The 123519-nt window shown below is 46.7% G+C and overlaps 1 protein-coding gene, 1 long non-coding RNA gene and 2 other non-coding genes across 4 annotated transcripts; 2 read left to right on the top strand and 2 right to left on the bottom strand.

Annotated features, from left to right (window-relative positions):
- Positions 1–11989: 11989 nt before the first annotated feature.
- LOC129387566 (uncharacterized) lies at positions 11990–43254 on the top strand. The gene is made up of 7 exons (XM_055076639.1): positions 11990–12188; positions 15623–15824; positions 25447–25556; positions 32846–32878; positions 36567–36771; positions 42751–42905; positions 43247–43254. Exons 1-7 carry the CDS (start codon positions 11990–11992, stop codon positions 43252–43254), a joined length of 912 nt encoding a protein of 303 aa, XP_054932614.1.
- Positions 43255–47900: 4646 nt separating this feature from the next.
- Positions 47901–86575, top strand: LOC129387584 (uncharacterized). Its single transcript, XR_008614725.2, has 5 exons — positions 47901–48109; positions 50146–50243; positions 63879–64245; positions 68233–68336; positions 86423–86575. It is a non-coding gene; the product is annotated as an uncharacterized lncRNA (long non-coding RNA).
- Positions 86576–112652: 26077 nt separating this feature from the next.
- Positions 112653–112736, bottom strand: TRNAL-UAA (transfer RNA leucine (anticodon UAA)). The gene has a single exon. It is a non-coding gene; the product is annotated as a tRNA-Leu (tRNA).
- A 1651-nt stretch (positions 112737–114387) lies between these two features.
- TRNAL-UAA (transfer RNA leucine (anticodon UAA)) lies at positions 114388–114471 on the bottom strand. Its single transcript has one exon. It is a non-coding gene; the product is annotated as a tRNA-Leu (tRNA).
- Between the last annotated feature and the right edge of the window lie 9048 nt (positions 114472–123519).

The following is a 123519-nucleotide window of genomic DNA, read 5'->3' as shown; positions in this document are numbered from 1 at the left end:
CCAGCTCAACTTAAAGAAGGGTCACTTTGCCCCACGGCAGCTAGTCATCCTTGGCCACGTTGTTTCGTAAGATGGTGTGCTCCCAGATCCAACCAAACTTCAAGCCAATGCCGAATTTCCACGACCAAACACCACAAAAGAACTCCGCAGCTTCATCGGATTATGATCTAATTCTCGTCGTTTCATCCGCAACTTCGTCACCATAACAGCGCCTTTGACGCAGCTTCTCGCGGGTAACCACGCCCTCCTGGCCTGGCCGCCAGTTTGCGATGCCGCATTCACGGCACTGCGTCGTCCTCTAACCTCACCCCCCATTCTCTGACATTTTGACCCAAGTGCACCGAAAGAAATACACACGGATGCCAGTGGCGTCGGCATTGGCGCTGTTCTTGCACAACGAAAGACTGGCTTTGATGAATACGTTGTTGCCTTCGCTAGCCGCGCACTCACGAAAGCGGAAGCAAACTATTCCGTTGCAGAAAAAGATTGCTTGGCTATCATTTGGGCCATAACCAACTTTCGTCCTTACCTCTACGGCCGCCCGCTCGACGTCATCACGGATCACCATGCACTCTGCTGGCTGTCGTCCTTGAAAGATCCTTCAGGTCGCCTCGCTCGATGGTCGCTTCGCCTCCAAGAGTATGATATTCGAGTACTGTACCGCTCTGGCCGTGAACATTCGGACGCGGATGGTTTGTCTCACTCCCCAGGGTCAGGCCAGCCCAATTATCAGACATTACGAATATGCGAGTCTTCCCTCACCGCCACGGATATGCCTTCGGAGCAGCAGAAGGATCCATGGATTGTTGCTATGCTGGCTTTTCTGTCAGACCCATCAGCACCTTCTACTGGCCGTGCATTGCGTCGCCAAGCACACCACTTCGCTGTTCGTGACGGGCGCAAATGGTTACTCGTGGTTCCTCGGCATCTACGTTCGGACATATGTTCAGCGTTTCACGATGACCCGCATTGCACACATGCACGAGTACTAAAAACATACGCGTGCCTGCGAATTCGTTATTACTGGCGCAGAATGTATCGATTCGTCCGCCAATATGTCCGCTCCTTCCTCGCTTGCCAACGCCGCAAGAATACGCCTCATGCCTTAGCTGCTCGGTTGCAACAATTGCCTTGTCCAGGTCGGGCTTTTGACCGAGTCGGAATTGATCTTCATGGGCCCCTTCCGACTACTTCAGATGGAAACCACTGGGTGATTGTGGCGATAGACCATCTCACGCGCTACGCGGAAACTTCGCCTCTGCCCAACGCATCTGCGCGAGATGTTGCCTGGTTCATTCTGCGTAATATCATACTTCGCCATGGAGCACCCAGAGAGTTTCTGAGCGACAGAGGCCGCGTCTTTCTGTCTGATGCTATAGAAGCCCTGCTCAAGGAATGCGACGCAATTTACCGTAGTACTATTGCATACCGCCCGCAAACTAATGGGAAGACTGAGCGCTTTAACCGCACTCTTGGCGATATGTTAGCCATGTACGTCGCACCTGACCAAACCAATTGGGACCGAATTCTACCCTTCGTGACGTACAGTTGTAATACCGCCACGCAGACCACTACAGGATTTTCCCTGTTCTTTCTTCTTTACGGACGCAAGCATTCCTGCATAATGGACACCATCCGTCTGTATCGCCCTGACACAAAGGAGGCTTCTACCCTCTTCGAAGCTGCTGCACCGCGGAAGAGTGACGAAAGCTCGCCCGCACATTTACTTCGGAAGAGCAGCTGCGACAGAAGCACCTTGGGGATATTCCCTCCTCTCCGGCCCCCTATGCCCCTGATTCATTAGTCTGGCTTTGCGTTGCCGCTACCAGCCCTGGATTTTCACCCAAGCTTGTTTCCAAGTACCAGGGTCCCAACCGTGTCGTCAGTCTAACGTCTCCTCTCAACTATTTGGTAGAATCCCTTTAGCCGCCTTCCATTAGGTGCCGCCGAGGGCGCGAAATCGTGCACGTTCAGCGGCTCAAGCAGCACTTTGATCCACCTGTGCTATCTTGACCGTAGGTCGCCGAGACGGCTCCTCTTCCCCAGGGAGGCAATTGTACTGGAGAAGAACGAGCAGCAGGCATGCTTCGATAAATACGATGACTACGAGTGCCTCGAAGCCCTGTGCCTGTGTTTCCGAAGCTCTGTGTCCTCCCGCTGCGCTGCTCTGCTATCTGAGCATTTCATCAATTGAACCATAACGCCTCTTGACAGTTTACTTAACTCGCCATCGTGCTATACATGCTGAGCCGAGCGCTCGGCTTGCCATGCCGATACCGATGGGTGACAATAATAATCGTAAGAGGCGAGGGATAGTAATGACGTTGCGTTGGGTGAAGGAGTACTGGACGCTGATTGCTATTTCAAAAAGAAAAGAAAAGTTTGAAAGTAAACGAAAAGACAGAAGAGGAAGTATAGCGGTACATTTCATAGGCAAGCGTAAACGCTTTCGGAGTACGCGGAAGCGTTGGAACGTTCTACGCCGAGGCACATGCACTCTCCTCTTTCGCGGCAATTAACTACATACCGTAAATTCTCGGAAGCGAGCTTGCCTTTGATTCGGTCAGTCAGCTGCTGTACTGCCATTAAAACGATAACCTTGACACCCTCCGTGCATATGGCACTGACAAGTTCCACATCTCACAAATCACCGCGCCTTACTACTAAGGCTAATTGAACCGTCATCCTCACTATCTATATCCTAAAAAGATATGAAAATGCCAATTTCTGGTCTACAATTAAAGCATTTTCTTTTCGTTACTCTCATTTAAATACCGTTGTCTGTATTTGCCTTCTTCGTATATAGCAATATGTTTCTATGTAAACAACTTACGCGGGGTGTTTTCTCTCCAACGAAATTTGCGGCGTTTCCTACTTTGGAATGTTCGGTGCAGCTTATAAAAAAATTGCATCGTACTTATTGAAAATATTTTTATTTTGTGTACATCAATACTCCGTAACCCGTACGCTGTGACGGAATATGCGTTCATAAGCGATAACAGTAAGGGGAAACAGAGGAGCTCGATTTTTTTGTTAGTAGCAACCATTCGTGTAAAGCAAACATACAATAAATCAGAGCAAGCATATGGGGAAATTAACGGTTATGTTGAAGTGAAAACTAGAAATAATAAAATTTAAAAAAATGAAAGCGTACGAGAAAGAACGACCTACAGGCAGGTGCATGGGAACCGAACACTCGCCCTCCGCAAAACACACGCGGTGCCCATCCATTGGTTTGCCGCGGTGTTGCTGTTCTCCAGTCACCTTCTCGTGGGCGTTTGTGTACGTGTAGAAGGTTAGATCCGGGAGTGTTAGCTAGCGCCAATCAAGGGCAATGGCGCAGGACGTGCAGCATCCTTTCCAACGCACGCTTATCGCGGTACGCGAACAGTTCACATATCGCACGCCTTCTGCGTTGCAGTTAGCTTCCTGTCATAAGAATTAGACAGGATAGCTGTTTTTTTTTGTAAATCAATTATTGCGTATGCTAAAATGAATGCTCATACTTCTGTTTGCGACAGACAGAAGTAATTTATGTTTATGGGTCCTTTATTCAAAAAGAAAAAAAAAATTCCGTGAGCAGATATCAGGGGAGTTGACGTCAGCCGCACGTGTAGAAGGTTTTTTTGTGCTTCCGGATAGGGGCCAGATACCCGTGTAAAAAAGAATTGAATTGAACTCGGAAAGTATGCTATGCAATAAAATCATATGACGTTGCGAATACAAACAAGAAATGCGATGATAATTATGCTCCCAACTTTTGGCACGTACCCGCAGCGAGAGAGTGGCCAGGGAGCTGGCAATACAAAGAGAAGATTGAAACAGTACTAAAATAGAATGAAGATACTCATGGCTTAACATTATAATTTAGATAAATACTTAATTATTAAAAATAATTGACAGACACCAACCACCCAGTTAGTTTGCCTGAAATGCGGGAGCTACAGCAAGTTTACCACTGCAATGTGCACAAGCTCTATAGACAACGGCAAGTAATTTGTGTCTATGGCGCTGAAGGTATCCGAAGATATCCCCGTAGAGCTTCCAGGGCTTGTGTCAGAGACGGACGCAGAAGCTTGCGAATAAGTAATTAACAATCTGGTTTCCAAAGCTCACCTAGCACATTACCAGAAAGGCGATTTGCAGAGGCTGTTGCATTAGTTGCATAACATATTTTTTCTTGGACAAGCCAGGCAAGACATTGAACTATCCTCCTCAGACCAGTGCTGTCCAAGGCGCACCGCGTATCACTGCGTCAACGCAAAATTATAGAGGCTGAATCAAAGACAATTCCACCGGAACTCATCTCACCACGAATGTCGACGTTAATGCGATGAACGCAGAAACAATGTAGCGGCGCAAAATATTGAAAACGTAGACGCACACGTCACGCGCGGAGAGGAGATAGCTTTCCGTATGTGAAGCCGTGCTCACGAGCACTTATAATGGGGGAAAGCAAGCGCTTTCTTCTCACGCCATGAAAATCTGCTGCACAAATACGCTCAGCGCAGATACTTCTCTACGTATGTCTCTGTGTCGCTGGTTTTAATGATGAAGTCTGAATGCCTGGTCGAATTTGTCGGGAAATCATGATATGAGTGGCTCAGCCAGAACTATGAGTTTAGCCAGGAACGACAAGCTTTTTTTTTTCATTGAGTCTGGCATTCACATTAACGGAGCAATCAGACTTCAGCTCTTGAAATTCTCTGTCAGAGATGAATGGGGGTGGAGTGGCATGGAGGTGGCGGGTCAAATGCTCGCTTCACCTCATACATGTAGATGAATGGATGGATGATGGTATGTTTAGTGTGAGCCTTGTACGCAGCCTGCGCTGCTTTCTCTCGTTTCCCTCTGAACAGGTTGCGCTATCGAGAGCCCCCACCGTTTAGTGCACGCGCATCCCGTGTGCATGTATTGCATTCAGGCAACATTGTTAGAATATACAGGGTGTCCCAACTATCGTGCACGGAACTTAAAAAACAAAAAACAAACAAAAATGAGCAAATGCCACGTAGCTGCACAGAATCACGGTAACGTTGTTTGCCGTCGCTTGGAGATACTGAGAGTATTTTTTTTTTTTTGCATTCCGCCTAAATATAGGACTAGTGTTAATTAATTATTCAACGTCTCACATATTATGATTAGATGAAAAGCGTAAACGAGGAAATTGTAGAGCAACATGAAAAAAAAAAAAAACTCTCGATACAGCTTTCTGTTGCTTGATACGGGCTACAATATAGCGTTTTTCTTTTTTCCCGAACGTAAAAGAAGCCCGCAAATACACGCAAAGTGCCTCGAGCGGCCAGTCGCGCGGCATTTGGGCAATTTCGTACGCCGCGGCGCTGCTTTAATGCTAGTCGGATTAACGTCGACATCAATGGTGCACCGAACTTAAAAAACAACATGCAAAGGTCACGTAGCTGGACAGAACCAAGGTAATGTTGTTTACCATCGCTTGTGGATTTTTTTATATCGGTGAGACAATTTGCAACCACAAATAGCGAGCTTATTCTGGCGGTCTTAATGCACTCATTTTTTCTATTGCCTTTACTACAAACCAATTGTTGGCTTATGCATCATTGTGCATTTGTCCGATTTCCTTTTTTTGCGAACAACGGCAAGAAAGGCATGTTGATGGTGATGCCTCCATGAGCCCGATAGACCCCTCTTTGTAAATATAAGCTGCATTTGCACCTCCGAGGCTGTTATAACTCAGTACAAAAATCAGTTCTAGTAATAGTCTAGTTGACATTGTAGTTAAACAGGCAATGTAAACCGTAAAGCGTATTAATGGTTGTCTATTAGAGCAACAGAACAGGCGCCAAGAGAAGGAGACACAATCGAGCACATCAGAGGAATGAGTGGTGTGATCAAGTCACCCGATGCTAGCCAGGGATAATTGAAGATTGCTGGGAGAGGCCTCCGACCTGTAGTTGATGTAAACTAGTTACGCAATGATGACGACAGAAACCTACCTTTTTCTGGGCTACCTAGCATATACAGAATGACCATCTTCAAAGCGTTCCGGTAGAAGGATCAGTATTAGTCCTTCGAGCCTGACTCACCCAAATTCTTGTTGACTTTGACGAAGTTGTGTCCACACACATGATTGAACTTTTTTTCGTTCATAACTACTACACTCTCTGATTGGGTTTGTGCTGTGTATGTTGGACCCCATGAGAACGGTTTGATTTTAGTACCTCTGGGGTGGGACTATAGCACTGTGCCTTTCCAAGTGACAAAGTACTCGTGACATTGGACATCAATACTTTTGTGCTTTTATTTTCTTTTGCATGTTCGGTGACTGTGAATAAATATTGTTAGTTCTGTCGACGCAGGTGGCCTGTCAAGCCTCCTAGTAGCAACTTATGTGGATGTATTGTATGTATTCTTTATTCAGTAGGCTATAAAAACCTCTTCCACAGCTGCACTGCAATATATGGTGAAGATTACCCCTGGGAGAAACTTTTGTTGCACAAATGAGCAGCGTAAACTCAGACATAGAGGGTATGAGAAAAAGATGAGAAACGAAACCACCAATATACAAGGGAGAGTGCTCCTTGGCAGATGCCGAAATTTGTTTCCCGTAATAGACCTTTCTCTAACACACAAGATTCACCAATAACCATACAGTTGTTTATGAGAAATGTGTATGCCGTAGAGACGAGCTTTGCACTTTAGCTTTCCGCCTGTGGCTATCCAGTGCCTGTCAATACCCTTGTATTCAATCGACACACACTTCGACACTGAGGAATCCTGTGTGGTGGCCAAAATTGACCTACATGGCAAGCACATAACAAATATGATTGCACAATGTGTAGCTTTAACACTCAACCCAGCCCATACACCACAGCTGCACAGGCATCTGTTAGGTGGATCCATTGTGTGGTCAGCCTTGTTTAATGCCACATATTTTACAAGTAAATATTGTCACTTTTCAAGAAAAGGTGGAGGGGGAGGAGTTAGCTTCAGTTTCTTGCATAATATTTTCAAAGCTAAATAAGAACACTTTGTTTGGCTCTGTGGTTGCTGTACGGTTATGCAAAGCACTGCATTTAATAATTATGTTTAGTGCCACATGTGAGAGTGAAAGTGTGAATGCTTTCAATGTGTTCCGCAAAGTTGCGCAACTTCTGTGACAGACCATGGTGCTTAGCTGCGATCAGTTGTTTAATGTCTCAACCCTGCTGCATATAGCACGTGCTGAAAACTTTAAAAACCATGTTTTGGTGTAGCTCAGCTGCTTAGAATTGCTGTGAAAATATTTTCCTGCAAAACAGCACCCTACGTCACTTGTGACCAACACGCACAGATGAAAACATTTATGTGTGCTACTTCAATCCTCTCAACATGTAACGTATGGTGAGAGTACCAAGACCATAAACTCAATCCTAGTACGTTTTCTCATGAAAGCGAGAGTAGTAAGGGGACAATTTTGTTTTTACGTAGACATAGGAGCTCATATAGTCTACCATACAGCCTACCAGCAGGCCACAATAAGGCCTGCTGCCATGTCACTGGTGTCTGCACAAACAGCTTGCATGCTCGGACACAGCAAAAACCAGACAGTTTAGGTTCTAGATTATGCAAGACGCTTGCGTCCCCCAAATGTAAGGCTATTTCTTTGACGTAATCTTAAGATCCATATCACAACTGTTGCGCTTCACACTAATGTCCACATTATGAAAATCAAGGCTGCCAGAAATTTGAATTCATGACGTTAGTGCTCTCAGGCGCGTCCACATTTCACGACAGCGCTGAACGTCTTGACGTATGCAATTATTATGATGTTCCCTAATTTCCTCCCACTGATAGAAGAATCTTGAGCCGTGCAGTAACAACTTTTGAAACAAACGATAGATGTACGAAGGAGAAAAGGCCGGTGTGATAGGGCTTCTCTATCGGGGTACTACATAAGAAAACACAATCGGCAACACTTATGCTCAGTTTACTTCTGAGCACACGAACATCGCGTAGCACGACCACTTCTACACCCACTAACGCTGCAACACATCACACGCATATATGAGGGGGGTGAATCTCCGCATGGCTGCCAGTGGCTGTTTTGGAGCAGACGCTCTTTCGACGCTAGCGCCAAGGTCCCCTTCAGTTACGGCCCTAAACGCTGGGCGACGCAGAAGCAAAATGGCGGGCGCACGTGATTGTTTACGTTGTCATGGCGACAGTAACAGCAGCCGCGTGGAGCCTCCTCTCCCAAACGTTTTTATTTCCTTTTTGTTTTTATTATGCCCACCCGCTCCGCTCACTTTCCCCCTTTCCCCAGGCCGCGCCCGCCGCCTACTTTTTTTTTTACCTGTACGCGTCGCGTTTTTTTTTTTTTTTTTGTCGCGTGCGTGCTACGGCGCACTACGCGCCAGCTCGCAAGCAATGCGCGCGCTACGCCGCGTACTGGCATTGCTTGCGAGCTGGCGCGTGGTGCGCCGTGGGCTATGCGTTGCCACGCACGCAGTCTTGCCCATACTTATACTATGCCAGCATGTACCGGGACATAAAAAAAAAAAAAATTCGGCTTCCAACACAACAGATCTTTGGTCTCGCTTTATTGACTTCGTTTTCGAAAACAGATTTTTCTTATAACGTGGTGCGATACACGCTCAAGAAATGAGGAAAAGTGAAAGGTGCATGACATATACAAGAGTACTACACACAAAAGTTCACAGACGGTGAAATAACAAAAAGAAAGCTCTAGAAAACGCGAAGGCCATTTCATGTACACACACATAAAAAAAAAACAAGATTTTTATATAATACCCTCAAGACCGACATGTAGACGAGCTTCTGATATATGCACTAAGATATTGCATAAAACTGGACGACATGTAAGACATAGTCATGACAACTATAAAAAGGGAAGACTCACTGGTAATGGCAAAAACAATGACACGCAAAATACCTAAAGAGAGAATAAATGCTAACATTGTTTGATTGAAAGCCATACAAAAAAAAAGAGCTTACTTATATATCTGTACGAAAGTATATGAAATGCGTGACATGTTCATTACTGCTGAACAAATTGAAAAAGACATGGCAGAACAAAAATAACATTGTACTAAAAACTGAAATACACATTATCAGATTATTTTGCACTTGGCCACAACTCGAGTAACGGTGGCAAGGGGAATAGAAGGTAGTTGACTTTTGCAGCAGCACATAGAAAACATTCGCAGAAAGGCTTATTCCTCAATCGAAGGCCAGGTAAAATAAGCCAACAACACGACTTTTCTTTCGACCCGAATGCAATGCTTAGCAATAAAATTACGTCACTTAAGGCACTAAGTCATACCTACTGGGCCCTCCTTTGTATAGTAAACACGAACTGCGAAAATCTGCATGTAAGACACTTGCAATGCTCATGCTTTCCAGAAGAAAAAAAAACGTGTCATGCCTACACATGGAGGTTGTTCGCGCGGTTTTCCCATCGGCGGTTACTGACATAGTACAAGAACACGAACAGTCATTTTTCAGCTGTTAGTACGTTTGTAGAACGTGACACACAGAAAAAACACTGAGGGCGGTATGGAAAGCTGGGCAAGTTACTGAAGTTGAGAATGAGACTTGGCACAGAAAAACACAAGTCATAGACCAGGTGACAATGAGGAGGAACATCTATTTGTCAGCTTTCTCTACCGGGAAAAGCAAGTGTAGCACAATCAAGGCGCAATGGCGTCCGGAGCGTCATTGAGCCCACACATGGACAAGGCTGTGTTCGTGTACATGCGTTCGTCCTTGGGTCTGAGCGCTCACCTGTTGTCTTTAGGCACCCGGAACAACCTTGCAGGACTTGTTGTTGAGGTACTTGTGCACCACTGCACGATGCACGAGTGGTACGAGTCGTGAAACGGGTGAAACATCGCAGAACACAAGCACGCAGCTACCGAGGACCACGAAACTGACGAAACTACCCACGTCGGTCAACGCACAGCAGCGCACGCTTCGCAATAACAGCAGATAACGAAACATGAAACGTCATGCAGCGGGCTGAGCTGGCGCCGGGTCGGCGGGGCCGTACGGCGTGCGCGCGGAGACAGTCGAAGGTGAGGGATTTGCGAGGGAGTAACGAGCGAGGGCGATTGGAGAGGAGTTGGAGGGGAAGGGCTCGGCCTCCTGGATCGGCGCTCGTGCGTGCGACGGTCTACGAGGCCAGGCAAGGGAAACGGATTTTCCGGTTCGCCCAATACAGAGATGGCGCCAATTACCTCTGCCACCGAAACAGGGGAGTTTGCCCCCACTGTATATATCACGATCTGTAGCTTGCAAACGCACTTCATAGGAGCAAGAACACAACTCGAACGGCGCGGTCACCCCAGCGCATCGCAGCCGGCAAAACGGCTCACACGCGGTATAGCACACGCGGAATGGTAGCGATAACAAGGCGATAAAAACTTATCACAGCTGATCTATCATTACTTCTGAAGGTTGCGAAGGACTGGCGTTCACCACATCGCGGCAACGAACCGCACACACATAACAGATACCAATCGCGTATGCTGGGTGCGTCGATCGGACAGTACTTATTTCGCTACGCACTGAACATGTCTCCTGCTCAGAATGCACGTATATGTGATGGACTTCTCGTTTGCGACGCGCACTGGACGCGTGGAGCAAAAAATCACGAAGTCGACGGCTTCAGACATTTCTTCCGACGCTCTCGCAAACACAACACACTTCCTGCGCTGCGTCTCTTTCTGTAGGCGATCGCACGCACTCACGACGGCTGGAAGAGTGCACCGGCTTGCTGCCTTCGGTGACTATCTCCGTGGGGGCCAAATAACTCTAGTAAAAATCATAAGGAGAAAAATAGACTATTTCTGAGGCGGCTGTAGCTTAGGGCTTGCGTACCCGCTTCGTTTCGCTTCGAGCACGCGCCATGTTTGCTGTGACGACACCCGACATCGTCCGCCTCGGATCAGCCAATGAGAGACGAGCAGGCGAGCGGACGGGAAAGGTGCCACCGCTCGTCGCTCTCCGCTTGAGAGCCATCAGCGCGCGGGCGGGCAGGGGCGGAACGGACGGGCGTATTGACCATGTATGGGCCCTTAAGGGAATAAACTTAGAAATCAGTAATTTTAATAAATAAATTAAAGCGGGTGGAGTAAAAGACGGTGTAGGAAACAGTCATTATGATATAGCACAGAGAAACGAAGGAAGTCGGTATATATATATATATATATATATATATATATATATATTTATATATATATATATATATATATATATATATATATATATATATAAGTCAGACAATGATGGAAGAATGAAATTATTAATACCATTGACATTGAAATCGATAAGGTTTACAAATGAATTTCTCTATGGCGATGCATACATCCCTGTGTGAGTGTCCAAGCACAGAAGCTACGATAATCAGCAGCACCGGAGAGTTAACTACATGTAGTGGGAATCGCATATTGCACGAGCGCTGAAGAAGAGGAGACTTCGTCGTATTGTTTTCGATTGATGGCCGAAACTTAATACGACGATGTCACGTTTTCTTCAGCACTCGTGTAATCTGCGATTCTCACTACATGTAATTAAGTCTCTGGTGCTGATCATCATTATCATCATCATCATCATCATGGCCGATCCCCCAGAGTAGGTTGCGCCTTTTTACTAGGAAACAAAAACAAGAACAAGAGGACGAGAGAAGTTTAATGATACGAATGCAGAGAGGTCACCCTGAGGTATATTCCTCTAGCCAGCCACTATGCGTGGTGAAAAGGGGAATAGGGAAAGAAAGAGAACAGAAAGAGGCGCATGACGAGAGAAGAGGATGCAAAACATATGGCAACCAATTTGGCATGCTCAAAGCCTACAGTCCAGGCCCGTACTTTTTAAAAAGTTCAGTAACGCCTGGATGCCTTGGAAACTCGATTGAGCGTCTGACCAAAGAAGAAGAAGCAGAAGAAAAAGAAGAAGAAGGCGTTCTCGTGCGTAGGGCAACAGCATTCGACGCCGATTCAAGGAAGACATGGACGCTCTAAATGCACTCGTCGGCTCAGTCGGTCAGGTTTCTTCGTCCCTGTTTGCGCAGGTCAGAGGTCGTGGACTTTCACTCAGCTTCACTTTCATGCTGTGCGCAGTAGCGTCGCTATTCCTGTTCGACCCCACCGAGGCGAATGCGCAGCAGAGAACACTCCTTCGGAGGAACGTTGCCTCTGAACTGGAAGGTACGTCGCTGCTGGAAACAGTATCGATGCGAGTCATCTCTGCGACATCCTGTTGTCTAATTCTATGCACCCCTGTGCACGCATTGAGCTGACTGAGTTTGCGGTATGTCTGCATGTCTGTGTGTGTTTAAACTCTTTCACTCCAACTTGTGTCACCGGGTATGTCTCACTGCGTATGTGCCGCTCTTATAAAAAAACGAGTTGTGCAGTGCTGGGGAATTCGAGATGGCGTCATATGTTAAGGCCCGCGCTACACGCGGATGTCGTGGCGGCATTCCTGCGTAGATGGCGCAGCGAAAGGGAAGCGCGAGTGAGGAGTCCGGCTGCAGTGCACGCCTCATGCATGACGCAATTCGGCGATGACAATACGGTGGGGAGCTACATTTCTTCAATGCTAGTCGCATTAACGTCGACCTGATATGGTTGCCGCCAGACGTTTTACGTACGCATTATTGACATCACCAATCAATCAATCAATCAATCAATCAATCAATCAATCAATCAATCAATCAATCAATCAATCAATCAATCAATCAATCAATCAATCAATCAATCTTCGAAATACTGTGACGACTTGCACCTCTGGAATATGCACCCGGCGTTACAGGTTGCGCAGAGTGTGCCAGAGGCTACAAACGCCGGGCACTGAGATTCGCGCAGAGCGACTTGACTTCATGGAACAAAATCGCTCGCTAGTTTTCACCCATGCTTGAACAACAAATACCGCCTGAGATATTGCTCATCATTTTGTTGCTACTATTTTCCACTGCGGTGACTTACACCTGGCGCGCTATCGTCCCTCATTTCAGGACGCGCGTACTTTCTTGAAAGACCGAAGGTGAAATGCTGTAAGTGTAAACGTATATTTCTTCTTCATATTTCACTTATGAACTTTTACCACGAACCTTGGTTTCTGCAGCCTCACCGGGCTTCTTCAAACTCTGAAATATTGCTCCCCAAATTATAGGAATTGCTTGTCGAAATACTAATATTAATAGTAATTGTCAAGAAACCATTGACCCTATTGTCAGCGCAAGCGAATAACCGAACGCGCCTTAAATAGCTATTCGGTTGATTAAAGGAATTGTGAGCCTAACGAAGACAAATCGTTAGAGTGATGATATCTAAGTGACGTTGTTTCATCGCGTAATCCTGCAAAAAACAGAGTCGTTAAATAGCACACGCGTAGCGGTAGCACAGGTGGTTTTACTTATAAGCCGATTCGTGTAATGCGGTTCGTCTCAAGAACCGCGTTGGAAGGCGACTGCCATTTTTCTTTTCCGTCGAAGCCCTGAAGGCCACAATGCCACAAGAGAGATGTCGAAGGCTAATGTGCGCTCCCATGAGCCACTGCGCACTACCCCACGGAAGCAATGCGGACAGATTGGGTTGGTCAAAAGGTAAACATCACTGCTCCAATGTACGTGGAGCAGTGCTGCTCCGTGATGGTGCGTCGAGAAGTCGTGGCGAAGAATACAAGTCGTATTGCCGAAACGCTGTTGTTATATATATCTATTGTCTCGAGTCTACTTTGCCATTTCTTGTGAACTAAAGAAAGAGAGAGAGGGAGGCAGCACGACTCAGCAAAGAAGTTGCTCCGTGTAACGCAACCGCGATACAGCTATAGAGAACGCGAAGCAAAGTTCAACTCACGCCCGTGAGCGCGCCTTGCCTAGAATAAAAACAAGCGTTGGCGTCTGTGCATAAAATTGAGGTGTGCTTGTCTTTTAAGGAAAAGGTCTATTCAGCCCGCATAACACCAGTCGGGGTGGCTCAAAGATTTGTACGTGCCTTACATTAAGAAAGTTCGAGAGGGAAGAAAGAGATCGTGGAGAGATTTTCGTAACACTTTAGAGATTACGTTTAGGAAGCACGGCTCGTAGCCTGAAATCACAAAGGACCACATATCGGCGTACGTGCCTGGGTGGTTGGGGAAAACTTGTGTGTCCGTTTACCAGTGTTTACAGGGACCCAGGAACCCATATAAGGACCATCCATATCTCACTATATCCATAATTGCCAATAAGCACAGTCACACACTATGTCAGCTTCCTCGCATGCACTCATGATGTCCCTTGCAAACGTCCCGTCTAAATTGCGCTAGTAGTCGCTGCTGCACCCTATTGCTGGCTGTTGTTCAGGTTTGAGTCTTAGTGTGAATAAGCCTGTTATTATGACCAGAACTCTTGTATGAACAGTAATCCTGTCCATACAAGGTGCACCAATATGCCAGATAACATTTCACAGGCATACAAACAGAGAATAATGCGAAGATGCGAGGTGCGGAAGGAGTTGCTACCACGTGGTTCTTCATTCCAGTGAGAAAAGATAGGTCATTTATTCGTCTGAGACGCAAAGAATCACAAAAGTGCATTTCTTACGGTGGTGCGTCATTTATGTTGGTGGTAGTATTCGTCTGTCGTAAAAGAGAGGAAGTGTAACACGATATACACTTTAGCCTAGAGTGCATTTCACATTGTTATCAGGCGAAAACAGTGACATGGACAGCAGGAAACAAGCCCCACGACATAACGCTAGGTTAGCAAATGAGTGTTCAGTAACTGCTCCGAAGAATAATATAGCAGAAGGAACAGTACATACAGAAGGGCCACTGTTCTTCATGATTGCACGCGGATAATCCGTGTCTCAAATTGATAACATGACCTTGCGCAATGAGTCGTTTTATTTCAGTAGAAATGGTGGCGCACGGATGAAACAGTGACCTCTAAAATTTGGTGCGTCGGCTGGTTTTTACTACACTTAACTTTTACTCATGATAATCTCCACGACGCCCAAAGTTCTACCCGTACGATTCAGCTAACGCTTTCACAACTGTGAGACGACAGGCCATGACATCACAGCAAGGGTACGTGCGAGTCAAAATGCTGAAGCAAAAAATATATAAAGGGAGGAAAATGTTGGCGGTTAGTTTGTTGCTGTTAAGGCACGGCTGCGGCTGGCATTTGCCGATGTATATCCGTCGTCTATGCGAAACGCGTAAAGATCGCGCGCTTTGGTCCAGTGTTAGGCGAGAGGGGATAGTGTTTACTATTCATTCAGGCAAGACTCTAAAGACGCTAATGAATTCTGGTTAAAAAAGAAGCAATATCTTATAAAAATTTTATTCGGCCGAGAGGACAATGGCGACAACATCTAGCGGCTGTTGTTTTATCGACGCACGCATGTATGTATCACTCGCTCTGGTCACTGAATGCGCGCTCCTGTAGCATGACCTCAGCAGCAGCCTTAAGCGACTGCGAGTTGAAAGGGTCGACTGCTTCGAGTTTCCCTCACGCTAGCGTGATTTTCAAAGAGGATATAGAAAAGGTGTGTAACAAGTTATCTACCCTACCTAATTTCTTATGAGAAAATTGGGTTAATAAAAGCATGTCTTTCTCACGAATATGCATGTATGAGAGTAAATTGTCTTGCAGTGTACTTCACGGCGTGGCCTTCGGCCACATACTGCCGCATACTGAACCTGACTCATGACTACACGTATGACGAGGCCGATTACGAGTGCCTCATTTGGATGCGCACGACCATTTTGAGTATGACCACCACGCCGATGTACCGCCTGTGTCACCTGATGAAGCTCTTCCATATCGAGGATCACGGATTGTTGGTCGAGGACACGTGAGTGCATGCAAGCGACGCCCCGCGGACGTATGCGTGTAGCGAGCCCGTGTATGTTTGGGCAAGAAAAAATTTGCACAGGTTTTTTTAGTGGGTAACAATGTGGTAAAGGAATGAAGTGAGTGTAAATTGGGGGTCATATACGTATCTTACCAACACTTAGGAAACCACGCGTTAGGGCCTCAACATTTAATTGATCCGTGTTGGTTCCAGGCAAAACGCTGACCCCCTAGGAGCAATCTCTAGCGTGACTGTCACGGACAAATTCTCTCATGGTGGGTCGCTTGGGCTGGGCGTAACAGCAGCAGTGTTGGTTTTACAAAATAATCGCTTGGTAGACAGTGATTTGAACACAGTAGCTTGTTTCCAGTTAGAGAAGTTAGACAACATTTGCCAGCTACGAAATACCCGCAGAACTAACAGCAATATTTCGTACTCTATGAATAAACAGCAGACACAATCTACAGGAATGTAAAATAAAGAGTAAGAGGAGGCAAAAGAGACAACATGGCCTAATGTATAAGAAAGTATAGTACACTTAGTGACTTAAAGCTAAACTGAACCACATATCTTACTGGATTTTCTCAATATTGAAAAGTGGCCGAAGTTTGAATGAAAGATACCGAGCAGTAGTACAAGAATTCTAGGTGTTTAATTATAGGAAGGTGCCCAGTACACAAATCCTTAATTTGTTATTGTATTGTTTGCTTATTGTAATTTGCGCTCTCTTTTTCTACAACATTTTTCTACAACACCCCAAGAGATGTTCCAAAAGGACTTCTTCTTGGGCATGTTGGTGCTTAGATTTCCTAGGTATACTTTGTGGCGCAAGATACATTTCTTGAAAAGGGACAGAAGAAAGGGAGACAGTGAAGCGCCTCACTGTCTCCCTTTCTTCTGTCCCTTTTCAAGAAATGTATTTTGCGCCACAAAGTATACCTAGGACATCCCGAGAGAGGCAGGCAAAAAAAGCGCAGTTGCCGCAGGATGAAGTAGCCAGAATTTGGCAAATATAAATTGTATCGGGAGAAAAAATATATGGTTCAAATACTGGTGTAAGCAATTATAAACGGTGAAAGTGAACGTTGGTTGTCAGAACTGTGTGAGGAAAATAAGGCTGCACCCAGAGTATTTGGGAACCACATAAAATTATTAGGCACGAAGTCTGGAACAATACAACAACTTATCCTAGACGAAGGTGGAAACAAAGTGGAAGCGGACGCGGCTTTAAATTACATCCGAGAAATAACAGTCGAATTTTTCAAAGACAATGGCGAGGTTCCAGTTGAGTAAAAATGAAGCAGGAACGAGAACCAGATGGAAAAGGAGCTGGTGCTGATAAATTTCAGCTGCAACAAAGCCGATGAGAAAATTTCGAAGCGCACAGCCACAGGGCTAGGCGAGGTTCACGTTAGGCTGTATAATGGACTAGGACAAAAAGTAAGGAAGCTCTGTTGAAAGCAGTAGAAAAACGTTTGAAACATAGACGAATACCAGGTGGTCTGCGACAAAGCTGACTTAATTTAATTTATAAAGGTAAGGGGGACAAGGATAGAATTCACTCGTATAGACCGTTGACCTTTACATCGGTAATATACAGGTTAGCAACGCAGGCAATTAGGTTTTAGCTGCGAGCATGGGCAGAGAATAATGACATTTTGTGAGAACTTCAGAATAGTTTCGGAGTAAGTAGGTGTTTCGATGATAACATATTTGTCCTTACTCAGTGTATAGAAATATCAAGACCAGAAAGGAGACCGTAATATGTGGTCTTTTTTGACATTACAGCAGCGTATGACAACGTAGACCGCAACGTTTTGCGTAATATTCTGTAAAGGAAAGGATTAGGTGACGATTGTCTACAGCTTTTGAGAGAGATTTCACTAGAAAATACCGTTTCCGTTGAATGGGACGGGATGAGGAGCAAGCAGAAAGTTGATATGAACAAGGGGCTGAGGAAGGAGTGCCCTTTATCCCCACTGCTTTTTATGATGTACATGGTGAGGATGGAAAAGGCGTTAGAAGGAAGTAGTATGGGTTTAATCTCTCATACATGCAGGTAGGTACAGTAGTAGAGCAGCAGCTTCCAAGTTTGTTTGATGCGGACGGCATTGTGTTGCTAGATAACAACCAAAGTGATATGCAACGTCTGGCTAATATCTGTGCAAAGGAAGGCGATTAGGTACGTCTGAAATTTTGCGTTAAGAAATTAGGTGTTATGGTATTCAATGAAAACAGCGAATAGACAGTGACAATATTGGACCACGAAATACCTCGCGTAAAAGAATATAAATACCTTGGTATATGGATAAGCGAGGGCAATATATTGTTACGGGGATGCTGGAAGTATAGAAATACCGTATTTAGAATATATATAGAAGATGAGTCAGAGTAGTTAAGATGGCTAGACACCAAGAACCCGCAGTAGCCAGTGTCTCGCGATCTTCTTCTTCCTTTCTCTTCTTTCACCCTTCCGTAACAGGACCCCCGGGTGGTGAAACGCCGTCTCGGCGCATGGTAGGCGAATAATTGCGAACGAAGTATGGCTTCAGCCGCGAAACGTGCACGACGTCAACAGGCCTCGGACTTGAGGATGCATCAAACTGTATATAAGGGCGAAATATCGTAATTTACTCCATTAACTTGACGTAGGACTCATAAAGCCCTGTCTAGCGAGAGAGAAGCTTCTGGGAGAGGCCAACCCGACGAAATGGGGACCAAAGGAGCACCCAAACAACTCCGCGAACTTAAAATTGGAATGGCACCGGTCATAAACCTCTTTTTGTATATGCTGCGCCGCTAATAAAAGAGATCGGGTGACTCTACGTGTGATGTTGGCGCGAGGGATGATTTCACCAGCGTACTTAATTGCAACGTGTGGCAAAGAAGGAAGAAAGGTGTCAAACGAAAATGTGGGGTCACGACTATACAAAAGATAAAAGGGTGAATATCCTGCGGTGTCATGTCGGGACGAATTGTACGCGAACATCCGGTAGGCCAGCGTGGCGTCCCAGTCACCGCGTTCGTTGGAGACGCACATCGATAGCATCTCTTTGATGGTTCTGTTGAGACGTTGCGTAAAACCGTTCGTTTGTGAGTGGTAGGCGTTGGACAGCTTGTGCTCAGTGGCGCAAGAGCGGAGGAGGTTGTCGACAACTCGAGACAAGAAGCAGCGGTCACAGTCCGTAGGTAATTGTCGATGTGCACCGTGGTGGAGAATGACGTTGTGGAGGAGAAAATCGGCGACGTCTGTTGCGCAAGTAGTCGGCAACGCCTTTGTTATCATGTAGCGTGTCGCGTAATTAGTAGCGATGGCGATCCACTTATTCCCTCTAGTCGTCGTCGAAAAGGGGCCAAGCAGGGCAAGGCCTACGCTGAACAACGGTTCAGAGGGAACTGCAATTGGATGGAGTCGTCTGAGCAGTGCCAGGGGAGGTTCCTTCCGGCGCTGACACAATTCGCAAGTTGAGGCATAACGACGCACAGAGCGGTAGAGACCCGGCCAGAATAACCGGCATCGTACGCGGTCGTATGTATGCAAAACTTCAAGGCGTCCCGCCGCCGTGCATCGTGAAGTTGTTGCAGAGCGACGGATCGCAGATGAGGAAGGACAAGGAGCAACGCTGGGCCGTCAGGGTTGATCTTGCGGCGGCAGAGGAAGCCGTCGCGCAGCCTGAACATGCGGCACGTGCCGTCAGTACTGCCAGATTGCACCCTGGCGATGATAGATTGAAAGATTCGTCGCGTTATTTTTCAGTGCGCATGCCGGTCATGTCAGCAAAAGCCATTACGTAGGTCACCGGATCATCTAGCAGGATCAGGGGGATCCACGGGGTGACGAGAGAGGCAGTCACCGTCTTTGTGGAGGTGCCCAGTCTTGTAATTGACTATAAATGAAAATTCCTGGAGCCGCAAAGCTTAGCGACCAAGCCATCCTGTCGTGTTGCCCAGGGAAGACAGCCAGCATAGTACGTGGTGTTCTGTAACAACGGAAAACGTGCGGCCGTACAAATATGGCCGGAACTTGGTGACACCGCAAACTAAAGCCAAGCACTCCCGCTAGATGATGGAGCTATCACACATTCATTATGGTTCTGTTGTTGGGCGAGAACAGCGCCGATGCCATGGCCGCTTGCATCAGTGTGGACTTCGGCCTGTGCAGATAGATCAAAGTGGGCAAGTGTGGAAGGGGTGGTCATAAACCCGATGAGAGCGACGAACGTGTGAGCCTGCTCCAAGCCCCATGAGGACGGCATGTTCTTCTTTAGAACACCTGTCAAAGGGCGAGCAACGTCAGCGAAGATTTTGACGAAACCGCGTAAGAAGACAGGCTGACGAAGCAGCGCATGTCAGAAGCAGAACGGGGCACAGGGAAGCTGCGTACCACGGTAATTTTTCCGGATCTCGTTGAACACCGGATGCGTCAGTGAGGTGTACCAACGCGGTAATCTGACGTCGTCCGAATTGACATTTCGTTGGAGGCCGGCTTTTCGGTAGACCGCCGAAATCGCAGCGAGTCGGGTAAGCTGGCTGGCGAACTGGGCAGAAAAAAAACAATAACGTCGTCAGGTTGAGAAAGACAGCTGGTCCATTTGTAGCCTCGCAGAAGAGAATCCATCATACGTTCAAATGTCGTAGGAGCATTACATAGGCAAAAGGGCGTGACTTTGTACTGATATAACCCATCCGGCGTGGTGAAGGCCGCCTTCTCGCGGTCCATTTCATCAACTGAAATCTTCCAGTAGGCGGATCGAAGTTCGATGAGCGAGAAGTATTTAACTCCGTGCAAGCAGTCCAAGGCATCATCGATGCGTGGTAGTGGGTAGACGTCTTATCGTGTGATCTTGTTTATGTCACGATAATCGCCGCAAAAACTCCAGGTACCATCTTTCCTTTTCACAAGGACGACAGGCGTAGCCCAAGGGCTCGCTGATGGCTCAATGACCCCCGTGCGGAGCCTTTTGTCCACTTTTGATTGGATGACTCGACGTTCAGCATGCGATACACCATAGGGACGCCGACGAATAGGATTCGTGTCTGCAGTGTTTATACGGTGCTGAACAACCCATGTTTGGCCTAAAGGCCTGTCGCCGAAATCGATGATGTCACTGTAGGATTCAAGCAGGAGACGTATGTCCGTGGCCTGTGCAGAGGTGAGAAAAGGTTGAATCATTTTCGTGAAGGCCTTCAGACTCTCAATGTCCATTTCGGAACCACAAGAAGCTCTTGGCCAAGAACATGCCTGCCAGAATCGCTTGAGGGCACAGGCTGAAATTCAGAAGCGGTAGAACGACGTTGTTATTCGTAACCGTGACCAGCGTTGGCGGAATAGCAACGTCCGGGTTCAAAAGCACGTCGATGATGGGGCGAGTCACATGTTGACCGTGAGGAACCTGTGTCGTGGCGGTCAAAGTGACGTAACTGCCTCAGGTGGCAGACACACATCGTGAAGCGAGCACAAGTGCGGTGGGGCAGCGCTCGGAGGATCGGCGAGTTGATGTCGATGAGAGCAGAATGATTGAATAAAAAGTCCAACCCAAGGATAACGTCGTGAGGGCAGTTGTCGATCACAGCAAAGAGAAGAGAAGTAGGCCGGCCGGCTATACCTAAACGCGCAGTACCCATTCCGAGAACAACCAGCAGACCGCCGTCAGCCACATGAAGCACTCTGGATGCTGCTGGGGTGAGGACCTTCTTTATAGGTCTACATAGGCTGGCACTCTTCACAGATACGTGGGCTCCCGTATCGACGAGTGCTTGGACAGGTGTGCCGTCTATTTTAACGTCAAATACACTTCTCCTTGTGTGCACAGACAGAGGATTTGCTGCAGTAGTAGGCAGTGCTGCACCACCTCCGAGGGCTGCATTTCTTAGTTTTCCGAAAGGGTGCGGCTAAAAGCCACAGGGGACCAAAGGCGACGTGGCTCTGGCGAACGGGAAGATGGGTTACGCGTTTGTGGCGAACGAGACTGGCGTGTGATGGTGAGCGACTAGAAGAGTTCGGCGCTGTTAGACTCGGCGGTGGGCGAAACATTGCGGGCATCAAAACGGCTCAGGTTAATCGGCATGCGAGGTGTTGAAGGCCACGAGTTGCGTCAATATCGGGCGACATGACTAATGCGGCGACAGGTGGAACATATTGGCTGGTCGTCCGCAGTTCTCCTCTTACTCGGGTTGCGAAAACGCGGAGAAAAGCGTCGCAGTGGAGTGAAATTAGTAGAAGGGTGTGCGTTAGCTCTGGGATTAGCGACATCACAGACAGAATGTAAAACAATGTTTTCGAGTTCCTGGCGATCGATGGCTTGTACGAGGGGAACGGAAAAAGTGGTAGCATCAGGGCTACGCCTGCAGAAAGGTGCGGGCGCCATCGCATCCAGTTCATGTCGAACGATTTCCATCACGTCCACTGATGGCGACGAATGCTTCTGTGCGGGTTGATCTTCACACGTCGACGTTGCGGCTGTATTGGGAAGCCTGGCGAATGGTTGCAAGACACGTCGGCTTTTCACCTGCTCGAATTGTAGGCACTCTTTAATGATAGCGTCAGCTCTAGAGCACCTTTTGCACGTGCGAAATTTAAAGCCATCGTCAGCAGTGCCCTTCAGCATGTACTCGACCTTCTCAGCTTCTGTCATGTCGGGAGCGGGTTTACGAGAAAGTACCACCACGTCCTGGATGTGCGAGACATAGGTCTCCGTAGGGGATTGGGCACGGGAGGCCTGTTCCTGCTTTGCGGCAATTTTAAGGCCAGCTGATTTGCCAAACAACTTTGTCAACTTCTCTTTGCATTAGTCCGAGCTGGTTAGCTCCTCTTCGTGGTTTTCGTACCACACCTTTGCTGTGCCTCTTAGTTAGACCAACAGGTTAGCTAGTATAAGCATAGGGTCCCATCTGTTTATTTCCCTCTCGCGTTTGTACATAGCCATCCACTCTTCAACGTCGGCGCCATCGGTCTCGCAGAAAGTTCCACCATCCTTGGGTTGCACAACCACAACCAAAGGCGACAGCGGCGTAGCTGGCGACGGTGACGTTAGAGAATGCTCCGCATGCTCACCGCATGCTCACCGTCATTCATGGTGCGGACGGTGATACGACGTCCAATGCGGAGTTCCGTTTCCAGCCGTAGTAACCCGCACGTCCCACCAATATGTTACGGGGATGTTGGGAGTATAGGAAGACTGTATTTACAATATATATATACAAGTGAGTCAGAGTAATTAAGATGGCTGACCACCAACAACACGCAGCAGCCAGCGCGTCGCGATCTTCTCCTTCTAATCTCTTCTTCCATCCTTCCGTAACAATATAAATGGAAACACAGGAAAAAACAATAACCGTAAAGGGGAAGAAAAAGGCGGCCATAATGAAACAAAGAGCGCTATGGGAATACAATCGGTGCGAAGTGCCTCGGTGCATGTGGAAAGCTGTAATGGGTCCAGGAGTTACATTTGGAAATGCAGTTCTTTGCTTGAAATCAGTGGCACAGTCAGGACTCTATGCAACTAAAGGACAGTGGGACGCCTCGCATACGAAGATCACGGGAAAACTACAGATGGAGCTGCGCAGGGTGATATGCGCTTGACAGGTTTTGAAGTGAGGGAAGCTCACAGTAAAATTAAGAAGAACGACTGAGGAATATGGAAGAAAGTTAATGGGCTGGGTGAGTGTTCAGGTATTTGTGCAAGAATAACATTGATTTGCAGTGGAGGAAAAGAACTAGGAAGCTGACCATCAAGTATGCGGCCTGTATGGTGAGCAACATAGCAACAAACAACGTCAAGCGGAAAATCACAGAGGCTGAGATAATCTCATGGGTAGCGGCAATGGAATAGAAACCTGTTGTGAGTAACTACATAGCAGGAAAAAACGAAATCAGGAAAGAAACACTTTATCAAAACTTAAAGGGAGGCTCATTACTTTTGGAAACGAGATCAGGATGCCTGCGAACACGCACTTTTAAAGCGAGATACAAGAAGCAAGAAGAAACATGTGCTTGCTTTGGTAAAGCTACGGAAAGTTGGCGCTTCACTGTCTCCCTTTTTTCTGTCCCTTTTCAAGAAATGTATTTTGCGCCACAAAGTATACCTAGGAAAACTATGGAAACGACGGAGGATGTTTTATTTTAATGCGAAGATATCTGGCCGGCCGTTGATTTAAGAATGACTGGCCTCCTCGAAACCCTTGGGGCTAGCGAGAGCAGGGGGAAAGTAAACATGTCCGCAGTAGATATGAGTAAGAGGCGATTGGAAAATTGGTGGAAGAAAGGTACGGAAACGACAAACAGCGGAGGCGTAGAAAAGAAAAAAACTTCACAATAGGGATTCAGAAAGTTAGGTGATATGAATTCATCGCGGGTAATTTTTTTTTTCTGTTCTTTTTTTTTTTTCACACAGCTAGGACATTAGGAATAAAATAAAAAGAGCTTGGTGGCGCGACCCACCGCCCCGTTCCAAGGGGACGCTGATAAGATCTATCCATCCAGTGCGGCCCACCAAGAGGCCGCGTTTCTTCTGGAAAGCTCGCCCTCGAGCATAGCGTTCGCCGCCAAGGTTTCGCGGTAAACATTACGGTTACATAAGCTGCAGTTGCCGCGAAGCGTGAGAAGCAGTCAGGGATCTTCAAATGCTATCGCGTTCCACTCTTAAAGGCAAATAGGAGGTTTCCCTCTTATTTAGTAAAACATATGTAAAAATTTATTCGGCGCTTCAAGTTCGCCTTTAAGAGTGGAACGCGATAGCATTCAAAGATCCCTGACTGCTTCTCACGCTTCCCGGCACCTGGAGCATATGTAACCGCAATGTTGACCGTGAAACGCTCGCCGCGAACGCTATGCACGAAGGCGGGCTTTGTGGTAGAAACACGGCGTCTTACGTGGTGGTGGTGGTGGTGGTGAAAAACATTTATTGCTCTCAGACGAGAAGCACATGGAGGCACGCACATGGGCCGGTCCTTAAGGGCGCGGCCCTTAAAATACTGGGTGGAATCCCTAGTACGGGACTCCAGTGGCGTCGGCCGCTGCCCGGGCGCGCTCGACCAAGGCCCTTTGGGCCTGCAGGTCATAGCAGCCGAGCAGGGTCGCCTCCCAGTCCTCCCGAGTGGGGTTGGGGTGAGGGGCAATAGCTGGGTTAGATGGGCAGGCCCACACCATGTGGTAGATGTCCGAAGACTTCTCCGCACAGTGCGGACAACTGCCCGTGAAAGAACGATCAAAATGTTTGAGTGCTGCCGGGCACAGCAGAGTGTTCGTATAGAGACGGAGAAGAAGCCGCTCCTCCGTTTTAGATAGCCCTTTACTCGGGCGAGGGTAAAGGCTATGGCCAGATTGATAATGCAGGACAATGTCTTTAAAAGAATACGCGGGATCGTGGTCCCGTATGCGGCGGAGGCGAGCGTCATTTGTGGCATTGCAAGGAACCGGGCGCGCCACTCCGAGGCCCCCGAGCCACCCACGCGCAGGAATGCGCAAATGGCGGACTTCGATTAAATGCGTGCATTTATAGAGTGTATGAGAGGTTGTACGTGTTTCATTTTATGCTCAATACTCGTTTCTTTAGGCGAGTCCTGTCGGATTTTTTTTTACAGCGTGCTCAACGAGTAATTTTGTTTTTATCTCGATGCATAGATTGCTACAGGCGCACACGCTGACGTGGGATGATTGCTACTTTGATGTGCGGAATGAAACGAAACGACCTGAAGATTGCGCCGCTTGCAAAATCGCCGTGGTTTGTGCCCGTAAGTCCTGCTTCAACATTCGTACGCGATGATTTTAGGGCTGGCGGAGGAATCGCGTGAATTTATAGCTGTACCCGGGAAAACTGTTCGTCGACCCACGTGCAGTACTATAGAGGTAGACTTAGTCGTACAGGCCTAGGTCTTTTAGCGTTGTTAAAAAAAAAGGGTCTGTTTCGCCCGAAAGGGGAAGCATTGATGGCGATAGCAAATTAGCAGACAGCTATACGAAGCAAGAATATTAGTTTTCTCGCTCGTACAAACTTGTAAACATTCGCTTACTAACCAAATTAACAAGCACGGTGACAAGCGCGCACCGGTAGACATGAACACATCGCACTCCATGACCGCGGAAACTCGCTCTCAAAACGCAAGGAGTGAGGAAGCGCGGCAGCAACAGCGAGCGAATTTAGCTTCGTGCTGTTTTGCTTCAACGCGAGCTAAGCGTCGAGAGCACAGCGCATGGCAAGCTACCAGCACTCGGAGCACTGTTTCCAAGTAGCAGATTGCTTTGAAGATGATGCCTGCGCGACCGCGCAATTCGTTCCCGCACAAGCCGTCGGACAAGAACACCCCTCCTCTCCACGTCACTTGCCTCTCCCTGGAGCTTCGCGTGCGTCGGAAGACGTTGTGCTTCCTGGCCGCTTTCCTCACTGTGCGCACGAGATTGGGCCGCGACCATCGGCTCCCCTCGCAAGATTTCACTCGCCGAAACTAAATGCGGCGCGCGGCGCCACTGTTATCCACGTTGTGCTTTACATGGAACATCACGGCGACGGCGGCACCGACGGCAGAAAGCCATCTAGAGTTTCCCTATAACTGCTATGCGCAATAAAACTTTCCACTTGTATTTGAACTCAATGTAAAGTAGAACAGCGTCACTTTTTTTTCTGTAGCACTCGTAAATTGGCTGTGGACGTCGTGCAGTAAATATGTTACGATGAAAGGGTAATAGTTTATATAAAGATGTAAGCTTAACTATTTAAAATGAGGTTATGGGAAAATGTTGCTGTTGGAGAATTGAAGTCGGCCAGTATTTAATTGAAGTCGACCAGTATTTGACTGGCCATTCGGCCAGTCGGCCACTAGTCGGCTAGAATTGAGGAAGGCCGACTGGCCAGTCGGCTAGTCGGCCAGTATCGATTGGCAGAGAGCTGCGGAAATGTGCAAAGTAGAGGGCAAGAGTCTGTTTAAATAGTTTGCTTTGATCTCCTTTGATTCTGCGTAGGAACGTATATGCGTTGTACAGATGGATGAATGTGAAGAAGCGCGCGCGCACGCACGCACGCACGCACGCACGCACTTACACACACACGTACGCACACACGCGCACCCCCTTCCCCCCACGTCCTCCTTTTAATTAAGGATAATAAGCACAAAATAGAAGAAGTATGACGCTACCGGGAAGCAGTGCTCTTTCCCTGTTGAAGGCTAAAAATTTAACAAAATGAAGAGAAAGCCTTGTGCCATTCTCTCGCTACCGTGTTATTGCTGTCCTCCGTAAACCTTCCTTGTTACATTACGCCTCAGTGCTAGCTTCAAAAATACGTTTATAGTACCAGACGTTCCTATTTCAAGTCTCGTTGTCCCGTCTTGAATATCTAAGCATCATGCACATCAGCATGTTCAGTCTGAAGTCATTGGCGCTCGCGCATGCTAGTCGCCTGAAGAATGCACCTGTGGAATATTTCAAATCTGATACGAAAAATGTCCGCCTACGTCGAACCGCGCATGTTACGGTATAGCATTCATAATTAATTTTGCATTCCAGTATATTCAACAAGGGAACAAAGAATAATGAGTGACAAACAGCCTCGAGAATCTGCAACAGTACGTCTATTTAGGTCAATTACTCACAAGGGACCCTGATCATCAAACGGAAGTTCACAGAAGAAAATGGGTTGGTTAGGATATATGGCAGGCATTGACAAATGATAACCGGCAGCTTACCGTAATACTTGGTTAAAACTAATAGAAACATTGCATAATTCGTACTAAATATGGGACTTAAGCTTAGGGGTTAACAAAGTAGCTTGTCAAGAAGTTGCGGACCACTCAACGAGTCATGGTAAGAAAACTATAAGGCATGCCGTTAGGCTACAGGAAAACCACGGTAGTTAATATCTAGTTGACATTAAGAGAAAAAAATCAAGCTAGGTAGCCCATGTAATCATCATCATCAGCAGCAGCAGCCGGGTTACGCCCACTGCAGGGCAAAGGCCTCTCACATACTTCTCCAACAACCCCGATCATGTACTGATTGTGGCCATGTCGTCCCTGCAAACTTCTTAATCTCATCCGCCCACCTAACTTTCTGCCGCCCCCTGCTACGCTTCCCTTCTCTTGGAATCCAGTCCGCAACCCTTAATGACCATCGGTTATCTTCCCTCCTTATTACATGTCCTGCCCATGCCCATTTCTTTTTCTTGATTTCAACTAAGATGTCATTAACTCGCGTTTGTTCCCTCACCCAATCTGCTCTTTTTTTATCCCTTAACCTTACATACATCATTCTTCTTTCCATAGCTCGTTGCGTCGTCCTCATTTTAAGTAGAACCCTTTTCGTAAGCCTCCTGGTTTCTGCCCCGTAGGTGAGTACTGGTAAGACACAGCTATTAAACACTTTTCTCTTGAGGGATAATGGCAACCTGCTGTTCATGATCTGAGAATGCCTGCCAAACGCACCCCAGCCCATTCTTATTCTTCTGATTATTTCAGTCTCATGATCCGGATCTGCCGTCACTACCTGCCCTAAGTAGATGTATTGCCTTACCACTTCCAGTGCCTCGCTACCTATTGTAAATTGCTGTTCTCTTCCGAGACTGTTAAACATTAGTTTTCTGCAGATTAATTTTCAGACCCACTCTTCTGCCTTGCCTCTCCAGGTCAGTGAGCATGCATTGCAATTGGTCCCCTGAGTTACTAAGCAAGGCAATATGATCAGCGAATCGCAAGTTACTAAGGTACTCTCCATTAACTCTTATCCCCAATTCTTCCCAATCCAGGTCTCTGAATACCTCCTGTAGACACGCTGTGACTAGCATTGGAGAGATCGTATCTCCCTGCCTGACACCTATCTTTATTGGGATTTTGTTGCTTTCTTTATGGAGGACTACGGTGGCTGTGGAGGCGCTATAGATATCTTTCAGTATTTTTATATACGGCTCGTCTACGCCCTGATTCCGTAATGCCTCCATGACTACTGAGGTTTCGACAGAATGAAACGCTTTCTCGTAATCAATGAAAGGTATATATAAGGGTTGGTTATATTCCGCACGTGTAATACTTATGACAAATATCCCGTGGTCTATTAGAGTTGCAGAATGGATGCCATGGGAAGGGAAGCGCATTCGAGGATAGTCGAAAATTAGAGAGTTTCAGGAAAATTCGCAAATTCGCAGGCACAACTTGAACTGAGCTAGCGTCGCTGAGAGAGGCCCTCATCCTTTAGTTGACGTAAAAATGGCATAACGACAATACTTCCCCTTTCCGAATCAGAAAGTATTTTCCAGAGTTTTTTAGCCAAATTACGGCTTTAAATGCGAAGTCCACATAACAATTACCAGCGGTGGACCTTTCTTGGTCCGGCCCGGCTTTATCTGGCGATAACTCGGGAACACGGCGCAGCTGTCAGTTGTTGAAGATGGCCGGTTGTGCTTCACACCTCCACGGCATACGAGCAGCGAAGTGTGATTCGTTTTCTATGGAGCAAGAGAACAAACGTCCATATCGGAATCCACAGGGAAATGCAGCCTGCGCATGGGCAAGGTGTCTGGCTTTGAGAAGTGTGATGTGGTGGTGCTGTGAGTTCGCAAAAGTGCGTGAAGACTTGTATGACACAGTCAGCGAGGTTCCACAGTCAGCCGGACGAATTCTACAACCGGGGGACCTCAAATGTAGTGCTGCGATGGGACGATTAAATGTGATAACCGGTATGGAGACTGTGTGGTAAAGTTGTGTAAGGTACGGAAGATAGTAGGTAGATTTGTAATTAGCTGTATGCACATCATTTTGGCTAATAAAAATAGGGGCCTTTTGACTAGATCTCGTATTGGCTTTTTCTGTTCGCGTTTTGTTCCCCTGTTCACTAGCGATGTGAGGATAAAATGCCGTGAGCGTTGTGTCCTACATCCTGTCAACCAATGTTCCACAAAATTATTTTCTTGTTAGAGCTCATTAAAAGTTCACATGTTACTTTTCTGATGATTTCATATAATCTACACTATTCTGTCAAATTGTGCGCGCTACGATTCCTGCGATCGCCTTGCTGATGAAGATTGTTTGAGAGAGTTCATGAGTTATGTCAAATGGTTTAAAAAGAACACTCGCATGCACATCTTTCCAAAGTGTGGAGTGCCAGAAGCATCACAGGAACTGTACCGCATGCTCAAATGACACATAAGGTGAAGGACCCCAGTTAGTGTATACAATATACCATTTCGATTATTACATTTTGTTGACCCGCCGTGGTTGCTTAGTGGCTGTGGTGCTGGGCTGCTAACTACGAGGTCGCGTTATTGAATCCCGGCCACGGCGGCCGCATTTCGATGGGGGCGAAATGCGAAAACACCCGTGTACTTAGATATAGGTGCACCTTAAAGAACCCCAGGTGGTTCAAATTTCTGGAGTCTCCCACTACGGCGGGCCTCATCATCAGAAAGTGGTTTTGGCACGTAAAACCCCATAATTTAATTTATTACAGTTTGTTAAAGGACCCTGAACGGACCCTCGGGCTTGGTGAAATAACATAGACCGCAAGTAGCATACGCTACTGTGAACATCTCAGACAAGTTTTACTGTCATACTTATGTTACGTATCAAAACCGTATGTCACTCTTCTTTCCTTTCCCCCTTTGAAGTGACCATATCTTTTTCGACAAAAGCACAAGGGGGAACTCTGCTACATTTGTTCAGCTGCAATGGCAAGCACATAGAATTGTCGAATCTTCGGGCTCGTGGTTACAGATGTTCTAATCGTAAAAGTTAGTACCGCTTTATCTTTAAACTTATTTTGATCATTCATATTTTCTGCACAAAAGCAGGTAATAGGTTTCTGTGCGCGTGCATAAATATTACAATTTACTTCATTCAAGCACATCATTTGAGAATGTTCAATTTTCAACGCCGGAAATGTATTTGAAGCCCGGACGAATTTTATTAGGCACATTATGTACTACGCAAATTTCTCAGACTCTAATTTCATATTCGCACCTACAGCAGACACAAGCGGCACACTTTCCCCTTGTAATTTTTGTTGAAAGGTCTATGGCAGTGGAGGAACAATGAGGGCATGTTACTCAACTAGCCACGTGACCAGCAAGGCAATTAGACGGGACACTGCATGTGTGCTTCTCGGAGGAACCCCATGCATTATTGCACACGAAGGGTGATGGTGGGCGCTTCGTGCGTGCAACCATGATTTCTCGCGTGTAGTAAATTAGAAACATAATAAAATTGTCCGGGAGAATCTCACTGAAACAGTAGTGCCAACTTTCGTATGTTGAACAAAATGAATAGGACATAAGGACAATGACACCAACACAATGGATACGACATAAACATGTTGTGGAGTGCTCACTTATACGCATTCTACGTTTGACAACACGTCCGTATAGGTTCTCCCAAGTCTTTGCCAGTGATATTGCTCATCGCTCTCAAGAGCTAATCCTGACATGTCAATGTCTGGAACATCAAACGATGACGAAGGGCGGAGTCAACCGAAAGATGCGACTACGGTGACAGATTATGCGAAAACAACTGAATCAATGTAAAATAGCGGTCACTAAATACTGCCCACTATAGAATGTATACGGTGAACGGTAACATAATTATCGGGTAAAAAAATCTTGAACGCTATTCCTGTTGTATTACAAATTTCACCTAATTTTTCTAACGCACTTGCGGTACACTATGTATATAGAACAATTGAGTAATTGACGTAATAAAAAAATAAAGAGACGTATCTCAGTTGCATTTTTTGCATGTATATTGTTTATTCCTTCATAAACTTAGTCTCTATTGTGTACTTGATATTATACTTCATTTCATTGATATTATACTTCATTTCACCTAATTTTTCTAACGCACTTGCGGTACACTATGTATATAGAACAATTGAGTAATTGACGTAATAAAAAAATAAAGAGACGTATCTCAGTTGCATTTTTTGCATGTATATTGTTTATTCCTTCATAAACTTAGTCTCTATTGTGTACTTGATATTCTACTTCATTTCATTGATATTATACTTCATTTCACCTAATTTTTCTAACGCACTTGCGGTACACTATGTATATAGAACAATTGAGTAATTGACGTAATAAAAAAATAAAGAGACGTATCTCAGTTGCATTTTTTGCATGTATATTGTTTATTCCTTCATAAACTTAGTCTCTATTGTGTACTTGATATTATACTTCATTTCATTGATATTATACTTCATTTCACCTAATTTTTCTAACGCACTTGCGGTACACTATGTATATAGAACAATTGAGTAATTGACGTAATAAAAAAATAAAGAGACGTATCTCAGTTGCATTTTTTGCATGTATATTGTTTATTCCTTCATAAACTTAGTCTCTATTGTGTACTTGATATTCTACTTCATTTCATTGATATTATACTTCATTTCACCTAATTTTTCTAACGCACTTGCGGTACACTATGTATATAGAACAATTGAGTAATTGACGTAATCAAAAAATAAAGAGACGTAACTCAGTTGCATTTTTTGCATGTATATTGTTTCTTCCTTCACAAACTTAGTCTCTGTTGTGTACTTGATATTATACTTCATTGTACTTCCTTGACCTTATATTTATTTTATATCTTATTGTTATTGTACAGCTTATCGTTGACGAACTGTGGATCAGATTAGTTGATTATCACATATTTGATTTTGTGCAGTGTTGTTTAGCCTGTCCGCTAGGACCTTTCCAGAAATGGGCGTGAACTTGTCCAGAATCACGGTGCTGCTGCCGCCAATGACGGTGGGCTCGCATATCTGGAAAGGTGCATTGCCAACGTAAAACTTTGTTTTTGACACAAACTAGCCTAGGGCTTGTAAACTTGATGTAAAGAAATAAATGAGGAAATAAATTAAACTAAATCATTCCATCAATCAATCAATCGATCATTCAGTCAATCAAATGTATCGTATTTATTAGTGTTCCGTTTTCCAGCTTGTTTTCTGTTAGCTCTACGGCGTTGCATATGATCGCGTGTCGCCACCCATGTGTAGTGTCGACCCCTACTCTAATAAACTGAATGGTGTTGCGCTTGTGTTGCAGATCAGGTACAGTACTCGAATGGACCAGAATGCGGTGAGTGGAAGAGCGCTTACAGATATCATGTATCGAATGTGCACTTATTGAACTTTATGACAACGTTGCTGAAGGGCTACTTACAACGTGCCTGCTTTTCTTGCTGCTCATGCGGGATTAGAAATAGGGACGTCATTGTTAATATTGATTGTCTCGGAAGTTATTGCCTATGAGTATTGGATTGCTTGTTATTGTAGTAATTTTTAATATGTCGGTGTCCAAACAAGACGGCAGTTTACAAGAAAATGCAGACAAAGAAACTTACCCACGATTACGATACTCTCTATGTGAAATTTGAGCGCAGCCCTATAAGTGTTTTCATTTCGCGACATATTGGCTGGCCTGGACAATGCGTCTATTGCGGCATGCTGCAAACGGAGTGAAGTGTGGCGCGCCTCGCCTCGCTAATCTTGATATCGCCAGAGCCAGCGTGTGAGTAACACGTCAGCACGATTCACAGCAGCAGCGCCGACGAACCTACCAGACGAGCTCTCGGGCTACCCAGTACATCGTCGCCGCACTACGCTTTTCTTCTCAGCCTTTCGCCATGCCCTCCTCCGCTTTCTGCCTCCTGCTTGCGCTGCACCCTCCTCCCCACTTTCCTCCTCACGTCTTGCATCCCGCGCTACGCTCGGCGTTGGCAGAGACTTTTAGCTTGTACGCTATTCCGGTAAACGGGAGCGGTTTGGGCGGATTGCCGGATGGTCGGGGCGTAAACGTGAGCGGGGAAGCCGCCTGGTGTTGTAGAGCTCAACCAGACAAACGCATAGCTAAAACTACAGTAACTCACCATATCCTGCTACGCCACCCGTGCAAATTTTTGGCAGCGGCGTAATTGTGAACACGATTACACCACTGTCGAAAATTTACTACAGCAGCTAAGCAGAATATAGTAATTAGCTCTGTGTTTGTGTGGTTGAGCTTTGCGCCACCAGCTGGCGCCACCAATCTGGCCGCTCACGTTGACGCCCCCGCTAAACCGGAAAACCGCCCGCGCTTGCCCGAATACCGGACACGCTAAACGTCTCTATTAGAATGTTTGAGCGTCTGTACGGTACGCTTCGCTCTGAGTCGCCCCGCTAAGCCAGCGCGGAGCGGCGGGCGACTTTCGCGCTTCAGTTAGAAGTTTAGCGTAGTGGAGCGGACGCTTCATAGTTGCAGCGCCCTCTGGCCAAATTAAAGGTAATGAAAGAAAATGAAAGCACCCATTGATCACGTTTATAAAGTACAACGAACGTATATATATATATATATAACATATTGTCCATGAAGCATCTAGACGTGCGCTTGTAATGCGTTACCGGGCCATTTTATCCGGTGAAAAATAAACGCCGTCTCGGGGAACGCCACGTTATAGCCAGCGAGCTTGGTTTCTGCTTCCAATCCAATCCTTTCTGACGCCAAAGCTAGCCAACGTGCTGCGCAGCCCGCTCCGCTCAGGCAGCTTGTAGGCGGACCGTGTTTGTCGCTCCGCTAGCCCGCTTGCGGCTAAGCGGAGGGCGCATGCGCATTCGCGCTTTCTTTCCGCTTAGCTCCTGAGCGGAGCGTAAAGCGCCCAACTAAAACACTCTTATTTTTCGCTGCGCTCGTTCGCTCGGTTACGCTGTCGACAAAGCCGACGCCGAAGCTCGCCGCAGGAACGAATACTTAAGAACTGCGCTGTAAATGTCCACTTTGCAAACTTATTCAAAAGTGGGGAAACAAACGAAACCTCTGCTCGTAGCCAGCGTTCCAAAAAACGTAACTTGACTTCATCATTGCAACATCTGATTGGCAGGTTTATTGGCAACATTACTCGTCTTCGTCGTGGCAACGGGAACTTTCCTTGGCGGGTTAGCAAAAAGAGGACCAAACCTCGTTTGATTCAAAGCAGCTTTCATTGCAGGAGTATGGAGAACAGGTGTTGTCCCCTTCAGGGCAGCAGGTTCTTTATTTCGCAGGGTTACTGTCGTGTCCGCTGCCAGAGCGGTGATGCGAGCGAAAGGCTGAAGACACTACGATGTAGCCACGTACCCAAAAATCCCCGTGTTTATTAGACAGCCGCATTTCATCCCTTTTCCTCAATAACATCAAAGAGCCTGTCATCACGAGTATTGGTCAGATCAGAGATAACCGATAACACTACCAGTTACTTACAATAAAATGGGTCGTCAGGGCAGCAAGGAGTTTCTTTGGCGTGGTTATCAAAAGGGGGACTCTTTTCCCCAAGCCAACTGGTACTTTCCTTGGCAGGACTATCTGCATAAGGACTCGTCTTTGTCAGGGTAAACCTACATTCATTGGCACGGTTACTGACAATAAAACTCGTGTTGGTGAAGTCAGTAGGTATATTTTCGCAGAGTTGTTATTATTGTATCCTTTGCAGGGTTATTGACAAGACAATATCTCTTGTTTATAGCAGGAAATACTTGCTAAGGTTAGCGACGATTGCACTCGTCTCCAATAGTGCAGCAGCTACATTCATTGGCAGGTTTACTGAATATGAAAGTTCGACTTCGTCAACGTAACAGCTGCTTTCCGCAACAAGGTTACCGACAAGACGACTCGTCTTCGTCAGGGCAGCTATTACTATTATTTGCAGCGTTTTCGAAAAGAAAGTTTTTTTTTTTTTTTTGTCAGAACAGTAGCTACACTCATTGGCAGGCTTATCCACAAGATGACTTTGTCATCTTGAGGGTAGTAGGGGCTTTCCATGGCAGAATCACTGACACGAAATATAGTACTGATGAGTTTAACTACTCGTTTGGCAGATAGGAGTGAAGAGCAGTTGTAACTAGTATCGGGACATTCATACTGTGGTGAGTATTTCCTGTCTTATTACTGTGAGGCAACTCTACTGCACATTTTCGTTAATCCCATTATCTTGGTCGGTCCTTTATTTAAGGCATGTTTGCACAATTTTCGCGTTATTGTGCTAAAAAAGGTCGTCAAACTCGGCCAGGCGGAGTATTTCTTGCCTTTAGAAGTCGTTTAGGTATTATATATCAATGAACAAATAACTGTTGTCACGCGGCTGTTGGCAGGCAACAGAAAGAAATGATGTAGTAAAGGTACTTTTGAGGAGGCCCAGCAGAGGTAATTAATTCTCACGGGCTACATTGCACGGGAGCGTGTGTGTCAAGATCCGCCGATCAAATAAATGTGTGTTCGTGGGGCGCGATCAAGGGCGCCGATCAAAATAAGTGTGTGTGTGCGTGTGTGTATTAGGAATAGCCACCGTCACCACTCAACAAAAAATAAGATTTGCTTATGCCTTTCATCTAACTTTTGTGTCACATCTATGTCGTGTGCTAAACATCTTCGCTGGCAATCCGCCTTCAGCGCAGTGGAATGCCGCATGCTTTTTAACAGTTGGTTTTCCTGCTTTAATAAATAGTTGTTCGTGTCTTATTCCCAGTCCTTCTTAGATAAACCACGTCTCTCAGGACTAAAAACACAGCAATTGTTAGAGTTCCGCCGAATGACTAATGCGAGCGTTTCGTTATGAAATCACAGTAAAACAGAATAACGTTTCGATGCTGATGTGTATCTCATTTTTATTCATAATGGGGAAAATTCACGAGGATCGTTGTACACTTGAAGGATGTCCACACAGTAAATATCACTGGTGCATTTGCAACATTGTTGGGATGCAATAGGGCATTGCAAATATTTTTTTTTTTTTGGCCACCACTTTTTTCTTCCGCAGCCATGGCAACAGAAGGCAACATAGATGTCGAGTATTGCTACGGAAAAGATAAAGTCAACGCTACGGAAGCCAGCAAGCGGTGCGCAGAGAAGTCATCGGCGCTGGTGGACATGAAGGAAGTGCCCGCACCAGTCTACCACAGTTTCGGGAAAGACCCTAGGGTCAACAGGGAGTTCTGGGTAGACCTGACAAAAGAAGACGTGAGGTACGCTTCAATGCTTCGTTTGAGCGTTGTGCCTTTGCTCTGTTTGTAGGGTTGACGTAATGTCAGTAATATTTATTTGGGTGCTATAAACTCCATGCGTGCCAGACAACACGCGCAAAGCTGTTAGAAAGCTAAGATGAAAGGGAAAACTGACGTCCATCCTTCTTGTTGCCCGAAGCTATAGAGGAAAGCCGTGCGGCTATCTCAGACACAAAGCTTCGCATTTGAAGAAAAATTCATCTTGGTCCGTGATTCGTAGCCGGGATGAAGGCCTTTCCGGGGTGGTTAATAGGTGGGTAATACTCTACCATCTGAGCTAACCAGCAGGCTGGGAGATCGCCGGGGAGGGCGAATTAATCGGCAACTCGAAAGACTGACATACTGAATATGGTGAAGAAAGTGCTGCGGAGGCACACAAGGTGGAGGACAGTTAATGAATATAAAGAAAATAACATCCACCCGTCTTGTAACGTGAAGCTACAGACGATGCCCATACGTGTTTCCCAGAAAGAAAGCGTCACAGTGTGAGCAAAATTCATCCTGGGGTGCTAGCCAAGGAGGCCCGAGTTTGGCAAAGTTCGGGACGTGCGCGAACTGTGGCGACGCCTGCAGATGAATGAGCTAATGGTACCAAGACATAAAGAAAGCGGTGGAATCTATCTCACGATGACTTTCGACGATAATGCGTTAGCGCTGTATCAATACAGGGACACAACGTATTGCCACCGTAGAATTCAGTCATATATGAGGCGTGCACTACCGCGGGACTTCGCGCTTCCCTGAGGACACTAGGCGCCACGAGGCGCTGCCGCCGGGAAATCTGCACGTGGCCTCCAAAATTCATGGTGCGTAGCGAACGCTGTGAATTGCGTTATGCGGCCACTGGGCTCGCTTTTCGCGCGTCTTTCTGGACAAGCTGCACCGTCTAGTGGCACAGCCGAGTACTCCATGCGGGGCCACCAACACGAGAAGCGCGGCGCAACGGTGCCTACGAATACTCAAGATTTTTCCTTCGATATCAGCACACTCAGTCGCACGTGCTCAGTGACCCTAGCTGGTGAGTGGTTTATTCAAGAGCGGCCCATACAAAGGGCCACTCGTGCAACCCTGAAGCGTTGGCGTGAAAGGCGTTCATCGAAAGTAGCACATACCTAATGCCGTTGTGGCGCAGCCTGACGATGCGTTGGGTTGCTGTCGTTGATGAACTTTTCTGACGCGAATTCTATTACGCTCAGCTTCGGAGAAAGTCAAAAGATCTTCTGTGTCATTGTAGAGCGGCACATTCCCAGTTACCCATGTTGGCTTCAAATGCGTTCATTGATGACGGCACCCACCTTCTGCCACACACCCAGTGACCCGACTTGGCATCAAAGAGATTCAAGAGACATCAAGAGGCATCAGAGCGGAGCAGGAGGGTATGGCGAAACAGTGAATAAAAAAGCCTAGTGCGGCGACGATGCTTACGACATGGCGCCAGCTGGAGTGGTGGGCGTCGTCTGAGAGGTCTGCTGGCGGTGGCTGCTGTGAATTGCGTCCACGCGTCGCCCATGCGCTGACTGTCTTGATCTACAGATCAGCGAGGCAGTTGCGCCATGCTTTGCTCAGTTTGCAACGTGCACGAGATAGAGATTGTGAGCGCCAGCCAATGCATCATGAAATCAAAACACGTATAGAGCTGCACTCAAATTGCGCATTAAAGGATATCATAATCGTCGGTGATTTTTTTTTTTTTGCGCATAGGTGACGACCAAGGACTTTGGGAAGGCTGAATGGCTCGGCGATGCAGCATGTCGTTCGCTTGCTCCGTGATAATTTGGCGCTCTTCCCCGGAAACGCGATAAGGGTAATGCCGCAAGGAGGCTTGTATCAAACCAGTGTCGATGTTATGAGACACATTTGTCGTGCGGCCCGATGGTGATAGATGACAGCCAGAGGAAGCGAAAAACTTTTGAAGGGGAGCTAGAAGTTGGGCGCGGTGAGCCGAAAAAGAAACATCAGCGTCGATGGGTAAGTCGAACACGGCTGGAAGCGAGGGCTAGGGACAGACGTGATGGCGTCAGCGTGACAACGGGTGGAGTTATCAGTAGAATCAATTTCTTCAATGGAGTCAATAGCTTGAACATGTTCTAATCGTTCTCCACTGAGAAAAATGACTTGGTACGGGTAGTGGTTGTACACCAGAACCGATGCGGCCCCATAGGTAACAGTGCGGACGGTAAACGCGAGATAAATGCCTTTGAGTTGAGCGAGCACGTCCGACGGCGTAAATATTAAGGTGTCACCTGGTTCGGCAGCACCAGACAGAGCACCAATGACAGAGCAACAAGCGCCCATGTTTTAGGAGCTGTATTTGTGTCGTAATCATCTAAGATTTGATTGTACTGAGACAAGGGCCGGCCGATGGCGAAAGCGTCCCTTCCGCACGAAAACAATCGATGACGGCCTTGTGACTTGACAGAAAAACGCATCGGAGAATCACTTCATGAAACCAGGATGGCAACAGGAAAAACTCGATGATGTAAAGAACGTTTTCGTTGACGACACGGGCCGTGCACGCGGCTGATGACTAGCAGGGGAGAGTACCATGTCAGAAAGTGACGTGATAACTTTTTTGACCTTACGACGAGGTTTCAACAATAATATTTTGCTGAGAAAATTGAAGTCTTGTAGAGATCGAAGCACTTGCAGTTCTTGCCTACGGAACCGCATTAATAAGTTTACCTCTAGGGCAGGCGACCGAGCACACATAGGCGAAAGCGACCGTCGACGAGAAGGAAAACGAAGAATGGCTTGGCGGCGATCGTAGTGAAAGGGTCAAAGCGCACAACATGAACGGCGGTTCCACAGGCGAAACAGATGGGTCCGTTGTGTTGGGCCCTATAGCGCAAAACTATTACAATATGTTTTTATTCCAACATCCTGGCGTCAAATTCACGAGGCCACCGATGCAAGCTGTGGGCGATAACCCGATTGCCTTAAGAGCCCAACCAAACGCTCTCCTCGTTTATAGCGGGTAACTTTTGTCTGCTTTAAGAACGAATAGCATTGCCTACATTGAGTGGTTTTTCGTTTATTATTGGCTGCCAGGAGGCGAAGAGAACGTTCAAGTGTAGAAGGTTTTGATGGGGCTGAGCCATAGCACTGAAGATAGTTAACTGGATGAAAAGGGTGGTGTCCGCGCCTGCAATCGGTGCGCCGCCTGCAATCGGTGCGCTGTCCCTTACTTAGCTTGCCGTGGCTGGTCGATATTCGTGGCGGCGTGCTGCGGAATGTTAGGAATGCCGCTAAAACGGATCCTTTGCAAAGAACATTTGGCATAGCGAGGTCGTCAACGTACCGAAAGTGCTCAAAAATATTACACGGCCACGCAAAAAGTTTCATTATACGGAAGTAAACGCAAGCTTTCCGGCAGGTGAGAGTAGCCAGTACCTGAGCGATCAATAGCAGAGGGTTAAGGGCGAAAAGGCGTCTAATCAGAAATAACTATTTTTCTTTTGTTCAGTCCAATCATGCATAATCGGTCTGTACACGTCGTATCAGATGGGGAGATATCGCGGTTTTCGTGACGTCGCGTTGCAGACAGGCGAAGTGGGGATGGCCCCCAAAAAGTTATTGACCAATCGCGGAGGGCTGATTGCAGAATTGGAAAAAAATAGTGTGGAATAGCTTTACGTTATAGCGCCCCTAGTGTGCGACATGTGTTCGCTGGAAGAAAAAAAAAACTGTGGTGTCTGCCTCGGAACGGGAGATGGGGCTGGACGCATGGGGGATGAGAAGAAAAAATTCCAGAGGAGGTTGTGCTATCATTTAAGCGGTAGAGGTCAGAGAGACGGGGAGGGTTGTCGGCATAGGATAGCGGCGCAGTCACAGTAGGTGGTCCGTGAACGTTGGGACCAGCAGCAATAGCCTAGAAAGGCCATACTCAAATTTGCGGCTGGCTTCTGGCTGTAACGCAGCAGCAAGAGCTGGCGGGCAACCTCTTCGATGAAATATTTTATGTGATGAAAGAGCGAGGATCGGTGGGGTGGCCGGTAGCAACAGCAATGAGCGAGATAGAATCAGCGTCGGATATGTTTAGGCGGACGATGGTGAGTTGGCGGCGAAGTTCATGAAAGCTCTGACAAAGGGTGAGGAGCACGCTGACGCTCGTTAGGCTCTTGGCCAGCAACATCTGAAATGCACCGTGCTCGATTACTTCGAGAATGTGCTCTATCTTCTCGTCTTCTGTCATGGTGTCATTTACCCAGTTGCAGAGGTCGAGCACATCCTCAACGTGTCTGGGAAATGTGTCGCCGGGGTGCTGCTGGTGCTGTCTCGCCCGACAGCTAGGGGCGCATCTGCTTGATTGCACTGTATATAATTCCCTGCAAATAAAAGCATTTCTTTGTATAAGGTCCTGCTGTATAATAATGGCATTCATCGCGCGGAAACCACACTTGATACACACATGGTTGACGAGACAATCACACCAACAATGATTCGCTTTTCCTTGATATGAACTGGATTGTAATTTGCCTGTTTTTCATGGCCCCAAGTATATTATATACCAAAGGCCCCCTTTCGTGAACTTCCTGGCGGGACAACGACTTTGATCAACGAAACATCTGGCGTGGGGCTTTCGCAAAGCGTTGATATATAAGTAGCTGGATATGTTGCCTTGAGTTTGAGTCGGGGAATAAGAGTCACGTCGTCAGATGTGACAGTTGTCAAGAGGTTTTTTCACAGGTAAATGTTGGAGTTATGTTTGGCAGACGCGCGAAGCAATGCGACATGCCGTGGATGTTTGCTTGCTATTAGCAGCCGCATTCTCTCACCAGGCTGTCAACGTTCGTCATGGTGTTAAAGACGAGCAGATCGTACACGCGCTCTGCGGTGCATCTGTGTACGTCAGTCTCGGATATTTGACCCGCTATTGAATGAAGGGACAACACGTTTTGTACATAGGAAAAGCAGGGCTCTGTTCACGCGTGGGCACGTACCTCCAGTTGCTTCTGGGTGGCAAGCTGTCAACAGGGCGGGCTGCCGAGGAAGTGGTGGAGCTGCTGCTTGAAGGCTTCGCTGCTGGGTTGCCCGTTCCCGTGTTTCTGAAACTAGACACGAAGAGTTCCGCCTACGTAGATGATGATGCTCACCACCATGACGGTTAGGTACCAGAGGTTTTGTTTGCCGACACGCTCGTGCAAGATGAGCCTCTCCACTTGAACGCCCTCTATGCCTGAACGGGCAACGAGCAAGTGGGGATGTTAGAGGGCGACAAACTGGGTGGTCGCAGACATAGCTGGCGGCGACGTGTCTTCTTACAGAGGCTTGGTGGTAGACTCGAGGTGGCGCATGCTGCTGAGCTGCGTGGTCAGTAAGTTCCCCGCGTCTCCACCAAATATATTTTGCGGAAGTATGTGGAATTTTCCGCGGTAATTTTTCAAGTCTGGAAGTAGTAAGCTTTGGCCAAAATGAAATCGAACACACGTAGGGAAAGGCGGGTCACCGTCTTCTGTTCCTGTGGTGGTCACTCTCTTCTTGCAGTGTAACGTAGCAATATATATATATATTATAAATAGTAAAGCCGCGGCTCCCAAAGCGCGGTACAAAGTGGCATAACAAAGTTGGGAGATGGCCTCCAAAAACTTCGGGCGCCACATTTAATGCGTTGCCAGAGAAAGCAAATTGCGGAGGCCCAGGACAACTTGGAAGCAACTTATGTAGACCTCGGTCAATTTAATGACACTTGTGAGGCGGCCACGCAAAATATTTTTGAGACGTGCTCGTCACCGTTGCCGCTGTTACAGTGATGGGTTGTTGAACCGAAGGTATCCGTAAAAGGACGACGCGCGGTTGTAGAAACGCATTGTTGGCTTTTTGAGACGTGGAATTCTGTATATCTATGTGCAGATCTGGGGACTTCATTTCTCAAATTTTAAACCTCTTTGCTCAACGTATCGTAATTTATAAAACCATGAACCATTTCTCTCTACGCAACAGAGAGCTCAGCGGCTTGGTTGCATTCGACCTGGATGATATTGACTGGAATATGCCTTGCATCACGGTGTGGTTCGGCGCTTTTGTACCGTGGTTTTACAAGCGCAACTGTAGCCAGCTGTATCCAGTGATATGCGAGAACAGCACATATTCTGAGAGTAAGTTGAAACAGCGGACAAGTACGGAGCCTCATTGGGTTTTGTAGGAATGTATATATAACATGGCGTGTGTATACTTTCTTCAGGTGAACAAAAACGCTATATTGCCGTTGAAGCAGACTGTGGTGAGTACAAGTACACGTTCGCTTTTCGCAAAAACATCTTTTTGAAGTTACGCATGCTAAGGACCCCATTCGTGCTGCACACGATAAAAATATGCCGTTGTTTATTACTGCTTTATTTATAGTTATTTAATAAAATGTTTTGTATGACTCTTAGAAAGTGATAAATTCAGAAGAAACAAAGCTCTAATTTCTGTCAATATTTCCACTATTTCGTAGGACACTGAAAAGGTGGGGTTGATGTGTGTAAAACAGTATCTGTGTAAAAGGCCGTGAAAAGTATCACTGCGATGTAAGTGGCAAAAAACAACGGCAGATTCGCACAAACGCCTGGGCGTGCTCTCTTCGCAGGAGCCATTTGGTCCGCGATTGAGATGACGTCACGCATGTATCCCTTCTTTTCACGGACATGCCGCTTGCAGCGTGCAAATAGCCAGCCACAAAACTACTCGGGGATTCCTTTCTTTGGAAGATACATCGCACTACGTAGTACAGCGAGAAAGTAGCGAGATTGAAATGACATAAAATAAATAAATAGTAATTTAACAAGCATGGTGGCACGCGCGCGTAGGTCGATATGAATACATCTCGCTCTACGTCCGCGGAAAGTCGCTATCAAAATGCGGGAGTGCGGAAGCGCGGCAGCAGCAGCGACCAAATTGACCTTCGTGCTGCCTATCGCTTCAACGCGAACTGTACGTTAAAGGTACAGCGCATACGAAGCTACAAGCACTCAGTGAATTTTGTCCACTTCGCAGACCGTTTTCAAGATAAGGCGCCCGCGCGGCCGCGGCCTATGGACGTCCGCACGCCTAGTTTCATCCTAGAGGCCAGCGCTCGTTTCTCCCCTGGCGGAATGATTTCCCCTCCAGCGGGTGTAGGTTTCCGCCGCCGCTTCCCTTCACGATCGCGCCCGCGTTCAGTTCGCGCTGCGCGCGGAACGTCTCGTTTGCGACGGCGCCTCTTTGGATGACCGGAAATTATGATTGCGTTGTTAACTGTCACCACAGCAATGTAAACAGGAAAGGGTTGATGTAACCAGTGAAATTCTGCCGATTCACAAGAAAATGGTACGAAAAATTCTGACGAAAGACATGGATTACTGCGGTGCGCCGAACGAAGTAAACAACTGCCAAACGAAGCCAGCTCGTTCATTGATCACTCCTGTGTGTATGGCGTTTTTTATGTGTAACCTACGTGAATTTAATAATTACTCGGTATATAATCCTTTTATTCATATAAAAATTTTCAGTTGTTCGACCAGCGCTTGCCCTGTGCTCTTTCTCGTGTTTCGTTTGTGTGTGCGCTGCCCAAGAATGGAAACCACTTCTGGTTTATGCGCTAGGAGTGGCCGAAGTTCACGCGGGCCGAGAAATTGAATATGTGCACGATGCATTGAACATGACCGGAGTTCATTCCTGCATCACCACTGCACCGATCGACCGAGTTACTGGACGATACACGCCCGCGTCTTGGTCGAGCCAGCGTATTGCTGAAGCAGAAATGATTACTAATACTTTGAACTTCCGTCTCTTGAGCACAGTTAAATATGGCCAAGCTATTTACGTTGTTGCCTTTATTCTATATTGTATGGGACGTACTAGTTAAAGTTGTGTGCACATGTCGTACTTGTGCTATGCAGCGATATATTTTGTTTATTTCCGCACAGTGTCGATGGACGTCCGTTGTCGCCATCAGAGACAACACGGATTTGTAGCAAAGATTTTATATGTATGGCACATACGATGTCGCTCAGCGTCCCTTACATGGCTAAGCAGACGCTGCCCTTTCGCCGCATTGCAGCCATAAAAATAATCGTCAAACGTACCGATCTTCTTAAAGGCAAATAGAAGCGTGTACAGTCTGTTTCACACTGAGGGGAAAACTCGGAACGTATTGCATCGCGATGCGGCAAACAATGGAATCGTGCAGTGGCAGCAGCTCGAGCAGGCGCAGACGCTCGAGGGGCGGAGTCGTGATCTGCGTCGTCTGCTACGGCGGTGCGCGCTGGCCGCATTGTCGGGAAGCGTGCTGCTGTCAGGGGTAGTGCATCGGTTTCATCGGTACTGCGGGAACTGAGCTGATATTATTTACTAAACGTTGTGCGACGCCAAACTCTGAGCCTTCATTGGCGATAATGGAGTTTCACAAACTTCTTTTGACAGCATGCTTCGATCGTTTGTTCTTTCGAAAGACCGGGGTACTGAGTGCATGCACGTATATTTCTTCACTGTGTGCGCTACCGTAATAAGCAGCGACAAGACGCACCAAGATGGGCGCGCAGCGTGCTCACTCTTTATTTGACTCGAAAGGAAAACAAAGCCTCAACAATGATAACTATATGGGGGTTGAACACGATGAAACAAACCGGATACGAATAAAGGAATGTTTTAGGTTAAGACAATAAGCTGGAAGAGGTGTTTCTCGACAATCAATCACTACACCAGACAGACCCTGCCCATCGGCGGGGAATTGGACAGGTCACGCTCCGAACTTCAGTTAGTATCTCGTCATGTCCCCAGCGGCAGCGATGACAGCGCTCATCCTGGAAGGCAGTGAAGTGTATAGAGTGACTTGATCAGGGATGTGTTCATTCGCAACACGTCTCAGTCCCTGACGACGGTGGATCGAAGCCTATCCTCGTGTGAGTGATAGCGCGCTTCCTGTCCGCATTGCTCGCTTGCGCTGAGAGATTGAGTCGCCATTGTCTGCTGACCACTGCTAGCCTTCGCTCGCACATACAGCATACGGCGCGCGGCGACGATGTTATCGTGCTTGGACTTTGCAGGAACATCAGGGCGACAGCGACGTTGACGGCGCGAAAAAGTCTGGAGTGTCCATAGAGTTGCTATTGCAATAATAAGTAAACAAATAAATAAAAAAAAACTGACAATGAAAGGAGCGCAGGATTGCCCGAGGAAAGGTAGCGGCAAAAAGCACAGACAGCAGACTTGTGCTGCTGAAGAATCACAACTCAACGAATAAGCTTGAATGGTCAAGGTTCTTGATTGAATCAAAGAACTTGAAGAATCAAACTCAATTTCCAGTGAAGCTGTTCCTTTTGAGCAGGTGCAACACTAATTTCAGTTGCCTGTAAGGGACCGCGGATTTTAAGGCGTTGCCCGCATATGAGTCGATTTTCTGAAACCTTGTCCTCATATTATAACGCTTCCGAGCACTCGCTGATATGTCTTTTTAACGAAAACAGCAATTAATCCGCACACATATTATTTTCGAGGAACACTTGTCGTTATGTTCTACCATTTTCACTAAAGCTTTAGTCTTGGTGGCGCTTATGGTTTCCATCTCATCGGCTTAAATTATGTGCGTATCCAACAGAACAAGTTTAACGCTCATAAGGGCCGGCATACGTAATTAGTTGCTATGACCACAATTTATCCATGTATTCAGAAGTATGCGAACATAGTATTCATATCATACTCTTATTTTTTATTGAATATAAACGAAGGGCCAAATTTTATTCATCTAAAGCAGCGAGAAAACCTGCTATATGCCTCGTATAATACATAAAAATACAAAAATAACAAGTTTCTGTAATTATTTGCTACGCTAGTAATTAGGCCACAAATATTAATGTTCCACCGGAAATTACACCTTATACTCCCTTTATTTCTTCCAAAGGTGAGGTTGGCCACATAACGTTCTCTCGCCACCAGGTGGAAACAATATAAAATGTTCCTATAACGTTGTCGAGCATCTGTTAATTTTCTTACAATGGCAGTATTGTTAGACACATTTAATTAATGATCGTTCGCAAAGCTATCTTCCTATATTTTGAGTTTCATTTATGTGACACTTGTACTTCTTCCAGGGCAGCGGTCTACGATTTGCGTCCTTCGTAAAATGCAACCATAAGACGCCAGCGCCCTTCCATTCGTATTTATTACAAAGGCCATAATTAACCATCCGATTTCCTGCTTCTTCTACACATCACCAACAAGCTGTGAAACATATACATTAATTATAGACAACGTGCCTCGATTGGCTTGCTCTCTAGCGGCTACGTAGCCGACGCTGTCGATGGCTGCCAAAGAAAAGGACGATCGGCCAGCCGCAAGCTAGGAGGGAAGCGCCCCATGATTCCGGGCCGGAACCCCCCTCTCATGCACCGCTGACCAGCCGCCTCGGCTAATCGTCGCTTCACAGAATAAAAGTAGACGGCCCGCATCAACATCCCGCTTGTAGGTTCATCAACAACGTCAAGAAATCGCAATTCGAGCGTTGTATAACACGTGAAAGTGGCAAAAGCAAAACAAGAAAAGAAGGTTTCAGTAATTATTTGCAAAGCTATGAAATTTCTAGGAACGTTTCTCCACAAATTGCACTTATAATGTCTTCGCTCATTTGCACTGATGTCCTGCACCGCTGCACAGCTGCATAACATTCTGCAAGGATTGAAAAGAAATAATTTTCTAGAAAAGCTGTACGTACTTTGCAGAGGTTTGAAATTGGCCGTATGTTTCCCACAACAGGCTTCCTAGTTAAACGACATGTAAGCGACGTGTGCAGTATAGCTCACTCTACAGACCGGGACACCCAATCCTAGTATACATACCTCGTTGTAGGCATAAAAATAGTTCAAAGACCAGTATTCAGTACTTCATGACTTCATGACATAGACTGACATAGACCTCATGAGTAATGTATGAATTTCAGCAAACCGTGACACACACACACACACACACACACACACACACACACACGCACACGCACACGCACACGCACACGCACACACGCACACGCAAGCACGCACACGCACGCACGCACACACACACTGTACTACATTTCTATACCGCTTCGCAATTTGTGGTGAAGTGCACTTCTCCTACTGTGCTTTTCATCCGCAGCTAATGTCTCCTGGGAGACTACTCACTGCCAATCGGAGGGCGGCACGTTCAACAAAACAACTGCTTCAGAATTCTGCGCAAACCGCCGTTTGTTATTGCTGAATGCAAAGACCTTTTATCGACTCTTACACGTCGCCTTTACTTCCGACGAACAGTCCCCTCCGTGGTCCGATCCGAGCTTGGAAATTTGGGACGCACGCAGCACGAGCAGCCGGTAAGCATTACTTGTTTCTCTTCATTTGCTGCAGCTACATGAAGTACACCGTATAGCTGCGAATTCAATTGGTGCTCGTACGCGTATTTTTTAGAAGAACAGCGTAGCTGAGATACACCCGGTTTAGGCGTTGGGCGTCTCAGGATAGCGTGCCACCTGAGGAGTCGTTACGTTACAGTTTTGGAGGAGCAACGCAGGATGAGCGTAGTATGAGCTTTCGGAATGCAATATCATACCACTACTAGTACGTGTAGCTGTACACAGATCAGGTACAATTACAGCCCATGCTCTGAACTTTGGTGTAGTACCAGTGCATTAAAAGCTGGGCTCCTCTAACAGCTTTTACGTAGCGTTAGCCGGTACGAGGGAAGGAGTGGTAAAAATGGTCAATCCAGAAGGCTCTACGGACCGACACAGCCTCTGAAAGAGCTAGGTGCTACGAGGGAAGAATTCTAGCTAGTGAGACGTGGTGCGCATGAGAAAAACCTCCCGAAGCTAGTTGGATTTGGCGCGAAGAAGCACGATAAGAACGTTTATTTAATCGGATCGCCATTTTATGTATAATCGGTGACAATGAGTGACAAAGCTCCTCTCGGCACTTGCCGAGAGTGAGCTTTAAACGGGGAGGATCCGAGCAACTAGGCGAGAAACGAGAAAAGTATGCGTCCAGTGTGGCCTAATAGATAGTGCATTTATGCTGCTGTGTTGGGAGACAGAGGTTGGATCCCACCATCGGACACTTGAATTTTTTATTATGAATGAGGCCGTCGGCACAGGAAGCCTATTTCTCCGCCTACTGTAACATGCCTCTGATGAGCATGACACTGCTTGGCATTACAAATCTTAGCCATGGGAATAAAAAAAAAACAATATTGTTTCAAATTTAAAGAAGGAGATCCACACTCTGCGTTTCTGGAAACTTCTCAGACGTGCGGTTAATTCGTAAAATAGAGAAAAGGAAAGCTTTTCATGAGTCCATTGGCTTACGAGTTTTTCACGTAACATTTATGTGTCTGCATTTTTTCTCCAACATCCAGTGATTGCGGTTGGACGATGCGATACACAAGGTGGTTAGATCAGAAACGCTAGTGGTCCACTTGGTTGGTGAGATTCAGTTTCTGAGGTCTAAAATAAGACGTGGACGTTGTGTATCGGAACAGCACTACTGGAATGTTAGGATGCCGTATGTAGTACACTGCCTGGAGTTTTTGAATCACCGCTGCTTGCGTTTTGGTGCAACATTGAAGTCCTACTCCGACCACCGCGTAACCCTTGTTCCAGGATTGGTCAGCGACAAAACTGATTCGGATGACTTTGAGGATGATATAATTGAAGAGTAGCAGCAATCTGGGACAAGTTTAACCGATAAATGCAATCAGGAGTGGCGGGAAGAATTATTCCATATGCAGGTGTGCGGAATATGATGGGTTTTTTTGTCGAGTAAACGCGTGATTTGTAAATTAAAAGTGCTGGTAATTGCCGGACGGCTGAAGTCGATGTCACCGATTCTATTCATATTTATGTCGGCAGCTTTCATTGTGTGGTAACAGCCAAACAGGCTTTCTGCATAATATTTAATATGTACTGCTACCTGCAAATGGCAGTCAGGCGAACTTTTTCGAAAGCTTAGAGGCGTTATGAGAACTAACAACTACCGTTTCTTATTCTTTGTGGCGTGGCCATGCGCCTGAAACATTCTCAAGTAGGAAACAGCAACAGCCTTATCTAGCTGACATAAAAATAGGCCAGAACCGTCAGGGGCGCCCACCAATTTCGCTAAGGAGGGCACATGCTTAAAAAACACGATATGATCAAGAGAAATCCGGAGCTTCCTATGAATGAATGAATGAATGAATGAATGAATGAATGAATGAATGAATGAATGAATCTTGAGAAATACTTATGGCGTCCTTTGAGCACAAAGTCTTGTGCTATTAAAGGAATATTGTCTTGGAATACAAATAAAATGTTTGTGCTTAAAGCTATGAGTAAGTTCTTATCTCTGTACAACAACCCAATAACTTTTTTTGTTTCAGGCAACATAGCATCGACGAGTGTCTCGCATTCAACTTATATGGATCTTATCGTTTCGATTGGAGCCTACGTAATTGCTCTGAAGAACTCCGCTACCTATGTAAGTTGGTTCAAGAGCCTGAGTGGCTAAAACTCCCAGGCCTACAAAGCGAATATTAAGATTATGCGGCATGCAGTACTTCTGCTGACCGCTTAGTGCTTGTTTTACGCATTTTAAGTGCCATGTACCACCACGAGCACATCATAATTGAATTTCTCCGCTCTTCTTGCGCATGCGGGAGGAGCAGTGGTCGCTAGAGAGAAATGTGGGGACTTTAGGCCCTTGAGTATTATCTTCGCCTAGGTACTACCGAGAAGAAAGTTGTTAGCTCCGTTCGTCCCTAGGCGAGCTGGCAACACGATCGACAGAATGCGTGGCCGGCAAGGCGAAGAAGCCGTGCCCAAGGTGAATTTGTTGCTATTTTGTTGCGATGGTAGCATATTAAATTTTTATAGTCGCAGGGGGAATGGAAGTGAGGTGTCTTCTCGGATGACTTTAGTGGCAAAGCATTACATCGTGCCGATGCATTGTTCGTTATTGTCGTTGAGCAAGCTCAGCATGCCGCACACTTCAGGAGATTCGCGGGAACGGAAGCAGTTTATGAATTCGACTGCCGTGCCGATGCGAGTTTGTTGCTTTTTTTTTTTTTTTGAGGCGGTTTCATATTAAATTCTGATAGTCGCAGGGGGATACGTTAGGACGTGTGGCGTTTTCTCGGATGTCTTTAATAGCAAAGCATTACGTCGTGCTGATGCACCGTTCATTAGTGTCGTTGAGCATACCACATACCACGTGAACCGAGCGGTGGCGTAGAGGTAGAACACCCGCCTCGCGTGCAAGAGGTCCGTGGTTCGAATCCCGGTGCCGCGCAATTTCCCACCGGATTAAAAAAAAAAAAATCCGCGTGTTGATAAAATTGCATAAACATGCCTGGAGTGTGGCCTGATGCCGGTGACCAGAACCGGTAACGCACTCCCTCACCAGAGCAGGATTGGCCACCCCGGTGCAGTATTTGGCCACAACCTCCTATATAAACACAACAATCAAACCCCGGCCCCTCAGTTCCCAGCAGCTGCGAAGCAACTGACCACGGCGGCGGTCAGACCTGCGACGCTGCAGAGGGTGCTAAGAATCCCTGGCTCCGGACAGGCCGCCATTGGAATATGAACCTGGCAACGTTTAACGCAAGAACATTATCTAGTGAGGCGAGTCTAGCAGTGCTACTGGAAGAATTAGAGGGCAGTAAATGGGATATAATAGGGCTCAGTGAAGCTAGGAGGCCAAAAGAAGCATATGCAGTGTTAAGGAGCGGGCACGTCCTGTGCTACCGGGGCTTAGCGGAGAGACGAGAACTAGGAGTCGGATTCCTGATTAATAAGAATATAGCTGGTAACATACAGGAACTCTGTAGCATTAACGAGAGGGTGGCACGTCTTGTTGTGAAACTTAATAAGAGGTACAAAATGAAGGTTGTACAGGTCTACACCCCTACATCCAGTCATGATGACCAGGAAGTCGAAAGCTTCTATGAAGACGTGGAATCGGCGATGGGTAGAGTGAAAACAAAATACACTATACTGTTGGGCGATTTCAATGCCAAGGTAGGCAAGAAGCATGCTGGAGACAAGGCAGTAGGGGAATATGGCATAGGCACTAGGAACAGCAGGGGGGAGTTATTAGTAGAGTTTGCAGAACAGAATAATACGAGGATAATGAATACCTTCTTCCGCAAGCGGAATAACCGAAAGTGGACATGGAGGAGCCCGAACGGCGAGACTAGAAATGAAATAGATTTCATACTCTGCGCTAACCCTGGCATCATACAAGATGTGGACGTGCTCGGTAAGGTGCACTGCAGTGACCACAAGATGGTAAGAACTCGAATTAGCCTAGACCTGAGGAGGGAACGGAGGAAACTGGTACATAAGAAGCCGATCAATGACTTAGCGCTAAGAGGGAAAATAGAGGAATTCCAGATCAAGCTACAGAACAGGTATTCGGCTTTAAGTCACGAAGAGGACCTTAGTGTTGAAGCAATGAACGACAATCTTGTGGGCATCATTAAGGAATGTGCAATAGAAGTCGGTGGTAACTCCGTTAGACAGGATACCAGTAAGCTATCGCAGGAGACGAAAGATCTGATCAAGAAACGCCAATGTATGAAAGCCTCTAACCCTACAGCTAGAATAGAACTGGCAGAACTTTCGAAGTTAATCAACAAGCGTAAGACAGCTGACATAAGGAAGTATAACATGGATAGAATTGAACAAGCTCTCAGGAATGGAGGAAGCCTAAAAGCAGTGAAGAAGAAACTAGGAATTGGCAAGAATCAGATGTATGCGTTAAGAGACAAAGCCGGCAATATCGTTACTAATATGGATGAGATAGTTCAAGTGGCTGAGGATTTCTATAGAGATTTATACAGTACGAGTGGCACCCACGATGATAATGGAAGAGAGAATAATCTAGAGGAATTCGATATCCCAGAAGTAACGCCGGAAGAAGTAAAGAAAGCCTTGGGAGCTATGCCAAGGGGGAAGGCAGCTGGGGAGAATCAGGTAACAGCAGATTTGCTGAAGGATGGTGGGCGGATTGTTCTAGAAAAACTGGCCACCCTGTATACACAATGCCTCAAGACCTCGAGCGTACCGGAATCTTGGAAGAACGCTAACATAATCCTAATCCATAAGAAAGGCGACGCCAAAGACTTGAAAAATTATAGACCGATCAGCTTACTGTCCGTTGCCTACAAAGTATTTACTAAGGTAATTGCAAATAGACTCCGGAACACCTTAGACTTCTGTCAACCAAAGGACCAGGCAGGATTCCGTAAAGGCTACTCAACAATAGATCATATTCACACTATCAATCAGGTGATAGAGAAATGTGCGGAATATAACCAACCATTATATATAGCTTTCATTGATTACGAGAAAGCGTTTGATTCAGTCGAAACCTCAGCAGTCATGGAGGCATTGCGGAATCAGGGTGTAGACGAGCCGTATGTAAAAATACTGAAAGATATCTATAGCGGCTCCACAGCCACTGTACTCCTCCATAAAGAAAGCAACAAAATCCCAATAAAGAAAGGCGTCAGGCAGGGAGATACGATCTCTCCAAATCTATTCACAGCGTGTTTACAGGAGGTATTCAGAGACCTGGATTGGGAAGAACTAGGGATAAGAGTAAATGGAGAATACCTTAGTAACTTGCGCTTCGATGATGATATTGCCTTGCTTAGTAACTCAGGGGACCAACTGCAATGCATGCTCACTGATTTGGAGAGGCAGAGCAGAAGGGTGGGACTAAAAATGAATCTGCAGAAAACTAAAGTAATGTTTAACAGTCTCGGAAGGGAACAGCAGTTTACGATAGGTAGCGAGGCACTGGAAGTGGTAAGAGAATACATCTACTTAGGACAGGTAGTGACTGCTGACCCAGATCATGAGAATGAAATAATCAGAAGAATAAGAATGGGCTGGGGTGCGTTTGGCAGGCATTCGCAGATCATGAACAGTAGGTTGCCATTATCCTTCAAGAGAAAAGTGTATAGCAGCTGTGTCTTACCAGTACTCACGTACGGGGCAGAAACCTGGAGGCTTACGAAAAGGGTTCTACTTAAATTGAGGACGACGCAACGAGCTATGGAAAGAAGAATGATAGGTGTAACATTAAGGGATAAGAAAAGAGCAGATTGGGTGAGGGAACAAACGCGCGTTAATGACATCTTAGTTGAAATCAAGAAAAAGAAATGGGCATGGGCAGGACATGTAATGAGGAGGGAAGATAACCGGTGGTCATTAAGGGTTACGCACTGGATTCCGAGGGAAGGGAAGCGTAGCAGGGGGCGACAGAAAGTTAGGTGGGCAGATGAGATTTGGAAGTTTGGAGGGTCAACATGGCCACAATTAGTACATGACCGGGGTAGTTGGAGAAGTATGGGAGAGGTCTTTGCCCTGCAGTGGGCGTAATCAGGCTGATGATGATGATGACTGAACGCAAACTTTCATCGTCGTAACTCCATGATGTCCTTGTGGCAGGCAGCCATGACGTGTCGCGCAAGTAGGACCACGCTGATTTATTTGGGTTAGCACATACTATGGAGCTTCAAAAGGCCGTCCATATAACCTGATCGTCTTCTTCAATCTCTTCATACACCACGCGAGTTCTCTCATTAACCTAATTTTCAACTCACTCAACCCTATTCCCCTTTTTGTTTTCGCAAAGTGTGTGTCTGTGGCTGTGGTTACGAAATACGCCCAATACCACACAAGCCTTTCTGGCGATCTGAGTCGCATGCTTTCTTCAACACGGCGTAACGTTCAATGTGGCTATCCTCAACTACTTTTCGCGGACTTCGCCTCAACGCTTTCTCTTCAGTGTCATCTCTTATACAACTCGCTCGTGCTACACACAACACAAACATGCAATGACCATAATGAAGTACCACTTACACGCCAGTTGACATGCTGCTGATGAACATTTCCTGTTCTTACTGGGATAGCAGCGCTACCCTGTCTTTGGTGACATTAACGGTCTACAACCTCGCTCAATAACAGCGCTCGTTATTCATCAAATGTTTTGGTCGATAGGATCGAGCATACTGTATTTCCTCGGAATATACTTTCGGCTTTAGATGCTACCTCCCACGCCAGCTTACTCTGTTAAGCTGACGGCGACCGTTGTCGTCAGGCTGCCGCCTCTTTCTGAACTTCGTCATCACCAGAGAGCACAGCTAGGTGTTTTCACAAACAAGCCACCTGATTCTAGCCCCTCTATCTCCAGCGTTCTTCATTTAGGAGCTGGGCACGCTATCAATTTCGCGACCGCCTTCCCCAGCCACCTTCGATTTATCGGCCTTCCCACTTCGCGTTTTCGTTGCTGACGCAACGGCCGCCGGCGGCATCATGTGCTCCCATAGGCGGCGGCTGGGACTGGCACTCCAGAAGTTTAAGTATATAACCTCCTTGCATAGAAACGACGGTATGTTTGCTAATAGATTGTTGGCTTGGATATGTTTGGCACGAGGCCCAAGACGGCACCTTGTCTTCTAACGCGCTCTTAAAGAGTTATAGCTCAGCGAGCCAGCGGGCACAGCTGGCCAGCATAGATGCCACTGAGCATGTTGTACCGCGCATGCGCGCTTGCATCTACGCTGGCCCACTGGGCACGCTGGCCAGCTGGCTCACTGAGCTGTAACTCCCTTTTGTCTTGAAGGGACGCGCACCGTAACATACCACAAAGGTGCTTGCGTTGAGCGTATGTAAGGCGAGAAACGCTGTTCTAAACTGTCTGTTCTCTAACTTGTGCAGTAAACCGATGTTTATAGTATTCCCGCAAACGCTAGGGTGACGAGTATGGCAACCGTAACCGCAAGAGTCACGGTGTGGTCGTATGTTGTCACGACAGCGCATGCACCTGTATTTCACAGAGCCTGTCACTAAGGGATACGCGGCGAGGTATGGCCGATGAATAAGTAAATAGCAAGATTGGTATTTGGTAAACGTTAATTACCAAGAATGGCGGGTGCTTATACTACCGCTAAGGATGGATGCTGGGCGGTGACTCCAATCATTTGCTCGCTACGTCATACATCTACACTTAAATTAAACTGATTTCAGAAATTCCCGCTTATATTCTCTCGAACCTTAACTGCGACTTCACCTGCCAACTGGACTGTATTTCTTTTCTTCTTTTTGTACGTCGCTCCTTTCCCAATGTACGGAGACGTGCTTCCACCGACGTTCGGTTGTCCTTTCTTTTATTGAAATCATTCACTCATTTATGTAATCCTAAATTGCTGCATAAGATAGAGTTTCTTCATCTCCATAATGATCCTCTATCTCACCTGGAATCTGCCATCGCAAAAGAATGCTGCTATGTTGCATATGGCTGGGCGTCGCATACACAGTTTTCTAGAAATGTCCAGCAGCGCGCATGTAATTTTCGGAGGCTTTCGAGGCAGTATTGAGCACCTTCTCTGCCACTTCCACACTCAGTACTCTGCTGCCGCAAACACTCATCCTAATACATATTACTTTTTATTCTAATTTACATGTCCACGCTTCTCCATCTGTTGCAAAGTACTAAAGGATATATACCCAATGCTTTCTCCCAGGCAGCTGTTTTAACGCGAAAGCGTTAAGGGCCCCGTGTCTAAGAAAATGTCGTGTCGGCGTTGGCGGCGTTGTCAGTGAACAAAAACTTTCGTACATACTTAGGCATATGTATATGCCATGCCTCGCTAGATGACATGCAACATATGCGGGTTATGTTGCCACGACATTCTATCACTGAAGATGCCCATACCTTGTCTTACAGTCTTGATAGAGTTATTCCACGGTGTTTTGAAATTGGCAGCCCACAAACAAACGCCAAGAAACAAAATACCGACAGCGCATGCCTTTTATGGTAAATCTTCTAAAACTGAAATTTTGAAAGTGCAGAACAAGGTCCGAAACCTGAATATGATGTTACTTTCTTGGCGGTGCTGCGCACTGACTCCTGGATCGGCCCACGCAAGAGTCCGCGTTTCTACCAGAACGCTGGCCTTCGTGCATAACATTCGCCTCCAGCTTTTCCCGGTAAACATTACAGTTACATAACCTGCAGTTGCTGGGAAGCGTGAGAAGCAGTCGGGGATTTTTAAATGTTATCGCATTCCACTTTTAAAGGCAAAGCTTAAGCGTCCCCCGACTTTGTATTCCTAATGACGCCAGGAAATTGAGCCCGATGCCAGCAGCGCTCATTAATGTAATCGGGCGCGCACGCAATGTTCTCGAACACCTTCTGTCATGTAGCGTAGCGCTGAAGTGATTCTTGTATAATGTAGAAGACTCCATTGTGAAGGCAGAAGTGCACGGCTTGGAACGTGTGTTTAAGCTCATGAACTTGATTTGCGCCAAGAAAATCTTTGCATGCTTTCACGCTTGTTTCATAGGAAGCCTACTGCCCTATCAATATGCCGGCTGTTTTTAACTGCACCAAATAAAAATATTAACCAAGATAAGTCTTGGTCAGATATTTTACCATGGCAGTATTCATATTGGTAATCTCTAGATACGGAAGAAATTGAGACGTTCTGTGCGTAATTAACTAAGCCACGTTAATAATAATTTCAAACATTGATCTTAAATGTGTAAAGAAATCTGCAGTTGCATTATTGGCAGATGTACCCGCCGTGGTTGCTCAGTGGCTATCGTGTCGCGGGATCAAATCCCGGCCACGGCGGCCGCATTTCGATGGGGGCTAAATGCGAAAACACCCGTGTACTTAGATTTAGGTGCACGTTAAAGAACCCCAGGTGGTCGAAATTTCCGGGGTCCTCCATTACGGCGTGCCTCATAATCAGAAAGTGGTTTTGGGTCGTAAAACCCCATAATTTAATTTTTCTAAATGGCAGATGCATTGATGATAGGGTTAGAATGCAGCTCAATAAAGTTAACAAGGCTTCGCCGGATGGCTTCATTGCAATTCACTGTCATAAGAGCATCGCATTCCGCGATTCGAAGATGCAGTTATTGTTGGGAAAAGCAAATGCGAATTCACACGTTTCATCATTGAAAGTGCTCATATTCAAGAGTTTGGCAATGTTTGTGTTAACCAGTCGTCATTGTCATTAATCAAAAGAAGAGCTGGAATTCCTGCGCATGTGTTAAAAGTAATAGTTTGTGCATAGTCTGCAAGTTTGTTGTACTATCATATACTATCCTTGTAGCAAGCATGTGGCGCCCCCTGAGGCATAATGTTCGTTCGCCGCCAGGCTCGGTGGCTTGCCAAGCTCGGCAGGTAACATTGGTCACTGCACTGCAATAAACACCGACGAGCTCACCTGCTTGGCGGTCAGTCATCGTTCAACACCACCACGCTGCGAAGTGTCCGTCTAACGGAGGGTGCCTCGAGCCCTCCCTTGTTCACTAACCCGGGTGGAATGTGACAATCCGGTTATATTTTCAGTAGACACGTGCTTAAAAGCGAGAAAATGCGAGGGTATAAAAGTGAGGTCCGTCCCGGTGTGTGTGTCTGTTTTTTTTTCTCTTCTGCGTGCTGGTGTTTTTTGCGCTACAAGAAAAACTTCAAAATGTTACACCAACAGGCCCAAATATCTACATTGATGTGCTTTAACGCACCACCAATGTTCCGACTAATTGCCATAAATGCATATGTTGTTACAAAAGACTACCATCTTGGCGCAGACAGTTGAAACTTCTTGATACTCGGCTATTATATAGAAACAAAATTGTTTAAAATTTTGCCCATTCAGTTATGCATGTGCATTGCCGTGAAGTTCCACAGGATGGTGAAGGTGCAATGACCAGACTTCCTGAGTATGCCCATGCTAGAAGGCACAATAGTATATATTTTTTAACGGTACACGAAAACATGCGCATGCATGTTGTTATGTTGTCCAATGAATAAACTATGATAACAAAAGGGATGACTTAACAAATAAGCAAACCATTCCTAAAAAAAAAATTAAATTATGGGGTTTTACGTGCCAAAACCACTTTCTGATTATGAGGCACGCCGTAGTGGAGGACTACGGAAATTTCGACCACCTGAGGTTCTTTAACGTGCACCTAAATCTAAGTACACGGGTGTTTTCGCATTTCGCCCCCATCGAAATGCGGCCGCCGTGGCCCAAACCGTTCCTACGTTTTAGGAAGTAAAAATAGAAAATATAATTGACGAGCCCTTCTGCAAAAACGAAAACTGAAACCGAATTTTGAGTTTTGTATTTCAGCCAACTCATGCAAGACTGTCGAACTCAGTCCTACATGGCGTTAAAAAAAACGGTATCACGGCATTGCACCGCTGCCGCCATGATGCGGAACGATAGCTGCGAGCGATTAGACGACTCGGCCACGGCTTGCAACATTTCCGCGAGTGATATGCTTTGATTTTTACAGATACCACGTGAACTTGCACGACTGTGTGTCAAAAATTGCTTTTGGGAGCAGTGTTACGCCATGTGTAGAGAGTCGAGATAGGCATCAATCGAAAGCTGAGTCTCCGTACTACATACGCCGCAGCGACTTTACGGTAGCCGCCGTAGTTGTATCACAGCTGCCGTTTTTGTCTCGAAAATCTTGTACAAATTTTCGTCGTTTAAATAGGCTTCCATTTTTTATTCTTTAACCGCTCTGGGAACAAAATCCTTGCTTGCCACAGCGTGATCACAGCATTTGAATCGCGTGAAATGTCTTCCAGAGCCTGCCTGTCGCCTGCCTCTTTCAGTAATCTACCTTCAGCTTCTGTTATTCGCAAAAAACCCGCTCGTTCCATTGAAAACGCGCCAGCTTCGTGCCGGGGCCGCATAAGGCGCTTGTTGGTACGTGTCCAAAAACTGGATATGTGATCACTATGCGGACCGGTTCTCCGTGAAAGCGCACTAATGTGGTCTCACTCGTCTACATCTACTCTCAGTTTATCACCGGTATCAACTCGTTCCGATTCCCAATAAAGAAAACTGTAGCTGTATCTGAAGTCGCGGTGTCTTCCCCCTTAGTCCTAAGGTAACCCTTCTTTTGGTTATCGGTTTCCGATGCCACCACTTCAGTGGTTTTCCCTTTTTCGTGCTCGTACCTGTCGGTTCTTCACAGCGATCCGGCATGGAGGCCTCGGCCCTTTGCTCTCTTTTTGTAGCAGCTCTGTCCTCGCTGGCTGCATCGAAGCGTCCACCAATGCTTGGCGAAATGGCTGTCCCCTGGTTGTTTGCTACATGGGTCACCTTCTCTTTTACAACTTTCACCTGCTTCTGCTCGTGATTTGTTTCGTTAGCCAGATTTTTGTTTTTGGCCTGTTGTTCTCGTGCTCAGCGCTAACACAGCCATTATACAATATCCACCAATTTACCTAGGCAATCGACTTCGTTGGCGTTCCTTCTAACTGGGTTTTATTTATTTATTTATTTATTTATTTATTTATTTATTTATTTATTTATTTATTTATTTATACAGTACTGCTAGCCTCTAGATGAGGTCGTAAAGGAGTGGGGGAGATAAAAAAAACAGATAAAAGTGTTCATGCATTAAAAAAATCAAGACAACGCAAGTCAAGACACAAAAATCGTGTTGCACAAACGAACAAGAAGTTAAGAAGCGCAGACATGATAAGACCTGCTACAACGTTTTGTCAAAAATGAAAGGACAACTAAAGCACACACGCAGTGTTTGAGGCACTGGCGATTTCAACTGATTGCCAAAATTATTGCAACTCTAGTGTTTGCACAAATGCATCTGTAGTTGGGCATTCGACAATGCTGGCTGGTAGTTGCTTCCATTCACGAATTGTTTTTATACGGCAGGAATATTCCTTTAATTTTTTTTATTACGAGGCGATCGGGTGGCTCCTCTGGACACTGGCTCTATGTATGTGTGTCTGTGTATACTGACTTTATCGTGGAAGAGCAAGTGCATGTAGTTTAATCAGTCACGTAGTCGCCGCTTCTGTAAACAATCTATACCTGCTTTGTTTTACCAGAGAACTCGCAGAAGTGCGCCAACTATATGAACGGTATACGGTACAAACCGAACCGCTTTCTGTTGGACAGATTCTAGTTTGTTTATGTTGCCTCGAGTTTAAGGATCCCAAACAATTGATCCATATTCCATTACAGCCGAACTTAAGTTTTATATGCTAATAATTGAACCTCGTGTGGGCACTGTCGCAAGGTTTTTTTATGTAACCAAGCTGGCGCATAGCTCTCTTCATACCTTCTTATAGGTGGTCATTCCACCTGAGATCCGATGTTATGATTACCCGCAGACATTTGCAGCTGGTTACCACTGCAAGAGGGTCGCCACCTATGCAGTATAAGAAACTTAAGGGCTGACGCTTCCGTGTTAAGTTCATCGCAACTGATCTTTTTTATGGTTATTGTTATATGCCAATCTGAGCACCAAGTTGCAATTTTCTCTAAAGCAATATTAAGCACAGTCTGGTCACTGGAACTATGAATGTTATGGTAGATTATACAGTCGTCAGCATATAGTTTATTTTGACGATTAGGTTGAGAACTACGCCATTAATAAAGATTAAAAAGAACAGAGGCCCGAGAACAGATCCTTTTGGGATGCCCAACTTAACAGGTGCACGAGCCAGAGCACTATTCATCAATTCTCACACACTGGCTTCGAGCACACATATAAGCTTCGATCCATGCAAGGAGCGAATTATTTTTTAACAGTGGTTTTAGTTTTAAAAGAAGCTTCGGGTGTGAGACGCGATCGAAGGCTCTTTCGAAATCTGGAAATATAATGTCGATTTGGCTTTGAATGTCAGTTGCTGCTGAGAAATTGAGAATTTGCTCAAAGAGTGCTATCAGAGTAGAAAGTCCTTTTCGGAACCCAAGTTGCCTGTTGTCGATTATGTTATTATTTTCAATAAATGTCGAAATATGATTGAAAATAATATGCTCAAGGATCTTAGAACACATACAAAACAATGATATTGGCCTATAAGGCGAAAGTGATGAGTCATATGCTTTATGTATGGGTACAATTTTTCTGCATTTACACTCAAAGGGAAAGTCTGCTTTTGATAAGGAGAGGTTAAACATAATATGTAAGCATTTACCGCACCATTCGACATACCTGACGAGGAAGGCATTAGGTATACCGAAGGCACCTGCAGATTTTTTGGTGTCAGTGTTGAGTAGAAGAGACAGAAGGCCCTGTTCAGATACACACACGGTGTTAATTAGCTGCCGATGTGCCAGTGGGTTTAAATGTGAAGTTCTGCCATCATCATTTGTGGATACACAACAAAACAAATTGATGAAAGGCTGCTGCGACCTGCGGTTCCAACGTTATCGTTTCGCCATTTATACATAACCTGTATGTTGTTTTCCTTTTAGAAGAGAAATGCCAACAGAACTTTTCTTGGGCCGTGAGCAAAACGTCTTTCATAGTAAATTTGAAATAGTAGGTCCTTGTATCTCTTAATACAGTCCTTTGCCTGCGCACTTAACAATGAAAGCTTAGTTTGGTTAGCCGCCGAAGGGCACAACCGGGTTCCTTTTCTTAAAGTTTATTTTTTTATTTGTGTTCTCTCTGAATGACTTCTTTCGTCATCCAAGGACTAGTGTTTCGTATTCGTTTCGTCATAGTTGGTACAAAATCCTTCAGTTCAACATAACTCTATTGAAGAAACACCATAATGCCTCAATAGAGCAATCGGTTACCCCACTTACCCCACTTACCTCGCGTGAAGGATTGGCTTAAGATGTCGAAGCGTCGATGATGAAGCATGCCGTGTCTTGGTCCGCGCTGACCCTCACTGCAAGGTCGAGAAAAAAGATTTGTACAAAAAATATGAACGGGGTTTGAGACTGCTGATCGAAGACCAGCTGACGTACCCACTTTTAACGGGTATTTCGCACCCCGTACGACGTACGCTAGGGCTCCTATTCCCATCCTTTGCGGCGCTTTTACATCTATCGCATCCAGGGCGGTGCTTTTGGAATGGAGGTTTGGGGTGCCGCAAATCCATGGAAATACGAAGTCGCAAAGGACCAACGGATCGAGAGCAACCTCCAAGACTTGCGACGCAGCTGTTGTACCTCGACGCTTTATTCAGCAGAGGCCGCGCGCTGAAGAGAATTACAGTTTCCACGAGAATGAATATATACAGATGAAGGGCGAAGAGAATGCTCAGTTTATTTTGTGAATGCTTTAATTTTTCTTGCTCAGGCCGGACAGCGGAGAGATAGCTGCCAAAAGGGAATAATCTGTTCACGGGATTTACCACGTGTTCTTAGATTTTATTGCTTTACCTTTCGTTGCATTAATATACCTTATGTTCAATGGGTTAGGTTAAGTTATGTAGAGTTGGGTGAAGTGTGCTTCGCTTCGTGCAAGCGGTCTTGTTAGAAGAGATCAGATGGTATTACTGTAGATTACCTTTCCTTCTGAAGGGCCGACTGATTACATAGCGGCATATAGCCTTATTGATCTGATGAGAGTCCATAGGTGAACCTCGCGTTCTGCTATTCTCGTTCCCTGAGACGCACTTGTACTCGGGGATTTCTCTTTCTTGTTACATTACTGAATAAAATTCCGCAAGCTCAGATTTTGGAGCAGTCCCGCGTTAAGTATGACAGGGAGTCGAATTAAGGGCCGTTTTAAACAGCACCCCAAAACATCGATTTATTTTGTGGGTTATGTGCCTCACTAGTGATGAACATATATAGATTTGCAAGGACCTTAGCGAACTGCTTCTAAAATACTAAGATTGAAAGAAAACAGCGGCGTTTCGTCTCCTTACTTCCTGTGAAATAATCTATAATCAGTGATCAACCAGCCATGGCCTCACCGCACAGCATTCAGCAGACGGACCGACCCAACAGTCACGGTTACAAAGGGCAGTAGCCTGGAACAGCCGCCTGTAACTTAATTGAGCGCGTTGACAACCATCCGGGTGCCTTTGCGTGTTTGTGGGAGTTTGGGCAGTGAACGGGACTTCGACCTCGCGAGGGTTTGCTGGAGGGACCGCGAAGCAAACGCATCTGTTTTTCCCCTCCATGCCCTGCCTATCAGCTATTGGGTTGTATTTCTCATAATTGGCCCGCTTAACAAAAAAGACCAGTGATTATCGATTGATTGATCTTCCAGATGCATAAGCAACATCGCTTGTACCGTGAAATGTCACAGCAAGTTGTTCTGTCGTCTTCAATTTTTTTTTTTGTTGTTTCAGGCAGGAAAAGCCATCCACCAAAGACTCATGGTTTTACGTGCGGCAAGTATACACATTACTGAATCTGTAGTACCTGTTTGCGCTATACTGGTAAGCATGCCATATTTGTGGTAATCATTATATTTTCCGACTTCTTTGGGTCAACAGAAAATGCGAGCTTGCCTAATATGGCGGGCCGTCACCCAGCTTGCAGAACGAACCTGGAAAAACCCTACCCTGTAGCGGCCAGGGTATGCGACGCACTTGGGATGGAGCTTCTGCCGGGTACTGTGGAGAATAAGTTTATAACGGACATTATTAAGCACTACGAAGACTACACGCACCGAGGGAGAGATAGACTTTACTGGCTCGACGTTCCTCCACCAAGGTTTCCATACGCGGCTTTCTTACTTTTATTTTATTACGCATTAACGCAATCGCATTACAGGCAGAACTCGCAATGTTTGTAGATATATGCGTTAGGACAAATGTGGGCCGATCCCGAAGGCAGCGAAGTATAAAACTGTGGGCGGATCTCGATGACAGTGCAGTTCAACACAGCGTTTCAAAGGTCTAACTGTCACGAGATAATAATGCGAGAAACTGCCACGTTACGCCCGCACAAGACGTTTCAAAGAGAGATTTTGGCACGGCAAGAGCGAAAATAGGCACTTGACTCACATTCCTGACATTTAAAAGTGGGACTTTGCCACGACAGAAGCATGCGTGGTATCATAACCTATAGTGGTGAGTGCGTTGGGCTTCTATGCTAGAAGAGAGAGGTTTGATCCCACCTTCGGTCGCACACTTCCTAATGGCCCTATGGTAGACTTCACCTATTTTGAAAGCGGATCGAAAACTGGATGTATGTTGAGCGTACCACGAATTTGCCAAAGTGGGCGTAATAATACGCAGTATAGAAACGCCGCTTTAATACACGAGAATGTGCAAGGTTGCCCTTAACGCACGCGCGCAGATGTCGAGACGTCACAATGAGTACACAAGCTTCCGGACCTTTTTTGACATGTTCTTGTGTAAGTACGGCCTCCTGCCAATATTATCAAATAATGTAGACGTCACCACCTTTGATGTGGATGTCCAACAATGCCGCAGAACGCGTTGAATAATATACAGGAATAAAAGGGGTTTTGGTGATTCGAATGCCCAAGCTGCGGAACGTTGCCTTTCGTTTCTTTTCATTTTGTGACTACTTCAACGCCAAGAGTGCAAACGTGCGTGAAACTAGGGCTGCACTATATTCTACTTCATCGTCACGACACTCCATACCACGTCACTCCTTGTCTCACGGATGTTCTCAGTAAGCTTAGTTCAATGGGTGCCGTTACTTAAACTTATGTTACTGTAAGTGTATTTCGCGCAATCCTAATACGCATCCGGTCCACGCTCTGTTGTATATCTCCAATGAATTTTAAGCATGTGGCAAGGTGGCTGTTTGTGTGGACCACGTGCCTCGTGCTCCAGCTCGCGCGTTGTGCTTAGCTCGATCTCTGTGAACCGCCGCTCAAGTCGCAACATGGCGGACACGGCTGGCGTGCCGAAGCCAATTTCCCGCGCAAAGCGTACTTGTCCTCCCGGCGTCGATACACCGCACAACGACACGCCACCAGGACGGGCTTACCTCCCGAGATACGGCCTCCTAGGCGCCCTCTCCACCCGTAATCTCTTACGCCGAGCGCTTGATCGCAGGGGTAGAAGCTCATAGGTCGCAATGAGTTTGTCACGTGGGGCCTTTGCTCTCGCGACTTCTCGTTCTTGCACTTGGTTGACCGCTTCCCGGTTAGCCCTAGCGCAGCGCAAGCACATACTCGATCGTCCTTGCGCTGAGAACTTGAATGTAAGCGCCGTGGCTGTCGCACTGTGGTGTATCTTCTGTTAACAAACCAGCGTTGGTGATCTGATTCCGGAGCCTTCTCTGCGCCGTGTCGGAGAATCGACGAACCCTGCCGTAGCGCGTTTGTGCGTTGCGCAGTGGAGGAACGTCGTGCACTTTTCTAACCGTCGCTCAAAGCATCGGCCTTGTCCACAACGATTTTCACAAAGTGAAAGCGATGCTGATCTTTAGCCTTGCAAAGAGAGAATGCATTTATGCGAAGCGAACATCAGTGGCCCAGCAAGGGACGTCGCTGGAACAAACGCTTCTACAAAGTGACGTGACTTCGTTTTTTTTTTTTTCTTTCGAAACGTCGTTTACAGCGACATGCCTTGCTGGAGCTCACTTGGTGCCTTCAAGTGTCGATCCTCCAGAGAAAGTGTGTTTTCTTTTAGATATCCTCGAGAATATTTTAACAAAATTTTGAAGTTCAGGCTTCTTTGTTTTGATGAAGCATTAGCGATGAATGCATCCGATCACGTAGTTCAATTTTATGTTAAAGGGGCCATGAACTAGCCCTCGGGCTTGGGAAAATAATATTGTTCGAGGGAAGCGTAGGCTGCTGTGAGCATCTCCAACTTTGCTGTCGTACGCGGTGCGTGATGCTCGCAAATCACCCCCCCCCCCCTCCCCTCCGGATCGCGAAATCACCTTCCTCTCAAACGGTCCCTTTTGAACAGACGGCCCGATCCGGACTGTTTTCTGGATGCTTTGTTTCGTCATCAGATGCTTTATTTCGTCATTCCCTTGTGCGGCTGCTATTTGCCGATAGCTGACATCAAGCTGCAGTCGGCTACATGCGTAGATAGCGCGGCGTCCGCGGGGTGTCTCCACCGGTCCACTGGCTAAGGGCACTGCGGGTCGCTGAGGACAACCGCGCTTAGCTTATGTCTAGAGCGTCGTAGGCACCAAAGTCAGATGTCTTGGCATCTACGTTAAGATCCAAAATAAAATTTGAACTGCGCGCCACGGTGACGTTTAGAAGACGGAGAGTTGTCGGCACACTCCACTCCTCCGTATTCTTCGCAGTACAAGTCATTGAAGGAGAAACGCGGGAGCACAGTGGTGGCCGTGCTTGACTTTATGCGGCAAAGTATTTCTGAAATAGCATGTTTTCACTTCGAATGGATTTCTCCACTTCGATAAAAGTCGTTCAGGGCCCCTTTAGATACCGTTCGGGAAGGCGACTGACTTATGAGGTACCGTGTGAGGTAGATATCAGCGTAATGGTGGAGTATCATCCGAAATGAGGCATACCGCACTAGGTGAGTAGCCGCAAAAACCCGTGTTCAACGCCAGCCTACTATAAGCCAGCTTTGTTTTGTTACTTTCGCACCCTTTTAGTACAAATACCTAACTGACCCCTACTTGCCATGCGCCGGGGCGGCCCTCCAAGGGGCGGTGGTTTTGACAGCGGGGCAGCTAACGAAAAGCGACAAACGAGCAGGAAGCGTCAGCCTGCATGCTAGAGGAACAGAATGAGCGCATTCATGGCACTCTGTTCCGCCATTTACCGCAGTCCCTGATAAAAAATGACTGCCACTTATCTCAAAGCGCTGCAGATTCACTTCAGTATATAGGCTCTAGTGAATTATCTTGTCGAATCGGAGAATGACCATACCAAAGATTTACAGCACTGATCTGCTTCAATTTCACAATAAAGTGCAGTAGGGCGCTTTACAAGCGGTGCGAGCGAAATAGTGTCGCTTAATCGGCCTACTTTGGCGTAGTTCAAAAATTTGGAGCTTATCACGTATCAGACGACTGACGCGAAAAAGTGGCTATTGCCCCGCTTTCGGGCGCATGCTGATCTTACCTTGAATTTTTTTTCCGCAGCAGTTGTGTCGGATCCCGCGCGGTTCAGGGAGTGTATGGCATTGGTAGTTGCAAATGTTTTCGCTGATGTAAAAATGAACTGCGATGTGCTCCACGGAGCGCACAATACACTTAGAATAAATCTGTTCTCGCAAACAATTTCTCTGATACCTCCGCTAATGGTTTTACTTACGACCAGCTAACTTCAGGCGCATGTATTTCCAGTGCGTGTTTATCGAGTTATTTCACTACTTGTCGTCCAGGTGATTTATACCACCATATTCACGTAACACTTCAATGCGAATGTTTTAATGCGTAAACGTAGAAATTACAACAAATTTTCCTATGTGTAGCCACTTGGACTTGTGGAGAACTGGATCGCCAAAATACCTGCCGTGGTTGCTCCGTGGCTATGCATTTGGGCTACTGAGCACGAGGTCGCGCGATCGAATCCCGGCCGCGGCGTCCGCATTTCGATGGGGGCGAAATGCGAAAACGCCCGTGTACTTAGATTTAGGTGCACGTTAAAGAACCCCAGGTGGTCGAAATTACCGGAGTCCTCCACTACGGCGTGCCTCATAATCAGAAAGTGGTTTTGACATGTAAAATCCCATAATTTTTTTTTTTTTTTGGATCGCCAAAAATTCATCGTCTTTTTTTTTCCGTCAGTGGCCACAGCTCCGTGTGCTCTGCAGCCCTTTACGGCGACGACGGCATCGCAACTGCGCTGTCTGGACTGCACTGCAACACGTCTCTACATTCGCTATGCGTTTGTGAGTACCTGCCTCTCCATTTTTTTGTTACTTCGCAGCCTAACGTCTCGCTTGCCCTTGAGGTACATTAGAAGTTCAGAACAGTGACCGAGTTCTGGAAGCTTGTGTTCCGGGAATCATTTCACTGATTATAAGGGTTACAGTTTCTCGTTTACACGCCGCCTGTGAGCTGTGAATTACGACAGCTGAGTGTATCAGCCAAACCCACACCAGCTTGCGCAAGGCGCCACGCGGTGGCACTTCTGTCTGATGACAGAAGGAATTCATAAGTTGAGAGAAATGATCATTGACGAGGAAGAGTATAGCAGCATAGGGAGGGACCGTAAACGCATCATTTTGAAAATGGGATATCTAGTTGGGAAAGAGACCAAGGAGTGCAAAATGGACAGTCCAAATTCGAACGCTGAAGAAATAACAAATATAGTCATTAGAGTCGTGGAAGTACTTGGGAAATGGCCAAGTAAAGAGTACGAATATAGTGAGCTTCTAAGTGTAATAACGACAGAAATACGGAAAGAGAAACAATATGTTCGTTGGAACAGAAAAAAGAAACCGGGGAGCTGGATGAACAGGGACAGATGAGAAGCTATCGCCGAACGACAGAAAGCATCCCGAGAGCACAGGCAGGCAAAGAAGGCGTAGGTGCAAAAGAATGAAGTAGCCAGTAAATGGGAAATATACCGGGAGAAAATATCTATGGTTCAAATACTGGTGCAAGTCAAGGTAAAAGGAGAAAGTGAACGCTGGTGGTCAGAAATACGTGAGAAAAAGAAGGCTGCACCTAGAATATTTTGGAACCACATATAAAATTATTAGAGAGGAAGTATGGAACAATACAACCACAAATCCTAGACGAAGATGGAAACGAAGTCGATGCAGACGCCGCATTAATTTACATCCGAAAAATAACCGAATCTTTCAGAGACAATGGAGAGCTTGTAATTGAGGAAAAAAGAAGCACGAATGAGGACCAGATGGAAAAGGAGCTGGTGCTGACGAATTGCAACTGGAAGAAAGCCGATGAGAAAATTTCCAAACGCACAGCCACAGGGCTAGACGAGGTGCCCGTTAGGCTGATTAATGAACTAGGACAAAAATTAAGGTAGCTCTCCTGAAAGCAGTGGGAAAAAACTTTAAAGAATAGACGAATGCCAGACATTTGGTGACAATGTAGAATGAGTTTTAGTTATAAAGGTACCATTACAACGGTAATACACAGGCTAGCAAAGCAGGAAGTCAAATTAGGGCTGCAAGCATGGGCAGAGAATAATGGCATTTTGGGAGAACTCCAGAGTGGCTTCAGAATAGGTAGTTCGGATGATAACTTATTTGTTTTTACTCAGTGTATTGGAATATCAAGAGTAGAAAGCAGACCATTATATATGGCCTTTAGACATTAGAGGAGAGTATGACAACGTAGAACCGCAACACTTTGTAGGATATTCTTAAAAGAAGGCTTAGGTGACGGCTGTATACAGATTTTGGGAGATATTTACCTGGAACATACCGTTTGCGTTAAATGGGAAGGGATGAGGAGCGAGGAGAAAGTTGATATCAACAAGGGACTGAGGCAGGGGTGCCCTTTAACCCCACTGCTGTTTATGATGTAAATTGTGAGGATGGAGTGGGTGCTGGAAGGAAGAAATATCGGGTTTAATCTCTCATACAATCAGGCGGGTACCGTAGTAGAGCAGCAACTTCCAGGTTTATTTTATGCGGACGACATAGTGTTGCTAGCTAACAAACAACGCCATTTGCAACGTCTGGCTAATATCTGTGAACATGTAGGCGAGAATTTAGTTTCGAAATTTAGTGATAGAAAATCAGGTGTTATGGTATGCATTGAGAACAGGGAACAGACAGTGGCAATACAGAGCCAGGAAATACTTTGGGTAAAATATAAATACTGTCGCGAAGCACTTTGGCCATTAAGCGTTCGCGACTAGAACGATAGGGCAGCGAGAGGTAGTACAGCTGATCGAGCACCGAAACAAGTTTTGTCTCTCTCGTCGTCGATCTCTCTCCCATAGCCACAGCCGCACTGCTCCTTATTTTACAGTATAGTTATGTCCCCCACGGAGAAGGAAGCCGTCGTGGCGACCTACGGGTAGGACAACACAGGTGGATCATAGCACGGCTTTAGACGCTGGACATTCACAATTTCGCGTCCTCAACGGCGATGATTTAAAGGTAGCTCGAGGGGCTCCACGATATAGTTGACTGGAGACCTTTCGTTGATCGCGTGGTATGGGCCCAGGTACTTCGACGCGAGTTTCGATGACAGTCCAGGGGTAGGAGCTGGAACCCAAAGCCACACTAGCGAGCTAGGAGCAGAGGATACAGGAACATGAGAAGTTTCTCGATGGTGCTTCTGTCATTGCTGGTTTTCTGACGCAAATATACGGGATAGCTTGTGACACTCTTCAGCGTGTGCAGCTTCGGATAAGGTAGTGGTTTCCGTGGTGTCAGGGCGGTGCGGAAAGATCCATTATGGAAAAAGGTTCGCGTCCATGCTGGAGAGAGAAGGGCGAAAATCCCGTGGTAGTCTGCGTGGTGGTATTGTAAGCGTAGGTCAGAAATTGTAGAACTTGGTCCCACTTGCTTTGGTCCGATGCAACGTACATGGTCAGCATGTCATCAAGAGTGCGATTAAAGCGCTTGGTCATGCCATTAGTCTGCGGATGATATGCAGTAGTGGTGCGATGAACGATTCGGCATTCTTTGAGGAGAGCCTCAATGAAGTCGGAGAGGACCCCGCGGTCTCCGTCACTGAGTAATTCCCTGCAAGCTCCGTGGCGAAGGATGATGTGGCGCAGGAGAAATCAGGCGACGTCACGTGCAGAAGCGCTGGGGAAAAGGCGCAGGAGACAAAGAGGGAGTTTCCGCATGGCACGTAAGACGGTCGATGGCCATGATTACCCAGCGAGAACCGTCTGATGTGGTTGGCAGAGGTCCATAGTTTCGATCCCTACTCGATCAAAATCACGTGCTGGGCAAGGCAACGGCTGCAATGGGGCGGTTGAACGACGAGGGGCTCTTTGCGGCGTTGGCAAACGAGACAGGAGCGGACATAATGACGGATGAATCGATATATCCCTCGCCAGAAGTAGCGAAGGCGTACACGCGCGTATGTCTTCAGTACACCTGCATGCGCGAAATAGGGGTCGTCGGGGAACGCTGCACAAAAATCCGAACGCAGATAACGAGGGATGACAAGCAACCGTTTGCGGTCGTCCGGGAGGTAGTTACGACGGTACAAGAGCCCGTCGCGAATGGAGAAGTGATGCTTTTGGCAACGTAATGCGCGATTGGCAGTGGTTGTCGATGGGGTGGACAAGAAACTCAGCATGGAAACGATCTATGGGTCTTTCTTCTGCTCCAGAAGAATGTACGTGGCAGCAAGGGAGCACTCAGACAATGAGGCCTTCGGGGAGATAACCTCGTCTGTTAGTGGCGAATGAGCGTATATGTTGTAGCCGCTTGAGGAGGTCAGGGAAATGTGCTGGCAAGTCTAGATTGAATAGCTGGAGACGGAGGCCTTGGATTCGCGACAACGGCAACGTACGTAAGTGGAACAGGCATAGGAGGCGGTTGATGAGCAAGTGGTACGAAGTTATGCGACTTGTTCTTGTATCACCTGACGGAGATCAGGAGACAAGGTCGACTCTGACGCGGACTGCCTTGCAGAAGAGAGAGAGAGAGTTGGCGTGCTATTTCTTCTCGTACAAAGTGCTTGATTTGTTAGAAGATTGCTGAACTGCAATGAGTAGCACTGACATCATCACTTCAAGCTGAAAGCGCGACGTCCGGAGCGAGGGCTCGGCGCGTAGAAAGCCGTTGTTTGCGTAGCTCCTCATAGCTCTGGCAAAACCTAATGAGGTCCTTGGCCGTCTGAGGATTCTTTGCCAAGAGGATTTGGAACGCATCATCTTGTACGCCTTTCAAGATGTTCTTGACCCTGTCATCTTCGATCATATCTGGGTTGATACGGCGGCAAATGTCAACTACATCTTCTATGTAAATGGTAAAGGTTTCGCCCTTTGTTGGGCACGACAGCGAAACTGTTGTCCAGCCCGAAGTTTTTGCACAGCAGGGTGACCGAATACTTCTTGAAGTGTCGTTCGGAATGCTGCCCAGGTGGAAAAGCCAGCCTCATGGTTTCGGAACCAAAGATGGGCGACCCCGGAAAGTTAGAATGGTACGTAACCAAGCTTGTCAGATTCAGCCCATTTGTTGTGGGCACTCACTCGGTTGTACGATGAAAGCCTGTCCTCTACGTCATGATCGTCAGTCCCATTGAATATGGGAGGATCCCGTTCGCGTGGCGCACCAGGACACACGACCGGAGGCGGTGCCGGGGGCTGATCGGTAGGACTAGTCTCCTCAAGCACGGGAGATGTGGCAGGGATCGTCCGGCTTTAGAGTTGCAGTTTGCAAAAGGTCCAGCACCTTCCACCAAATCTCGCAAAACATATTGGGCAGTAAGCATTCGTGACTAGAACGATAGAGCAGCGAGAGGTAGTACATCCGATCGAGCACCGAAACAAGGTTTGTCGCTGTCGTCGTCGTTCACTCTCCCATAGTCACAGCCCCACTGCTTCTTTTTTACAGTACGATACCTTGGTGTTTGAATGAACTAACGCAATAGATATATGGAACCACGGCAAAAAACAATAACAGTTAAGGTGAACAGAAATGCAGCCATAATGATGCACAGAGCGCTATTTAGATACCATAGGTGCGAGGGGCTCCGGGGTATATGGAAAGGTGTAATGGTTCCGGGACTTATGTTTGGAAATGCGTTTGTTTGCTTGAAATCAGGAGTACAAGCAGAACTCGATGTGAACGAAATGTCAGTGAGACGCCTCGCATTAGGCGCTCGCGGGAAGACTACAAATGAAACTGTGCCGGGTGATGTGGGCTGGACTAGTTTCGAAGTGAGGGAAGCTCACCGTAAAATTGATTATGAAGACCGATTGAGGAGCATGGAAGAAAGTAAACGAACTAGGAGAGTGTTCAGGTATCTGTACAGGAAAAAAAAAAACATTGATTTACAGTGGAGGAAAAGAACTTGGAAGCTTACCAGCAAGTACGCGGCATGTAGGGCGAGCAACACAGCAACAAAGAATGTCAAGCGGAAAGTCAGAGTGCGTGAAATAATCTCATGAGTGGCAGCAATGGAAAAGAAACCTGCCATGAGTATCTACTTAAGAGGAAAAAACAAAATCAGGAAAGAAACAATTTATGATAACACAAAGGGATGCTCATTACTTTCGAGATCAGGATGCCTTAAAACACGCACCTATAAAGCGAGATATAAGAAGGAAGAAGCATGTGCTTGCTGCGGTAAAGCTAGGGAAAAGATGGAGCATGTTTTATTAGAATGTGAAGACGTCTGCCCAGCGGTCGATTTAGCCACCCCTGGCCTCCATGAAACGCTTGGGTTCAGCGAGAGCAGGGGTAAAGTAAATATGTCCTCAATAGAGATCAGCAATAGGCGAATGGAAGATTGGTGGAACAAAAGTAGGGAAAGGCCAAAAAATGGAGACGTACAAAAGGAAAGTTCACAATAGGGGGTCAAGAAATTTAGTTGCGGGAGGTCATCGTGGTTATTTTCCTTTTTTCTTTTTTAAGCTAGGTAATACAATAGGCAGTATAATAGCAAGAGCTTGGTATCGCAACCCATCGCCCCGTTCCAGAGGGGACGCTCACAACATCCATCCATCGAGGACACGTCTGCGACATCATCGTCATCATTATCAAATCTTTATGTTCGCTGCAGTACGCAGGTCTCTCCCTGCGATCTCTAATTACGTCTCCCTTGCGTTGGCTTTTTCCAACTTGCGACTGCAAATTTACCGATTTTATCACCCCACCCAGTTTGCTGCCGTTTTCGACTGCGCTTCGCTTCCCTTGGCACCAATTCTGTTACTCTAACGGAACCACGGTTGTCTACCTTGCGCTATACGTGGCCTCTTAATGTCAGCTAGATTATCGGCTATCCGTATTTTCTCGCGGATCCAGACCGCCGTTTTCGTATCTCTTAACGTTACGCGTACCATATTCAACCCCTCGCTGTTTGGCCAGTCCTCAACTTGTTCTCGAGCTTCGTTATTAACCCCACAAATCTGGAGCACTATTTTATACCAAAGAAAATATAACATCTTTACATTTATTTCTTGCCATTGTAAACAGTGCACTGGTACAAAGAAAACGGTAAAATGGTAATTGAGCAAAAGTTATTCAGCACTGTACTTACTCAAATAATAGTTTATTTGTTGAACTATCCACAAGTGAGAATTCCCGCCAGCGTATCACAAACACTAGTAAGGGTTCTGCCTACGGTTATCTGCGCTTCAATCAGAATTTTCAGTCATCAATTTAAGCGCATCAAATATAATACGTTGGGCTTTGCGGGGTTAACCTCCAAGTTTCGGCCCCATATGTTAGCACGGGTAGAATTCAACGGTTGTACAATTTTCTTTTTAGCGAGTAACTGACTTTAGCGAGTAACTGACTGATGAATGTGCTCCTGTAGAGACTCTAGAGGCTGACTGGCAATCCTGAATGCTTGTTTACTTGCCAGGCTGTTGACGACTATCATTATTTTCGGCATGTTAATGTTTAACCTTACTCTTACACTTTCTCCTTCAAGTTCCTCATTCATTCGTTTTAATCCATCCCCCGTGTTTCTGAACAGGGCAGCGTCATCCGCAAACCTAAGCTTGCTGAGATATTGGCCGTTGATCCTGACTCCTAAGCGTTCCCAGTCTAACAGCTTGAATACTTCTTCTAGGCATGCAGGGAATAGCATTGGAGAGATCGTCTCCTTGCATTAAAACAGTTGATCTTACTTGTCTTGCACGAGAAATACAGTAGCCACGCACACATCTATACTGACGGATCAACCACATCGATCAGTTCGGGGTTGCTGTTTTTATACCGACAAGAGGAGTAACATTGCAATTCAAGACTTGACATGTCACTACTACCACGGCTGCAGAACTCACGGCTCTGCGCACTGCGCTTAACTTCATTGACACCAAAAGTCTTGGTACATGGGCCGCGTTTTTCGACTCGAGAGCGGCTTTGCACAGCATGCAGTCAATTCTTTGACGTGGAGCTCCCGAACAGCTAACATACAAAATCGTCAAACTTCATCACGACGTCACACAGAAAGGGCATGAAATTATTTTCCAGTGGCTACCTGGCCATTGCTGGATAAGTGGAAATTATCAAGGAGATAAGGCTGCCCGAGAGTCACATTAAGGGCAACACATCGTTCCCATTCCTCTTTCCAGGACAGACGCGGCAAGGCAGCTTCGTCACCTGGCACGCAAGCTCTCTTTAGTAGAGTGGAACACCCCAATTATAGGGCACACCAGGTTGTACGAATTGAACCCTTGGCTACAACTCCGGCCTCCACGCGGGATTCGCCGACGTGAGGCATCGGTTCTATACCGGCTGTGGTTGGGAGGGGCTTGCACGAAGGCATACACTACTTTTATTGGAATGGCCGACAGTGCTGCATGCGACGTCGGCGGCATGCAAGGGAACATCGAACATTTAGTATGCTATATTCATCAATTTTGCTCGGAAAGACAAACATTATTCATCGCATTGCGACGACTGGACCATCGGCCGTTGTCTGTGCAGGTCCTACTTGAAGACCGTACTCATCGCTAGTCGGCTCACAAAGCTATGAAGGCAGTTATGTCTTTGTTTAGGGCGACTGGCCCATGTGAACGTCTTTCACTCGTTCAGGCCCTCTACGTGTTTGCGCGAGCTCACCGCGGCTTTCCTCCCACTCACCTCTCTCTCTCTATCTTATCTTTCCATTCCCTATTTCCCGTCCCCTACGAGTAGGGTAGCCAACCAGATGCATTTCTGGTTAACATCCCTGCCTTCTCTCTTTATTTCCTCCTCCTCCTCCTCTGGGCGAACGGGTAGCGCATCAGGCAGCTGTGATCGGGGATGAGGTTTCGAAACCAGCCATCGAAATAGCTTGAGCCGCGGAATATATGTGGCAATGTATGCATAGATTCGGCTCTTCCATGAACCTCTTTCACGCCGACAATGGTCACTGTACATGGAGGACGTCTTAGGCACTGTTGTTCGAAGAAATTATTTGACGCCGACTTGGAGCTCTGGGTATCTGCCACTCGGTCGATGCTCGTCTTCAATTAACTTCTTTTATTCCAACTTGAGTCAATGTTGTACTCAGCATGCTGTTGTCCTCATTGATGATGCGACGTTCCGCCTGCTGCGCGGGCTGTAAACGTTGTTTTCCGTTGAAACTTTGCCTATGGCGTCCCTGGCAGACACATAACTCCAAAAACGGATGGATGACATAGGAGGAAAGGCTATCATCGCTAAGGATTGTAAAGTGGGTTCCTGTAAGCGCCAAATGCACGGGTTCTTTAGCACCATCGGCCTGCGAACGTGTGGGCTGTTTAAATTGTTGATTGGGTCTGTCCGTGCCTCGCCCTATAGATTCGTCGACCTAAAGAGCATTGTGCATGAGCAATTGGCTCCAAAGCCGCCCATTATCAGCAAGCCGGCCAAATTCAACTGAGATCACATCACGACGGCGACCTCCTGTCCAAATACGTTGTATTGGGCTTCGCAAGCTGTCGCAGATTTGCTACTTTTGAGCCAATGTACACGAAGCACTACGGGATGACTTTGTCAGAGTACACTCAGAGGAATATGCTCAGTTAGTGCTTTTTACCAATAACGATTAGCCGACGCTCACGAAAGCAGTCGTTCGCGCTTTGACAATGGAAGCAGTCACGGAAGGATGCTGCTGAAAGTCGGGCTGTGGAGCCAGTGCGCACGCACTTGCAGACATTGCAAACAGGGGACGAAGAAGCGCCCACTAATCTGTTCAAGGTTTAAACAACAGCTGATAACACGCCAACTGCTTGCTTCCTTGGTTGTTCTCCTAACCCCACTCGTTCTTTATGCCCTCATATTAAGCATATTCAAATAAGTATGCAAGAAAGCGACAGTTCAAACCGTCTCTCATACCGGGAAAAGAACGTCTTGAGGCAAGAGAAACGAGGCACAAAAGTGAAAAACACGTGAAAACGCAAAACTTGCTAAAGCACAGCCGACTACCACCAACCACTTCAGCTCCGGTGGCTTCAAGAAACTAGCCAACTAGGCCGTACCCAAACCCGGCTTCGAGAAGCCGGGATTAAATTTTTGTTACAAATGGTGCACTGGTAAAAATGGAACACGACACCGGAACTGCAATATAAATCGTGCCATCAAGTAGTTCTGCCGGCAGCTTCCATCGGCCTGCTGCAGACAGATAGAAGTCACCAGGCACATCTATACAGGTGCGCGCCTTGGGCTCGCGGTTTCACGGTCGTGAATTTGCAGCATGGTGGAGAGGCGGCCGAAGTACTACACTCCCTTGTCAAACAAGCAGGATAGGTCACTGCTGGGGTGAGAGGAGATTTGTTGCACAAAGTGCTTCTAGAATGGCACACGATTTGGGGCTCTGAGTAAACTCAAGGTCCCATTCGCCTCCTCAAACGATATATAAATTAAACGCCCGATGCGTCACTAGCGAAGTAGGATCTGTTACGAGCTTGGTACAGTAACGGGTGAACGGGCCTAGCTGTTTTTGAAGCCGGACCAGCGACCCTGCTTCTCAAAAGAAAGAAATATGCAGCTTTTTAGGGGCGCTTGTATAAGGCGAGATGTCAAAATTATTTTAACAAAAGGAATCCTTTCACCTGACACAAGCGCACGTGACAAAGAGGGTAGCATACTCCTACGCGGTGACTATATATGTAAAGAAACTATAAACCCCTCGCTTGACATCACATGTTATTCATCGCCTTAGATAGGTAATCTTTTGGAATTACTGGCGGGGGGTGCGTTTTTAACGAAGAGACCCGAACCTGGCATACGAGTAAATAAATACACATCCCGGAGGAGTCGAAAAATATTTAACCTTGAATGCACAGAGATGGACTGCTAGCAGTCAAGAAGCTACCGTTCAGAATAACGTGAGTGTCAGGTAATAAAAAATATTGCACACAGTGCTTAAGGTTTTGGTTGGAGTGTGCTGTTACTTGGTTGGCATTTTATTCATGAGAAAAGAAGAAACACTGAGCATCATTTATTTCATCGTTAAACTTCAAGCGCATTTGGAACGTATGAGAGCAATTTTTTTAGTGTTTAGCGCAGAAGCTTGAGAGAAAACCGACAGAAGATGAGACACGCGTAAGCGCACGCCTGTGTTCCGTCTTCTGTCTGTGTTGCACAAAGTACTAGAGAAGACGTCGCCTCAAAAAGGTTTAAGCCCAACCCTTGCAAAGTATGCTATAGATTGGTGCCAGAGTGAAATAAGGAAAATGTACATGTCTGTGAAGGCAAGGTGTGTTATCTGAGGCATCAGCGCATTGCGAATGTCTGCTTCATCGGACAATGTTGATGCAGTTATCAGGGCTGCAGTAGCGACAACAAAGTAGCAGCTACAGTGTTTTTGGGCGTCTTCACATATTGCGGAAAGCTAGTCTCTTATTTCACAATCGGTTATCAGCTTTTTACAAACTTATGCGAAAGCGCGCTACTTGGTGTTGAGACGACCACTGCAGAGCAGCGTTCGAGCGAATAAAGAAAAGGAGGTATCTTCATCTCCAGACTCGGCCCACTAAGACTAAGATAAACCATTAATGCTGTTTCGTGACGTATCTAAGTAACGAGTTGGTGCGGTTCTCACGTTTTTGAGGACGGCAGCTCTAGGTCCGTTAGCTATTCTTCGCGCACATTCTTGAAGATGATAGAAAATACAGGGAACCAGAAAAAAAGGAGGAGGTGTTTGCGATGATTTTTGGTATCGAAAAGCTTCATTGCGACATTTGTAGGCAAAAAATCACTCCGAACATGGGTTGTACGCCTATGAGCAAATTTTGGGACCGACAACTGGGATTCCTTCAGTTGCTGGTGCGCGTTTACAGCTCTGGGCAGTGACGCTGACAGCGTGTATTCACGACCTGGTATTTAAGATATACAGTTATCACATAAAAGCAGATTGTTGCTTCCGGTTGTCGCTGCTATATGTCAAAGAAAAAAATGGCTGTGGCTTAGCTAAGGTTAAGCCCAGGATGCGAAGCATACTAGCCTTTATTTTAGTTGTTGAACCACTGTTTAGCCTGGTGAACTGCTGTTGCTTGGCTATATTTGGTTCGGCTAGACGAAGAAACAACTCATGCGTTACTCTGCTTCGCCTTCAAGAGTGGAACGCGACAGCGTTCCCGTCGACCCGCCAAGGGGTGTAAGACAATGGGCTACGGCGCAGCGACTACGCGCCCCGCATTGGACGCGGTGAGCGTCGAGCAACGCAGCGTTCGGCGCGGCAACGAAATGTGCGCCTGAGCAAGCGACGCACGCCTGAGCCTTAGAAACAGCTCGTTTCTAAGGCAACACCGCATTCACTAGAGGCGCTTTTGTACCGCTTTGAAGCATCGTACTCGTGGCTCAGTGGTAGCGTCTCCGTCTCACACTCCGGAGACCCTGGTTCGATTCCCACCCAGCCCACCTTGCAAGAGTTGAGCCAAAGCCACCTCGAAACAAGCGCAGCTGCTTATATACCGCCGCGACGCCGCGAGTTGGAGCCCCGTTTCTCCTCTGTCGTGACGTCACGGTGTCACGTGGTCAGGCTTGAAGGCGACGCCGCGAGCGACGGCGCGAGTCGGAGCCCCGTTTCTCCTCTGTCGTGACGTCATGGTGTCACGTGGTATTGAAGGCGACACCGCCGCGCCTGAGGAGCTGGGTTGAGCTCTAGTAATATGCTTCGCATAAAAATGGCTGTGGCTTAGCTGAGGTTAAGCCCAGGATGCGAAGCATACTAGCCTTTATTTTAGTTGTTGAACCACTGTTTAGCCTGGTGAACTGCTGTTGCTTGGCTATATTTGGTTCGGCTAGTAGAAGAAACAACTCATGCGTTACTCTGCTTCGCCTTCAAGAGTGGAACGCGACAGCGTTCCCGTCGACCCGCCAAGGGGTGTAAGACAATGGGCTACGCGCCCCGCATTGGACGCGGTGAGCGTCGAGCAACGCAGCGTTCGGCGCGGCAACGAAATGTGCGCCTGAGCAAGCGACGCACGCCTGAGCCTTAGAAACAGCTCGTTACTAAGGCAACACCGCATTCACTAGAGGCGCATTTCTACCGCTTCGAAGCATCGTACTCGTGGCTCAGTGGTAGCGTCTCCGTCTCACACTCCGGAGACCCTGGTTCGATTCCCACCCAGCCCATCTTGCAAGAGTTTGAGCCAAAGCCACCTAGAAAAAGCGCAGCTGCTTATATACCGCCGCGACGCCGCGAGCGACGGCGCGAGTTGGAGCCCCGTTTCTCCTCTGTCGTGACGTCACGGTGTCACGTGGTATGGAAGGCGACACCGCCGCGCCTGAGGAGCTGGGTTGAGCTCTAGTAATATGCTTCGCATAATAAATAACAAAGTATAGACTGCATTATTTACCACATGGGCTTCCTGTACGTATCGAGTAAAGAGATGGCGCGCGCCATGGGACATGACGATGTATGTTCTCTTACAAGCAGCAGTTTATAAACGCCGGATCTCTAACGTCTGTAGCTGATGATAGGCTTGGAAGTTATTTCACTATGTGCAATGAGATAACGGTAGATAAGGGATGCATCCTCCTAGGAACAGGAGGGGTCATACTAAGAAAACTGCATTGTGTGGTGGTCATGTATAGAGGAGAGACACATTGTACGCCGCAAAGGCATTGGCACTGTCAGCTAACCGTCGATTGAGGGGAAACCTAAAGGTGTGACTACATCAAGTGCAAGCTTTGCAGAAAAACGCATCGTCCCTCTGAAAGCACCATTGTACCCGTGGTACTGTCTTCGCGCCGGGGTCAAGGCCGGAACGTAGAACTCTGTCGGCACGTACTATCGGGGACAAAAGTCTCCGGACCGCCGCGCACGGCCGCCGGAGTAGAGTCACTGGAAAAAATTTCAGAGTACCGCATTTGTTTTCCCCGCGCCGCCGACACATTCATTGGCCCAACCGTACCATGTGACCTCTGGGGTGCCATATACCTTCCAAGCGCCGGGCGGGCCGGCTGAGTTAGAGCGCAGGCAGCGCAGGTTCCCAATGTATTTTTTTTTTTTCGTGTGCGTGTGTGCGTGTGTTTCGATTGTCGCGCTCGCATTTGACTGCAAGGAAATCATTCCTGGCTGCTGCGCCTTCGGATGCAGCAACCGAGCTGAGTCTGGAAATACTTTTTTCTCGATTCCGACCGGGAAAAATGACCGAGAGCGTCATTCTGCGTGGTTACACAGAATCGGCCGGGAGAACTGCAAGCCTACAGAAAACACCCGCGTGTGCAAGATATAAGTACACCTTGCTTGTGCTTTTCGGCACTGTTTAGAATATATTTAGGCGAAGTGCACGCGGTGTTAGTGATGCTACGAAAATAGGAGTTCATTGCAGGCATCGTTCGCGTCTTGCACGCTTGACGCGGGTACAAGTGTACGCGTTTGTTGCTCAACACACGTTTTTATTCCGTGCTCGTGGCACGCGAAGGCACACTGGTCGCGCGAGAATTCCGCGTCCTCACGTGCACCAGGTTCTCGCATGATTTCTCCGCGCACGTGAGCGCGCTCTCGCCTCGAGTCGCTCGACCCATATGGTACTTGTTTTTCGCAGATCGTGACGATCGCAGTCAATAAAAACATGGTCAATACGAGGCCCATGATACTTCCTTTTCTCCACTTATCCTTTGCTCATTTATACATACGCATTTCGAGCTTGAAACCAATGGCCAAGTGATATTCACAACACATGCTTCAAATTTTGAGCTTGTAAGCCAAGCACATGCAATGAACTGAAGTCAGCATACATATTATGTTTTATGTTGAAATGCTACAGTGCATACCCAAATAATGTTGTGCTTGATGCATAACAAGAAATACAAAACAACAGAACATCCAGTAGCTTTAGTTTCACTCTGTCACTACGCATGTTACATAAGCCGCTCTAAAAGCACAAGAATTTCATACATCGCCTATGTAACTTAGAAAAAAAAGTGCTGCGTCACCAGCGGGCGTTCCTGCATTTTTTTTTTTTTAAACAGGCAGCAAATCTTGGCATTCTAAGAAAACAGTCATAACTGAGTTGAGAAGAGTAGCCGCTCATGAACGCACTAGACAGCCGCCTTCATAAATCGCAATGTAGCAAACTGTCGCTCATTATCAGTGTACAGAAGTACATATACGTTGCTATAATCACGCAAATGGCTCATATTGGCCTTCCGCAAGATTTAGTGCGCAAAATGGTCATCGAAGTTGGTTTTTACGCCTGCTGTGCACAGATCGTCTTACAATCACGGCCAAACTCCGGTGCGCACGCGGCAGTCGCAGTGTGTCGTGCGTGTACGGCGGACAAAGTCGCCCTGTAGAATCGAGGACGCGCGGTATCCGTTTACAAACTAAATTAGATGTATCCGATTTAGCTTGTGAAATTATACAATGAACGTACGTGCCTGTGACACTATCAGGTGTTGGTTTCGTCCTGCTTGGAAACATTCAATAGAAGCCGATGGCGGTCAACGATGTTCATGCCCAAAAGCACAAGCTTCCCTCATTCCGGCTCGAAGTGACGAAACGTTTCCTTCGTAGCTCGCTCCGCGGAAGGAAAAAAAAACGCGTGCATAAGCTCCGCGGCGGTAAGCTGCTGCCCACAATCGTAGCACAGTTCCAGCAGTAAACACGATCGGCGTGCAAAACAGCCACCGGCTGCATTACTTCGCACAACATAGCATTTTATTTTCGTTCTTAGCAACCATTATCTCCGGGCACAAAGTATTTGTACTTCAGTAAACACTCAACCCGATGTGTCACCGAATACCAAGCTCTTCCAACACGGCGGCCTTCCCGCGACGCAGTCTGCTTGGAAGGTATATGGCGGTGGCCGCTCAGTGTGGCCAGTCAAATCTTGACCTTTGCGGTACTCTGAAATTTTTTCCAGTGACTCTAGCAGCGAGCGCATCGCCACGCGCTCTCGCGGTGACGCGCCTGGTGACGAGACCGACGCTGCGCGCATGCGCATCCTTGCTTACCTGCGAGCATGTCGGTTTACTAGCTGGGAGCCGCCGCTGATCGGTTGTCTGGGGCACGCCGGCAGGGGCCGTCGTTGCAGTGGCACGCTGCTGACTCATCGGCGATTAGCGGCGCGTGTCGCTCGCTTGCCCATACACTTGCACACGCCTATGATAACGCTTGTCGGTTATCTTCGCCACTTTTCCGACCATGATAAAGCAATAAAGAGATGATTACAAAATGCGCAGCAGCTTAGCCGATGCGGTATCAAATGGTCGCGCTTGCATTCACTCATACACGATGTGACTGTTTCACAGCCCGCATAGCCATAAGTTTTGCCCGCACAGCTTGTTTCCTATATTTTTATTCGGCCTGCAGCATTACACTGGTTAGTGCTCCTCAGTGCGCTCTCGAGTATACAGCGTCTTGTTAGACCGTTCAAATGTGAAGAGGCCGCATCGTGCGACAGGCACTCTGGATATTTCATTGTTTGCGGTGTTGTAATTGTTGCTTTATTTATTTTACACGGCCTTCACACGCGCTGCGCTGATAATTGGCGAAGACGAGCGTTATCGTAGTCGGGTGCCAGCGCCAGGGCAATCGAGGGAGAAGCGCCTGTCAACTCCGGTGCAGAACGATTTACCGATGAGTCAGCAGCGTGCCACTGCAGCGACGGCCCCTGCCGGCGCGCCCCAGACAACCGATCAGCGGCGGCTCCCAGCTAGTAAACCGACATGCTCGCAGGTAAGCAAGGATGCGCATGCGCGCAGCGTCGGTATCGTCACCAGGCGCGTCACCGCGAGAGCGCGTGGCGATGCGCTCGCTGCTGCTCCGGTGGCCGTGCGCGGCGGTCCGGAGACTTTTGTCCCCGATAGTACAAGGCTGGCAGAACCTGTAAATGAATAAATTTACCGGACGATTTCAACATTCAGTGTTTCTGACAGTGGTCGATGCCCACTCCAAGGGGCCAGAAGCGTTCGTGATGCGCTGTACCCTTGCGGCGGCCAATATTCAATGTTTCCGCAATGTTTTTGACGCTTTGGCTTCCCAGAGAAAATAGTGTTGGTAAACGGTCAGCAGTTTACGTCGCAATACGGGAGGTGAACTTTTGGCACGTCCAGAAAGCGCAATACTGTTGCCCACAGGCAGGCGGATACGATTCGTGCAGAATCCGACAAAAGTCCTGTAGAATCCGAAAAAATCTTCCTGCGAAAGGAATGCACAAGTCAATCACTACAAGTAAAGTTTCGGACAAATTTCTGGTTGCCTGTGGAAACACTGCCCCTGCTACCTCATATGAGGCAACAGCCAGCTTGTTAGGGCGACGTTTGCTTATACCTGTCTCGATGTACTGAAAGGTGCGGTGAGTGAAGGTGGCTAGCACGCAGTTCAGTCAGACAGCGAGTAAACATAGTAATGTGCGCGAATTGAGTGTTAGGGGTCAGGTTCCCGCACGCAATTACAATGGACAGCCCAAATTGGTGCCAGCAGCTGTTTGTCTGATCCGAACCAGTGTCTTTTAGGGAGCAGGCCTCTCCTCCTGCAGGTTGGTACGAGTGTCGGTTCCAAGAGTTCACGTTACGCCAGAGCACGAATGTTTCTGCCGAATATGCGGTCGGAGACGCGGTCAAGTACTTCTACGGTTAGATTTCGCTCATAAAACGAAGCGACATCGAGTCCGAGCCTACGCGCATTCATTACCACCGGCTGGTGTTTCCCCTTTACCACAGAGATCGCATGTAGACAGGATCGACACTATCCGCTTCGGGATCGTCGACCACCTGACATATTCTAAGTCTATATTGTAAAGCGTGACAGTTGCATGATACAGATGGTTGAAGCGTTGTCTGATAGCACGTATTGCAAACAGACTACACGTATTCTACATGTGCGAGAAAGTTCTCGAGATGTCGCGGTCGGCGCTCTATAGTGCTGAGTGCTGATTGAAGCTTGCGTCGGTATGTGCCGGGCAGTAAACCCAGTTACCCGGCTGCAATACTGCCTGCTTCGCCTACGGCAGACACTCTGCGCTTTCTCTCCGTAAATGGTTATGAACGATATTACATTTTTGTTCGCTCATATCCTGGGATATCGCCAAAATTCTTTTGCTGTCGATAATAACAAAATATATTTTGATATTATGTGTGCAAAATTGTATTTAAATTACATTCTGTTCGCAGAACAATACCGCTGTCTAAAAAAAACTGGGAAATAACGTTTGAAAGAATTTTAGTGTAACCGAGACGTTTGGTGCATGCCTCTATTTTGAAAATGTTGAAATCATAGAAAAGGAAAACGGGGTTACAACACGTACGAGCACACATACCAACGTTCTTGCTTTGTTGCTGTGTGCACGCCACACCACGGTTTGGCGTGCACACAGCAGCTTACGTTACCCGGCGTGCAGGGTAACGGAAAGGGAACTTCAAGCTGAATCAAACTAATTCTTTCACTGGCCGCCGACAAACGGCGATGAATTCCATTTCGATCGCACCTTGAAGGAGCGACGGCAGCAGCGGCTCCTAGCGGCGTTCATCGGTGCAGAAGTGTTGTGGCACGCCTGGTAACTGCTGGGGCAGCCTTCCCTCCGGTGTACCAGATGCATCGTGTCCAAGTAGTGGGGCCACATCCGTGAAAAAGTTGAGCGCAACGCTCAACGTTGCCATAGCTTTCGATGCTTCGCCTCCGGCGTAATGTGCCATATTTTATTGTGTTTAAAGGTTGGTGAAGTGCTTTAACTATTCTTGTCTCAGTTGCCACGCAACCTTGCATCGTACCATGAGCTATTGCTTGAACTGCCTCGTTTACACAATCCTGCCGAATTTGTGAACCACAATAACCTTGAATATTATACCGCTGAAGTTGGCAATAGTGCATGTTCTTTTCACACACAAAAAAGGCCAAACACATGTACAATGAATTAAATACATTATGCGAGCCGATGCTTTCTTCGTTCGTCATATTATAGCTTTCTATAACAGGCGATTTCTCTCTTGTTTTCCAGTCACCAACATTAAAAGACGTTCCACAGTGGCGCTTAGCACCAGTGAAACTACGATGGATATCGCCAGTGACAATACTGATATTGGCAACGGTACTGTCAGTGATGTTGCCAGCGAAATCACTGATCTTAACAATATTGCTGGCAGTCACACAAATGCGACCGACACAAATGTCAGTGCCGAAAATAAATTATTGTAAGATATGGGAGCCAAACGATGGGTGGTCTCTGACGACTGCTTTGTGACCGATCTTGCAATAAAACAAGCCTGGCAGCGACGTGTAGGCTGCGCACGAACATCAGCGTGGTAGCCATTGTTTTCCGTTGAATTCTTAGTGGCAGTTCATTATTACACCGCGTAGTGTCGCTCTTAGATGTCCTGTATCATATACCAAATTTGGAGCATGCATAAATATAGATGTATGTATTTACAATTTAACCAATTAAGCTAAAGTACGCCAAACTTTTGTAGAAAGGTGGGTCTCCCGTTGATGGTACGCTGTAGCACACATTTGTCGTTCGTCTGAAAGCGCAATGTCTCAATTCTGCTACTCCGAATTCAGCATTTATACATGAGTCTGGTTGTTTACAATAGAGTTCGTAGAGCGTCCGTAACACAAAGTGGAGCCCGTTGCTGAGAGATATCCACACGTACAGTGTTGACCTTCGTGTTGTATGCGCTATTTGTTTCAAAATGCAGTGATTGTGAATAGATGAACGGATTTCGTGTATGGATGGGTGTATTTTCGGAGCACGTCATTTAAAACAAATCGTTATGTTCACAATCCTGCTGTGGACGTGGTCCGCGATTGCACGGAGAGACGAACCGGACCGACGGACGAATGAATGTGTGGATGAATAGATGTCATGCCATGCATGTCTTTGATGCCTCATCATGACACACAGGTAATGATATGCATGCCATGTCATGGTATGCCTGTAGTGTCATTTACGCCATTCAAGCCATTCGTGTCACGACGTGCATAATATGTCGTTCATTTCATATAATGCATGCGTGTCATGACATGCTTATTCTGATATATCCAGTTAAAGCAGCGCATCTCATGCCATGCCGTGCAGATCCTGATATATGACCACCTAAAGAAACGACCATGATGGCATGTCTTTCATGTGATGACTTGCATATGCAGATATGTATCCAGATAAAGAAACGACCACGACGCCATGACAACGTGAGTTTAGACAGACAGACAGACAGACAGCCAGACAGACGGATGGACGGACGGACGGACGGACGGACGGACGGACGGACGGACGGACGGACGGACGGACGGACGGACGGACGGACGGACGGACGGACAGACGGACCAATCGACTGAGTGACTGTCAGGCCACGCATGACTGACTGACTGACTGACCACGTACTGGCCCTCAGTATGTCCCACAACTGAGGGCCCGTACATGGTCGATCCGCTCGTACGTTCCGCCCTAGCCCGCCAGCGTGCGGACGCCCAAAAGACGGTTGGTGTCGCAAAATTCGATGCACGCCCAATCCACACGAGCGAATCGCACGCGCACTCTTATTGGGCTACGCGACCTGTTGACATCTGGCAACCGTTCGGCGGAGCAAATGTGTTCAAGGTCGTCAGCAGGTTGGAAACCTTTGACAGCAGACATCGCGCATTTACGTAGAGGAGGCGCTGCAGGAGACGACACTGACATATTTTTCAAGATAGGATTTCAAGTTTCCGCGTCACTGTGAAAATGCGACTCTCGGCTTGCAAATTCTGTTCTGCAACCACATGTGTTGCATTGGCACTGTCATCCTTCTTCTAAACACTGCACAGTCGTCTTATCTGCGCCACGTCTTAAAGATCTATTGCAATCGCATCATGTCGCAACATGCGACATATACTCGGAGGAAACCCGCCGTGGTTGCTCAGTGGCTATGGTGTTAGACTGCTGAGCACGAGGTCGCGGGATCGTATCCCGGCCATGGCGGCCGCATTTCGATGGGGGCGAAATGCGAAAACACCCGTGTACTTAGATTTGGGTGCACGTTAAAGAACCCCAGGTGGTCGAAATTTCCGGAGTCCTCCACTACGGCGTGCCTCATAATCAGAAAGTGGTTTTGGCACGTGAAACCCCATAACTTATATACTCGAAGGATTACTTTGAGTGTGCGCTGCCTTGGGTGGTTGAGTAAAATCTCGAATTACCCAACGTGCTGCGTTCTAAGTCACGCGAAAGTGATAGTGTCGCCGGAAGCTGCGATAGTTTTGTCATAGCGGAGGCTTAATTGTGCTTCTTGGACCAGACGTCGTCCGAAGCGATGACAGACGACACGCCACCACTTGCGTCGAGCGCGCCTCTTCGCACTGCGTCTCGCAGGGACATATTGTAAGGCTTGCAACGTAGCCATGGAGACGTCCGGTTCCTGTTTCTCCAACAGCGAGCCAATTGACTCCGACAACGACTACACCGTCGTGGAGGGCAAGCGACTGAAGAGAAAATACCGCAAGACAACCAAAGACGTGAGTGAGCAGGGCCCCGACGGACCGCCTACTCCAACTTAAAGGATTGCTTTTGTGCCGCTCGACGTCTCTAAGAATTTAAATTCTGTACACAGACAGATTCTTAACACCTACCTTGGTAATGTGGCTCCGAAAGGAATTAACGAAGTGCGTTTCAACACCAAGAAAAATGTAGTCACAGGGGAAGTAGTGACGCAGGCCGCCCTAGAAAAATTTATAACCGTGCGCATACTAGGACACATAGTAGTCCGGTCGTTCGTCGTGCACAGTGGTCGCACTAGGGCAGGTGTTATCTCCGATGTCGTGATTGACATCAGCGACGAAGAGCTACAAAGTGTTCTGTCTTCAACAGTGAAGGTAACCGATTTTCACCGCTTCGGTCGCTGTCAAGTTGGGCTACGTGAGACACCCGGTGCATCCTTATGTGCCTCGACCATTGCAATGTCACAAGTGCCTAAAGCTGGGCCATGTTAGCGCTGTCTGCACAGGCCAGACGGCATGCCTCCGCTGTGCCGGCAGCCATGACGTATCTTCATGCACAGTAAGACAAACGAAGTGCTCGAATTGCGACATGCCCCACGAGGCTAATTCCAAGGATTGTCCTAAACAGAAAAAGGAGAATAAAATACTGAACCAAATGAGCAAGACAAGTATGTCCCACAAGGAGGCGGCATCGTCAGTGCAACAACGAAGGAGACGAATGCGTCGTCGGCGTGGACAAGCTGTAGGTACAGACGAGAGCTTCCTGGCTCCAATTCCGCAGGTCCAGCAGAAGGTAATTGAATCGGCATCGATAGATAAGCCATTGCTTCAAGCGAGCCGCGCAAGCCCGGAACCGAATGTATGGACACGCTTAACGCCGTGCTCACGGGCCTCAGACTGTCAGCGCGAGCAGGGACAGCGCACTCAGATATCGCCATCGGACTCTGTCATCAAAGCCATGCTGTGACAAATAATCGCCGCCCTGCAGCTGCTACTGTCCGGTTTAAATACGCCAGTGGCGCTAACAGCGGCAAAAATTATGAACGCTATAGACAGTCTCTTCGCTACGCTGCAGTAACTTATACTTCTGCCCGCGAAGATGACTGTGCTGTGTCGTGAAGTGTACACGTACGCATTACACAGAAACATTGTGCTGTGCAGCCCTCATCATAAACACCATACCACCACCACCCTTCCTCTTCACATCCTATCTCGGTTATTCCCCAAACCCCTTCCCCAGCGTGGAGTAGCAGGCTAGAGGCATTTCACTGAGGCCGACCTCTCCACCTTTCTGCCATTAAATATTATCTCTCTCCACCTAAGTATATCTAAAGGTAGAAAAAAGATCGAGAAAAAAGAAAGGATCATTCCTCTGTAACAGAGTATGCGTGGGGGTCCTGATGATGAGCTATGTAGTTCCTCCTTGTCGCCGAGTGTAACAGATGAAGAAATAAAGTGGAAGATGAAAAGAAGTGTCGAGATGAAGTGCACTACAATACAACAGCCTCGCCCGACCACGCCATGCGCAGTCGGCCGAGTTTCTTTCCACTGAACGCCAGGCGGTGTCGGTTTTGTAATGGAGATATGTCGCCCACCAGTTTCTTCTTTTTTTTTTTCCACGGCAAGAGAGCCATACGCATTTGAGACGATCGCAATGGAAACGTATTTGCTAACTTCGTGGGCTTGAGCAATGTGACTCCGCATTGGAGCGTGCCGTCAGGCTGGTTTCCGTGTACGAACTTCTCTCTTTCTCTCTGCTTTTGCATGGAGAGATTGTAGGAAGGAGGACGTGAGCGGAAAAAGTCGACTGTGCGAGCAAACATTTCCCCGCTGTGTCTCAGTTGGATGAAGTCAAATGGCACGCGAGAAGCGTGCTCGTGCTGGGAAAGCGACGCAGAAAAGAGCGAAACGATGTTCTCGTACGCGTTCCGGATTCGCCAGGTACATACATCCAGGAAAAACACAAAACTCTTTGACTTGCACCACGTCTTGCATTGCCGATAGCGCGAACTAAACCAGCTGGCTTATGTCGAACTGCTTTTCGCATCAGTCTGATGTCAGAGACAGGCGTTTAGAGGACCACACCGGAACTAGCATAGGCCGCCTCCCCTTCAAGACTTGTACGGGTGTCACATGGCACACTTTTGATCGCGATCAAGCTCGATTCGGATCGAATTTCTCGGTCATGATTGGCTCCTTTTGGCAAGCTGCAAGAGGGAGCCAATCACAGTGAAGAATTTCGATCCGCATCGGCCTTAATCGCGATCAAATATGGTCGTGCGGCATCAGTATTAGGCTTCAGCTGGTTCTGCAGCGTCAGATCTCGTTCTTTTGTCTCGATAAAATTAAAATATCCACTGGGAATTGTCATCTGAATACGGGAATGAAGGGCATGTTCTCAAGGGCAGCGACGAATAACGTGTAAAGGTACATCGGAGCTAACGTATAGGTATGGCCGTCACGTAGACACACACACACACGCACTTGCACGTGAAGTAACGCCTTTCTTTGCGTGTGATAAACCGTGGTCATCACTGCATTCAGTATTCCGCCGTCCCGATCGCAATCACGTAAGACGGAAAGCGGCGAAGAGGATCGTCCAGCATACTCGGTGTAGATGTAACTGTAGTTCTAATGCAGTATAAAAGAGTAACTTCGTGTATAAATCTTTGAGCCACAGAAGGTTGATGTAAAGTTATTTGAGAGCTCGAAAATGGTTTTGGATTGCGACCTTACTTTGCTGCAGGGTGTTTGTGGTTCTTAATTTCGGTGGCACAAAATAACACTTCGCCGACGTCTTAGTTCTTGTTAGAAAAGTTTACAGCATGAGTGATTGTACAATAAATGTGTACCTAATTAGCATTATTGTAATGACCGGCAATATCTGTAAATACCAGTAATAACGGCAAAAATGACAATGCACCAGCGTGCTGCTAAAGACAGGGGCAATTGCAAGGTTCCAGATAAAGGCCTTCACCTTGCAGTCGACATAAAAATGGGCTGCTGCTGATAATTATGATTCTACATCCTGGTCTTTCCATTAGTGGAGTGTGAAAAAAGCTTGTAATGAAATGAAGAAACTTTGAGATATCTATGGGCACTCTATGGTAATTCGTGACAGAAAGAGTTAAAAACGATTACTATGAAAGTAAGGTTCAGAGTTCTTTTCCTCCCTCTTGAGGGTAGAGGTATTCCTTCTCCACCTGGGTGTCGGAAACGCACGCCAGAGATGATCTCCGTAAGTGAATACTGCCGGTGAGGATTGCAGCGATTGGTTCGATGGAGACTCTTGCTACCGGGGGTCTGAAGATTTGCGGTAACCATTCAGCATGGAGGAGTAAGAAAACGTGGGGTGGGCGCAAAATGCAAGACGTTTAAACACACAGGTTTATATTACATTATGTACAAGATTTTTGCGAGAAGTACAGAAAAGTAAGAAATTCACAGTCAAGTTCTAGCAGTCGATCTCGCTAAGCGTCCGTCTCTCTTTTTCATCCCTGCGTTATCATTGTCCAGTCGTCTTCCCCCAATCCGGCGTTAGGAGATGGGTGACGTCAAGTCCAACCGGTCCGGAGGTTGGCAGCCCTTTCCCCCTTTAGACGGGGGGAAACACACTGACCCCTGATCACTGTACATGAACAGGAGACGGGGGAAAACACACTGACCCTTTCTCCGGCGCATACGCAGCAGTTTGGGTGGATGACAGGCGATTTGAAGGAATGTCCTCTTCTGTCAGAGCCACTCCTGGTTGAATCCGTCTTGGTAGAACCCTACTCGTGGTCATTAATAATCCCAGTTGTGGATGGCTTTGAAGAGGTAAACGCGGGGTAAACGGCCTATCACAACAAGACCTCAGAAGGATGCAAGCAGACACAGCTGTAGCTTAAAGGCATATTGTATATAACAGAACTATTTACAAGAATAAGCATAGAAATGCAACGTGGAACTGGAACACGTAGGGCGAGTCTATATCTGCAGAGCCGATGGTGCATAGCCCGTGAAATTGAATGCAGGCGCGCTATAACGTAAAACTATTCCAAACTTTTTCTATTCCAATTCTGCAATCAGCCCTACGCGATTGGTGAAAAACTTTTTTGGACCACCCCTACTTCGCCTGGCTGTCACGGGACGTCACGAAAACCTCGATAGCTCCCCATCCGACATGGCGTGTGCACACTGACTGTGCATGATTTGACCGAACAATAGCAAAATAGTTATTTCTGATTCGACGCCTTTTCGCCATTAGCCTTCGGCTATAGGTCAAATGCTTTCGGGCTGCACCCACTTCACCTGCCTGTCACGTGACGTCACAAAACCACAAAAACTCACCCCGTCAGAGCGACGTGCACGCGTTAAAGATGCATTAATATGGCGAACAAAACTGAGTTTTCTTCTGAATAGCCGCTGGCTGCCCCGTTCCGAAAGGTATAAAAGACGGCTGCCGCCGATCAACCAGGCCCTGGCTACTCGCACCTACCGGAAAGCATGGGTTTATTTGCGGATAACAAAACTTTTGCTTGACCGCGTACCGTTTTCGAGCACTTTCGGCACGTTTACGACCTCGTTCTGCCAACTCTTCTTTGCTGTGGATCTAATTTAGCGGCATTCTTAACCTTCCGTTGCATGCCGTTACGATGTTCGGCCAGCCACCTCGAGTTAAACAAGGGGAAGCGGACCAATGGCAGAGGCCGGCACCACCCTCTTCGTCCGGTTATCGATTTTCAGTGCAATGGCTCGGCCCCATCAAACCCCTCTCCACTTGAGCGTGCTCCTCGCCTCTTGTCAGCCAATAAGACAAGCCGCTCAGCATAAGCAATGTTATTCGTTTTTGAAACAAACAAAAGTGGCCTCCTATGAACGAGCAGAGTGTTTGATTGGTGTGTTCATACAACCCTGCGGGTGACCGCCTGATGCTTGCGTCGGCGGTTACGCTAATTTGACGTCAGGAGATTGGAATAAAAACAATTTGGAATAGTTTTACGTTATAGGGCCCCAGCACTCTTGGTCGAGGCAACGGGGCCAGGTTTTCTGCTCATTGGTGCCCCACCCGAAACTTTTGCAACCCAATCGCCCCCGACTGGTTTTGGAGATGACCTGCCGGCCCACCAATCCCCGATCGTGTGCGAGGATCGTCGTGTGAGTGGTCCGCCAGCTATTCAAGCATGGGGCCTTGTCTACGTCGCCTATATTTTATCACCGATTCATGTGCTTGCTCCTCTCCCTAAAAACAACATACAAAGAAAAACGCAACAAGGGAGATGAACATAAACACATAGCAATCGTACCCCGCGCAAAGCCACAGAGCCCAAAGCAACGGACGCAATTACAAAAATTCAATGTCATTCCATTCTATGAAGGTGGATGGCCAGGGAAGCTCTTTAGCGCACGACACATTGGTGAGCCGGAATACTGAAGAAAGGTATAAACATATTTATTGTTCTAATCTGTGGCCATTGCGGCAGTATAGGCACGCATACACATTCGCGCATCACCTTTGTTATGAAATGTGTCCGTCACTTAAGACAATGAATGGCTCATATCCCCTTAAGCAATGACCCCTACCTACGTAAACGTGGCCTCCATATTACGGCGACAGATGTGGAATTAAACGCTTGAGTGATGAGCGGCACAGGAGCCAGCTGTGGAAGACAGCGACGAACGCGCGAACAGTGGCACTAGCGCGTTTGCGCGGTTAGCGCCGAGAATTTTTAACAGTACTTTTTGAAAAAAGTTGTACAAAACATTTTTTTCAAAAACATCTCACGTGGTTCCCTGCTTACATGGGATCCATCATGGGAGGCCCCACAAACCTCAACAAGCTGGCCCACTCCAAGGCGCGAGGTCTCGTTTTCCGCGACCATGGAGAACTCCCCCGCCGGCCCGCAGTGGTGGAGAATAGAGATCAACCGACCACATGCAATGAAATTACGCACCACGTTTATCTCGCAAGGAGAGACCTTCCCCTTCCTCAGAAGAAGTTAAATAGAGCGCAGGCATTGAGCCTCAGATTATTGCAAAGAGGCTCGTATCCCAGCCCGGCTTTATTCCGCAAGCTTTATCCCGACACTTATGCCAGTAGTTCTTGCAGGCACTGCAATGACTTCGCTAGCCTAGACCATATGCTCTGGCGTTGCACCTCGTTGCGAGGCATGGAACAGATCAATGAGGTCAAGTGGCTCTCCGCTATAAAGAGCCCCGATGCCGGGGCGCAACTATGGGCTGTCCAGAGGGCTCACGATGTGGCGGTCAGGCATGACCTGACTGTCCCAACGTGGGAGCGGCCCGCAGCGCACTGAGTCGCGTAGCTCAGAGCTTTCATTAAAGTTTTGCATCCATCCATCCATCCATCCATCCATCCATCCATCCATCCATCCACCTGTTTTTACGCTTGTGCCTACCTGTTTAGTTCCCACGTCTGGCAAGGGTAGTTAAAGGGTGCGTTGCAGGTCCCCGAGCCCGCAGGCGTATGTGCCATTGAGCTTGGACCCTTTCTGCACTATCACCAGGATCGGCCCACATGATGATTTGTTTATGTCAACATCTCGGGGGGGGGGGGGGGGGGATGTTTTTTCTCAGATCCTAGCCATAGACAGCTTCGCTGTAAATCTAATAAGCAGTAAGCAGCTGCAAGCTAAGGCGACAGGGTTATTGACATGTTATGTCGCCCCGTCCCACGCTCCTAACTGCGTACGGTCATTGTAAAACTGATAGCGTACTAAGTGCGGACCGTTCGTCAAGGAAACTTGTCAATGCGTCACTTAAGGCTCGCGCGCACTTGTCGAGTAAACAGGTGCTCAGAAAGGGATCGTCATGCCGATCATTTGGCCACGGTCTCAGAAGGAGGTATCTGCAACGGTCACAATGGTCACGATGCGCCCACTGAACAATGGCGACGGCGTTCAAGCGTTCTGTGCCGATGGGACGCCTCCCAGCGCACGCCGGGAGCAGGAGACGGACATAGACCTGTTAGCTTTCGCTGTCAAAAGTACCTCACGGTTGATGAACCTGGCTAAGCGCCGATAGTCATCCACCTTTGTACACTGTGCTTTGTGCTTTGGTCAATTTCGTGCGCTAATATGCGCAGTCACGCGTTGTCGTGCGCCCCCACCTTCCTCCCCCCGCGTTTGCTCAGTGTCAGCCGGCTGTAATCGGCACTCATTTTGTCGCGTATAATCGGCCAGTGTCCTGAGCGGAGCATCTGTTTCATTTCGGCGTCGTCACCGCGATAGGTACCTGTCGCTGACCACCCATTATCCCATTGTGTTTCGCTCGTCAAGCAAGGACCGTTGGCCACATACTGCTAGCCATCTCTGTGCCCTCTCTTTGCAGCCGTTCCCTTCGACGGGACCAAAGGGATGGGAAACGCCGATCGCAAGCTTCTCAAGCTCAAACGGAAAAAAATGGAAGTGAAATGCTCTTTCGCCCTACATTGTTAATGTTGAAAAACAATGATGCGTTTTATCGCGATTGATGTATGTGATCACTTGTTTCTTCCCTTACAATTTAATCCCCCTGCAATAATGCTCGGATGGACGATGCAGGTATTACAAGTGAAACAACGACAAAAATTTTCGAGGAAGTGCAGAAACAAAATGAACGGCGCACGTTTTGTTTTTAGTTTCATGTCGGAAGCGCCTATACTCCGTTCCATACATAGCAGTCAACGCTGTGGAAGCTAGAGAGACCTCTTGCAGTGGCTTCGTTCGCACTTAGATATATAGCTCGTTACCGCAGTTGTGCGCAACAGTTGTTTATATTGGTTGAGTATTTAATGAAACAAGTTTTCATCCTTAAAAACAAACAAACTGTGGTATACTACTGCTAATGCATTGTTTTAGATCATTTTTTATATTTTTGTTGTTCTCGGGTTCTTTATTTGCGACCCATCGCGAGGAACCTCACGTGCCTGCTCGCGCGTACCGAAGCATAGACAGAACGCGTGAAGTGTTAACGTTTCTTGACCGAACATGCGTAGCTTCCATAGCATTGACTGCTATGTGTGGAACGAAGTATGCGTACTACGTGACCACCTGCCAATATCGCTTGTATTCTCTGATTTAATGTTTTGGCCGTCTAGTCATGCAGCATAAGCTACGACCACAGATTCTCTCTTTTTTTTGCAGCAGACTCTTTTACATTTAGTAACGGCACACAGGTAACTGGAAGCTTTCGCTTTTCTTTTACCACAACTTCAATTTTTTATTTCGACATCCGCTTGTTTGGAATAATTGCAAACGTCTATTCCATACAGCAGCCATTCATTCTTGGAAAGCTCTTTTGCTACCAGCCTCTAAAGACGTTATTCTATTCGTGCTGTTTGTAATGACATAGAGATCTTGCGTTCAAGACTGATTATTTGTCCCTTGATAGTATGCTTTTTTTTTTACTACTCAGTACCGGCGTGCTCTCTATTTATGCAAAACTAAATATTCGATTCGATATTTGATACTTACTATTAATATTCCATTTGTATAAGACGACTTTGGTATTCGCCCACCTCGGTTTATAATGCCTCTATTTATAATGGTCCTTCTTGGCGATAAACCAATAACTGGACCTGAGCCGACGCTGTCAGAATCCATGATATCCCGGGGAGATGGTGGGCGCACTTCATTCTAGTCGTCGTTCCGATCCGTCTTTTGGTTTAGCTTCTTTTTCAGGTGTAGCAAGCCTCCGCTTAAAGTAGGAGTGGCCACTTTGCAATTCCGGAAGCACAATTTACTAATGCAGCCTAACTTACTCTTCCTTTTTGTATATCGTGCCGCCCGAAGAGCGGATCTCCAAAGAAATTTAGTTCCAACTTCCCACGAGGTATATAGAGTTAAGCACTGTAAAACTGAATACGAACAAGCTTGCAGTGAAGGGAAAAGAAAGAGCGCTTTATCGCAGTACCTAATGTCCGTCCAGCGTGTTTCGGGACTCTGATGCGAGACGCCGCAGCGGAAGCTCCGTAGACGTCAGCCAGGGAACCGACCAATGAACAAAGTTTACCCCTCAAAAAAGGAGAACACGTGAGGGCACAAATGTAAAATGTGGTTCCCGGGTGCTAATCATGCTTGATGGCTGCCCGGGGCCGGCTTGATCACCCGGAAGTAATCAGTTAGGGACGACATATCGCCTGTCGTTGGGCACGCATACCAGCGCCCGGGTGTTCCCTAGGCGGGAGGGAGCCTGCCGACCGTAAGTATAGTAAATGCCGCCCGCGCGCCACAGTGTGGAGAGGCAGGCGTGTTTTATTCATAGTTGCGGGTGCACTTTCTTTCTCGTAGCACTTTCTCATCGGAGGGGGCAATCAATTCGCCCGAAGAAGTGACCGATTAGAATCCCCACGCGTAAATGGAACACAGCCAAGCGCCTGTATTCTCCGGTGAGCCGCGGTTGGAGCTTAGCAGGAAATTTCGCGAGCGAGTTTTTTTTTTTTTTTGGGTGCGATGAAAGACAGTAGACGTCGGATATTTTCTTAAACTGCTTCGCTCATAATAGTAAGGCTCTCCGTATAGGTCACGATCGGTGCGCACTGATTCGCTAATTAATCCTTGCTTACCCAGGAGGGTTATTCGAGGTATTTAAGCATTTAAAACAGGGATGGTATCGTGAAATATGGGGAATATACGCTAAATTTATATGAAAGCCCAAGTATCGCTGGGCGGTCAGCAGGTAGTAGTGCAGCGAACTAGAATGTACTATATACTTTAGTGGTTGCCTACCACGGTGCTTTGGCTCGAGGGAATGGACACATGGCAGAACGTTTCCCTTTCGGTTTTCCAGTGAAATCAATGAATTGTTTTACTGCAGTGAAAAACGGCAGCAGTTCACTTCGAGCGACAGTTGCATTCTCGCGAGAGAAATGTTATAAAGTTACCGCTAGGAGTTTGTTTCCTGTCTTTGTTATCACCGTTATGTACTGTAACGAGCAGGGAACCATATGTAAACACGAGCGAGAAGCAAAAAATTGGCCAGGAGACTTCTTTATTTTTGATTACAAAAAAAAGATATGTCCATTGAGAAATTTTTAGCTTCGGCTATAGCCACCGATGCAGTCCCACCTTCTCGACTTCTGCTTTATAATAAATTTTTCTCTATCTGCAGCGCTTGCTGGAGCATACACCATCTACGATGAAACGTACAACACGTTAGCCTAAGGCTAATTGCATTGTTTCTTGAAGCTTTCAATAGAATGAATATTTTCAGCACCCTGTTTTAAGTTGTATGGCGTTGTTTTAACGCTCGTGTCAAAAAAATGTATTCAAATTAGTCCAGGACCTAAAGAATTTCTCAAACTAGTAAAATCTTCTTGGTGATGGTGACTGACGTTCAAAAATACAAATAAGGCTATGTGATACGCCATATTGGAAGACTCCTGGTTTAATTTTGCCATACGTAGTTTTGTCGTGTGTGGCCAATGATTGCGGACCCGTGTTCTCGCATTTCGCCCTCGTCGGAATGTGGCCGTCCAGGTAGGATCTCAATGTGGCGATCTTGTGCCTAGATGCAAGACGATGCAAGTGAGTACTTGAAGTGTCTTACACGACTGAAAATAAAAATGAGAAAGAAGAGAAGAAACGTGAATGCAAAATATTGTTTGTATTTCTCTTCGAATCGCGTCTTCGCCTGGTCGTATCGTAGCGCACAAGACGGCTCTGCGAGCAGCCTTACCTTCGACTGGTAAAGACAGAGTGGGCGTCTCGCCTTCCGCGGGTTCCTTTTGATCACCTAGGTGTTTGAGTACCTAGGTGTCCTCCTCGCTCGTCGCTCCGTACAGGGTGGAGACTAGGGGAGATAACCACGGCGTCTATTACGGCGTTGGGCACGCGAATGGCGGATACACACGAGCACCGGCAACATGTCCCTACAGCGTCCGCCAAAGGCGTCAACTACAGCGTCCGCCATTCGCGTGCTCAGCACCGTAGTAGACGCCGTGGTTGTCTCCACCGTGTGTGGAGCGGCGGACGAGGAGGACATCAAGGCATCCTACTCCCGCGTTGAACTCTCTGGCGCTCCTAGCCCTGTCGTCGTAGTGTTCCTGTACACTATGTCATCGGAGCAGTAGTCTTGATTGCGAGCGTTTCTCGCAATGTCATCACAACACAGAGTCGCCGCAGTTGGCGGCGGTTCACCGTAACCTACTCCACTGCATACTGGCGTCTCAATGAATGCTCGTCCTACGGCTGCGGTTGCCGTTTTTCCCAGCAGTGAGGAGGCAAAATTAGACATTCGCTGTGGTGACGTGACTTCGCCTTTACCATTTCAACTTTCGAGAGCAAGTCACACATCCGCCTTGCGTTCTTGCCCTTTTTCTCGGTGTTCGAGGAAGGGCGCAATCGCCCGATTCTTGCTTCGGAGGATAGAAGAGACCAGTCGAACACATCATTGCTGTACGTGCTACAAACGTTGGCTGTTGTACTCCAAAAGTGGCACGTTATGGCTGTGTTTGTTGTCCGTACGTGACGCGACACAGCACTAATTACTCCCCCTCCCTCCTACCCCTTCCCCTTCCGTTCTGCAACTAATGTGTGCAGGTTTCCGAGCATGGGACCTCGCGCACTTCTCTACTAATTAATTAAGGAACTGTCGTTGCAGCACGATGCCACGAGTAAGCCAGAGTAAGGACAAAAGAGAGCAGGCTTTCGCGGATTTGAGCAATCAAATTCAAGTTTGGTCCTTTTTTCGCACTGCATAATTGAGAACCGGGAAAGATGGTCAAGCGAACATACACGACAGTCGAGGTCGAACGCGCGTAAAGGAGAGCACGACGAAGGATGACTACAAAACGCAGACAGTAATGTAATTATGCAAATTAGCCCAGCACACTACTTCACTCCACCACGTTGGCGACATTCGCGCCCAAGAAAAGGAAGCGAGCCAGAGAGTGCCCAGATTTTGCCTGCGTGGCAGGCCAGACAACGGAGGATTTCGCATAAACGAACCGGGAAGGACGTTTTCGAAGTCAACTTCTGCTATGTAACGAAATCATCCGGAAGGCGCCCGCACTGAGCACGAAATGTATATTATACTGTGCATTATACTTATAGACTTGCTACTAATGTACATGCTACGTGCTTTTTACTTCCAGCCGTAACACCTAATCAACGTTACTCTTCGAGCGGGTCTCTTCACGCAGTTAAATTCCAGTCTCGCTAGAAGAAAAATTCACTTTACTGTGCTTTCTGCGGCAGTCGCTTTAGTTCACCTTGCCACACGCGAGGATTTTGCTTGCACCGATGATTAAAAGAATTGCCATCCCAGCGATGCTTAAGAGGCAGGAAACGGTCCGGGAGCACAGCATTAGCATTCACCTTGCGTCTACAAAATCACAGTCGCTCTCACTGATTTGGCGAGTACGTATATATAGTTAAAGACATAGGATATTGTAATAAGGTAAAATGCAGTATTTAAAAGGAAAAGAGTTCTATTTCTTTTCGCTTTCTCTCTGTAACATAAAATAAAATTTTCTGCGCGCCGGAGAGGTCTCTCTGCCCATTTGTCCTGGTTAAAAAACTATGAAAGAAAAAGAATGCGAGGACGGGCTGCTGTGTATTTCTTAAAACATTTGGGATATTATGATTTCGTTGGCTAACTGTTTTGCTTATGGTGCGCGCAAGAGGCAAGGAGAGCTTATAAATTGCCAAATTTGCCCAAGTCACTGTATACTTCTCTATGCATCCACATTTAATTATCGCAGATTGTTTCAAAAATACACATAACAGAGATTTTCACTCGTTGTAAGCGCGTTTTAGAGTGCGAATAGCAGAGACATATATATATAAAAGTGACTTACATGGCAATTTGTATGCTTTCTATTGAAGGAACCCAGGCCAGTACATAGTAACGCTAGCTCTCTACCCGGTATTCAAAAATGCGCGTTAACTTCGAGCGCATGCTTCACTCGGTCTACACATAGAGAAAGAATTTTTTTTTCTTTCTGTATGGTCTACGTGACAACCGAAACGAACGCTCGTCGCGTTTCCTTCATCACGTTCGCGCCAGCCGCCGTCCAGATCGAATCAAGCGTAGCCAAGCGTGGGCTACAAGTTAAGGCGCATTTGTGAACACGGGGTTCGTCCATGTAGCATACCCGCTGGATTGTGACGTTTCGACAGCTCCGCGCGTGGGCGTTAGAGGGGGACCTTGCAGACTATCATTTACCAGAGGGATTTTTTCTTTACCTTGTATCTCTTACAAACCTGCGATTCCTTGCACGCAGCGAGGCACTCGCGTAGGCGTGACACAGCTAGAGTTCTATACATTAGACACCTTAAATGTAAGCGAACTCCACTTATACTGCCAGAAGAAAAAAATTAGCAGTGGCTTAGCTCAGCTATGCCAGGATATTCGTAGCGATAGTCTTGGTTAATCTTGATTGCAAGTCCAGGTTAGTCTGGTTGTCTAGTTATGTTGCGGCGTTTAGCCAGTCGTTCGGCGCGCTGTTCGTCTGTTTCCTGGGCGATTCGTTTCCTCTTCATTTCGTTCCGATGTCGATTCCAGGCCTCCTCCTGCTCCTCAGAATTGCCGCCGTCCATACTGCCGCCTCAACTGTGGTTGCGGCGCACGCGAGCTCTCCTTTTCAATCCTCCGGCATGTTATCAGGCATGCGACGCAGCTGGCGAAGCGAGTGGAGGCGAGCGCAACGACGATGAACACGGTGTGATGAGGAACGCGGTGTGACGTCATGTGCCCCCTGGGAGCACGGCCACGGTGAAATCGCAAGTTCGCGGCCAGTAAAGCTTTAGCTTTAAAAAAAGCTATGTGTGCCCCATGGGGCACGCATTTCTGAATGTTTTTGAATAGCTTGGAAATACGCAGGGAGAATTCATGGGATTTGAGCTTCTATCAGGGAAAATTAGTTGTAAATTTATTTAAAGGAAACGAAAGTCGCGCCAATGTTGGCTCGAAGAATAGAGGAATCGTAACGAATCGTCACGCAGGTCTGAAACGGCTTTGATCAAAGCCATTATACCGCCACACGCACGCACACGCATGCACACTCGCGCATATATACACACGAGCGCCGGCAACGCGGCCATACGGCGTCCACCAAACGCGTCTACTACAGCGTCCGCCATTCGCGTGCCCAACGCCGTAGTAGACGCCGCGGTTGTCTCCACCCTGTACGGAGCGGCGGGCGAGGAGGGCATCAAGGCGCCATACTCTCGCGTTGAACACTCTGGCGCTCCTAGCCTTGTCGTCGTAGTGTTCCTGTACACTGTGTCGACGACACTATGTCGTCGGAGCAGTAGTCTTGAAAGTGAGCGTTGCGTGCAACGGCATCACAACACAGAGTCGCAGCAGTTGGCGACGGTCCACCGTAACCTACAAACCTACACCTATATATATATAGGTATATATATATATATATATATATATATATATATATATATATATATATATATATATATATGCAGAGTCTACTCCTAGAGGCGGAGATTGCTTGCAACAAAAATGAAATGCATGATCAACTAATCAAGACAAATTCGGTAATTAAGTTTTTACCTAATTACCATAAGGCACTTATTTCAATTTACAAATTCTAGGGGCTGATGCTGCCAGGCATATCTACTTGAAAATAATTGTATGGAAGACACCATTTACGAGGTATGCGCCGTCAAACTTGCGGTAAAAAAATACACTGTCGTTCCACTTAGTTTCTCAACACCACGTATTTTTATACTTCGAAGCACGAAAGTAACTGGAACGCTAGTGGATTTCTCCGCAACGTTTCGGAATCATCTCGAAACTGGTGTCATACTGAGAATTCGTTCCGAGTGGATCCGGCTTGCGAACTCCCCGGCAAGAATTTGTAAATTGCAATTTTCCATAAGGTAATTTGCTCAAAAGCTAATTAGGGAATATTTGCAAATTATTTGATTGTGCATTTCAATTTTTTGAGCATGTCCGCGTCCTCGAGTAAACCAGCTCATGAACTAGAATTGTGCTATCGACCACAGGCAATTAAAAAAAAAAAACACTTAGGTTCGCTGAAACGCCCGGCATATATAAGAAAGTATTGTTCTGCCTAAAGCCCAGGAACCGCACTTATTACACGCTCTACAGGTACCAAGTGAGTTCTTTAGTCGAACCTTGACTACAATCACGGGTTCAGTACGCTACAGAAGGAAAGGTAGACCTAAGCGATAGATACTCAAAGTTCTGTCATATAAAGAAGCTCGGAAGAAAAGCAACCGGCGACAAGGCGCCATCCAGATCAATCGGGAGGTAACAAGTCTCCCTTATTCCACGCCCTACTTCTCCCGGCATTCCATCGGTCGCTGGAAGCGAAAAGCGCCGATTTAATAAGCGCCGCTACCGCCGTCGTCTCAGTCACACGCCACGCAGCGGACACCGCAGGAGACGACGTAATTAAAGCCACGCGCTCGGAAACGCTCGGACAGCGAACCTCTTCGCGAGGAGCCCTGTCGTCGTATTCGAGCTCATTAGAATATAATTAGCCGCGTCCGATGCATTTCGCGACCGCCGCAGCTGCCAGGCGGCGTCTGGCAGCATCGTTGCCACGAAGAAGCCGCCCCTCCACTGCGCCAGTTTGGGGGCGGGGGCGCGTGTCATTATTGCCTGGCGTCGGAAGCTTCCGAATGCCACTTTGAATAGAAAGGAGAGAGAAGGAAGAAGAAAAGACAGGCGGGCCAACCGTCAGAATTGCTACGTAAGGCTCAACGAAAGGTGTCAAGGGGCGAGCGGACAAAAACGAAAGACTCTTCTGCAAGCTGCTCTTGAAGGATTTGTATCGGCCGATCCGGTGGACGCTGCTCAATTATTATAAACGGAGCGGCGCTATGTATGCACAATGCTGTGCGTACAACTTTCCGAAGATGCCTAGTACGCTATGCCATTTCATCTACCACCACCACCACCGCCGCCACCACCACCACCACCATCATCATCATCAGCATCAGCATCATCATCATCATAATCACCAGCAAGCATCATCATCAGCAGCAGCAACAGCAGCAGCCTATCTTTATATCCACTGCAGGATGAAGGCCTCTCCCTACGATCTCCGATTACCCCTGTATTGCGCTAGCTGATTCCAACTTGCGCTTGCAAATTTCCTAATTTAATCATACCACCTAATTTTCTTTCGTCGTCGACCGCACTTCACTTCCCTCGATATCCATTCTGTAGCTCTAATGGTCTACAGGTTATCTACCCTACGCATCGCATGATCGGCCCAGCTCCATTTTTTTTTTTCACATGTCCTTTGGGGTTGCGCCTCTGCCGGTCCCCCTTTCACCCAAGAGGAAATGATGAGGCTAATAAGGGCCCACGATCAGACCTCTCAAATCCTGGCAGTCCAGAGGGCTCGCGAGAGGGCCGTCAGGTTTCACCTGATGGTCCCCGAGTGGGCCTAGCCAGGTGACGTTGAGTTTGCTTACGTCTATAGTGGACCAAATAAAGTTGTTTCACTCACTCACTCACTCCTAATGTGAAATAGAACATGCCCTATCCCTGTTTGCTCTCTGTTACACATCGCTCTCTCCTTGTCTTTTAACGTTACGCCTAACATTTCTCGTACCATCGCTCTTTGCGCGGATCTTAACATGTTCTCCAGTTGTTAACCTCCAAGTTTCTGCCCCATATGTTAACACCAATTGAAGCATCGATAGTACACTTCTTTTTTCAAAGACAATGTTAAGCTCTCACTCAGGATTCAGTAATATCTGCCGTATGCACCCCAACCTATCTTTTTCCTCTTCTGTAAGTTTCCTTCACAGGATCAGGATACCCTCTGAGCAATTGACCTAGATAAACCTACTCCTGTACTGAGTCTAGAGGCTGACTGTTGATCCTGAATTCTTGTTTCCTTGCCAGACTATTAAACAATATTTTTGTCTTGTGCATAATAATCTTCACGCTCACTCTTACACTTTGTGAGTTAAAGTCCTGAATCATTTGCTGTAATTCGTCCCCAGTGTTGCAGAACAGGACAATGTAGTCTGCAAGGCAAAAGTTGCTGAGACATTCCCCGTTGACCCTCATTCCGAAGCCTTCCCAGTCTAATAGCTTAAAAAACTCTTCTAAGCATGCAGTGAATAGCATTGGTGAGATGGTGTCTCCTTGCCTGACCCCTTTCTTGAAAGATAATTTTCTGCTTTCCTTGTGTAGAACCAAGGTAGCTGTGGAATCTTTGTAGCTATTTCCAATGATATTCACGTACTGCTCCCGTACTCCTTGATTACGCAATACCGTTTTGACTGCTGGTATCTCTAATGAATCCTGAATCTACCGAATACGGAGTCTTTTGAATCGACTATGCCAGTAGTATCAAGTATAGTATATCTAGTATAGTATCTAGTATAGAATCTAGTATACTATTTACTGCCGTGCAAAGAACGCGCAGCGACACTAATCACGACGCAAGGTGTTTAAGTATATTGGGAAAATACGCCACGTTTTTCTTTTGTTTATTTATTTATTTCCAGTACTCTAACGGTCCATTTCAGAGCACTAGAAGAGGGGAGTGGGCGGTTACAAAGAAGAATTCACAAGAACAATACATAAGATTATTAAAGAAATAGTTCGGCAGCATGTTACATTTCTGTAACACGTTGAGGCTTCACACGTGGTAGTGCATTAAGTTATACGATGGGAGGGGTCAGACTTCTTGCAAGACATAAGGAGTCGCAGTGTGAAGTAAACGTATGGTGCTGTAGGCCCTCCTCCTTAGTGACACATGCGAGCACCTAATGCACTACCTAAAGATTCTTTCGTTCCTTCTTTCGTTTTTTTTCTTTCCTTCGTTTTTTCTTTCTTTCGTTAATTATTCTTCATTCATATTCAACTGTTTGCATGTTTGCTTGCTTGCGGGGGTATGGACAATTCCTGATGATACGTCTTTCTCACTGGACTAGACGTCACGTTTTTGCGGGTATGAGCCATTGCAACGAGCCACTTAACGTTTTCACCTTATTAATATCTAAGGCATGTAGAATAAAATTTTTGCAGCGTCGTTATACAGGACTTCTAGGTAAAGGAAATTCAGCTTACATAATATCAGAAAACGTATGCAGTTCACAATAAAGATTTTAACGTAAAAACGAAACCATACAAATGCGGTATTGCAAATATAAATTTATATAGAAACACTCAGAACAACTATAGTACAAAGCAACGAGAATACAGTTAGGAATAACAACATATAAGTGTTATTAGGAGCAAGAATAGCGCATATGCGTGCGAAACCAGCATAATCGCCATGTTTGATTACACCGTGAAGAAAAACTTACAAAAGCCCTCTAATCTAGTGCAAAATGGAACCGCAACCATATTTTTTTTAATTCTTCAACGTTGTTATTTGTAAGTAAAGCTGCCGGTAAGTGGTTCCACTCCGATGACGTCTGTGGGATGAAAGATGCCGAGCAAGCAGTAGTGCGGCATAGTGGCACGCCAACCGTACGCGGATGAGGTAGGGAGGACGAACTGTGCATTTTTGAGGTCTCTGTTATACCCCTGTCACACTGGGTGTTTTAATGTCATTCGAACCGAATGGCATTAGCATCGAATGACATTATCCGGTTGCTACACAGCGATATTTAATGCCATTAGCACCGAATGACTTCCGCAATCGAATGAGTTCGAGAAACTCATTCGGCTTCGCGCTCGGAGCGAATGTGTACTCTCAACCCCAGAAACTAAGCAAAACAGGACACAGTATTTGTAAATTGAAAACCGTACTCGTGTAGAAATAATAACGTTTGCGTGTTTTAATGGTTTTGTTACTTTAATAAAGAGACAAAATATGTGTGGCCGGCTGTGGCAAAATGTTGTTACTCTCCAGCTCAGCAGCGTCTGGCCACCGCCCATGCCGCCGCCACTCTGCTCGTCGGCCATAGAACGTCTAATCGCTTCCTCCGATTATTACGCCTTCTCGTAATGCAAAGTACGCAGCAACTAATCGCTTCACCTACTGCAACTTAGCGTCGTCGTCCAGCATCGTCATGTCAGCCATTTTGTTTGTTTTCAATTTATCGGCTACTCAGGTGGCTAAGCCTTGTTTTGGCTTATAGTGGCCACATGGTCTCAAATAGAACAACTTTTTTTTATAGGCATTACTAAAATATTTTTTTTTTCAGTGAAGTGACGTCCCAAAAATACATTTAAATATATGGATTGCTTATGCAAGTACTTTATACCTACCTTGTTCTACTTTCGGTGCCACGTATTTTTTGGAATTATCGCCATTGATATCGCCACCGAATGACATTAATTTTTCGAGTGTAGCACCTCCGCGGGCAAATGACATTCGTTGCACCGAATGCCATTCGATTCGAATGACATTAAAACTCCCAGTGTGACAGGGGTATAAGTAACATAAATTTTACAGAAAAGGCTCAGTCGTGAAACCTGTCGGAGCACCTCGAGGGGCTATATAGGGTTGGCAATATCGATGAACGATTATTCGGTTAAAGGTACCCCGCAAAACAGTTAATCCTCATCGATGTGCACATTTTATTTAATAGACTTACCCGATTAGAAATGTACTATTAATCGATTTTTAGAGTTTGACACGAGCGGCGCGGAAAGTTTGAAATAGTGCTAGAATGGCGTAGCACGAGCACTGACTCTGCGGCTGCGGTAGAGAGGCTGTCGGGGCTGTTTTTGCGAAAGCCGGGTGATGCTGAGCCAAGCGCTTCCGCTCTCTTCCTCCACACGCCGCCCGAAGCCTGAGGCTTGAAATGTTCGCGCAATTCATGGTTTACTATAAAAACCCAGTCGTTGATCGTCGTTTCACTCCCAGTCGACTAAAGACGTGGTACAGCATTCGCGCGGGTTCGGAGCTTGTATTTGACGTATCCATGGAGTTCGTGTCGATGGCAGCAAATCCGTGGTTTCCGAGCCTCTACTCGCGCATGCTGGTCGCGTGGCCATTCAAAGACGGTGTCGGTTTCACCCGAGCATCCAAGCCAATCCGCATTCCTTCGCTCTGTAGGAATGAGCTCGTGGCTTAAAATCCTGAACCAGTAATTTTGTTTTCCCTTTGTGCATATTGCAATTTCTTGCATATTTTAGTTGGACTTCACCTTTCACGTTTGCCATTTTGCCTATTTCTTGTTTAACTGTACAGTACAGGCATTCACTAGTGTCATGTAACTTCTTTAATTGTGCTCTAATCGCCATTTTACAACATATATTCTTTATCTTTTCAAAGCCCACTAGTGCTCACTTTATCTAGTCTTCAACAAATCAAAGATTATTCTTTGATTTGTTAGTCTCGTGCGCGACCGATGGTGCCGCTGCGAACGGCGCTCCGATGACGTAATTCGGGGGGCCCGCCTCTGTCGTCTGCTACGCTCCGGCTACAGAATAGCTTCATTCTGATGCGTTCTCTCGCTCTCTGACTGCGTCTCGCCTAGCACGGCGCTCTCCAATTACTGTCTGTATGTTCTTAAAAAATTTAGTTCTGTAAATGACTGCGTTAGAAAGACAATTGAATACTGCAATACTGGGGTTTTATGTGCGAAAACTACCATTTGATCATGAGACACGCCGTAGAGGAGGACTCCCGATTAGTTTTGATCACGTGGCGCCAATCCGCCGGACACGGGTGTTCTTTTGCAGTTCACCCCCATCTAAGCACGGCATTAGCAAGACAACAAACGTCGTGTACTTAATGCATATTCCATGTCACCACCCGATGTGGTAGCCCAGTGGCCGTAGAGTTGCGCTGCTAAGCTTGAGGTCGCTGGTTCGTATCCCGGCAGCGGTGGCTGCATTTCCAGGGGGAGAAAATGCGAAAACGCTCGAGTACACTTAAATTTAAGTGCACATTAGAAAACCACAAGTCATATGGCGGTTTTGGCACATAAAATCCCAGAATTTCATTTTTTAATAAAAAAGATCATACAGTACAACAGCACTCGAGAGCAGGGAAAAAATCTCGTGACTCAGTCATAAAACATCGCGTCGAGTGAATAAAACGAGTAAATGGAGCACGATCGCAAGACTCACTTCACAAAATTTCGCGTCGCGGCTAAGGGGCATTGTAGTTGAGTACGAATTTTAAATTTTCCTCAGAATTCTGGTCATTTGGTGCTACATATATAAAACTTTTTCCGACAAGAATAATCTTTTTTTTTTTTCAGCGACAAGTGGTTTACCTCAAACATTAGTTGCACCACGCTCTATAATGTTTCGTAATGGTCAAACGTTCGTTAGATTATTTTCTTTCAAGTAAATCTCATCACCACTTTCTAATGCAAAAATATTGTTTGTTTAGGTTAACATAGAACTATTTCCCTTCAACGCACTTTCACACTACCGCAGACCACTCGGAAGACATCATTTCATCAGTATAAAAGTGAAGATATTGTTACAAAAAAAAAAAAAAAGGAAAACGCAGGAACGGCTTTGAACATCTTATTGCGCCTTTGTACGCGCCGCAACGACCACCTCGTTTCCTGAGAATGGCATCAAACGCCTCTCGTGGCTTAACGCGCTGGGCAGCAACAAAATTCGAATGTCTCCGGCAAACAGCGCGACCGAACTCGCAGAATGCCCTGCAACAAACACACTGTTACTGCGCAGGCGCCGTAGCTGAAGGCCGAATTCTGTAGTTTTTTTTTTTTCTCAAAAACATGGCCGACTAACCATTATGAGTGCACCATGAAAACCGAACTGCAATGGCGACAAGTCAACGCCGCACGCGCACGTCTGCACACTGATGACTAGCAGACGACGCCAAGAGCAATCAACACTGAGCGTGATGACGATGACTACTCCGCTCGATATCGCCGGTAATAGCGCATGCTCGAACATTCCGCACATACGGGTTGAAAACAAACCGACAGGCTCGCATATCAACAACTCGATCAGGTCGGCCGACAGCTTCTAGTTGCCGTAATTCACGCGGCGAGCGCGCGCGCTGCGTGGCAGCGGAGTTTTCCCATTGACGTCACACGCGAGAGGGCCGCACTAAAAAATCTCGTGGCTAATACACTTTTATTTGTAAATTATTTCCACCGGTCAAGCATTAATATAGGTTCTTACAAAAGTACATAAACTCTGTTTCACCTTTTTTAAGGTGCCCGCCAAAAATTTCGATTAATCAGTTAAGCAATGAAAAACCGCGCATCGAAAGCGAATAATCTATTAAAGGCTAAAACGATGAATAATTAGTCGTTAATCGAATGAAGAAGTTGTCGGCCGCCCCCAGGCCGGTAATAATAACGCGTTTTTGTCGGCCTGCGCGATATTGTACAGCTTTAATAGCTGCCATTAGTGACTTAGTTTGGGCGTGTCAAAATGACGAAGCACATTCTAACTTAGTACGCACTAAATATTTATATAGCATAAAATATTTGACAGAAGAAGAAGCTATAGAAAAAATATATCCTTTTAAGATATCCGAGCTTGTGATTAGCGTTTGCGACAATGCGGCTGACATCACTATTCCAAGCGAGGTTCGAGGTTAGAAAAACACCAAGGTATTTACATGACGTAACAGGTAGTTAAGAGATGTTGTTAATAAAATAGACTGGAAGATTTATGGTTTTTCGACGTGAGAAGCGCATAACTTTGCACTTAGTTGCAATAATGGTCATTTGCCATTTATGACCTCAGATGGAGACTGCGTGCAGGTCAGTCTGTAGCGACTCAGCTTCGTTCATCTTGGTATATTACGTGCTACCTGCACGCGTGAAATATGACCACGTGGCTTAAATACCTAATTGACCTTGAAAAAACAACAGCACAAAAAAAGAACGACATGGAATAGCCCCTCGTAAGTGTAGCTTTTGAGCATACGGTTGCAAGGTGCGAGGGCCAACCTCAGAGCCATAGCCATACCTCTGAATAGTCCGATCCTTCAGTCAGTGCCACACAAAGACGATGCGGTGACATTAAAACGTCTGGTAATGTTTTATGCTGCTGCCGATATGCTGATGTGTATATGCATCCACCATATAATGAGTTCTGGCTTTTTATACTTCTTGCATGTTTCCACTTGGGACAGAAACAGCCTAACTTTTATACCGATTTCTTTTTCGAGGTTCAAAAAAAAAAAAAAGACGAAAATAGCACCAAAAACATGAGCTACGCAGTTAAGTGATTGACGCGCTTCTATGGCTGAGATGGCGTAGGTTCATTAGCTAATATTTTGGGATGTCGGAACTTTAATTTATAGGACTTCCCCATGGTTTGGAACTAAAGAACTTCAGCACCAACACCGATACGTGCTTGGGTATGGTATGCATACCTATGACTTATAAATGTGGACTACACAGTGTATTCACAGTGTATTCCGTCACAGTGTATTCCTGTAAGGTGCTTTCATTATGCTGGCGTTTCAGTACCCCATAAGACTTCGGCAAATCAAAATATCATCACGACAGTGCAGCGCTTCGAAACTCTGCTTTCGCAACTGCAAAAAGAAAATTAATAAACTTGCCATGAGTGGAGTTCAAACGCACGCCCTCTTCCGAAGAAATAAGAGAAATAACACAAATTAAGAGAAATAAGACATACAACACAATTACACTGACGTTGCTTCTTATTGCCATGATCAGCTGACGAGTAGCATTATGTTTAAGCCTTTTGTTATCGGAGCATCAAGATTATTTTAAAGCATCATCACGCGCATGAGAAATGTTCACACATTACAGACGAAGTGCGCTCCTGTAAAGTGTTTTCATTGGGCTGGCGTCACACTCCGCTATACGATTTCTTGAAATCCCCATATCATCAAGACAGTGCAGCGCTTCGAATTTGTGCTTTCGGAACTGCAAAAAGAAAATAATTAGTATACTTGCCAGGAGTGGGGTTCGAACCCACGACCTCTTTCGAGGACCAGAGCTTAAATCTGGCGCCTTAGACCACTCGGCCATCCTGACGATGCCGAACGAACTAGCGATTGTAATGTTGGTCGCAACTTGGAAACCCTGGCAAAGATTGATGGCAGCTCAACAAGATCACCTGTATTCATTGAAAGTAAGACATGCAACACAAGTACACTGGCGTTGCTTTTAATTGTCATGATCAGATAATGGGTAGCTTTATGTTCAAACCCTTTGTTACAGGGGCATCAAGATTATTTTACAGTAACATCATGCGTTTGTAATATTGACACGTGTACTTATCTTTATCGGGCGACCACGTTTCGCCGCTTAACAAATGTAATCGCACAGCGCGGGACGCGCCTGCATGTATCCGAAGTTTCTGGAAAGTTATCGATGCTTCTATCCGCTTTCTGTTGCCGCCGAACCTTATGTTATCTGATTTCATGGCCTGACGCGAATGGTGTAGAACTTTGTGGAAGGCATGCGGGTCCCAACGATTAGTCTCGAACATTCGATGACTGCTGTATAAAAGCCGACGCGTTTGACCCGCTGATCAGATTTTTCGACGATCGCCGACTGTGTTCGCCGCTTTCGTTGTGCTATAAGTGTAGCCTGTTTTGTGGGCACAGGTTCGCCCAATAAAATCTAGTTTTGCCTTTCACAGTATTGCTACTGTGTTCTTAACGTCACCACCACGTGACAATATGTTCACACATTACACACGCAGTATATTCCCGCAAGGTGTTTTCATTATCCTGGCGTTACCCTAGAAAAAGACAATAGCAGCCTCAGGGTGGCTGTAGATAGGCTTACACTAGAGCTAGTTGAGCTTCGCAGAGAAATCACTTGTAACAAGACCGCTTCGTCTGAGCGTCCGGCGCTTAATGAGGTTCCGAAATTCATAGAGGTGGGCACGCTAGAAGGCGGGGCCCACGAGTGTGCGGCTTCCAAAAAGAGGACCCTTGATCAGTCGAACCAGTTGGAAACCAAGGCCAAGTCAGTGATTAAGGAGGCTCTCTCTGCCATTAAAGATCGCATCAGACAAATCAACGACCGACTTGGTCGCACTGAGTGCAGCAAGAAGTCGGGAATCAGGCTGCAGAAGAGTGAGACGTATCCTAATGAGATGGTAGCTCCGGTCATGAAGGAAATCTGGCCCAAAAAGGTATCAATGGAGGGCAGGTCTCTCAGTAACTCTCAATGGAATAAAATATCTGCAAATAATCAGGATGGCACCAGGTAATAGGAATTTCAATGTTTGGCAATGGTACTAGCGAATCAGATCTAAAAAGGCTGCCCTCCTCCAATCGACCATCCTGACCACTCCGAATTGCTGAGTATACCGACCTGACAAGTGATTGTAAAGCTGGTTGCAATTTGGAAGCCCCGTCGAAGATTGATGCCATCTCAACGACATCGCCTGTATTCAAAGAAGTGGGACACAACGCAAGTACACTGGCGTTGCCTCTTATTGTCATGATCAGCTGACGAGTAGCATTATGTTCAAGCCTTTTGTTACAGAACCATCAAGATTATTTTACAGTATCATGATGCGCTTGCAAAATTTTCACAGATTACAAGTGAAGAGTATTTCTGCAAGGTGCTTTGATTGCGCTGGCGACACACTCCGCCATATGACCTCTTGAAAGCAATATCATGACAGTGCAGTGTTTCGAAACTACAAAAAGAAACTAATTAATATACTTGTCAGGAGTGGGGTTCGAAGCCACGACCTCTTTCGAGGACCAGAGCTTAAATCTGGCGCCTTGGACCACTCGGCCATCCTGACGATACGGACCTCACAAGTGATTGTAAAGCTGGTCGCAATTTGGCACCACCGCTGAGGACTGTCGCCAGCTTAAGGTGATCCCCTGTGTCCATTGAAATTAAGACATACAACACAAGTACACTGGCGTTGCCTCTTATTGTCAGGATCAGCTGACGAGTAGCATTGTGTTCAAGCCTTTTGTTATGTGAGCATGAAGACTATATTAAAGCATCATCACGCGTTTGCTAAAGGTTAACACTTTACAGACGCTTACGGAGAAGGTCCCCGGCGGCTCCCGCATCCGGGGCGGCGTCGGGAAGAAGCGAGTTCGAGCCTTCCCGCACTCTGGCAACAGCCGCGATTATGGACGCGTCGCGAACGGAGCTGGTTTGATTACCGTTGTTGCCGGCACATTCCCAGAGCATGTGTCGCAGCGTTGCTCTCTGTCCGCAAGGTTTACACGCGTCTGTTCAATATAAACGCGGATAGCAGTGGTGTAAGATAGCGGGCAAGGGTAGGTGTGTGTCTGGAGCAAGCGTAAAGTTACGGCCTCGTTCCTGTTCAATTTATCGTGAGGTGGCGGGAATGTGCGTCTTTCGTGTCTGTAGTGTTGGGTGAGGTCTCTGAACGTGGTTAGGCGATCGCCCCACGCCCACTGTGTTTCTTGTTGCTGTGTTTCTGTTGTAGTGTCCCGATCCGGCAGACCCGATGCCCCGCTCTCGGGGGCGGAGGCGGTGGCCACATAATCAGCGGCGGCTCGGCGTGTGAAACCTCGAGCCGTGGCGTGAGCCGGCTCGTTGCCCGCGAGCGGAACATCGGTGTGTGCCGGGGTCCAGAGGATGAAGACCGTAGAATTTTGCAGTTGCGAGGGTGATGACGAGTCGCCGTCGTCACAAATTTGGAGTATGCGGGCCGCTTCCCGCGAGACACGACCGCGCGGGAAGCCGCGGATTGCCGCCAGCAAGTCGTTGATCACGATCGCAGCGTTTGGCACCGCGACGAGTGCTAGGGCTATCGCGGCTTCTTGGGCCGACTCCGTGTGTCCCGTGGTCACCGCGGCGCTCGCGAGGCACTTACCCGAGCGGTCTACAACCGCTATCACGTGTGCGCTTCTCCCTCCTCCATATCGCGCCGCGTCTACGTACACCGCCTCGTTGCTCATACCAAACTTCTGAAGGTCGCTTGCTCGTTTTTTGCGTCTCCCGGCGTGGTGCGTCGGTTGCATGTTCTTGGGAAGCGGCGGGATGATCAGGCGGTCGCGGACCGAGGCGGGAACCGCCGTCTTTCCTCCATTAGTAAATTAGTAAATTAGTAAATAAAAAAAGTGTTTTGCTGGTCGACGTCTTATCGTTCATTTGTGCTGTGGCCTAGCCGCTGCTGATGTAATGGGAAGACGCACAAAGTCAGTTAATAATTTAATAACAATTATGTAGGTATCGCATGGTGGAATAATTTATATGTTTTAATCAAGACTGTATTATTAATCAAGGGAAAATCGGCAGCCATCGCTAGGAAACGGTAACAACTCTACTTGTTTATTTTTATTTTCACTAAAAATGGAAAAGGTTATCGCTCGTTCACCGTCTCGCACTTTGGTTTGAGAAAGCCTGGGTGTTTAATTTTCTGGACGTTGTCACCGTAAATAAAGATGACTCATTGCCACAATGATGCGTAGTGTGTCATAATACATTGCAACGGGACTAAGTATTCGTGGTGTTTAGTTTTGGGTATATTTTAACTCATATAGGGTCATCTGCATGTGACCCCACGCATGTGTCGTTTCTAGACCGTCTGCGAAAATTTTGCCCAAATATTTCAACCTCTTAAAAAAAAGATAACATAATTTGTTGTTCACAGTTCTTCGACGGCCCTGTACGCTACTTTATTTACTTCTTGAATTAGAATGTCACAACTGACATCAAGATAAGTAATCTGTCTATATGTGTTCGAAACGGTAGAGCACTATTGGGTATTGGCCTCTACAAAAAAAGTTGACAGTCTCTTATGTATCCTTACGGGATTTGAGTGCGAAAACACTACTGCTTCTCGAAGTTATAACCTTAAATTAAGACTCTACCTTAATTCACCTTGATCTGATGAGTGCCATTTTTAATCCACTTTAATTAATGTTAATAGCACTTTCTCCCGCTTTAATCCGCCCTAATTTACTCGCTCTAAATTGTACCAACCTTATTTTACGTTAATCCACTGTAATCCAGCCTAATGCACCTTAATTCACATTAATCCTTCTTAATCCACCTTAATGCACTTTAGCTCACCTTCATTCTCTTTACTTCACTGTGGGAATTCGCCGTGCGAGTCGCCGCAGGTTCAGCGCCGGGAACGTGACGTGATCACTTGGTCACGTGGTCTTTGGTACCATCAAAGTCCCTAGTAATTTTTTTACTGCAGTATAGATTTAGGGACTTTACATCGGACGTTGACGCCGGACACCGGGAAGACAACGGATTTTTCGTTTCATGATGCATGGAAGGCTTTCGCCTTGAAAATCATCAGCTTGCTGGAACACGCAATGGACGTTCAATGCAATGCACACTTATTGATATTTGCAAAATAAATAACGCATACCCGACTGCTTGACCCTTTAGCGTTTTATCTGTGTTGACCTTAACGCTGCACGCAAACAATTTTTACGCTCCTCTCTCAGTGCAACTTCATTCCTTTCGCGCCATCTTCGCTAGGCTTGGCGTCTAAAAGCGGGAACCTTCTATATCGGTTTACTCCTAGAAATATTCGCCTGAATTTAGCGGAAGCTATACTTAATTGCTAACGCAGCAACTTCGTAGAATAAAACCATTATATTCAAATGATCAATCCGAGTATATGCGCGAACGGGTGGACTCTGTACTTAAGTGATGTGTACGAGAAATTAGCCGACACGCTAAAATAATTAACTAAATGCGCGAACCTAAGCAAAACTACCCTTAAGAGTAGAGAAAAATTATGTCGTAAGAAGTTGGCCGTGGCTGTAAGAACAGCTAAAGCTTTCCACAAATCAGCGCGAACCATACGAGGTCTGCCTAAAAAAGTTTGCGTACTTTTTTTTTTCACTTACGTACCAAGGCGAAAACGACGTGTAGGCACTCTTTCTCTTGTGTACCATCTACCGCAATTTCTTTCACTCTATTATTGCTTGTTCGTGTGTTACGCTCGTTCGCGGGCTAAGCTATATCCTGATTGCACCCGGTGAAATCACTTTGAATCCAGGCCGAAGCGAGCCGGCTCGGGGAATAGCAGGTTTCTGTCTTAATCGCGCGCGAAGCGCAGAACGCCTCCGTTCATTATCTATCGTTACGGTCGCAACCAAATGGACATGCGCAGGGAAGACAGCAAACAACGTCTCCTTTTATTGGCCCATATAGCCGTTAAATGCCGTCAGTTTCCAGTAGAGCAAAATGAATTGAGTAATGAATGATGTCTGGAAAAGAGTAAACATTTTCGGGAAGCATCGAGGATACGTGTGCAGCACAGTGCACAGAAAGCTGCATGGTCCGTCACGAGTGGGTGCCTGCCAATCTGTCAAGTCACTCGTGATGAGTTAGCAAAATCAGTTCGGTAGAAACCCACATGGTGGAAGAATATTCGTGAAGTGTCTTTATGGAACCTGACAGTACATAGCGCAGGGATTGCAAAGCAACCTTGCTGAAAAAAGAAAATTTAAGCGTATTTTCGTGCTACCTTGAAGTTAATATGAACAGAAACTTCTTTTTTTTTAGGAAAAGCGTTCACACAAGAAGTTCGTTGACCGTGTACCACATCGTTTATTATAATTATAATCAGCTCCACCAATGTTTGGTTTACTTTTTTTTTATTCCAGAAATTAAAATCGGCTAGTGGTGTCGACGGCTTGAATGTCGTGATGGCTGATAACGAAAAATTTCTAAATGAACGGTGCAGCATTCTGCATAAAGTGCTGCCTGCGACAGCTGTTGCTTTCATCGCGGGAACGTCTGATTCTGTATATTGTAGCCGAGGAGGATATTGTATATTGTAGCCGAGGATCCAGTTGGAACGATTTCTCGGGATGACAACAGTTGAAGTTCCGAATTTTGAAAAGATATGCGTTCACGGTACAGCTACTTTGGCGCTTCCACTCGTAAAGCGGCGTTTCGTTAAAAAAAAAAAAAAAGTAAGTTGAAGGATAGCGCATTTTTACCGCATGACGCATATCTCGAAAATAGTGTCATCCACAATATTATCTTCAAGTGGATATGCTTTGCTGATCGCAGGCAGGTTCGCTGTAGTTTAAAGGAGGCATCGTAAAAGCGCTTTCCAAGCATAGAGCAAGGTTGCTACCAAGGTCACGTACTTTAAGCGCGGCTCAGAACCATATTGTTCTGGCAGCCCGTCTCACCACTCCGAGGATTTGCCCTTTGAGCTAAAGTTTCTGCCAATGCACCTTCTTCACCCCCGACGTCTCAGCGGTCATCGGCGCTTCAGTATCAGTCCCGTCTCGTTCGGAAAGAGTTCTCCGATGCCAAAGACAGGCAGACGCGACCGTAAGCTGTTTGGTGTACCTCCATCCATACGCGACTAGTGAACTCCCGGTAAGCACCGAAAGATTTCTTTCTTTTTATATTTTTCTTTTTTTCTTTTCTTGCACACTCATTTTAAGTGCTTTTCGATTTCGTCGAAAATATATCACGTACCTAGCCACGCTCATGGCCGCGTGCGTACGGGAGACTCCGAAACCTAGATGTGAGAACCATTGAGAGATAATATGTTGTGCCACCTCTTGCGATAACCTGTATATCACGGATAATTCAAGCATGTTTTCAGGTACGTAGAATCCTCTGGGCTTGGGTTGTCCGACATAACGTGGCCTGACTGCCCTCAGGGTTATCTGACTTAGCTAGCTTGGATCCTTGGCTGCCACATTGCCACAGTCAGAAGTTTGAATCCCCGCGTTTTTTTTTTTCTGACTGTGGGAAGCTTGAATTCACCTCCCCCGATACACTACATCTACAGGCTTGGAGTGGCGCCTGACACCGGCAAAAACGCCGAAAGGATAGGGGCGCTATAATAATCCAGGTACAACCAAATTAGGAAGACCCTGTAAGCTTCAACAAGACACTCCCTCACCAGAACAGAAAGTGGCCTCCATGGTGCAGTATTCGGCTCCTCCCTACCAAATGACTCGTTCGATTAACCAATGGCCCTCAGTCCCCAGCAGCTGCGGAGCATCTGACCAAGGCGGCGCAGGCCTGTAACGCGGCAGAAGGTGCTAAAAATCTCTGGACACGGACAGGCTTCCAATGGAAACGGACCCTTCCAACGTTTAACACCCGAACCCTCTCGAGTGAAGCTTGCCTAGCAGGACTCTTTGAGGAACTATCAGACATTTCTTGAGGATAACATTGGCCTTAGTGAGGTTAGAAGAACTGGTGAGGCTTATACAGTGCTGACAAATCGCTACGTCATCTGCTATAGCGGACTACCAGATAAGAAGCAATTCGGAGTAGGATTCCTAATCCATAAGAACATAGCGGGCAACATTGACTAATTTTACAGCATTATTCAGAGGGTAGCAGTAGTCGTAATAAAGCTGCATAGGAGGTGTAAAATAAAGGTAGCGCAAAGCTACGCTCCAACCTCCCGTCACGATGATGAAGAAATATAGCAGTTTTACGAAGATGTTGAATTAGCGAAGCGAAAAAAGGAATCTAAGTATGCTGTAGTCATGGGCGACTTCAATGCAGAATTGGGGAAAAGCAGGCTAGTGAACAAGCAATTCGCAGCTACGGCGTGTATTCTAGGAACACTCGAGGAGAGATGCTGGTAGAATTCGCGGAAAGGAATAAGCTGCGAATAATAAACATCTTCTTCAGGAAGCGTTGGAAAAAAAGTGCACCTGGAAAAGCCTTAATCATCAAACAAGAAATGAAATTGATTTCATTCTCTCTATCGATCCCTGCATAGTGCAGGACGTAGAAGTGTTACCTAGGGCAATGTGCAGTGATCATAGGTTAGTGAGAGCTAGGATTCACCTCAATTTGAAGAGAGAGAGAGAGTAACATTGGTCCAGAAGAAACAGGCTAACTTAGACACAATAAGGGAAAAAGCATACCAGTTCAGGTTGGCACTTGCGAACAAATATGCAGCCTTCGAATAGAGAGATGAAGAAGATATAGAGGCAATGAAGGAAACCGTAACTAGGCTAGTTCAAAAGCAGCAGTTGAAGTGGGAGGTAAGGCGCAAGGGAACCAGTAGATAAGCTCTCCCATGTAACAAAGGACATAATAAAGAAACGACAAAGAATGAAAGTGTCCAACTCAAAAGTTCAGATAGAATTCGTGTAACTGTCAAAATTAATCAACAAAGAGAAAATGAGCGATATTCGGAATTATAACGTGAGAAAGACTGAAGAAGCAGTAAAATATGGACGCAGCCTGAAATCAGTGAGAAGGAAACTTGGCGTCAGACAAAGCAAAATGTATGCAGTGAAAAATAAGCAGGGTAATATCATCAGCAATCTCGAAGGTAAAATAAAAGCAGTGGAATAATTCTACACTGACCTGTACACTACCCAAAGCAGCCACGAAACCTCCATTTGAAGTAGTAATGAACAGGCTACAGAGGCTCCTTCTATAACTAGCGAAGAAGTTAGAAGGGCCTTACAAGACATGAAACGGGGAAAAGCGGCAGGAGAAGATGGACAACCAATCAATTGAATTAAGGATGGAGGAGATATAATGCTTGAGAAACTAGCGACCCTTCATACGATCTGTCTATCGACTTCAAGGGTCCTAGAGAACTGGAAGAATGTAAACATTATAGTAATCCGCAGAAAGAGAGACGTTAAAGATCTGAAAAATTATAAGGCCATTAGCTTGCTTCCAGTATTCTATAAAAAGTTCGCCAAGGTAATATCGATAGAATAAGGGCAACACTGAACTTGAGTCAACCAAGGGAACAGAAAAGTATCAGGAAAAGATACTCTACAATGGATCACATCCATGTCATCAATTAGGTAATCGAGAAACCCGCAGAGTACAATCAGCCTCTATTTATTTATTTATTTATTTATTTATTTATTTATTTATTTATTTACTTAATATACCCTCAGAGCCAAAGACATTATCGGGGGAGTGGGTAACATAGGATACAAAGACAATCAATAAAATACAGCGAATTTTGTTAAAACACAAATGCAACATTCTCTAAAGTAAACAAAGGTTGTTAGTGCATCCCGAAATCGTTGATTATCTTGAATGGCTGCAATATCGGGAAGGAGGCGGTTTCATTCGGCAAATGTCTGGGGAAGGTAAGACTAAAAAAAAGCTTTAGTACTGCATTTTGGCTTTCATAGATTAAAAAAAATTAAATTATGGGGTTTTACGTGCCAAAACCACTTTCTGATTATGAGGCACGCCGTAGTGGGGGACTCCGGAAATTTCGACCACCTGGGGTTCTTTAACGTGCACCTAAATCTAAGTACACGGGTGTTTTCGCATTTCGCCCCCATCGAAATGCGGCCGCCGTGGCCGGGATTCGATCCCGCGACCTCGTGCTTAGCAGCCCAACACCATAGCCACTAAGCAACTACGGCGGGTCTTTCATAGATTACGAAAAGGCATTTCATTCAGTACAGATACCAGCAGTCATAGAGGCATTACGTAATTAACGAGTGCAGGGCGCTTACGTAAATATCTTGGAAAGTATGTGCAGAGATACCACAGCTACCTAAGTTCTCCAAAAGAAAAGTAGGAAGATACCTTTAAAGGAAGGGGTCAGACAAGGAGACACAATCTCCAATGCAATTCACTGCATGCTTGGTAGGAGTATTCAAGATATTAAACTGGGCAGGCTTGGGAGTAAGGATCAACGGCGAATATCTCAGCAACCTTCGATTTGCAGATGACATTGTCCGTTTCAGCAACGCTGGGGACGAGTTAAGCAGATGATTGAGGACCTTAACAGAGATAGTATAAGAGTTGGGTTGATGATTAATATGCAGAAGTCAAATATAATGGTCAATATCTAGGCAAGGGAACGATAGTTCAGGATCGCCAATCAGCCTCTAGAGTCTGTGAAGGAGTACGTTTACCTAGGCCAATTACTCACGGGGGACCTTGATCATGGGAAGGAAATTTACAGAAGAATAAAAAATGGGATGGAGCGCAATCGGCAGACATTGTCCGCTCCTGACTGAAAGCTTACCATTATCATTAAAAAGTAAGGTGTACAATCAGTGCATTCTACCGGTGCTGACATATGGGATAGAAAGTTGGAGACTGCCAAAGAAGCTTGAAAAGAAGTTAAGGGCCGCGCAAAGAGCGATGGAACGAAGAATGCTAGGCGTAACGTTAAGAGACAGAAAGAAAGCGGTATGTATCAGAGAGCAAACGGGGATAGCCGATATTCTAATTGATGTTACGAGAAAGAGATGGAGCTGGGCAGGTCACGTAATGCTTAGGTTAGATAGCCGGTGGACCATTAGGATTACAGAATGGGTGCCAAGAAAAGGGAAGCGCAGTCGAGGATGGCAGAAGATTAAGGGGGGTGATGAGATTAAGAAATTCGTAAGCGCTAGCTGGAATCGACACAAGGAAACAGCACATGACATGCCCGCTTGCACGTCGTGATTGCACTGTTCGCAAGCGTTCCGCGCAAAACAAACATACACTCTACACTCTAAAAATAGTTGCACCCTTTGAGGTGTATATTTGCCACACAACGATAATCGTCATCTGTCTTGTCCGTATTTCCTTTCCTTAACGCGGCGAGCCCGGTACTTCACATTAACGAACGGCATGCGCGTTATCAGCATGACACAGCATTCCCGACAGGAAAGTAACGAGCACAGCGTTTTCAAGAAAGGAAATGCGGGCAAGACAGATGACGATTATTGTAGTGTGGCAAATATACACTTCAAAGGGTGTAAACTTTTCTTGGGGTGTAAAACTAAATTACGCCCTTTGGGGTGTATGTTTGCCACACAACAATAAACGTCATCTGTTTTGTCCGCATTTCCTTTCTTTAACTCTGAGCCCGGTACTTCCCAGTAACTAACGGCATGCGCGTTGTCCGCATGACATAGCATTCCCG

This window comes from Dermacentor andersoni, chromosome 2 (assembly GCF_023375885.2).
Source record: "Dermacentor andersoni chromosome 2, qqDerAnde1_hic_scaffold, whole genome shotgun sequence".
NCBI classification, from domain to species: Eukaryota; Metazoa; Arthropoda; class Arachnida; order Ixodida; family Ixodidae; genus Dermacentor; species Dermacentor andersoni.
This window is presented reverse-complemented; position numbering and strand designations above follow the sequence as displayed.

What these genes read in the sequence shown, in the direction of transcription:
- LOC129387566 (XM_055076639.1), top strand. Translation starts at nt 11,990, where the DNA reads ATGGACGCTCTAAATGCACTCGTCGGCTCAGTCGGTCAGGTTTCTTCG. An exon ending in GGATTGTTGGTCGAGGACAC is followed by an intron (nt 15,825 to 25,446) that starts GTGAGTGCATGC and finishes CTCGATGCATAG; the next exon opens with ATTGCTACAGGCGCACACGC. An exon ending in CTGACAAAAGAAGACGTGAG is followed by an intron (nt 36,772 to 42,750) that starts GTACGCTTCAAT and finishes TCTACGCAACAG; the next exon opens with AGAGCTCAGCGGCTTGGTTG.